This window comes from Carcharhinus amblyrhynchos, chromosome 5 (assembly GCF_965287045.1).
Source record: "Carcharhinus amblyrhynchos chromosome 5, sCarAmb.v2.hapA, whole genome shotgun sequence".
NCBI classification, from domain to species: domain Eukaryota; kingdom Metazoa; phylum Chordata; class Chondrichthyes; order Carcharhiniformes; family Carcharhinidae; genus Carcharhinus; species Carcharhinus amblyrhynchos.
In genome coordinates, this window is record NC_137328.1 from 106,602,634 (window position 1) to 106,746,812 (window position 144,179).

The following is a 144,179-nucleotide window of genomic DNA, read 5'->3' on the forward strand; positions in this document are numbered from 1 at the left end:
AAGATATTTTGGCCTTGGAGGGAGTGCAGAGGAGGTTTACTAGGCTGATACCGGAGTTGAGGGGGTTGAGCTATGAGGAGAGGCTGAATAAACTAGGCTTGTACTTGTTAGAGTTTAGAAGAATGAGGGGAGATCTCATTGAGACGTATAAGATGATGAATGGGATGGATAGGATAGAGGTGGAGAGACTCTTCCCGCTCAAAAAAGACAGTAGGACTAGGGGGCACAGCCTCAAGATAAAGGGGGGGCGGTTTAGAACAGAGTTGAGGAGGAACTTCTTCACTCAAAGGGTGGTGAATCTCTGGAATTCTCTGCCCGTTGAAGTGGTGGAGGCTACCTCGCTAAATATTTTTAAGAAGCGGGTTGATGGGTTTTTGATAAGAGAGGGGATTAAGGGTTATGGGGAGAGGGCGGGAAAGTGGAACTGAGCCACGACAGATCAGCCATGATCTTATTGAATGGCGGGGCAGGCTCGAAGGGCTAGATGGCCTACTCCTGCTCCTATTTCTTACGTTCTTATGTTCTTTCAGATTCTGACTTCTAACAGGTCTTTTTCCACTTTCTCATCATGGATGTTGTGTCAATGGCACCAGCCTATTGTTAGATTGATGCCGCCATCGCTGCTACCCTGTCTAGTTGTATTGGTTTCATGGCCAAATCTATAATGGAAGGGTTTCTTTCTTACCATGAATAATTCTTGTCCGATTCAGGCAGATTACTTCAAAGTACTTTATTAACACTATGTACAAGATAGATTACATTGTAGGTACATCTCTCTTGAGTACTGACTGTTCCACTTACTCTACAGAGTCTCTAGCACATGTCTTGTTGATGTCACTATGAAATCATGATTATGTCTTTAACTCATTACTATAACTATTAACCAATTATGTTGCAAGAGGTGCTTTGGAACAGTCAAGCACTGAGTTAATGGAAGTCTAATCAAGGTTTCAGCGGCAGATCAGCTGAGACTAGGCTGAAATTGGGAAATGGCGACACAGTGGTCAGCACTGCTGCCTCACAGTGCCAGGGACCTGGGTTCAATTCTGGCCTCAGGTCACTGTATGTGTGGAGTTTGCGCATTCTCCCTGTGTCTGTGTGGATTTTCTCCTGGTACTCTGGTTTCTTCCCACACTGCAAAGATGTGCAGGTTAGGTTGACTGGTCGTGCTAGATTAATCCTAGTTTCAGGAGGATTATGAGAGGTTATTGGAATAGGGTCTGGGTGGAATTGTGTTTGGTGCAGGCTTGAAGGGCCAAATGGCCTCCTTTTGCACTGTAGGGATTCTATGATTCTATGAACATTATGATCTGGGAATAGATGTTCTTGGGGAATCAGACAAATATGTGGTCAGAAGTTCATGCTTGAGGCCAAATATGCTAACAGCTGCTAATCTTAGACAGACACTAGTGAGAGGGGTGATATTGTAGCTAGGAATGGAGATTGCAGCAGGAACCAAAGACAATGGCTTCAGGTTGAGTCACTGAATATATTCAAGGCTGATTTAGGTAGACTTTTGGTTGACAAGGAAGAGTCAAGGGGGCTATGGGGGACAGACATGAAAGTGGAGCTAAGGCCACAATCAGATCAACCATTGTCTCATTGAATGCCAGGGCAGGCTCAAGGAGCTACTCCTGCCCCAAATTATTGTTTACTTGTGTTCTTGTATTTCCAGTATTTAATTGATGGAAAATTCTACTTATCCAGTACTGGATGTTGAACAAGCAGCATGGTACTTTAGAGATAGTGAGAGGACTGAAAGAGGTAGCAATGAGCTAACCAGGAGCTAATGTAGGTCAATGGGCACTGGAATGATGGGGTGATTGGCTTTCAATGAGTGTTCACTTAGGCTGTGACCAGTTTCATAGCAAGGGGGATTGAATATAAAAGTAGGGAGGTCTTGCTGCAACTGTACAGGGCACTGGTGAGGCCGCAGCTCGAATACTGTGTGCAGTTTTGGTCGCCGCACTTGCGCAAGGATATTTTGGCCTTGGAGGGAGTGCAGAGGAGGTTCACTAGGCTGATACCGGAGTTGAGGGGGTTGAGCTATGATGAGAGGCTGAATAGACTGGGCTTGTACTCGTTAGAGTTTAGAAGGATGAGGGGGGATCTTATTGAGATGTATAAGATGATGAAAGGGATGGATAGGGTAGAGGTGGAGAGGTTCTTCCCTCTCAGAAAGGACAGCAGGACTAGAGGGCACAGCCTCAAGATAAGGGGGGGCAGTTTAGAACAGAGTTAAGAAGGAACTTCTAAACTCAAAGGGTGGTGAATCTCTGGAATTCTCAGCGAGGTAGCCTCCATCACTTCAACGGGCAAAATATATTTAAGACGCGGGTAGATAGGTTTTTGGTAGGCAAGGGGATTAAGGGTTATGGGGAGAAAGCGGGAAAGTGGAACTGAGCTACGACAGACCAGCCATGATCTTATTGAATGGCAGGGCAGGCTCGAAAGGCTAGATGGCCTACTCCTGCTCCTATTTCTTATGTTCGGAAATGGTTTGCAGAATTTTGGATGACCTTATATTTACAGATGGTGGGAAGTGGGAGACTGGCCAGGTCTATGTTGGAATAGTCAAGCCTGGAGGTAAAGAAGGCACATATGAGTGTTTTAGCAGTGACTGAGTTGAGGCATGGACAGAATCTGGCAGTGCTACAGAGTTGGGAATAGGTGATCTTAGTGATGATGCAGCTATGTGGTCAGAATCCCACCTTGGGGTCAGATATGACACTTAGGCTGTGACTAGTCCAGTCCAGCCTCAGACAATTATTAAAGGAAGAGGAGGGAGTCTGCTGTTGAATCTGGCAATGTCGAAGCTTAACTGAGTCATGGGTGCTTTAGACCTCACTTGTAGAAAGAAGCTGTTTTACCCTTTTGTGTTCCTCCTACTCCACTGCCTCAGAAGTAGGCCATTCAACTTCTTGAGGCTGTTCCACCATTTAACACAATCATGGGGGAAGTAATGGTATTGTCACTAGACGAAGAATCCAGAGTAATTTTCTGGAGACCTAGTTTCAAATCCCATCATGACAGTTGGCGAAATTTGAATTTGTGAAACCACTTTTGTAAAAATTGCTTTCAGCAAGTCTGCCATCCTTACTGGTCTGGCCGACATGGGACTCCAGATCCACAGCAATGTGGTTGATCCTTACCTGCACTCTGAAATGGCCACTCAGTTGAGTAACAAATGCTGGCTGCATTCCATGGGTAGCTAGGAATGGGCAAGAAATGCTGACTCAGCCTGTGAAGCCCACATCCCATGAATAAATAAAAACGATGGGTGATTGAGCAGTACCTCAGCTGTGTTTAACTGCCCTTTGTTCCAAACACTTATCCAATAAAATTAATTGATCTCAATCTTAATGGCTTCATGTAACTTAATCCGTAACCTCTTTGAAGAACAAGTCCCAAATTTCCATTACGCTTTGTGCGAAAAATTGTTTCCAATGGTGGCAAGTTGGCACAGTGGTTAGCACTGCTGCCTCAGAATGCCAGGGACCCGGGTTCAATCCCCAGCCTGGGTCACTGTCTGTGTGAGTCTGCACATTCTCCCTGTGTCTGCGTGGGTTTCCACCAGGTGGCCCGGTTTCCTCCCAAAGTCTGAAAGATGTGCTGGTTAGGTGCATTGACCCGAACAGGCACTGGAGTGTGGCAACAATGGGAATTTCACAATAGCTTCATTGCAGTAAGAGACCGAGTGATGATGATGATGAATGGAAGCAAAAGAAGCACCCATTTACAGGTAGAGAAATTCATCACCACCCACAAAAAGAAGCCAACTTGTGACACTAATAAAATAAACTTTAAACTTTCTTAATTTTAATCCTAAATGACCCTAGCTTTCATTTTAGGATTGTTTGACTGTTGTTCTAGATTTCCCCACCAGAGGACGTAAAACATTAAACCATTTTATCGTATTATGTGTCTGAAGTACATCACTATTTATCTTCTATCTTGGAAAGAACACAGCCACGTTTATGCAACTGTTTTGCATAATTGAATTTTTTAAATCCTGTTACCATTCCAGTGATTGTGCATTGTATCCATTCGAAGACAATAACTGGAATTCTCCGGTCTAGCCCAGGGCACCAAAGTCTCTTGCTGCCAGTTATTGCAGGGCATATGAGACTGGAAAGTTCTGGCAATATATATTTCCCAAAACTAAACAAAATATTCTAGGTGCCATCTATTTAAGCCTCAATTCTGCAACATCGCTTCTTTATAGTTAATTTCCAACTCTCTTGTGATAAAGGCCAATGGTTTGTTTGTTACGAGAATTTCCACAATGCTCAAGTCAGAAATTAGTGGAAAGTTAAATATAAGTGTTTGACTTAAATGCAACATTTAAGGAAAAATAAAATCTTGTCTCGCCTTGTGAACAGTGACACTGTGGCACATTGGTTAGCACTGCTGCCTCACAGCACTGGGGACATGGGTTCGATTCCTGGCTTGGGTCACTGTCTGTGTGGAGTTCGCACATTCTCCCTGTGTCTGCATGGGTTCCCTCCGAGTGCCCCGGTTTTCTCCTACAGTCTGAAAGACGGACTGGTTAGGTGCATTGGCCATGCTAAATTGCGCCTCAGTGTCACGGAGATTAGCAGGGTAAATGCATGGGGTTATGGGGTTAGGGCCTTGGTGTGATTGCGGTCAGCGCAGACTTAATGGGCCAAATGGCCTCCTTCAGCACGGTATGATTAACCTTCCTGTCAGTTATCATATGGTCTTCTACAAAGGCATTATTGATAATTATCTAATTAAATTTCAAATTTCTCTACCTGTAACACAATGGGTGCTTCTTTCTCTTCCATTCGTCATCATCATTACTTGCCCTTTTACTGTAATAATATTCTTGGTTCATTAGTGAGTACATAAAGTGGTTTAAAAGCACACACCATATTCACAACAATGTACATGTTTCAAAGTTGTGGAGTGAGTACAAGCACTAGCTCAATTCAAGACAGGAAGTTTTATTGAAAATTGTATACATTAAGCAGTCTTAATAAATACATTTGGTTAGGACCGTAAATACATTTGTTTGGTTAGGATCAATGCTAAACAATATGCATATCTGTGGTAATTAGAATATAACCATTCCTGTAGTACATGTATTAAATACGGAAATTCATCACCACCCACAAAAAAACTGGTAAAGCCATAAGTAAAATATGTACAGTTTGCATGGGGATAAGGATATGGAATTTAATACATGGATAACAAAACCCAAAGGCTGACCTTGACCTTTTATTGATGCATAAATCCCTTTCACATTCATTTTGTCTCCCCCAACCTGCAACTGCTTTCGTTCAGACATCGCAATCCTCGACGGTACAGTCATGATTGTTAAAACCATTGTTCCTGCTACAATATATTACAGTTTTCTAACTTTGTATAATTTTCAGTGATGGGAGGGAGTTGGACCTTAGACAAATTTTTTGATTTCATCGTACAGTACCAGTACAAAAGCACCACCCATTCCTCTTAATACGTTCGACCAGGCACCTTTGAAGAAAGCTTTCCCTCCTTCATCTTTCAAAATCTTCCTCCAGCAGTCGATTGTGCCCTTGTACATAATGTCAGCTGTTAAGACATTACAACAGCAATGTTAGAATATGTATTATCCACTCACTGCAAAATATACTTTATTCATTGGACAGTAAGTGATGACTTCCAATGTTTCTTCTCTCAGGTGTGATAAATTGGGCCAATATTAGAACGTGCAGAACTCAATCACTGGTGCCTAAGTACTTTTTTTGCCTGTTGTCTTATTGTAGAGGAGATGGCTAGTGTGTGGTTCTGAATAACACCAAAGTGTGGGTTTTGTTCCCATCCTGGCTGAGGTAGACTTGGCAGACTCTTCACTCTGCCCCTAGGAGTGGAAGACAATGGCAAACTGCCAAGATAATCGGTACTGTGGTACAGTGGTTAGCATTGCTTCCTCACAGCACCAGGGACCCGGCTTGGCTCATTGTCTGTATGGAGTTTGCACATTCTCCGCATGTCTGTGTGGGTTTCCTCTGGGTGCTCTGGTTTCCTCCCACAGTCCAAAAGACATGCTGGTTAAGTGCTTTTACCATGATAATTTCTCCCTCAGTGTACCCGAACAGACACCGGGGTGTGGCGATTAGGGGATTTTCACAGTACCTTCATTGCAGTATTAATGTAAGCCTACTTGTAACTAGTAAGTAAAGTTTAACTTTAACTTATAATGCTGAAACATCAGCAGACATTGAGCCAAGGACTTGCCTTTAGGCAAGGGATACAAGGCATCATCTTAATGTTAGACTTGCTCCTTTTAAGAATACACAGTAATGAATATGAGGGAATCGGTACAATAATTTGGGGCGGCACAGTGGCGCAGTGGTTAGCACTGCTGCCTCACAGCACCAGGGACCCGGGTTCAATTCCAGCCTCAGGTAACTCACAATATCCTCCCCGTGTCGGCGTGTGTTTCCTCTGGGTGCTCCAGTTTCCTTCCACACTCCAAAGATGAGCAGGTTAAGTTGATTGGCCATGCAAAATTGATCCTTAGTGTCAGAGGGACTAGCAGGGCAAATACGTGGGGTTACAAGAAAGGGTCTGGATGGGATTGTTGTTGGTGCAGGCTCGATAGGCTGAATGGCCTCCTTCTGCACAGTAGGGATTCTATGAATTTAACTGAAGAATCAAACAAGAACATTTTGAATAGTTTATACCAATCACTTGAACAGCATAGTTACTTATGTAACTGAAATGCTGACAATCCACTCTAGCATTATATAGTTAATAGCTTTTCAATGTGAATATTGTTCACGGTGACGTCTAATTTGTGTAAGTGACGGTAGGCAACGTGCTCATTACAAATGTTTCCATATCCCACTTTAAAACAAAGTATTTCACTGCATGTTCCCTATTCTCCTAATTTTTTCCATCTTCCTGCATCATCCCGTTCAAAACGGTGGGTAAGTCACCTGTTCTCAGGTGCCTGATGCTGACTCTGTACTGTCAGCCATAAGGATGTGTTCAGAATGGTAATTTCTCCCTCCTTTTCTCTGAGGACTGCTTGTCTCGGCTGAGATCAGTCGCTCAGAATCTGGACAATTTTAGGCACAAACTTATGACAGAGTGCTTTGGACCTCCAACAGTGTAGCAGTCATGCAAGGTGATGGTCAAGTATAGCATTAATGCTCATGACAGAATATTGATACTAGTTTATCAAAGAATACAACTACTCATCAGAATATTGTTTCAAGTATAATAAAATTTCTAATTCAATAAGGTTCTGAAAAGCATTTTGTTTAGTGTTTACTAGTGCTTGATACAAAATGTATCAAACAAACGTAGATATTTTAATGTTGTTTGTTTCTGATTCTTCATTTAATAATGACTAATGTCTTGCTGGTTCAATAGGTTGAGCACTGACTTTTCATAGAATCCCTACAGTGCAGAAGGAGGCCATCCGGCCCATCAAGTGTGCTCCAACAACAATCTCACCCAGCCCTATCCCAGCAACCCCATGTATTTATCCTGCTCATCCCCTGATACTAAGGGGCAATTTAGCATGGCCAATCCACCTAACACACACATCTTTGGACTGTGGGAGGAAACTGGAGCACTGAGAGGAAACCCACAAGGACATGGGGAGAACATGCAAACTCCAAACAAACAGTGACCCGAGCCAGAATTGAACCTGGGTCCCTGGTGCTGTGAGGCAGCAGTGCTAACCACTATGCCATGTGCTGCCCATCTGTGGCCTGGATTTAACCCCAACTCAGTGGTACAATGAAAACTTCCTATGACTACAGTCTGTAAGACACCCCAATCTGAAATGACTTTGCCCACTAATTTCTAGTGGGCATGGGTCCACTACAATGTGTGGCAATCCAGTTGTGAGAGGCCACAGAGCAGCGCATATGCAGTAAGGGTTGTTCTAGCACCAATAAAGCACAGCAAAAGAAAGCGGCCATTTAGGCTATTGTGTCCATGCCTGTTGGGATTAGGACACATTCCTGAAAAGAGGTATATTTCTATTTCTATGAATCCCAAATTTCAATCTGTGCTATAATTTGTCCTATGTTTTATACTTGTTGAGACGCATCATAAATATTCTTAGGAACATGCCTTCATCGCTTGGTACCATAATACGTTGGTGTTAATACCCACAGCATTGAGTGAGTGGTTGCAATGATGCTCCTTATGCAAAAATGTCTTAATCTTGCTCATGGAGGATAGCATTGAACTAAGGTCAAGAAGAAAGAAAGCTAAAAGATATTGTGCAAAGAGTACTAAAGAATGGGATGGGGAAAGGAGAGAGAAAGAAGTGCATTTTAAAATATGGGAGAAATTAAAATAGATATGGGTCATCTGTTAAGAATGCAACATGTTGGAATAAATACAAACTGCTGGCACATCTACATTCAGTAAGAGGGTTTCTGCATTCAGTCATATGAACATGGTTGTATATGTCTGGATTATATTTACCTTGGGACTCAACTGTTGTGGCTTTCAAACCTAAACTACAAGCTAAGGTTGCAGTATAGATGATTGCATTTTATAGTGAAAGATGGTGGCATAGTGGTAACATCACTAGATTAGTAATCCAGCAGCCCAGGCGAATGCCTTGGGGGCAAGAGTTCAAATCACATCATGGCAGCTTTTGGTAGCCAGTAATGGTGACCATGCAATATCATTGATTATTGTTAAAGAACCATCTGAATGCTCCAGTTTCCTCCCACTGTCCAAAGGATGTGATGGTTAAGTGCATTGGCTATGCCAAATTCTCCCTCAGTATACCCGAACAGGTGCCGGAGTCTGGCGACTAGGGGATTTTCACAGTAACTTCTTTGCAGTGTTAATGTAAGCCTACTTGTGATACTAATAAATAAACTTAAAAACTCACACACATTCTCCCCTCACACACACTCACACCTCATACACATACTCACACTTCACATATACAAAGAAGCACACACTCTTGTGAAATTTAAGTCTATTTGTGACATTAATAAATAAAATGTTTTCTTCAACAGATTAACATGAAAGGATTTCATGCTTACCTCCCTTACGGCCTGACTGCATCATCATGCGCCGTCGGACAGTGTCAAAGGGATAAGACACCAGGCCTGCCACTGCTGTCACAGTCTGTGCAATCATCCAACTGATCAGAATGTGCACGTTCTTGGGATCCGGCATCATACCTGATGATGAATTGACAGCCAGTTCATTCATTTGATGATCAGTGATAAATGACAGACATGATTAGAGCCATAGAATTTTACAGCACAGCAAGAGGCCCTTCAGCCCATCATGTCTGTGCCAGCTATCAAGCACCTATTTATTCTAATCCCATTTTCCAGCATTTCGTCCATAGCCTTGTATGTTGTGGTGTTTCAAATGCTTATTTACATACTTCTTAAATGTTGTGAGGGTTTGCACTTCAACTACCCTTCAAGGCAGTGAGTTCCAGATTCCCACCATCCTCTGGGTGAAAATATTTTTCCTCAAATTCTCTCCAAAGCTCCTGCCCCTTACTTTAAATCTATACCCCCTGGTTATTGACCCCTCTGCTAAAGAGAAATGTTTCTTCCTGTTTATGTCCATCATAATTTTGTACACCTTAATCTGGTCCCCCTCAGCCTTCTCTGCTCTAAGAAAAACAGCTCCAGCCTAGCTGAAACACTTCAGTCCAGGCAACATCCTGGCTACTCTGCTCTGCACTCTCGCTAGTGCAATCACGTCCTTCCCATAATGTGCTCCAGAACTATACACAGTACTCTAGCTGTGGCCTTAAGTGTTCTATACAACACCATTATAACTTCCCTGCTCTCATATTTTTTCTCGTAAGTACGTTTTTAACACTGGTTAATGGCTGATTTTCACCGTCAGCTGGGACGGTGCCAGTGTGAGAATTGTGTTTGATGAGCGCAGGCAACTGCAGGAAAACGCAATTTGTATTGAGTGTTGGCCCCTTCTTCCCCGCTACCAAGAGCATCCTTTTCAGTCAGCAGGATCCTGAGACTCCCAACCCCCACCACACCCCCCACCCCCACCAATCACTGCTCCTCAGTTGGCACCACCCCATTATATTTAACCACTTAACCTATCCATCCCCACGATCTATCCAGTAATAAGATAGGATAGCTGTACTCTAATGTAGAAATAAAGTAGCGCCGTCATACTGTGCGGCTGCAGCTAAGAGTGTGGCACGGACTTGATGGTATGGGACAGAGTTTATTTATAGGTGATCGTAACTTTATAGGTCAGTTACATTGCCTGGAAAGTGGAAGTCAGTGCGGAGAATATGTAAAAGTTACGAACATCTACCAAAGGGAATTTCACTCAATGGGGGAAAGAACCATTATTATACAGGGAAGATATTCCTGAATAAACACATTAAACTCTTCCATTATCAAGGGAATAACACAGACCAGGTTCCCCTTCTGAATCAAACTTAAATGTTTGTGATCCTTTAGGACATTTTTAATAACTTGTTAGGACATTCTAAAACATTTTAGCAGAACTGGAGTGCAAACTTCCACATTGGAACAGACAGGATTGATGAAGTGTTGGGAATTTTTAAAAACTAAAACAATCCTTGAGTTTTAATTTTAAAAAAGCCCTTTTTCTTTTCTACATTTTTCTAAAGATGGGGATAAATCTTGTAAAGTCCCTCTTTCAAAAGCACCATTATAAATTAAAATCACTGTGGTTAGTGTGCATATATTAGAATATTTCAGTACACAGGTTAGTCTGTACATGTTGGAATATTTCAGGACACAGGTTAGTATATGTTAGAATATTTCAGGACACAACTAACTGCAAGCCTGTGCAGTTTTTTTCCTCCTCCTCACCTTTCGCAGTGTCGTAGATACCAAAGTAGGCAGCTCGATAGATGATGATGCCTTGGACTGAGACATTGAATCCCTGGTAGAGGCCCCTGATGCCATCCGACTTGAAGATCTTGGTGATGCAGCTGGCCAGGCCAGTGAACTCCCTCTCGTTCAGGGCCTTGCCCACATCAGCTGCCAGCCGCGTTCGGGCAAAGTCCAGCGGGTACACGAAACAGAGCGAGGTGGCTCCGGCCGCTCCTCCCGAGGCCAGGTTCCCAGCGAAGTAACGCCAGAACTGGGTCTTCTTATCCACGCCCCCGAGGAAGATCTGTTTGTACTTGTCCTTGAAGGCGAAGTTGAGAGCCTGAGTTGGGAAGTATCTGATCACATTGGCCAGGTTCCCACGCCAGAATGATAAAAATCCCTGCTCTTTCGGAATCCGCACCACACAATCTATGATGCCCTTGTACTGTGTTTCTGCTGTTATCTGTTTGCTGGCATGTTGCACCTAAACGAGTGAAAACAAAAGTGAAGGAATTATTGTTAACTCAGGTCCACTGGGGGGGGGGGGGGGCGGGGGGGGGGGGGCGGGGGGTGTTACTGTTTATTATCTATTCTTCCTCAAATTAACTGTCATTACAAAACCATGCTTATAAAATGATCCGAGGAACAGTAGCAAAGTACATGGCCAGACTGATTGGAATTCTGGAATTGGAAAGACGGGATATAATTTTGTGGACACATTTTGAGGGACCTGGCGGTGAATTACTCTTCCCAGGATTCCCAGCCTCTGACCAGCTCTTGTATTTAGATGGCTGGTCCAGTTTCTGGTCAACTCGGTGCATCTCAATCCACTGAAACAGTTAACTGTATAAAAGCAAAATACTGCGGACGCTGGAATCGGAAACAAAAACGGAAAATCTCAGTAGGTCTGACAGCATCTGTGGGGAGAGAATATCGCCAATGTTTCGAGTCTGAATGACCCCAAACGTTGACCCTAATCTCTCTCTCTCCACATATGCTGCCAGACTTGCTGAGATTTTCCGGGATGTTCTGGTTTTGTGTTTGTGAGAAAAGTAACTGCCTCTTGGCTCACTGTTGCCGTTTGTCACAAAATCAGCCTCAGTTCTGTCTTGGAGTTGGCGAATGATTTCTTCGCCCACCCACAAACAATGATGAGCTCCTGATGTAACCATCATTTTACCGCCTCCTGATTATCTGATCAATTCCCACGGGTTAAAATGAAACGCCGAGGTCAAACAGCTAAAATGGAAGCTGACCTTCACTGTCACCTTTTCAATCTGACCTTGGTTCTGGAGGGTACACATTCAAGCTCCTTACTGCTGAATCCCTACATCAGTTTTTTTTTAGACAAAGCTGAAGCGGGACGGAGACAACCTGGGGAAAAGTTGGAAAACACCGAGGAAAGAATATTATGCGCACTTAACATTATCTACACAGAGGGAAAGGATAGCTTAAATCAAGAGGTCATGAGTGTAACTCCTTCTCCTGGAATCCTACAGACCCATCTGTCCACACAAAGTGAGGAGTTCTCTAGACTACTGAAGAGGAAATCTCTCGTTAGAAGATATCTGACTCTACCTGTCTACATAAAGCCCGGCTGAGTTTGGAAATGCAACACCCAGAGAGAGATACCCTGTTGAGATATGAGACAGTGAAAGCGAACCCCAGGCAATGCCGGAGCCGCGGACATTAGATTCGGGGCTACGGAAGACAAGTTTTCGTCAGAAAAGTTATTTCTTCACACGGAAATCGCTTAACTGGCCCCCAAGGAGGGCATCTGAGCGCGGGAACAGTGGATCAATTTAAGAACCCGCCAGACGGTGTACCGGGTAGAAGGTAGAATTCTGAAATAACCTACGATTTTCACTGTATCTTGTAAACGAGTGGAAAATACTGGCCAAGGCGATATATAATAGAAACATGCTGGAAATACTCAGCACGCCTGTCAGCATCTATGGAGGGTGAATAGAGCCAATGTTTCCAGTTAGGATGAGCACATCCAACTTGAAGGGTTGGCTCTATTCTCTCTCCAAAAATGCAATCAGACCTGCTGAGATTTTCCAGATTTTGTTAGTAATCCAGAGATCCCGGGAACAGATCAAATCTCGCCATGGAAGATTAAGTTTGAATTTAAATTTTAGAAAACTGGAATTAAAAATCTAATGATGACAATGAAACCATGAATGGACCATTGTTGTAAAAACCCATCTGGTTCACTAAGGCCCTTCAGGGACCGAAATCTGCCAAGTGACACCAAATCCACAGCAACGAGTGGCTGGCTCCAGCCAGCGACACCCAGATAAAATAAACTTTCTCTGAGGCAGTGAGTTTAATTTCTGTTCAATGTCTGTGAAATCCGAGCAGGGCTCAGTGAATTCGAGATTTGGGTGTGCGTATGAGGTCAGGAAGTGGCCATCGAGACAACATCAAGTCTATTATAGTTAGAGGGATCTGCAGGTTTACCTAGTAACATTGTCTCATGTGACAAGGCAGATGCCATCATCGTCTCCCTCCGGTTTGAGTTGAGTCGGTTTTTAAAGCGACCCATTCATCACCTTACTGTAGTCAGGACTCTGTCTATCTCCACTGCGGACCCATGTAATTAATGACAATGATCAAACTTCTTCCATTTCCATTTAGGTCTAAGTGCCAAATTTGATTTACTTTAATACAAACTTTAATTCCGATCAGTTACGGATGCTGAATTCGTTTCAGTTGATCGGGTTGCATAGGGGTATCTTGCGCAGTAACAGGCCATTCGGCACGACCAATCCGTGCTGGTGAATATCGCCTCCTCACATCCATCCTCATCTGAATCCAGCAGCAAAGCCCCTTCCCCATTCCCCCTTCCCCCTCAATCCATCCGTGTCAGTCCCTCCAACCACTCACTCCCTGTGTGGGAGCGAGTTCCACATTCTCACAGCTCCTTGGATAGTTTCTCCTGAGTTTCCCATTGGATTTCGTGGTGACTGTTCTATATTTAAACAGAATCATTGAGGGGATGTGAACTTCGCCAGCAAGGCCAGCATTTATTGCCCTTCTCTCTTTGCCCTTGAGAAAGTGGCGCTGAGCTAGCTGCCTTCATGAACCGCTGCCTGTCCTATGAGGATGACCTCTGTAATTATTGGTCTTTTCCTACCTGAGGAAACATTCTCTAAACTACACAAACATAGAAACCCCCTACAGTACAGAAAGAGGCCATTCGGCCCATCGAGTCTGCGCCGACCACAATCCCACCCAAGCCCTACCCCCATATCCCTACATATTTGTCCACTAACCCACACATTTCAGGACATTAAGGGCATTTTTTAAACCACAACCATTCAACCTAACCCGTACATTCTTGGACACTGGGAGGAAACCGGAGTAGCCGGAGGAAACCCACGCAGACACGAGGAGAATGTGCAAACTCCACACAGACAGTGACCCGAGCTGGGAATCGAACCCAGGTCCCTGGAGATGTGAAGCAGCAGTGCTAACCACTGTGCTACCGGAACGTCCCAACGTTTTGTGCTACTGGTACAAAACTTTTCAATGATACCGCCCCCCCCCCCCCCCGCTCCCCATCTCCACCAACATTTTGAGGAATAAAAATAGATAACAGATACAGTAACATGCTTCTCTGAAGCGAATGGAAAATCTGGGGCGATTGAATCTGGAAATGTCAATGGTTACGGGATCCTAAAGGTTTTCTCCAGTTGGGGCCAGTTAAATGGCTATTACTTTTAAATCTGTGATTCGGTGCCAGTTACAACCCCCCCCACCCCCCGGCACAAGCCCTGTTTTATTTACATATATAAAACTGTCTGAACAAAGCAGCAAGAGCAAATCAAGGCCTCAGCAGCGTTGTGAAATGTCCCCCACACATCCCCAGCAAGACTGCTCCTGAACAATTGGCTGGTGACAAGCTAACGGGAACTTTGTGGAGTCGAAGACTTCGCTTCAACCCTTGATTCTAAAAACAGAAGCTGGAAAATAATCTCAGCGAGCCAATGCGACGCTTCTTTTTATAGCCAGGCACTTTGGGCTGTTGGAGAGCCTTGTCAGTTTGGGCCGGTGAAGTTTGCAAGCTGTTTGACTGATTTCTCTTGGTTTTTGCCTATGCCTTTGGGTTTTGGGTTGGACGAGGTCGTTCATTTCCACCGGGATTGTGGATTTCACAACCTGGACCGGGTGCTTTACCACCCAGATTGTATTTGCTGGATTATTTTTGTACACATTTAACCGTTCCTCTTACCTGCAGTAGCAATTTCACCCTCTCGATTGGTGCCACTGCTGTCTTGGAGATGGCAGCGGCAATGCCACCCGCCAGGAAATCCTTGATGAAGCTAAGCGCGTAGTCACCCATCTGGCGGAGTGAAAGGAAGACCTTCTCCCGGCGAGGAAAACGAAAGGGAGGGACACCCGCTGGTGGCAGCAAGCTCCGGAGTTCCTCGCAGCGGACCAAATGGACGTCTCGACTCCTTCACACCTAATATAAGCCTCCCATATATCGCGAGAGGGGAAGAGGGGAAAGGGCCAGAGTGCCAAGGGCTGGCACAGCTCGCATTGGGTGCCCCTCCATAAATTTCCTGTGTCACAGTTCAGAAGAGGCGCCATGGTTTGTCAGGAGTAGATATCAAAGTACACCGGGGACATTTAAAGGACATGTTTGAACTGGAGCGTGTTTAAATAGTTGGCAATGTCGCGACCCTGTGATGCAAAAGACCCTTGGTCGCTGGGGGCGAGCTTTAATTTGGTCCAATGTTCGACAGTCAGTTACGTTTTTGGAAGTCCTGTTTTTAGTTTTGTTTAGTTAACAATTAATCCCAAATAATCCAAAAAATGCTTATAAAGGTTTAAAAGCAAAATAAGCTTTAAAACAGACAACTTCGATGAAGTGATTGGTTTATTTAATTTTTAAATTCTTTTTTGTATGTTTCTACCAGAGTTTTTGATCCCTGGGGTTCAGTTTTTGACCATTACTTTAGGAAGCAGTGGAATGGGACGAGGGCAGTGTCACTTTGGGTGGTGGGTCAAAATAAGAGTTTGCTGCCTACTTTACAAATGCTGTCTACATGGTGTCAGTTCACTAACAGCAGAGAATGGAGCAGATATACATTAGTGCGAGGGTGGAGATGCTGGGGCCCGTTTTGTCAAACTTCGATAAAAATGCATGGAGGAGGACAATGTGCAACCGAGCCTCAACTCAACCGATTTCAACATCGGCCACGATTTAACTACAGCGAGTAGGGTTGTCATTTTGTGTTTGTTTTGTTTGACTTTGCACTTGTCCTGCAACGGTATGTGGAGAATGGTCAGTCTGTATGTGGTGCCACTCCCGCAGGGGCTGGCCCACGTTTCCGTACATGGGGCCGGGAGGGTAGAGGTCACCTTGATGTGTTTCAGGAATGAGGGTGTAAGGATTTCCACTGTCACTAAGAATTGGGTAAATCTGCATTGATCACGCGGCCTGGGCTGGATAAAAGCAAACACGCACACACAAGAATCCTTACTTAGATAATATATTCAAAAGGATTTTTGTTAAAATGTAATTTTCGCCAAAGCTGCTAGATACCCTGTCCTGCCATTTGCAAATGGGGTCTTGGTCAAAGAGGAGGCACAGTAAGAATTCTCAGGACACCAGTTTAAAGTCCAACAGGTCTATTTGATATCAGGAGCTTTCAGAGAGCTGCTCCTTCAGGTGAGTGAAGGACCAGCGTTCCAAAAGCTCGTGATACCAAATAAACCTGTTGTACTTTAACCTGGTGTCCTGAGACTTCTTACCATGCCCACCCCAGTCCAACACCAGCATCTCCACATCAAAGAGGTACACAGCACTGAAAGCTGATATGCTGGCCACACTGAGTTTGAATGTCTCCCGTTAGTGAGACATTCTCTGTGGAGATTGAATGGACCCCGCGTCGTGAGGATGTAAAAAAAGCTGTTGTTGGAGTCACCAAACCACTCACTCCTGGTGAGCAGACGTCAATCGATGGCACCCTACTCATGGGCTATGTCCAACATTTAAGTGAAGCATATCGTGGAAGGTGTGAGGGTGAAAGGCTGCTGTGAACTTGCTGACAGATTTTCTCCAGTAGTGCAAGAAAGAAGTCCCCCAGACTTATAAAATCCTCCTCCTTCCTTCTGCAGGTAGCATGCACCAGGAGACCATGGACTTCCATTGGATTGGTCCATGATTATGGTTGGTGAAATATTGCAGGTGTTTGCCATGGCCTTCTGCTGTATAACTGACCAGAAAACTCTCCCACTCTTACTGTCCATCGTAAGGCACATCACAAGGATTTGTAGGTGGATAACCAACCCTTTCTCTCATGGCATGCACACACAGCTGTCAATGACACTGGAAGTGAATTTGATACCATACGAGAGTCTGGAACAAGCACCTTTAAGAGGGAAAAACAGAAAATGTTGGAAAATCTCAGCAGGTCTGACAGCAGCTGTAGAGAGAGGATACAGCCAACCTTTCAAGTCTGGATGATCCCTCATCAGAGAAGGGTGCAAAGGAAGTCATGACTAAAGCCCCAAGAGGGCAGCAAGAAGTGGAGAAACTCAGGGAGGAAGAGTTACTCAATCAACGTCCACAAGGTGAATCTTCCTTCTGCCAGCCTCCCCTAGAATGCCATATGAACAGCAATTGGTTTTGTGAAGCTTCTCACCAAATTCATTGTAGCAGTTCCCTGGAGAGCCAGACCACCAAACATACTTCTTGCTGAACCAGGGAGCTGACCAAGCACGGTCTGTCAGAAAGGTCAGAAACAGGTAAAACTCCACAAATCTTTTGTAAATGGTTATACTTTAAACTGTCTATTTAATTTCAAGATTGGTTTCTACAGGGATCATAACAAATAGCATTCAAAACTGATTCTGCCTACCACTGTTGCACAATGGCAACTGTTTATACCATATACAAGATACACTGCAGCAACTCATCAAGGTTCCTTCAACAGCATCTTCCAAACCTGCAATGTCGTCCACCTCAAAGGGTAAGGGCAGCAGATGCAAAGGAACACCATAACCCTTCAGTTCACCTGCAAGCTGTACACCATTTTGACTTGAAACTATACTGCCATTCCTTCACCATTGCTGAATCAAATCCTGGAACTCCCTTTCAAACAGCACTGTGATGTACCTACAGCGTATGGACTGCAGTGGTTGAAGAGGGAGCTCACCACCACCTTCTCAAGGGAAGGGATGGACAACAAATGTTGCCCTTGTCAGTGACACCCACATTCTAAGAACAACGTCAAGGATTTTCACTTCTCTTAATAGCGTGACAAAGCATATCTATGATGAAGTTTGATGCTTATGACCATTTATACTGACTCATTAGACACCATCAAAACATCTGTGTTCATACTTTTTCTTTTCCATCTTCTTGGATTGTACAGTATATTAATTCAACAATACAAGAACAGGCACTGCCTCATGTTTCTGCATTTGTTACTCCCTCTTTCCTACATATGGTAGGTATATACCTATTATAGAAAAATGAGACAAGCTTGGAGTATATTCAAGCATGGAATAAAAAGGTTAGAATCTCTTTATCAGGGCATCTTTCAGACATTGGAGAAGAATTTTCCTCTCAATAGTGTAAGAGTAGTGTTGTTCTGGAGTTTACCACAGATATTTACACACAAGTGACTTAAGTTAGTTTTACACCAAAACCCTAAGTGCAAATTTCCATAATTTGTGCCATTCCCAAAGTTACCATACCCCATTCCACCCAAAAGATTCCCACTTTTATATCCCTGATAAAGCTGAAATTTACAAACAAAATTTCATAAAATCCCTGCAGAGCAGAAGGAGGCCAATTGGATCTGCACCGACTCAGCATTTACCATGGCTAATCCCTCTAACGTACACATCTTTGGATCTTTAGACTATGGGAGGAAACCAGAGCACCCAGAGGAAACCCACACATACACAGGGAGAACATACAAACTCCACACAGACAGTCACCCCAAAACTGGAATCAAATCTGGGCCCCTGGCGTTGTGAGGCAGCAGTGCTAACCATTGTTCTACCATGCCGCCCTGAGGGGAATATTTTTGTAGTCTTAAAGAAAACACTTTCTTAGCACTCCTTACTGAGTTTTGTACAGTATTTTCTATTTATTATTTTTATTGCGCCAGAATCTGTTATATTGAAACATGTCGAATATGAAGGTTCCTGTCTCCCATTGCTAATGATGTTTAGATAGATGTAAAAGATTCCCAGCTGCTATTTGAAGTAGTGATTCTGTTGAACATTTCACCCTCAAACACCCTCCAAAAACAAATGAACTGATTATTCATCTGACTTTGGCTCTTCTATTTCAGAGTGTCAACACAGCTGTGATAAAGGCAATTAACATGTAGGAGTTTAAAACATCTCAGCACGAGTGTGGCACCCATTGTTGCCTGTGTATCGAAGTAACATGAGCACCAGGTAACCTGGGGGTACAGAGGTCACAGGCGTTTCATGATCCATATAACAAACCACCCCAGGAAGTTTACCTGTTGTATTAGATTCAGCTCCCTGGACACCATGGAGGGACAGGGAGACAGTGAGGTCTCCAGAGGGAAATTCTGACTAGCACGTGTCCCCAGTCAATCAAGCCTTACAGGGCCAGCCAGCAAGTGGTACCAGAGGCCATTAAGATTCCAAGCACTTAGTGCTCTATACCACACCACAGAATTCTGAAAGCATGAAAGAGGATAATGCTGGAATTGTACCAAAAAATACTACAACACGGGAGAAACACATGCAGCCTTTCCCTGTGTTTGTAGATTCTAAGCTGATGTACTAGAAAGGCAAGGTCACATTCCAAACAAGAAACAAAAAGCAGCAATTCCTGAAAACATCTGTTCTGCCACAAGGTTGTCTCCCAGATGTTTTTGTTGAGTTGTTTATTTTCTTCAAAGACGTGGCATGGTAGCACAGTGGTTAGCACTGCTGCTTCATTGCTCTAGGAACCTGGGTTTGATTCCTGGCTTGGGTCACTGTCTGTATGGAGTTTGATTATTCTCCTTGTGACTGTGTGGCTTTCCTCCAAGTACTTCAGTTTCCCCCCACGGTCCAAAGATGCGCGGGTTAGATTGACTGGCCATGCTAATATTGCCCTTTAGTGTTCTGAGATGCGTGGATTAGAAGAATTAGCAGGTACAATATGTGGGGATATGGAGGTAGGGCCTGGGTGGGACTGTGGTTGGTGCAAACTCGATGGGCCAAATGGCCTCTTTCTGCACTGTAGGGTTTCAATGATTTCAATGCTGATAAACCTGCTGTTTTTACTCAGTATTTTCAGCTTTTTACATTGAAGAGGTTTGTCTCCTTTGGAACTAAAGCTACTGGTTAATGCTGTAAATGGATTATTCATCTTTCCCCTGCTGCTGCCCCTCTCCCCCCACTGCTGCTCCTCTCCCCCTGCTGCTGCTCCTCTCCCCCTGCTGGTGCTCCTCTCCCCCTGCTGCTGCCCCTCTCCCCCCGCTGCTGCCCCTCTCCCCCCACTGCTGCCCCTCTCCCCCCACTGCTGCCCCTCTCCCCCCGCTGCTGCTCCTCTCCCCCCGCTGCTGCTCCTCTCCCCCTGCTGCTGCCCCTCTCCCCCCACTGCTGCCCCTCTCCCCCCGCTGCTGCTCCTCTCCCCCTGCTGCTGCTCCTCTCCCCCTGCTGCTGCTCCTCTCCCCCCGCTGCTGCCTCTCCCACCTCGCTGCTGCCCCTCTCCCCCTGCTGCTGCCCCTCTCTCCCCCAGCTGCTGCCTCTCCCACCTCGCTGCTACCCCTCTCCCCCCCACTCCTGCCTCTTTCCCCCCTCTGCTGCCTCTCTCCCCCAGCTGCTGCCCCTCTCCCACCCCCCCGTTGCTGCCCCTCTCCCCCCACTGCTGATCCTCTTTCTCCGGCTGCTGCTCCTCTCCCCCCACTAGTGCCCCTTTCCACCCCACTCCTGCTCCTCTACCCCCCTGCCGCTGTGGTTCCTCTCCCCCCACTGCTGCCCCTCTCCCCCATTGCTGCCCTTCTCTGCCCTGCTGCTGCTCCTCTCCCCCTGCTGTGGCCCCTCTCCCCTCGCTGCTGCCTCTCTTTCCCTCCCCCGCTGCTGCCCTCTCCCCCCTGCTGCTGCTCCTCTCCCCCTCCCGCTGCTGCTCCTCTCCCCCCTGCTGCTGCTCCTCTCCCCCTCCCGCTGCTGCTCCTCTCCCCCCTGCTGCTGCTCCTCTCCCCCTCCCGCTGCTGCTCCTCTCCCTCCTGCTGCTGCCCCATTCTCCCTGCTGCTGATCCTCTCTCCCCAGCTGCTCCTCTCCCTCCTGCTGCTGCCCCCTCCCCTCGCTGCTGATCCTCTCCTCCCGCTGCTGCTCATCACCCCCGCTGCAGTTTCTCTCCCCCCCGCCCCGCTGCTGTTCCTCTTGACCTGCTGCTGCTCCTTTCCCCGCCCGCTGGTGCTGTTCTCCCTCCACTACCCTTCCTCTCTCCCTACTATTGCTCCTCCCCATCGCTGTTTGTCTCCCCCCTCCCACCACCCCCCCATCCCCTGCTGCATTATTATTATCCTAAATATTTTAAACAAAATCTAATTATATGCTGCATGTAAAATAGTCTGGTTTGTTGGTTTTGTCTTTGATAGAGCAGACGCAGCACGGATTCGTTAAGTGAAAGTCGTGTTTGACAAATTTATTGGATTTCTATGAGGATGTGACTAGTGCGGTAGACAGAGGGGAACCGGTGGATGTGGTGTTTTTAGATTTCCAAAAGGTGTTTGATAAGGTGCCTCATAAAAGGTTGCTATAGAAGGTTAGGGTCCACGGAGTTGGGGGTAAGGTGTTAGCGTGGATAGAGGATTGGCTGTCTAATAGGAAGCAGAGAGTTGGTATCAATGGGTGCTATTCTGATTGGCGGTTGGTGACTAGTGGAGTGCCGCAGGGATCGGTGCTGGGGCCTCAGCTATTTACCATTTATATAGATGATCTGGAGGAGGGGGCTGAGTGTAGGGTGATGAAATTTGCTGATGACACGAAAATGAGTGGAAAAGCAAATTGCAGAGGGATCTGGATAGGCTAAGCGAGTGGGCGAGGACCTGGCAGATGGAGTATAATGTTGGCAAGTGTGAGGTTATCCACTTTGGCAGAAATAATAGTAGGAGGGATTATTATTTAAAAGGCGAAAAGCTGCAGCATGCTATGGTGCAGAGGGACCTGGGGGTCCTTGTGAATGAGTTGCAAAAACCCAGTCTGCAGGTACAGCAGGTGATCAAGAAGGCAAATGGAATGTTGGCCTTAATAGCGAGGGGGATAGAATATAAAAGTAGGGAGGTCTTGCTGCAACTGTACAGGGTACTGGTGAGGCCGCAGCTGGAGTACTGTGTGCAGTTTTGGTCGCCGCACTTGCACAAGGATATATTGGCCTTGGAGGGAGTGCAGAGGAGGTTCACTAGGCTGATACCGGAGATGAGGGGGTTGGCCTATAAAGAGAGACTAAATAGACTGGGTCTGTACTCATTGGAGTTTAGAAGGATGAGGGAGGATCTTATAGAGACGTATAAGCTAATGAAAGGGATGGATAGGGTAGAGGTAGAGAGATTCTTCCCGCTTAGAAAGGATAGCAGGACTAGAGGTCACAGCCTCAAGATAAGGGGGGGGGGTGCAGTTTAGATCAGAGTTGAGGGGAACGTCTTCGCTCAAAGGGTGGTGAATCTCTGGAATTCTCTGCCCGTTGAAGTGGTGGAGGCTACCTCGCTAAATATATTTAAGTCACAGGTAGATAGGTTTTTGATAGACAGGGGAATTAAGGGTTATGGGGAGAGAGCGGGAAAGTGGAACTGATCCACTTCAGATTAGCCATGATCTTATTGAATGGCGGGGCAGGCTCGAAGGGCTAGATGGCCTACTCCTGCTCCTATTTCTTATGTTCTTATGCACATGGAGCTTGAAAATATGGGCTAGGCAATTTCTAGCTACTTGTGGCAATGGGCAGGGCTTAATTCAGTAGCAAGCCTGATCAACCAGCAGAGGGAGCTATTGTGCATGTGCAGACCTTGGTGGCTGCATTGTCACAATTGCAACAGCAGAGAGCTGACAGAGAGAGATTTGTGTGAGAGACCTGTCAGGCCTCTGCTGTTGCAGCCAGCATGCCCCTGTAATCATGGAGGCCCAGGGCTGATTGTGAGCCCCACACTGCCCCCTATAGCCCCTGATGCCTCCCTGCTGCCCAGAGACCTGTCAGGCCTCTGCTGTTGCAGCGAGCATGCCCCTGTAATCATGGAGGCCCAAGGCCGATTGTGAGCCCCACACTGCCCCCTATAGCCCCTGCTGCCTCCCCGCTGCCCAGACAAACTGCGCCCCCCCTCACCCTCCACTGACCACACACAGAACAGCAGCAGGCCCTCCCCCTCATCCCACTGAGCACAGGGGGAGGGCCCCCTCAACCTGCGCACCAATCACAGGTTGAGCGGCCCTCCCCTCCCCAATTGGGCCATCCTGGCCTGATCTGCCCCTTCAGGCCCCGCCCCCTCCAGATCCTGCACCAAAGGCCCCATCCCTTCAGGCTACAGCTCTCATTAAACTCTGCTCCCCATATGTCCCACCCCATCAGGCCCCTACCCCAGCACTGCCCAATGGGCAGTGCCAAGGTGTCTGGTGGGCATTGCCAAGCTGCCAGGCTGGCTCTGCTCAAGGGGCACCCCCGTTTTTCAGGCCTCCATAGCCTCTGGCTCTACTAACAAGGGCAATGAGACTATTCTCCATTCATAGGGAGCAGATGTTTTCCTTGACAGAGTGAACCTGTCCCGGTGAGGCCATAAAGGCAAGTGAAGCCCGGACAACTGAGCTCACTGTACAGACATCAATGATCATTTAAATAAATTCAAACAATATATTCAGCCTCTCACTGGAAATGGGTGAGAGGCTGACTGCACCGGAAATCCGGTGTTGATAAGATCACAAGAGCCGAGAGATCGTGTGCGATCCTGATTTCGTGGCTCTCGATTGGCGGGGTGAGCCAGTAAAATCACGGCCAGTGTCTTGTACATATGATCCGGTCTCTTTACTGTTACTCTCACTGGGACAACAGTGACTTCACTGCAGTGTTAATGTAAGCCTACTTGTGACACCAATTAATCAACTTTGAACTTACAATATGCTGTTGTTTAACTCAATATTGGGCAGTAATAGTGCCCTCCAGATCACAGGGGATAGGCAATGAAATTCACTTTCATAAGTATTCAAAATATTGAAGACCAGAAAATATCTGGGGTGGGATTTTCCCCCCAAAAATTCTGTGTCGAATTCATGCAAAAACTGGAATAAGACCTGCTGGTGTTTCTCAGCAGGATTTTCAAGATGAATCTCCCACACTCTGTACACTGTAGAGCGCCCTAACGCGAATTTCATTGAAGACCCGTGGGTGGGGCCTATTCCTGCTGAGCGGGCCACTGCGCATGCGCCGATCTATCACCGCTGGCTGCCTCCCTCCCTCTATCACTAATCCCAACTGCAGAGTGGCAGTGGGAACCCTCAGCCTCCCCCATTGCATCTCCAGAGACCCCGCCTCCATTAGGCCCTGTGCCCTCTGACCCCAGCCCTTGGCACTGTCTGATGGCTGATGGGCAGTGCCACTATTGCAGTGACAGGGGGGCCAGGTTGCCTCCTGACACTGCCCTTAGCGGCAAAGTGGCAACGCCCAGGAGACAACCCCCCCCCCCCCCCGGCCGCCTTCCGACCCCTGAGCTGAGGTCCCCTACAGTCCAGCAGAGTCGGGCTGCCAGCTCCCCGCAAGTGGGGAGCTGATGTAAACCCTATGGAGTGAAACGTGCTGGCGGGCCCGGAAACCGCTAATCAGATGTAAATACGCATTTGAATAAATTATCCAGCTCCGCGCTAATGTGGAGCTGTCTTTGCTAGAAATCCGATGCCGGGGACACGCGGAGGCCGTGTCGCCCAGCGGGAAGCCTGTTATATGGCCTCTGCTTGAGCCTCCTGGCCCACTATGCTGCGAGAGCAGTGCAGTGGGCTGGGAGAATCACTCCCCCTGATGTAGACTTGTGGTCTTGTAACAGATTTATTTACTTTTTCTCTGGAGAATCTAAACTTTGCTTTGATAGTTAAAATCCATCCAGGCTTCACTATATGGCGCAGGGATTGTCAATAGATGAAAGTCAGCAGATAACATTCTGCAAAGCACTTGTGGAGTAGGAAAGCTGGATTCCTGAGATGCCTGTTAGAATCTCACATCCAACGTTGCCATGGTGGCTAAGGTGAGGGGGTGTCATTTTTTTTTAACAACAGAGATCTCATACCAACTGTTTGGAGAGTAATCAGTGACAGAGGTTGGGGGCTGGGAAGGTCAGTGCGGTGGGAAGAAGGGAATTTAAACTTTCTTCAAAGTTTCACCTATAGTTCAGAAGGGGCTGAAGTCTATCCCTATCTCTGCCCACACATCAATTATACTCAGTGGCAGAGGCTGGGGTGACTGCCTGCAAAATATTCATCACCCTGTGGCTGGATGACTGTCCAGAGCCAGGGCTTGTTTTGTGATGAAAGTCTCTTCTTAATGGATCTGTGCTCCAATCTGCAAAAGTACAAAGTTGACACCAATATATTTGAGTAGAACTGTACCCAGAGGCTGATTCCCAAAACATTGCAAATAGTTGGAATATTTAAATTTTGACAGCCTCATTTAAGGCCCTACCTTGAGTAAGTGCCTTTGTTAGCTAGGTGTTCCTTTTATAAGTAAGAGTCGCTTGACACAAATGCCTCAGACCTGGACTTCAGCAGGCAGTGGATATCCCTGTTCATCCATGGTTTCCAGTTGGGAAACATGTGGATTCTTTGGCACACAATCTTCTACACACTTACTAATGAAACCAGTACATATTCAGGGTAGTCGCAGAGTTTTTAAGTATTGACCAGTCCACTGACTCTAAGCAGCCCTGTAGGAGATCATCCGATTCCTCAGACCAACATTGCACAACTTTCTTTGGCGGATTCTCCCACTTCAGTTTTTGCCTGTAATTCAGGAGCAGGAACACAGCCTTATGGTCTGATTTGCCAAAGTGTGGGCAGGCGATAGAGCGGTAGACATGTTTGATATTTGTGTTATAGTGGTCTAGGATGTTTGAGCCTCTAGTGGAACAGGAGGTGTGTTGGTGGTATCTTTTATATACAACCAGTGAAGTGGGTGTGAATATCACTCTCAGTCCAACACAAATGTCTAATATAAGAAAAATATGTTGGACTTTTACACTTGTTGCATTTTGTTGAATCCGGTGTTGTCTTCAGTTATGACATTCCCCAAATGTAACAAGATATGTGCTGGAGTCTGAACTGGGACTAATTCCATCCTGGTCTTTGTCTGAAGGCAGAACCAGCTCAAAGGCAGGATTTCCCTGGCCAACAAATAGGCATGCATTCATCATTTTCACATCTCATATGCCTGTTAAAACATACCAAAGACATTTTATTTGTCCAGTGATTTGTTCAAATTCTCCCGATTACATTCACATTTTTAAGACAGCCTTATTGTGGTGATCAATGTAAATAGAAGAAAGAAGTACTACGTGGAACGGGAGGAGCAGGAAGAGCTAAAAATCAGGGAAAAGGTCATACTTGTGTTGCTACTGCCTTCCATACCCCAGCTCTGACAATCAGCTACAGAATAAATGTGTCATTTCCAATCAAAGTGCTGCTAAATTTGATTCAGAAACAAAGGCCACTGAATCCACCATTCTTTGCTCACATGAAAATTTCAAAGCCAGAATTATTCTGTTTCTCGTCTAATCTGCAGCTACAGTCTCTAGCATTAATTCCTGCATCAAGAGTATGTACAGCAGATTAAGAGCTTATTGATCATATCAACATGATTTGTTCACATGTTTGGGAAAATTGGAATGGACCATTTGGAAAATGTAGCTCTACAAAGCAATACAACACAGCAAGAGATTTCTCCCAGTAATTGGACAAGAAATTGATTTGGATAAAATACAGCTACTTAACACTGAAGCACACACTATTAGCTTCACTTTCAATTGTAGTTTTCTGAGCAACATGATGGCACCGTGGTCAGCACATCTGCCTCACAGCACCAGGGACCCAGGTTCAATTCTGGCCTTGGGTCACTGTCTGTGTGTAGTTTGCATGTTGTCTGTAGGGTTTCCTCCGGGTGCTCCAGTTTCCTCTCACAAACAAAAGATGTGCAGGTTAGGTGGACTAGCCATGTTAAATTGTCCCTGAACATCAGAGGGATTAGCAGAGTAAATACGTGGGGTTACGGGAATAGGGCCGGGCTGGATTGTGGTCGGTGCAGACTTGATGGGCCAAATGGGCTCTTTCTGCACTGTAGGGATTCTATTCTATGATGGCATTGCACGTCACTGTAGTTACTTGGATACAGTACATTAGGTTTTGAAGTGTTCGCTCATCATTTGATCAAATCCAAAGTTTACACATCTCCAGGAAACAAGGAAGACTGATTGTAGAAGGGTTTTTGAAATGCAGTTTATTAAGCAAGTCTGTGCATCCCCTGACATTTTTTCTCTCGATTTTATCTAGATGCTTTATACTCTAATTTACCATTTATGCATTATAATTTGGCAAGAGAAGCATTTAATGGGGGTCAATGTTTAAACCTATGTCAGCGCACATCAATAAAATGATCTGTTTGTACTGTGGGCAGAATTACTACATTAAAAGGCTGTTTTGTATTAGATAGAAACCATGGTTTCAGCCCTCATGCAGAGGCAATAGTAATGAGGCAATAGCGTGTGGTGAAACTGCCACTGCAGGTGCGCAGAGTCTTAAAGATTAGGATAAGCTCAATTAATCAGGCAAAGAAAATATTGGCATGAGACTACAGAAGCAATAAACTACTCTTTCCAAACAGATCTACTGTGAGCGCTTCAGAATGAAAGAGGGCAGTTGCTTTGCTTTTCATCTGTGTACTTGCAAATATGTTAAACTATATTACTAAGTATATTGAGATACAAACATCGCCAGCATTTTCTGTAACTAAATGAAAGATAGCTCTTCCTCTGCATAAAATACAGTTCAATAGGAGTTCAAATATCCTCAACTATAAGCCTGAAGTTTAAGCTTCATTGCCTGAGCCACCACCAGACTAGGTGCCTGTTAATTATAATTTATACCAGATAATTTATTTTCCTTTTTAACAATATCACCTAGTCATTTAATAGTACTGGTGAAAAAATAGACATGCTTTTGTCTTGCACTCATCAGGACAGATGGCAGGATTACTAACCGTAAAGGGAATAACAATTTATATTGCATGAGAAGAGAATGCTGATTTACTGGAAAGTGGACTCTGACTGGCCAAGCTTTTATTTAAACTCAATGGCTAGCCATCTCTACTGCCAGAATGTATGCCATACGGGGATGGAAAATTCCATCCTTTGCCTCTTAAGCTTATCAGTTTATTTTATGGGGGCCTTTTTTCTTCCTCTTTCTGATCCTTTTGCAAAGCCTCAACGTCACCCACAATTGAGCCATAATTAAAGATAATGATGAGTGCCTCATATACTGAATCATCCTGGAAACTAATATTCTGTTTGCATTGGCCATTGCTTTTTCACAGCAGTCATGAAATATGAGGCAATTATGTGCAATAAAAGCAATATCTCTTTCCTTCTTGACAGATTTAAGCTCTATATGGTGTAGGACATGAGCATGATTGTCATTGTCCTATTCATGTGCATAACACTACATTTATCTAAATTAGAAGGACATTTTTAACTTAGGTAACTTGTGCAACACCACTGGTAACAAGGCCTCAAAGGAGATCTGCACTCATCAATAACCATAATAATCCCACAGCAGTGTAGACAATTCTTAATCCATTGTAATAATTTACCAATTTACCACCAATTCTACAAGATTCTATTTAAACTCAATGGCTAGCCATCTCTACTGCCAGAATGTATGCCATACGGGGATGGAAAATCTTATCAAAAGCTATCTGAAAATCTAAGTGCTGCATACAATTGGCTTTCTGACAACCCCGTCCAACCTAGTAACTCAACCACTTCCACTACAGATGTTTATTACTTTACAATGACCCATCTCTTTAGTTTGTTTTTTTAACCCCCCCCACTAATAGCAGTTTTGCACCTTTACATAAGAACATAAGAACATAAGAAATAGGAGCAGGAGTAGGCCATCTAGCCCTTCGAGCCTGCCCCGCCATTCAATAAGATCATGGCTGATCTGTCGTGGCTCAGTTCCACTTTCCCGCCCTCTCCCCATAACCCTTAATCCCCTCTCTTATCAAGAACCCATCAACCTGCTTCTTAAAAATATTTAGCGAGGCAGCCTCCACCACTTCAACGGGCAGAGAATTCCAGAGATTCACCACCCTTTGAGTGAAGAAGTTCCTCCTCAACTCCGTTCTAAACCGCCTCCCCTTTATCTTGAGGCTGTGCCCCCTAGTCCTACTGTCTTTTTTGAGCGGGAAGAGTCTCTCCACCTCTATCCTATCCATCCCATTCATCATCTTATACGTCTCAATGAGATCTCCCCTCATTCTTCTAAACTCTAACGAGTACAAGCCTAGTTTATTCAGCCTCTCCTCATAGCTCAATCCCCTCAACTCCGGTATCAGCCTAGTAAACCTCCTCTGCACTCCCTCCAGGGCCAAAATATCCTTGCGCAGGTGCGGCGCCCAAAACTGCACACAGTACTCCAGCTGCGGCCTTACCAATGCCCTATACAGCTGCAGCAAGACCTCCCTACTTTTATATTCAATCCCCCTCGCTATGAAGGCCAGCATCCCATTCGCCTTCCTGACCACCTGCTGCACCTGCAAGCTGGGTTTTTGTGACTCATGCACAAGGACCCCGAGGTCCCTCTGCACCGTCGCCTGCTGCAGTTTTTCGCCACGTAAGTAATAGTCCTTCCTACCATTCTTCCTACCAAAGTGGACCACCTCACACTTGCCAACATTAAATTCCATTTGCCATCTCCTGGCCCATTCGCCCAGCCTATCTAGATCCTTCTGCAGACTCTCCACACCCTCCGCACAATTTGCCTTTCCCCCAATCTTGGTGTCATCAGCAAATTTCGACACCCTGCACTCGGTTCCCTCCTCCAGATCATCTATATAAATGGTAAATAGCTGAGGCCCCAGCACCGACCCCTGGGGCACCCCACTAGTCCTTTCTACCCCATATTTGGAGCCAAGGCTCAATTAGTTGAAATTGGTGCGTTAGTTTTCATTAATAAACAAGTTAGCATGTTTGTATGAGGTTCAGCCGTTAACAGTTTTAACAAAGGCTGGTAGAAAGAAAGTGAACGTCAAATGGAGTGAAAAGAAACAAAGTGCTAAATCAATTTGTTGAAAGTGAGAGATCTAGAAAAAAATGGAAGATAACTAAAAATCCAGAGATGAGTGTGTTGCCAGTATTGCTCCAAAGGAATAATTTTCATATGTCCAAACAATTGAAAATACATCAAAGAAACTAATGGAACACCCTTATTGTTTCCACGGCCTGGGCTGTGTATACACTTTCATACATACAGGAAACCAGGCAAGAAACAGTCTGGAAGTGAAAGAATAATGCAGCAGAAGAAACCTGTGGTGTATAACAGGAAGTTGGTCATGTATGCAGTTCAGGTTGTGGAAGTTCTTTCTTCACGACTTAAAGTTATAATTGAATTGAACAGGTCACTGCAAGCTCTGCTGCCAAATACAAAGAATAAAATTGCTTTGGTGTAAAGTGATACAATGATTGGGTACAATTAGTGTCCAGGTATCTGGCGTGTTTATTGATGAATTCAAGGTAAATCTGGAGTCATGGAACCAACATCCAAACAACAAACACAACTACAGACACTGTGTTTTCAGGACATTTAATCTCCATTTCATTTGTTGCAAATCGTATCTGAATGTGACAGATTGTATTAGCAACTGTACTTCTGATTTTTGCACATTAGCACTTCTAATCCTTCCAATTTTATCTCCTGTTTTGGAAGCAGGTCATTCCCATGCAATAACTCACGTCAGAAGGATCTATTTCAATTCCATATTTTTAAGATATTCCTTTGATCATCTCCGCAGGTCAGCCCTTGATTTCTGATGCTGAGACCCTGACTTCTGGAGTCCTGCGCTAAAAAGAATGCAGGTGGAGCACCACATTCACATATATGCACTGAGAACAGTCTCAGAGGACCTGAATCAAATGGCAGAGGTCAGTCTCTGTGCGAATCTGTGATAAGACGTTACAGAGATACATAAGTTAACATATGGGATATATGAGATATATAGGTTATCATATGGGAGATATGAGATATATGCAATATATAGTTTACCATATTGCACAGATCATTAAGTTCAAACAGCCTGTCAGTATTTAACCTCCAATCAAGTTACCTAACCTGTTCTTACATCCCTTCAGCCCCTTTCCCTGCATCTCCCTAGACAACCTAACTTTGAATATTGATATAGATTCTGCATCACCCATTAAATCCTTAAAGTGAATTCCACAACCTCAAAACTCTGTGTGCAGAGGTTTCTCTTCCAAATAGCGATGTAAGAACAGGTTAGGTAAATTGAATAGAGTCATGTGCTTGTGTGGAGAGTAAACACTGACAGGCTGTTTGAACTTAACGATGTGCTGCAATATAGTCATCTATTTATTGCGTATATCTCATATCTCCCATTTGATAACAGTGACTGTAATGTCATGAAACTCAAAATGCCATAGTGGGAGATGGTGCTATAGTGGAATTATCACTGGACTGGTAATCCAGAGGCCTGGATAATGCTCTGGGGCCAAGGGTACCAATTTAAATTCAATCAGGAAGTCTAGAATATAAGGCTAATTTCATAATGGTAACCATTAATTTTTGTAAAAACTCATGTGGCTCTCGCTAAGGAGGGAAATCTGCAATCATTACCTGGTCTAGCCTACTCATGACTCCAGACCCAATGCTTGACTCTTAACTGCCCTCTAAAATGTTTGATTTGATCTGATTCATTATTGTCACATGTATTAGTATATGATGAAAAGTATTGTTTCTTGCACACTAGGCAGAGAAAACATACCATACATAGAGCAAGAAACAAGAGGGTACAGAATGCAATGTTACAGTCATAGCTAGGGTTCAGAGAAAGATCAACTTAATATAAGATAGCTCCATTCAAAAGTCTGATGGCAGCAGTGAAGAAGCTGCTCTTGAGTCAGTTGGTACATGACCTCAGACTTTTATATCTTTTTCCTAACGGAAGAGAGAATGTCCAGGGTGCAGTGGGGTCCTTGATTATGCTGACTGCTTTTCCAAGGCAGCCGGAAGTGTAGACAAAGTCAATGGATGGGAGGCTGGTTTGCGTGATGGGCTGGGCTACATTCACAACTCTTTGTAGTTTCTTGCAGTCTTGGTCAGAGCAGGAGACGTACCAAGCTATGAAATATCTGGAAAGGATGCTTTCTATGGCCTAGCAAGCCACTGGGTTGCAGGGCAATTAGGGATGGGCAACAAATGCTGGCCCAGCCAGTCACAGCCACATCCCATGAAAGAATAAAGGAGAAAATAAAGCTAAGCATCACTGGTGTCTTTGTTCCACAAGTATCAGCTTGGTGCAGTATCAGATTAAGGAACATTTTGAATTACCCCACATTACCTTTAGTTCTAATTTCTCACTTCTCTGTGTGAAACAACCCAGTTTATTTGATTCTTGTTGTTTTCATCTGCAGATTTTGGAGGCCGTCTCAGCATTACAATACTTTTCACTGTATACCAATACATGTGACAATAATAAATCAAATCAAATCTCAGCATTATTAATCTGCCTGTGTCTCTTAAGGCAGGTACTATTCACTCCGTCAGTCCTGCCCATTGAATTTGGGGTTATTCGACCAGCTGGTTGCTTATTCAAGGCTTAAATAAACCTCAAGCCCGCCTACACTGCAATAATAAGGCACAGACTGTTAGTGCCGCTGTAAAAATGGTATTGTCAGTAGTTCATTATCAGAGTTTCCATGTGTGTGGCACTGCCTGTGTCCTACTCCCTCCTGCGTTTTGAATACAGAAGCAATTGAATGAATAGGATTTGGGCTTACACCGTTGCCGCTGGCAACGCCTGCTTGTTGATCCAGAGGCACAAATTTTGAGTCGCTAACTCTGGGAAAAAGTTGGCCCAGTCTGGTTACACTTATTTGGGTGTTAAAGTTAAATACTTTGGATTTATTTGTCTTCCGGGCTGAGAATGGCAACTTTAGGTGGAGTACCTCGAGCTCTGAGCCATACCTCTCCCCGGCTGCAGTATGTCCAGCATCCGCTCTCCCGCCTCGGGGACCCAGACACGATCAGTGTCCGGGGCTTCTCCAGGGCCAGCGACAAGCCGCTGGCCGATCCGCCCCTGCCGGCGCCCAGTGACCGGAATAGCGGCCGCCGCAAGGAGCTGGAGGCTCCGCGAGGGTCCCGGGGGTCGCTGCACCACATTCCCGAGGGCGTGGAGGTGACATTCGGGGCTGACCCTGACAAACCCCGGCTGCCCATCTTTGGTAAGTCTCGGAATATAACCGGAGCCTCAGGATTACAGCTCTGCGAGGGAAATATCAGAGATAGTGATACACACACGCACAGATACAGTGACAGAGATAGTTATACAAACACACACAGATACAGTGACAGAGATAGTTATACAAACACACAGATACAGTGACAGAGATAGTGATACACACACACACAGATACAGTGACAGAGATAGTGATACACACACACAGATAGTGACAGATAGTTATACATACACAGAGAGATACAGTGATAGAGATAGTGATACACACACACACAGATACAGTGACAGATAGTTGTACACACACAGAGAGATACAGTGATAGAGATAGTGATACACACACAGGTACAGTGACAGAGATAGTTATGCACACACAGAGATACAGTGATAGAGATAGTGATACACACACACAGATACAGTGACAGAGATAGTTATACACACAGAGAGAAATACAGTGATAGAGATAGTGATACACGCACATTCAGATACAGTAACAGAGATAGTTATACACACAGATACAGCGACAGAGATAGTGATACACACAAACAGATGCAGTGACAGAGACAGCTAAATACACGCACTCACAGTGACAGAGATAGTGATACACACACACACATACATGCACAGTGACAGAGATAGTTATACACACAAGCAGACACAGTGAAGAGATAGTGATACACACACACTGACAGAGATAATGATACACACACACACACAGGCACAGTGTCAGAGATAGTTACATGCAAATACAGTGACAAATAGTTATACACACATCAATACAGCGACAGAGATAGATACACACATACACACACACAGATACAGTGACAGCGATAGTTATACACACAGATACAGTGACAGAGATAGTTACACACAGACACAGTGACAGAGATAGTTATATACACACACAGACACAGTGACGGAGATGGTTATACACACAGACAGATACAGTGATAGTAGTTGCGCGCACATAGACACCAATACAGCAACAGAGATAGTTACACACACACAGATACAGTGACAGAGATAGTTGTACACAGACACAGTGACAGACACAGTTACATACAGATAGTGACAGATCGTTATACACACACAGACACAGTGACAGAGAGTTATACAAACACACACAGTTACAGTGACAGAGATAGTGATATGCACAGACACAGTGACTGACAGTGATACACACACACACACACGCACACAGTGACAGAGATAGTAATACACACAAACTCACACACGCATATGGACAGTGACAGAGATAGTTATACACACACACAGTGACAGAAATATAACACACACAGACAGATGTAGTGACAGAGATAGTTACACAGATAGATAGTGACAGAGATAGACACATATGCACACAGATATAGTGACAAATAGTTACATTCACACACAATATAGTGACAGTTACACACACACACAAATACAGTGACAGAGATAGTTACACGCACACACATACATACACACACAGCTACAGTGACAGTGATAGTTATACACACACACACAGATACAGTGACAGAGATAATTATACAGAGAGAGACACACACACAGTGACAGAGATAGTTATAGAGACACACAGAGATATAAAGTAAAGTTTATTTATTAGTGACACAAGTAAGCTTACATTAAAACTGTTTTGAAGTTACTGTGAAAATCTCCGAGTCGCCACACTGACGCCTGTTCGGGTATACTGACAGAGAATTTAGTATGGTCAGTGCAGCTAACCAGTATGTCTTTTGGACTGTGGGAGGAAACCGGAGCACCTTGAAGAAACCACGCAGACACAGGGAGAATGTGCAGATTCTGCACAGACAGTGACGCAAACTGGGGATCCAAACCCGGGTCCCTGGCACTGTGAGGCAGCAGTGCAACTACTGTGCCACATAGTTGTACAAATATAGTGGGGCCCACCTTGCACATCGACAGTGCCCATTGACACATTAGCGGTGCCAAGCAGTGACCACCAGACAGCCTGGCAAGATGGGTATTGCTGGTGTGCCAGGGCAAATGCTAAGGGGATGGGGCGTGAGTTGGAGCCACATGGGGCAGGGTGTCTTACAGGAGTGGATCATGAAGGCAATCTTAATGGTGGAGTCATACTATGTCCTGATACAGGGGTGTGCCGGTGGTCCTGATGGGGAGCAGAGGACATGTCCAGGGTCAGACAGGGGACCCATCGGATGGGCTCAGCCTTCAGCAACCAGTGTCAGGGAGGGGGTAGGGAACATAATCGCAATGGGGTGGAGTCCCAGTGCCCATGGGGGGAGAGAGAGAGGGTCTCCCAGTGCATTGACAGATCAGGGCATCCTTCCAAAATGGCACCTGAGCGCTCAGAAGTCAGGCTCACCAGCATGTCATGGGTAAATGTGTCTGTGGCAGGCAGAGTGATGACAGGACCTTTCTTGTGGATACTCAATGAGACCTTGGTGTCCTCGTGTATCAGTCGCTGAAAGTAAGAACACAGGCACAGCAGGCAGCAAAGAAGGCAAATGATATGTTCTTCAGATAAGGACACCAAAACTGCACACAATACTCAAGATGTGGCCTCACCAACACAATATACAATTGAGTATAGGGATGTTTTGCTGCAATTGTATATTATTTTGATGAGGCCACAGCTGGAGTATTGTGTGCAGTTTTGGTGTCCTTATCTGAGGAAGGATGTCCTTGCTATAAAGTGAGTGCAGCGAAGGTTTAGCAGGCCGATTCCTGAATGACAGGTCTGTCATATGAGGAGAGACTAAGTCAGTTAGGATTACATTCACTTGAGTTTAGAAGAGGGAGAGGGGATCGCATAGAAACTTATAAAATTCTAACAGGTGAGGAGAAATTTCTTCACTCAGAGGATGGTAATTCTGTGGAATTCACTACCATCGAATGTAGTTGAAGCTAAAGCATTGCCTGATTTTGAGAAGAAATTAGATATAGCTCTTGGGGCTAAAGAGATCAAGAGGTATGGGAGGAAGGGGGGAATCAGAATATTGACCGATGATCAGCCATGATCATGATGAATGGCAGAGCAGGCTCAAAGGATCGCATAGCCTACTCCTGCTTCTGGTTTCTATGTTTCTGTCATCATTGCTGAATCCTCTATTATGGACATCCTGCAGGTTACCATTGATCAGAAACTGAACTGAACCAGCTATGTTAATACTATGGCTACCAACGTTGGTCAGAGATGAGGAACCCTGATTCCACAAATCCTTTCCAAAATGTACAAGGCACAAGTCAGGAGCGTAATGAAATATCTTCCCTTTGGTTGAATGGATGCAGCTCCAATGACACTCAAGAAGCTTGATACTATCCAGAACATAAGAACATAAAAACATAAGAAATAGGAGCAGGAGTAGGCCATCTAGCCCTTCGAGCCTGCCCTGCCATTCAATAAGATCATGGCTGATCTGTCGTGGCTCAGTTCCACATTCTCGCCCTCTCCCCATAACCCTTAATCCCCTCTCTTATCAGAAACCCATCAACCCGCGTCTTAAAAATATTTAGCAAAGTAGCCTCCACCACTTCAACGGGCAGAGAATTCCAGAGATTCACCACCCTTTGAGTGAAAAAGTTCTTCCTCAACTCCGTTCTAAACCGCCCCCCCTTTATCTTGAGGCTGTGCCCCCTAGTCCTACTGTCCTTTCTGAGCGGGAAGAGTCTCTCCACCTCTATCCTATCCATCCCATTCATCATCTTATATGCAAAGAACAAAGCAGCCCCATCCATAAACATTCACTGCCTCCACAGCTGACGCTCAGTAGCGGCACTGTATACCATCTACACAATCCACTGCAGGAACTCAACAAAGATCCTTAGATTGCACCTTCCAAACCCACAACCACTACCATCTAGAAGGACAAGAGCAGCAGATACATGAGAACCACCCGGAAGTTCCTCATCAAGCCACTCATCATCCTGACCGGGAAATACATTGCCATTATTTCACTGTCACAGGGCCAAAATCCTGGAACCCCCTCCCTAACTGTACTGTTAGTGTATCTACACCGCATAGACTGCAGCTGTTCAAGAAGCCAGCTTGCCACCATCTACTCAAGGGCAATTAAAGATGGGCAATAAATGCTGGCCTACCAAGCAACGCCCATATCCCATGAACTAATTAGAAAAATAATTTTTTTTAAATTCTTCCAGGTAAAAATAATAGGAGTCTCTGAAGGTCCCTACTACAACTCATCCCAACTGAGGCTTGTTGGGATTGACCCTTTTTTAGACACTATTCATAACTCATCAGTGTAAGTAACTTGTTGGTATTCTACAAATGCTCTCAGAGGCACTTGTTTAAGTCCCTCCTCTGTATTATCATCCTTCATAACAGCAAGGTGTTCTAAGTACATGACTTACATCCAGAAATGGAGTCCATTTGTTGTATTGGATTTGAGTAGCTCTCTTCTCATCAGAGGTTATCACAAAATGGATCTTATCAGTGCTGATGGTAATAGGGCGCACCACTTGAAGATTTGGTGCCTGAATGAGGCACTGGACAATCATAGTCACAACTCTTTTTTATTGTACCATCTTTCAACATCGGGAAAATTAGAAGAATGGAACTGAACAGGAAGAGTGTGATCCTCATTGTTAAAAAACAGCAACTGTTAGTTTAAGGAAGGGCCTAACATGATTATTGAGCGAAACCTGCAGGTCCCTTTGTTCCATGTCTACAGCCTTCTATAGATCATGATACAGTGGCTGTAACTCTAAGCAATGATCTGGGGAAAGAAGTGAATTGGTCTTTAGTTATCCTACCCACTCGAACACACAGAGGCTGAGAACTCAGCAAAGGTTGGTGTAAAGGAGTCCTAAACTCGCCTGCAGAATTTGCAGAGTTTTAGAGTGTTGAACTGTGACCAGGTTCTTTTTATAGGAATGAGGTAATGCCCTGCGTTCCCGACTAATGGAAACCCAGAAAATCTACTTCCTCCCTAACCAACTGGCACTTTATAACATCCGTCAGATGTCCAACAACAATGAGCCAGGTTAAACCATGTCAACAACATTCAGATGGTTATGGAGATCTTTAAGTTTAAGTTTATTAAACTTAAGTATAAGTTTGTTTATCAGTGTCACAAGTAGGCTTACATTAACACTGCAATGAAGTTACTGTGAAAATCCCCTAGTCGCCACAGTCTGGGTACACTCTGGGTGTTTGGGTACACTGAGGGAGAATTTAGCATGGCCAATGCACCTAATTAACACATCTTTCAGACTGTGGGAGGGAACCACAGCACCCAAAGGAAACCCACGCAAACATGGGGAGAATGTACTTTACACAGACAGTGACCTGATCTGGGCATTGAACCTTGGTCCCTGGCTAACCTCTGTGCCACTTCTTTGTGTGAAATAAAAACATTGTTTACATAAGAATTAACATTTGTCAAATCTTTTAAAAGTCTTATAACATGAGCAGAAAAAAGAATGGGACTAATTTGTTCTGCTTGGGGCAATCTAGTCCAGCAATACTGAACTCCGTCGGGTGTAGTCATTGCTGTTTTTTGCCAATTAGTTTCTTTAATTTGTCAAAGCCATTTGCTAAATCAATACAAGATTTATATTTTTCCCTTTTTATACCAGTGGAATTTAGCTGTTCAGCAGTACGTGGCTCTGAAACCTATTTCATTGATGTATAATTAACCATCAACCTCCATCTACCATCAGGTTTAGGAATGCCAAACAAAGGTGAAATAGTTCTAGAGGCATTTTTATTAGGACACCGTGTTTCTCTGAATCTGTAATCATATTGAGAAGTTCCAACTTCTCTTTGTGATACTAAATAGGCCATTGTTTGCTGAGATTGTGCTAGCCTGTATCAAGACAGTGAGGCTCCATAGCCATCTTGCCGCATTGATTTGGATGATACCATAGATAAGGGTAGTATTTATGAAGGAGTTACTCTTGGAGACTTCTATCTCATCTCTTTAGGCAGGCATGGTCTAACTGCACCTGAATATATCAGTGGATTCCTTCACAGACCAGGGTGAGATCTTAAGAAAACATTTTATACCAGGTTGACCTATAATAAGAGGGCAAAGGTACCAGTCCCACTTCTGGGGTGGTTGTAATACCATAGGCAGTATTGGAATCTAATAAAAGTCAATCAATTCTATGTGACATTGTGTAACTCCCCTAATGATAATTGATAAATCAGGTTCCCAAAATCAGTCCATTTATTTTTTATAACTGCAGGATCCATTACAGCATACATCAAGGGGAGGCAATGGCCCTGTGGTATTATTGCTAGATTATTAATCCAGAAAGGCAGCTAATGTTTTGGGGACCCGAGTTCAAATCCCACCTCAGCAGATGGTGGAATCTGAATTCAATAAAAAATATTTGGAATTAAGAATCTGCTGATGACCATAAAACCATTGCTGATTGATGGAAAAACCCATCTGGTTCACTCATGTCCTTTAGGGAAGGAAATCTGCCATCCTTACCTCGTCTGACCTACATGTGACTCCAGAGCCACAGCAATGTGGTTGACTCTCAACTGTCTTCAGGCAACTAGGGATGGACAATAAATGCTGACCCAGCCAGCAATGCCCACGAATGAATACTAAAAAAAAACCTTCTATCTCAAAGCCAATTATCCTGATCTCAAGCAAGTATCTGGATAGCATTATTTACTCTGTGAAACAAGTTCCCCCAAGGGGAAGACAAAGCCAACTCCAACATGGGTTGCCATTATATCAGGACCTAACCTTGGCTAGGATTTAAAATAAGCTTTAAAGGAAATTTCTGAACCCCAATATTAAATCTGGGTCTTAGTACACTGCCAGTAACAAAACTCCTTCTAAACTTAGAAATCTAAAATATGCATTTTAGACACAAATAGAAGTATAGGATTCTGTAATAACTAAGAAATTGAAGTGGATTATAACCTTAACCCTTACTGGGGCTATTTCGATCAGAAGCACTTCTCTGATCATTACATTTGTTCAAGTTTAAAGTAGCTAGCTCTCACAAACACTTTTTTGGAGTTAAAAAGCTGAGCTATCTCTCTATCAAGGAAATAAATCAGCAAAGAATATTACCTTTTTCCAGATAGCTATATTTAATAAGGATCAGCTAGGCTATAAGTATCCTGGATACTATAAGAGTCCAGAGGCTCCCTTCAATATTGTATCTTCCCATTTAGGAGCATGCAGAGAGGGGCCCTTGGAGTGGTATACAGAATACTGCTTGGGGTTATATTTATGAAGGAACTACTCTCGGAGACTTCTACCTCATCTCTTTAGGCAGGTATAGTCTAACTGCACCTGAATGTATCAGTGGATTCCTTCACAGACCAGGGTGAGATCTTAAGAACACATTTTATACCAGGTTGACCTATAATAAGAGGGCAAAGGTACCAGCCCCACTTCTGACTAACTTCTTAAAAAAAAATTAAAGAACCAAACATGTAATACATTTTAAGTTGCTGAGTATATTGGAACATGAAAGATGAAGGAAGATGGAAAATATGATTTTATTCCTAATATAGAATCCAAAGGTTCAACTTCTACAATAGTACAGCAAAATATTTTAGAATATCCATCAAAATCTAAAATATAGAGCTGCTTTCAATTTCCCAAGTAGCTGCCAGATGTTTAGCAAGGTATTTCTCCTCAGTTGAGAGTTGAAGTAATTGACTATACATTTGGCACTTTCATTTTGAGAAACCTTGATGAAAATTTCAATATCTCTGAATTTTCAGTTGGGATGTTTTTATTTTTATACTGTTTCAAACTTGATTAGCTCATCTTTTGAAAATGTAGGTGTTACCTCTGGCTAGTTCAGGTTAGATATGAATTCTGCATTGGAAATTTGTAAAATCCTTGCATAATATTGCACCAGGCAGCCTATGAAAGACTGATCCATCTAATAGTCTGTTATCATTTAATCCCCCTTTGTAAGGAACATGTTGTAAAAGGGCATCGTCACTACTTGCAGATTGAACTCTGTTTTGATTGTTTTTTTGGTATCTTCCTGATTATTTTTATGTCTACATATTACTTAACCTGCAGCATGGTGCCACAGTGGCTAGCACTGCTGCCTCATAGTGCCAGGGACCTGGGTTCAATTCCGGCCTTGGGTAACTGCACATTCTTCCTGTGTGAGTTTCCTCTGGGTGCTCCATCTCCTCCCACAGTCCGAAAGACATGCAGCCTATTCGCCATGCTAATTTGCCTGTTAGTGTCCCAAAATGTGTAGGTTAGGTGGATTAGTCATGGTAAATATGCAGGTTAACAGGGATAGGACAAAGTGAAGGGCCTGGGTAAAATACTCAGTCAGAAAGCTGATGCAGACTCGATGGGCCAGATGGCCTCCTTCTGCACTGTAGGGGTTCCATGAAATTTGACTGTTAATTTTGACTGTACACATTGGTATAATGTTGTAGCAATTTCTGACTATTGAAGGTGGGAATCCAATTTGATCGCAAATGGTTAACTGTACAGTTGGCCGGTAATTGTTAAACTGGGGAATCTTCTCTCTCATGTAGCCTGGGTAAGAGTGCAGGTTTTAACTGACTGAGACAATCTACTTACTGAAACCTTTGGTTACCAGAAGCTTTGAGGGAAATCCTGAACTGCAAAAAGTCGGCGTGAAAAGTTGGCAGCCAATCAGAATGTAATGGGCAGTTAGGAAAATGGCAAAAGTCAGAAATCTGAAGTAAAACTGAATATTTTGGAAATACAGAAGATGTAGAAAGCCCAAATCAATTTTTTTTTAGGGCAGGGTAGGGAGAGGGCATGTACCCTTCATCAGAACTGGACACTAAAAGATATATCTTAATACAGCTGAAAATAAAAGAGAGGAGGATGCAAAATCCTGTCACAGGAGGGTGGGAGTTCATTGGTTAAATGGCGAGCAAACAACAACAGTGCTAATAAAATCAAAATACAGAAGATGCTGGAAATCTGAAAGAAAAGCAGAAAATGCTGCAAAAATTCAGCAGGTCTGGCAGCACCTGTGGAGAGAGAAAAACAATTAATGTTTTGAGTCAGCGTTATATTCATTGGATTATATTCACTCGAGTTTGGTAGAGTGAGAGGGGATTTCATAGAAAGTTATAAAATTCTAACAGGATTAGACAGGGTAGATTCAGAAAGAATGTTGCCAGTGGTGGGGGAGTTCAGAACTAGGTGTCATAGTTTGAGGATAAGGGGTAAACCTTTCAGAACTGAGGTGAGGAGAAATTTCTTTACCCAGAGGGTGGTGCATTTGTGGAATTTATTACCACAGAATGTAGTTGAAGCAAAATGCTGTCTGGTTTCAAGAAGAAATTAAATATAGTTCTGGGGGCTAAAGTGATTGGGGATATGGGGAGAAGGAGGAGGATAAGGATATTGAATTCAATGTTCAGCCGTGATCAAAATGGATGGCGGAACAGGCTTGAAGGGCCAAATGGCCTACTGCTCCTAGTTTCCATGAGTCCAACATGATTCTTCTTCGGAGCTGAAGGGAGGTAGAAATGTGAAGAGAGGGTGACAGGGTGGAGCAAAATAGAAGGTCAGGGACAGATGGGAGGTCAGGAGAGATTTGACAAATATGTCATGGACACAAGTCAAAGGGAGTGTTAATAGTAATGTTAAAGACTAAAGCAGGTGCAACTAATCATAAAGGTCAGATAGCAGAATGTGTTAATAACACAAGAGCTCTCGGTGAAAGCAAAACATAAAAGACAAGTTACAGAATGGCCTTGTGGGGATGTTGGGATTGGTTGGGGAAGGAGTTGGGAAAGCAATATGTATAAATAGAGAACAGAGTTCATGGTCTGAAGTTGTTGAACTCAGTGTCAAGTCTAGAGGTCTGCAAAGTGCCTAATTGGAAGATGAGCTGCAGCTCTGCCAATTTATAAGAACTTAAGAACTAGGAGCAGGAGTAGACCATCTGGCCCCTCGAGCCTGCTCCGCCATTCAATAAAATCACGGCTGAACTTGTTGTGGACTCAGCTCCACTTACCCACCCGCTCACCATAACCCTTAATTCCTTTACTGTTCGAAAATTTATCTATCCTTGCCTTAAAGACATTCAATGAGGTAGCTTCAACTGCTTCACTGGGCAGGGAATTCCACAGATTCACAACCCCTTGTGTGAAGAAGTTCCTCCTCAACTCGGTCCTAAATCTGCTTCCCCTTATTTTGAGGCTATGTCCCCTAGTTGTAGTTTTACCTGCCCATGGAAACAACTTCCCTGCTTCTATCTTATCTATTCCCTTCATAATCTTATATGTTTCTATAAGATCTCCCCTCACTCTTCTGTGTTTTGATGAGTATAGCCCCAGTCTACTCAGTATCTCCTCATAAGCCAACCCTCTCAACTCCGGAATCAACCTAGTGAATCTCCTCTGCACCCCCTCCAGTGCCAGTATATCCTTTCTCAAGTAAGGAGACCAAAACTGTACACAGTACTCCAGGTGTGGCCTCACCAGCACCTTATACAGCTGCAACATAACCTCACTGTTTTTAAACTCCATCCCTTTCGCAATGAAGGATGAAATTCCATTTGCCTTCTTAGTTCCCTGCTGCACCTGCAAACCAACTCTTTGCGATTTCTGCACAAGGACACCCAGATCCCTCTGCACAATAGCATGCTGCAATTTTTTATCATTTAAATAATAATTTTGCTGCTATTCCTACCAAAATGGATGACCTCACATTTACCAACATTGTACTCCATCTGCCAGACCCTCGCCCACTCACTTAGATTATCTATATCCCTTTGTAGACTTTCAGCGTCCTCTGCACACTTTGCTGTTCCATCCATGTTAGTGTCACCTGTGAATTTTGACATACTAGGTCCCCAACTCCAAATCATCTATGTAAATCGTAAACAATTGTGGTCCCAACACTGATCCCTGAGGCACACCACTAGTCACTGATCACAAACTAGAAAAACACCCATTTACCTCCACTGTTTGCTTTCTGTTAGTTAGCCAATCCTCTATCCATGATATTACACGTAACACTGTGCACCTTTATCTTATGTAGCAGTCTTTGGTGCGGCACCTTGTCAAATGCTTCTAGAAATCCAAATATATCACATCCCCAGGTTCCCCATTGTCCACCGTGCATGTAATGTTCCCAAAGAATTCTACCAAATTAGTCAAACATGACCTGCCCTTCATGATCCCATGCTGTGCCATACCAATGGGACAATTTATATCCAGATGTCTCGCTATTTCTTCCTTGATGATAGTTTCAAGCATTTTCCCTACTATAGAAGTTAAGCTAACTGGTCTATTGTTACCTGCCTTTTGTCTACCTCCTTTTTTAAACAGTGGCATCACATTTGCTGTTTTCCAATCTGCAGGAACCACCCCAGAGTCCAGTGAATTTTGGTAAATTATCACTAGTGCATTTGCTATTTCTCCCACCAGTTTGATTCGGGCTTCACTGGAACATGATGGCAGACCAAAGGGAGAAGTGTGGTCATGAAAGCACAAAACCTTCCTGTCGTTTGCCATTTCAGTTCATCATCTTACTATCTTAGCATTTGATGTAATTCATACAATATGACCAGACTTATAAATTACCTATAACTTATTGTTACAGGTCAGCGAGCAGATCTGGAAGGCCGTAGTGATAGCAGAATAAGCCAGAGCAGCAGGATAAGCAACAGATCCCGCCCCGGGACCCAGCTCAGGATTGAGATCGATGAGGTATGTTGACTTTTGGGTAACTGAGCAAGCTGGTCACCCGCCCACTCTGGCGCCTCTGTCATTTTTGAGGCTCTGGCCTCCTTTAAATTCTGCAGGTAAGCTGCAGGGTGTCCCAACACAGCTAGCTAGATTCAAAATTGAAAATTGGGCCAGAGCTCCAACCAACAAGGTAAGTTATGGTGTTAGGAGATAGGGAGGGTGTTCTCGATCGTGGATGTTTGGGTGTCCTGAACTGCCAGCAGCCCAGATGATATATCCTGCTCCCTTGGGTTCCACAGAAATAATTCAGTGCTTCCTTCCTCTGGTAGGCTGTTTCTCTTCCATCACCCATAGAATTATTGAGCCTATTATGTGGCATTTCCACAGTACCAATGTGAGATGGCAATCAAAGCCTTATTGACATCACAGGACTGCAGTTTCCATGTTACGTGGGTCTGCTATCTGAAATAGGTGGACATCCACCAGTAAGTGCCGTTTATGAGTGGCACAGTGGTTAACACTGCTGCCTTACAGCGCCAGGGACCCGAGTTCAATTCTGGCCTTGGGTGACTGTGTGGAGTTTAAACATCCTCCCCATGTCTGTAGGGGTTTCTTCTGGATGAGCCTCCCCTGTTATAAGTCTTGCCGAGATGTATGGAAAAGTTGGAATTTGTCTGGTGGATACTCTGGATCCCAGCCTTCACTGCCAGTTCCAAGGATTCTATTTAGGACAGCCTTTGTTTATTATCCAGAAGGACTCCGAAATCATATTGGAAATGGTCCAGTGGGAGGAGATTATCAGTCAGTGAATTTTGTTGCGCGGGAAATCGCAGGCGAGCTTGTATGCTGAATGGAAAAGACAAAGCAGCCTATTTATTGGCTGACATCATTGAAACACACTTGGAAGGCCAAGTCTGGATCATGACCTGAACCTTTCATAATTTAAAAGAAAATTAGCCCCTTTCTAAATCACAGGCAATATTGGGCAAACAGCCCATTATCTCAGCCCATAAATATTATGGTTCCACATCCAGGATTTTGGAGATGTGTTCCCTGGCAAGGATAATTGTGGAGTCGCCCTTTTTTGTTCTCAGTTCATTTGTAGGCTTGATGTGGAGATGCTGGCATTGGACTGGGGTAAGCACAGTAAGAAGTCTCACAACACCAGGTTATAGTCCAACAGGTTTATTTGGTAGCACAAGCTTTTGGAGCACTGCGGCTTCATCAAGTGAGTTGTATTCACAAATAGGGCATATGTAGACGCAAATGCAATTGACAAGATAATGTAAATCTCAATTTACAAGATAAATGAGTCTTTATAGGTAATCAAGTCTTAAAGGTACAGACAATATGGGTGGAGAGAGGGTTAAGCACAGGTTAAAGAGATGTGTATTGTCTACAGCCAGGACAGTTAGTGAGATTTTGCAAGCCCAGGCAAGTCATGGGGATTACAGATAGTGTGACATGAACTCAAGATCCTGGTTGAAGCCGCCCTCGTGTGTACGGAACTTGGCTATCAGTTTCTGCTCAGCGATTTTGCGTTGTCGTGTGCTGTGAAGACTGCCTTGGAGAATGCCTATCCAAAGATCAGAGGCTGAATGCCCGTGACCGCTGAAGTGTTCCCCAACAGGAAGGGAGCACTCTTGCCTGGTGATTGTTGAGCGGTATTCATTCATCCGTTGTCGTAACATCTGCATGGTCTCCCCAAGGTGCCATGCCTCGGGACATCCTTTCCTGCAGCGTATCAGGTAGACAATGTTGGCCGAGTTGCATGAGTATGTACCGTGTACCTGGTGGATGGTGTTCTCATGTGAGATGATGGCATCCGTGTCGATGATCCGACATGTCTTGCAGAGGTTGCTGTGGCAGGGTTGTGTGGTGTTGTGGTCACTGTTCTCCTGAAGGCTGGATAGTTTGCTGTGGACAATGGTCTGTTTGAGGTTGTGCGGTTATCTGAAGGCGAGATGTGGGGATGGCCTTAGTGAAATGTTCATCTTCATCGATGACATGTTGAAGACTCCGGAAAAGATGTCGTAGCTTCTCTGCTTTGGGGAAGTACTGGACGACGAAGGGTACTCAGTCCGCCGTGTCCCGTGTTTGTCTTCTGAGGAGGTCAGTGCGGTTTTTCGCTGTGGCGCGTCGGAACTGTCAATCGATGAGTCGAGCGAAGGAGGAGCAATGCTGTGAAAGCGTGTGATTCCAAATAAACCTGTTGGACTTTAGCCTGGTGTTGTGAGACTTCTTACTGAATTTCTTAATAGGCTAGCATAAAAAAGAATGTTTTTCACAACGATAATTGGGGATGTGGGTCAGATTCTCCGACCTGGCCTGCAGCTGGGGTTCTCCCGTTCTGCTGCACTGAATGGAGATTTGGCTGAGCACTAAATTCCCTATTTTTGCTGGCACCGGGGCAGCGTGCAATGGTTCATGTTTTGGGTCCCATAACTTTCTCCAATTGAAAAATACCCATTCCATTTTCATTTTACAAACTCCAATTACACATGTACCCGCCGTTTTGACCAACCTCACTCTGAAAATATACCAGGCGATCTGGAGAATCTGCTGGACAGGTCGAGCTCGCAGGCTTTCCATAGCCACCATAAATAGACGAGATAAACATCAGGATACTGGCTCCCAGGCACACTTTTAAAACAGCATTTGTGTTCGCAGTTGATGTAGTTATAATGTTGGGAATGGATGAGCGATGGTGGCGGGGGTGGTGGGGTGGGGAACAGACAAAAGGAATAAGATGGGACTCGGTTGGTGGCAGGAAAACTGTTTTCCCATTGTGTACTCGCTCCATCTTCTGATACATCAGTTCATCCAGGATGGTCTCCAATCAAGTCAGAGATTTCCTTCAGCTGGGATGAGTCCCCTTGAACCTTGTGCCATCTTGTGGTTAAGTGATGTAAGTGATCTTAGGATAAAGTAAGTTGTGGAGGCACAAACGCAGTGACAGATATGTATGCGGTAGTGTGGCCCCTTTAAGGAGGCGATCCCTGAGGGCCGTGTGATGGGCCGGACCCTATGGAGAGGCAGCGTGGAAAACCCAGACAATCGGGTGCAAGGGCAAGCTTTCTGGGTTGGGGAGGAAGCTCATTTAGAGGCAGGGAGTGGTGGAGAGTAGGAGTGTATTCAATTCTATCAGATCCCTGTTTGTATATATCTACTTATCATTGGTAATAAACGCTTTATAACTTAAAGCCACAACAAGTCATCTTCGGAGTTTGTGCCACATTTGAAAACTAAGGTGTGTGGTTCAACAAATGGCCATGCACCAGACAGCTGGCTTGCATTACAATCGTTTGGCATGATTTTTGAAAGCTTTAGAAGATGTGTGTATGTCAAGCTTTTCACATCTACAGTGCATTTGACGACCTTGGTGAGATAAAGATGTGTGTGTAATACAGTGACATACTATTACATTATGTGCAGTAGCCATTCAGCCCCTCAAACCTTGTTCAATTGTATTACAATCAATCTGCATCTTAACTCCGCCTTGATTCTATTTCCTTCAATACCCGTGTCTAATTTTTGATTTGGCATGAGTGGACAGTAAAGTGTGGAATTGGCATGGAGTCCTACCTGGTAAATGGTATTGTTTGGGAATTTACCATGACACATTCCCTATAGTGTGCTATCATCTTTGCATGTTCTGCAGAAACTGTAGCTGACTGTGAGCCAGGCTGTCCTCCTGCCACACCCACATGGTCACAGTTTTGAGGCTGGCGGGAGGAGTTGTGGAGTGCAGGGGGAAGGCCTGCTCAGGGAAACGGAGGGTGATTGTTACGACTCCATTGCTGCTTCCCATTGTGGATTGGGCACCTAGATTTGCTACCAGGATTCCCACACCTCTGCCCCCTCCTTTCTCTCTCTCCTCTACCTGTTTTCCTATCCTCGTGTCTTTCCTCCCTTCATCCACCCCATCTCCACATCCATTCCACACTCTGAAACCTCAAATTATTTAGTCCTTTGAGCTCTGGCACTTAGACTAGTGGGACTGTCTGTAGTCCAAACAGCAGTCACCGCTCCCATGGGCACTGCAGGGACTAAGGAGTTGCCGACCAGTCATATTGGCATATTGGAAATGACCTTTCCTCTCAGTGAGAGGCGGATGTCCCATCTTCAGCCATCCAGAAAGAAAAAGCAGTTCTAACTGGGCCAGATCCTAACCGGAAAGACCAACATTTTCCTAAGATCAAACAGAGAAAACAGCAAACAGTGGGAAAGCATTTGTCCCTGATGTTGTCAGCTAAATTTAAGTTATGTCCAGTTGTGATATTTTTTATTTATTTGAGGAATGTGAATATCTCTGGCTGTGCCAGCATTTATTGCCCATTCCTAATTGTTTCAAACAGCCAATGACTACTGCCCGTTAACCGGGAACAACCAGGGGTTAAATTATCCCAATATACAGTTGCTAACCGATCAAGGGGCTGTTTTTTCCCCTTTGGGCAATGGCTGCATGGCAGCTGACATCGGCAGGGATGAGTTCCCTCTTGACTCATCTGGTGATTAGGCAAGAAACCCCATTACTTTTGCCCAATGTGTTTGAAGCAAGCACACTTCTGTCTGAAATCCACTGTTAACATATAGGAAGGTAGGACAGGAGTAGGCTGTTCAGCTTTTCAAACCTGATCTCTACCTAAATTCCTTTTACACATCTTAGCTCCATATCCCTTGATACATAACTGAGAGAGTCATGGATAATCCCCAATAATGTGCTCAGATATTTAGTGAATTTTATTCATTGGTCTGCACTGTTGAAGATTTAGATTGGTTGTCTGTCAATGTACAGGTGAGTGATTGGAGACCATAAGCTTCACTCCTAATGGTCTTCACCAAAGGCTAGTCAGATGCAAGAATCTCCTGGATTACTTTACTATATTCAGAAAAGAGAGGGATTTCTTTTATTACATCCACTTTGCTCTTTACAAGCTGTTGGGAAGATGGAGAAACATCTAGGCTGGAATTCGCAACCTTGTCTGCAACTAGGATTCTCTGGTCCCACTGCAGTGAAGGGAGATTTCAGTTCTCACTGGCAGTGGTAAGCGTTTGAAAAATTCTGGCCTTAAAGAATGGAAATCTGCTGTTGTTTCTTTTTTTTAATGGAGCAGAAAGGACACTGAGAATTATCAGCTAATGAGCTTGTCTTGCCACATTGGAAAATTAATGGAATCTCGTGCTGTAGAGACCATCTGGAATTTTTGGAAGGAGCATGGTCTTATTGGAGCAACCAGTTTGGCTTCATCCCTGGGGGTTTGTGCACCTCACAGTAACTTGAATCTTTAGAAGGTGGGACTGCTATAGTTAAAAGTCTGACAACACCAGGTTTTAGTCCAACCGATTTATTTGATGGTAAACGCACAAGCTTTCGAGGTTTCCCTCTTCGTCAGGTGAATGGAGAGTTCTGGCCTCAGACAGAGCATATAAAGCACAGACAGTTTAGAGATTACTGATTAGAATGCGAATCTTTGCACCTAACCAGTCTGGAGACAATACACATCTCTTTAACCTGTGATCAGTGCTCCTTCCACTCACATTGTCGGCCACTTTAGGACTTGAACAGCAGGTTAGGTGTAAAGATTCGCATTCTAATCAGTAATCTCTAGTGGGGTTAAGGGTATTGACACTGTCCTTTGTCACAATGACAAAGTGCACAGAAGGGTGTGTTGTCTGCCTGGTGCTCGGGTCCGGGATGTCGCATCTGGGCTGCAGAGGAACCTGGAATGGGAGGGTGAGAATCCGGTCGTTGTGGTACATGTGGGTGCCAACGACGTAGGCAAAATGCGAACTGAGGATCTGGGGAGGGAGTATGAAAAGCTGGGAATGGAATTAAAAAGCAGAACCGACAAGGTGGTTATCTCTGGGCTACTGTCTGAACCGAGTGCAGACGGGCGTAGGGTTGACAGGATTAAGGAAGTGAATGGGTGGCTCAGGGATTGGTGTGGGAGGAATGGGTTTGAATTTATGGGGCATTGGCATCAGTATTGGGGTAGGTGGGACCTGTTCGGGTGGGATGGGGTTGGTCTGAACCGTGCTGGGACCAGAGTCCTGGCGAATCGTGTAAATAGGACTGTAGGTAGGGCTTTAAACTAATTAGGGGGGGGAGGGTGCAAGGGTAGGTGACATTACGGGGTCTAAAGTTAAGGAGATGGTACAGGTAAGGGAGGAGGCCGAGGATGTCCCAATAATAAAGGGAGTAGGGGGCGTGAGTATGGTTGGTGGCATTCTGGCAAATAGGGTTCAGGTGAAGGCTGGGATGAAGGCACTTTATCTGAATGCACGAAGCATTCGGAATAAAGTGGATGAGCTGGTGGCGCAGATCAGCACAAATGGATACGATCTGGTGGCCATTACAGAGACGTGGCTGCAAGGTGACAGGGACTGGGAGCTGAATGTCCAGGGGTATCAAGTGTTTAGGAAGGATAGACAGGAGGAAAAAGGTGGGGGGGAGCATAGCTCTGCTGATTAAGGATAGCATCAGGGTGGTAGCAAGGGATGATATAGGAACCAAAGAGCAGAACATGGAATCGTTGTGGGTGGAGATTAGGAACAGCAAAGGGAGGAAGATGCTGGTGGGTGTCGTCTATAGGCCCCCGAATAATGATCTGGAGGTGGGGCGGGCTGTTAACGCGCAAATAAGTGCGGCGTGCAGGAATGGAACGGCCGTAATTATGGGAGATTTCAATCTACATATTGATTGGTCGACCCATGTTGGACGCGGTGGTCTCGAGGAGGAGTTCTTGGAATGCTGCCGGGATAGTTTCCTTGAACAGTGTGTGTTGGAGCCGACGAGGGAGCGAGCTATCTTGGATCTGGTGTTATGTAATGAGGCGGGTAGAATTAGGGACCTTGTGGTGAAGGATCCTCTTGGGGAGAGTGATCATTGTATGGTGGAGTTTCTGGTGCAGATGGAGGAGGAGAAAGTGGGTTCCCGGACACGCGTCCTTTGTTTGAACAGAGGGGAGTACGGTAGGATGAGAGAAGAATTGGCGAATGTGGACTGGGGGAGCGCGTTGGAAGGTAGGTCTGCTGAGGAGCAGTGGAGGATCTTTAAGGAGATCTTTCTTGGTGCTCAGTGGAAATTTATTCCGATGGTTAAAAAGGACTGTAGGAGGAGAGGTAATAAGCCGTGGATAACGAAGGAGGTGAAGGAAAGTGTTAAATTAAAAGCGGAGGCGTTTAGAGTAGCTAAGAGTAGTGGGTGAGAAGAGGATTGGGAGAGGTTTAAATGTCAACAAAGATTGACAAAGAAGTTGATAAAGAAGGGTAGGATAAACTATGAAGCTGGGCTAGCGCTTAGTATAAAAAAGGATAGCAAGAGTTTTTATAAATATATAAAAAGGAAGAGGCTGGCTAGGGTGAACGTTGGACCCTTAGAGGATGAGAGGGGGGACTTAGTGGTAGGGGATGGGGAAATGGCTGAGGTCTTGAATAACTTTTTTGTTTCGGTCTTCACGGAGGAAGACGTGAATAATTTGCCGGGTGTTAGCGATGGAAAGGTGGTAGGACTGGAGGGTCTCAATGACATTGTTGTTACTAGAGAGGTGGTGCTCGACAGACTGGAGGGACTGATTGTGGACAAGTCCCCAGGACCAGATGGAATGCATCCGAGGGTTCTGAAAGAAATGGCGGAGGTGATAGTGGATGCCTTGGTGGTTATTTTCCAGACGTCGCTGGATTCTGGGGAAGTGCCGGAAGATTGGAAAGCGGCTAATGTTACGCTGTTGTTTAAGAAGGGTGCCAGGCAAAAGGCAGGGAATTATAGGCCGGTTAGTTTAACGTCTGTTGTAGGTAAAATGTTAGAATCCGTCATCAGGGAGGAAATAGCGAGGCATCTTGAGGGGAATTGCTTGATAGAGCAGACGCAGCACGGTTTCGTTACGGGGAAGTTGTGTCTGACAAATTTATTGGAGTTCTATGAGGATGTGTCTCGGGCGGTGGATAGAGGGGAGCCGGTGGATGTGGTCTTTCTTGATTTTCAGAAGGCGTTTGACAAGGTACCTCACAAGAGGTTATTGCAGAAGGTAAGGGGGCATGGAGTTGGGGGTAGGGTGTTAGCGTGGATAGAGGATTGGTTGTCAAATAGGAGGCAGAGAGTGGGGGTCAATGGGTGCTATTCGGATTGGCGGTTGGTGACTAGTGGAGTGCCCCAGGGGTCGGTGCTGGGGCCTCAGCTTTTTACCATTTATATAGATGATCTGGAGGAGGGAACCGAGTGTATGGTGTCGAAATTTGCTGATGACACCAAGATTGGGGGAACGGCAAATTGTGCAGAGGGTGTGGAGAGTCTGCAGAAGGATCTAGATAGGCTGGGCGAATGGGCCAGGAAATGGCAAATGGAATTTAATGTTGGCAAGTGCAAGGTGGTCCACTTTGTTAGGAATAATGGTAGGAAGGACTGTTTCTTACGTGGCGAAAAACTGCAGCAGGCGACGGTGCAGAGGGACCTAGGGGTCCTTGCACATGAGTCGCAAAAACCCAGCCTGCAGGTGCAGCAGGTGGTCAGGAAGGCTAATGGGATGCTAGCCTTCGTAGCGAGGGGGATTGAATATAAAAGTAGGGAGGTCTTGCTGCAGCTGTATAGGGCATTGGTGAGGCCGCAGCTGGAGTACTGTGTGCAGTTTTGGTCGCCGCACTCACGCAAGGATATTTTGGCCTTGGAGGGAGTGCAGAGGAGGTTTATTAGGCTGATACCGGAGTTGAGGGGGTTGAGCTATGAGGAGAGGCTGAATAAACTAGGCTTGTACTCGTTAGAGTTTAGAAGAATGAGGGGAGATCTCATTGAGACGTATAAGATGATGAATGGGATGGATAGGATAGAGGTGGAGAGGCTCTTCCCGCTCAGAAAGGACAGTAGGACTAGAGGGCACAGCCTCAAGATAAAGGGGGGGCGGTTTAGAACGGAGTTGAGGAGGAACTTCTTCACTCAAAGGGTGGTGAATCTCTGGAATTCTCTGTCCGTTGAAGTGGTGGAGGCTGCCTCGCTAAATATATTTAAGACGCGGGTTGATGGGTTTTTGATAAGAGAGGGGATTAAGGGTTATGGGGAGAAAGCGGGAAAGTGGAACTGAGCCACGACAGATCAGCCATGATCTTATTGAATGGCAGGGCAGGCTCGAAGGGCTAGATGGCCTACTCCTCGTCCTATTTCTTATGTTCTTATGTTCTAAATGAATGTTGACTTCGAGTGGGGATTTCCAGTCACACTCAAGCGAGGCCGTAAAATCCCATCTATAATTTCTGGAGTCCCTCAAGGAAATGTCATCAGGATCCTTTTATTTGTGGTTTATATTAATGACATTGAAGGCCTGATTCACCATAATACAGTTTTGAAATATATGGGTGACATTAAAATTTATTTGGAAGTTAGAGAAAATGATCTAGGGCACTTGAATGTACTTCTCCAGAGGGAACTCTCTACTATGGTTCAGTCTCCGAGGAATGGTAATTTACCTTTAATGTGGCAATGTGTCCAGTCCTCCATTTCACCAACAACAATCCAACTCTGGTGCGGCCGCACTTTGAGTACTGTGTGTAGTTCTGGTCCCCACATTACAGGAAGGACGTGGAGGCTTTGGAGAGGGTGCAGAGGAGGTTTACCAGGATGTTGCCTGGTATGCGGGGGAGGTCCTATGAGGAGAGACTGAGGGATTTGGGGTTGTTTTCGCTGGAAAGAAGGAGGCTAAGAGGGGATCTCATTGAAACGTATAAGATGATTAGAGGTTTAGATAGGGTGGATAGTGATAGCCTTTTTCCTCGGATGGAGAAAGCTAGCATGAGGGGGCATGGCTTTAAATTAAGGGGGGGGTAGTTATAGGACGGATGTCAGGGGTTGGTTCTTTACCCAGAGGGTGGTGAGGGACTGGAATGCCCTGCCTGCTGCAGTTGTAAATGTGCCTAGTTTGGGGGCGTTTAAGAGATCTATGGATAGGTTTATGGACGAAAAGGGATTGGTTTAGATTAGTGGGTCAGTGTTTTTTTTTTAAAAAGCTGGTCGGCGCAACATCGTGGGCCGAAGGGCCTGTTCTGCGCTGTAATGTTCTATGTTCTATGTTCTAATATCGATGGCCTAGCCCTTATACATTCAACCATTGAAAAGGATTGGGTGTGACTGTCACAAGTAACCTGAAATTTACAAATCATGTGGCTCAGGCAATATAGTGCAGGAAAATGTTTTACAAGAGCTGAATGCATCCTTTTTGAGTCAGGATGTCAGTGTTTATCTTAAACTCTGTAAGCAGCTGGTACATCCACATCAAGTGTATGCATCCACAGTTTGGAATATACACTTTCAGGGAGGTATACAGCTTATAGAGAGAGTGCAAAGGTGTGTCCCTGGGCAAATGGAGGGCAGGAGGGGAATACTTAATGTGAAGTGTTTAAGAATTCTTGGATTACAATCTTTAGAGAAGAGAAGACTGGTTTTTAATTTAGTTGAAGTTTATAATTTGATACATAGCCTTATTACCTCTAAGCCTGAAAAGATCTTTACTCGCAATTACAGTATGTTGCACGGTTATCAGTATAATCTACAGAAATTTGGTTCATGCCTTGCTATTCACAAATATCCTTTCAAATGAAATTGTTGACACTTGAAATGATTTTGCCTGATTTTGTTATCAATGCTGGAAATATAGCAACTTTCAGAAGACTTGTCAGTCTGATTTCTATATTATCTGATGTTGTTGTTGCTGTTCCTGTTTTTAATAACTGTGCTTTGCAGTATATGGCAACAAAGGTGAATAAATAATAGTAATCAATTTAGTCACTCTCTGCAGAATTTGTTCACGGCCGTTAGCTCAATTCTTGTTCTGTTTTTCAGCTGGAACATCAGCTGCGGGAGAAAATAATATCCAGCGGCTACCTGGCTGTAAAACAACTCTTTAAATCTAATGATCCCGAGGGGAGAGGGCAGCTTAACAGGTAAAAACATCACTGTGCTAACACACAGCGGAAACAAGCTGTGGATACAAGCATGTCGTCAACATAAAGGTGCAGAGCCATTGCTTAACAGATTCTCCATTCTCCTAGGGATGTTCTGCTTATGGTGCTGACAAAATTTCTAGGACGATTTATCACTCCAAGACAATTCCAGCAACTTCTTTTGAGGTGGGTAATAAGGAGGGGGTTTATTTTAAGGAAAGAGGAACAGGAATGTGATGAGCGACTACTCAACTTTAAGCAGTCCATAAGGATATTTTTTTCACTGTTCAGTTTTTTTCCCAATGTTGGTCTGTCCGGGTGCCAGTGTTCAAAAACAGAAAATTCACCAAGAAAGAAAGATGGGGATTAGATTTCTGGCAGTTACCATTGACCAGAAACTGAACTGGACTAGCCAAATAAATCCTGTGGCTACCAGAGCAGCGCAAAGGCTAGGAATTCTGTGGAGAGTATCTCACCGCCTGACTCCCCAGAGCTGGTCCACCATCTACAAGGCACAAGTCAGGAGTGTGATGGAATACTCCCCACTTGCCTGGATGGGTGCAGTTCCAGCAACACTCAAGAAGCTTGACGCCATCCAGAATAAAGCAGCCCATCTAACTGCTACCCCTTCCCAGACATACAATTCCTCCACCAATGAGTACCATCTACAAGATGCAATGCAGGGACTCACCAAGCTCTTTAGGCAGCATCTTCCAAACCCATGACTGCTACCATCTGACAGGTCAAAGACAGTAAATACCTGGGAACCCTAGCAGCCACAATACCTGTTTGACAGCAAAAGGATGAGGTGGTACAGAGGTTAGTACTACTGTATCACAGTGCCAGGGACCCTGGTTCAATTCTGGCCTTGGGTGAGTGGGTGCATGTCTCCCTGTGTCTGCATGGGTTTCCTCTGCATGCTCTGCTTTCCTCCCATACTCCAAAGATGTGTAGGTTAGCTGGATTGGCCATGCTAAATTGCTGTTTAGTGTCCAAAAGTATGGGGAGTCAGCAGGGTAAACATATGGCGTTGTGCGGATGAGGCCTTGGTAAGAGAGTCGGTGCAGACCTAATTGGCTGAATGGCCTCCTCCTGCACTGTAGCGATTCTATGATTCTATGACATTGAACAATATTCCTGAGTTGCACAAAACAATGCTATTGTTCATTTTTTTTTTAACAATTGCTGTACTCAGGTTCAAACTGAATGAAAGGGCGACCATTAAATGTGAAGACTTTTATACAGCTGTTAGAGAGCCTATTCCCACAGGAGAAGCCTCGTGGCTGGATCCCGTGAACCGACACAGCGACAAGGTTCAGCTGACCGCTTCCCAGGTGCACTCGCAGCTGAAGGAGAAAGTAAGGCAGAGGTAGGGATCACAACAGAGACAGGTCATCTGATTCAAGGGCAGCTCTGAGAAATTGAGAAAACACTTTCAAATGTGTTTTTATTTATTTATGTATCAAGAAGAAGGAAAGGAAGAACTTGCATTTCCCTAGTGTGCTTTTTGTATGGGGCGGCTTTGCATGAAATGCTTTTGAAGCGCAGTCACTGTTCTGATGTCAAAAATGCCTTAGTCAATTTGTGGGCAGCAAAGTCCAGCAAACAACAATGAGGACCAAATGATTTGTTTCAGTGATGTTAGCTGAGGATTAAATGTTGGCCAGGCCACTGGGAACAATATCTTACAAATTAAACAAAGACACAAATAATGATAGTAACACTATAACGCACTACAACACCAGTCAACCACATATTAATTATTCAAATAGATCAGCTATCTCAGTAAATAGTAGTTGTAACATGATAGCTTCTCCAGGCACCTTCAAAATTTCATCCTTTTTGTTCAGCACAGTTGCTGGGTTCTGTTTCTGGAAAGGAATACATTTTAATTCACGTACTTGAGTGCAAATCTATATTAGTTGCCTGGACAAACATGTAGCTAAATCTGTTCAGTTTTTTCCAGTAGGGTATAACCACTTAGTGTGAGTACCGTTCTAGCAAATCTCCTTTACATCTTCTCCACTGCTATGTTTTTATAAAATGGAAATCAAAACTGTGCACAATATTCCAAGTGTGATGTAGCTAAAGTTGTGATAACGTTATAAAGAATGAAGATTGTCTGGCTCCTGACTTCATGTATGTTGCAGTTTGAAAAGCAGTAACAGAAAGGTGTATTTCTCAGCCTGATTAAATGTGAATATCTTACTGTGCAGGTATTATATGATATCCATATATATATGTTCATAGGCTCTGTTATAAAAACTATTTTTCTGTGATTCTATCTGCATTGCCCTGTTTAACATTAGGCTTTTAGACCTGAGTGAAATTATGCCTCAGAAGAACATTGAAGGACCAGTTAGGATCCTTGTTCCTGAGTTCAGGGACATATTGAAGCAACTGGGCTATTACATGGACGATGAAGAGTTCGAGAAACTGTGGAGAAGGTAGGCACAACTAACTCATCTGACTGCAACCCCCCCGCCCCCCACCACCCCCTGCCCCCCTCCACCTCCGCGCCTACCCACCACCACCACAATGATGAGATCTCGCCTAGAATATCGTGTATTGTTTTGGTCTCGGTCAAGGAAAGAGATACTCGCACTGGAAGCAGTTCAGGGGAGATCCCTGTGTTGGCAGAATTATTTTATGAGGAAAGTTTGAGCAGATTGGGGCTATTCTCATTGGTATTTAAAAGAATGAGAAGTGATCTTATTCAAACGCAAGATTCTCAGGTGGCCTCACAGGGTAGATGCTGAGAGGATGTTTTCTCTTAGAGGGGGAGTGTGATGGGGATGTTGGAATCTTAAGACAAGGGCACAATTTAAAAATAAGGGGCCATTTAAGATGAGGGTGAGGGGGAATTTCTTCTCTCAGAGTCATTAGTGTTTGGAGTTCACTTCCCCAGTGAGCAGTGGAGGCTGGGTCATTGAATATTTTTAAGGCTAGATTAAATGAGATTTTTGATCAACAATGGAGTAGAGTGTTATGTGGGGCAAGCAGGAAAGTGGAGATAAGGCCACAATTTAATGGAAGAATAGGCTCAACGGGCCGAATAGCCTACTCCTGCCCCTAGTTCTTTCTACCCTATGAACTAAATCAATTGTTTTATTATGGATGATTAATTCATTCCTTCATACTGTTACTTTCTATTCTTACAGATATGATACCGATGGTCTTGGTGTAATCAAAGGAGATGTGCTAATGAGGAAACTTGGAAACGGATTCAGGAATGGAATGGCACCCAGCAGTGCTGGTTCTATTCAAAAAGCAGCTGATCAAATGAGTTCAGCAAGTACGTGAGGACCGGGGAACTGCAAACATCACACCCTCGCTGCAGGAAAGGGGTAGAGATAAGACCAGCAACTGCAGGCCAGTCAGTTTAATATTAGTGGCAGGGAAAAATCCAGAAACAATAATTTGGGACAGCATGATTAGTCACGTGGACATTTTCATACAGCACGTGATTAAGGTCTGGATTGCACTGCCTGACTGTATGGCGGAGGCAGGTTCAATCGAGGCATTCAAAGGGGAATTAGACTGTTATCTGAAAAGGAAGAATACACGGGGTTACAAAGTGAAGGTGGGAGAATGGCAGTGGTGAATTGCTTATTTGGAGAGCAGTTGCAGACAATGGGCTGAATGGTCTCCTCCTTCACTGTGGCAATTTTGTGGTCCTGTACAGTGCCTGGTCTATTCACGATGTGATGGGATGGCAGTTGTCTAGTGGTGAAGCATTCTGGAACTTCACGACAATCGTGTTATTTATTTAATCTAAACTGCCTGGGTGAAAACTAATGGGTTGGGGGTCAGACACCCATTGTCCATCCCACCTCTGTCTTCAGTTGTTAAAGATGGTGTCTGATCTGCTCCATCAGTTTTCTGCCACGTGGATCAGGTTAAAATGACCCCCATAGCGTGTCGTAGGATAGCAGAGTGTGCCTTGTGCTTGTTTACCACACTCTCATTTGGATTCGCGGGATATAGTGCATGTCAAAAGGAACCTGCAATAAACCTAGCGCACTGAATTTGACACCCTTACAGAATGTGTTATTGATTTTGAAAAGACCGATGCTGAAACCATATAAACCTTTGATTAGACTACAACTAGGATATTGAATCCAATTCTGGTCACTTTAGCAAGGGTGTGAGGGTCCACTGAGAGGGTGCAGGAGTGATTTACCCACACAGTTCCAGGCATGAGGGGTTTTAGCCACAAGGTTAGGGTTGGAGAAGTTGGGGTTGTTCTCTTTTGGAGCAAAGGAGATTGAGAGGAGATCTTACAGGAGTGTCCATGGTTATGACAGGTTATGACATGGTAGATAGAGAGAAGCTGGCCCCACTAACTGATCGTAGAAACACCAGAGGACACTGATTTGATGTTTTGCTCAAGGGATGCAATGCGAGTGTGAGGACAAACATTTTTTATGCAGCAAGTGCAAACTACCTGCAACCCGCTGCTTATGAGGTGGGGGAGGTGAAGACAATGAGCGATTTCAAAAGGAAATTGAATAGGTATTTGAGGGAAATAAAGTTGCCAGGTTACAGGGATAGAGCAGAAGAATGGATTGGCTGGGCTAAATGTCCTCTTTCTGCACTATAGTAATTCCATGACTCTATTACCGATATAAATGGTCTGGTGGTAAAGTGCAGGGCAGCTCAGTTCATTCCCCACTCCACTGATTCTCACTGAGGAGGGAATGAAGCCCTCTCCAGGAGATAGAAGAATAATGTTGATTATCTTTGTAAAATCAGGCCTTCTGCAGAAATGCTCTCATTCCTGTGTTTTTTTCCAATATAAGTGTCAGTTGCTGTTACAACATTTGCAAAGGACACATCCATATATAACTGCAGGCAGGAAATGGCACGTGACCAGGCAGATTGACCTCCCGAGCACTACCTCATCTGCCTTCACAGTGCATTTGGAAATCCTGAAACCACTGAATGAGATGGGAGCTCAAACTATCAAAACAGATTAAATCAATTGTTGGAAAGGTTTATTACTCATTCCGGTGTAATTTTCACCCATAATGAACACAGCTGAATAGTGGAAAGGACTCACATGACAACAGTCGCACACAGGAAGCTCAGAACTTGGCATTTTTCTCCAGCATTTCCTGAAAGGAAACGTCACGATTCTCGAGAAGACAAAATTACCTGAGCAATAAAAAATAAAACCCAGAAAATCAACCAAATTTGCCCACTAAATACAGTTAGAAAAAGCGATGCAGTTATTCTGAACTGTTCATTGTTGTTCTTTCCAGGACTGACTAGGACCTTGACCAAAGCAGAACAGGAGAGGAAAGCTTCTCTTCACATTGAGAAGTGGCTAAAAGACAAGTTCAGGGAAGGTTATAACCTGATGAAAGAAGAATTTGAAAAACATGATCCAGAGGGTACAGGCAAGGTAAATTAGAGTGGCTTTTACAGCCTATCTAAATTCTACCTAATTATCTATAAGTCGCCTAGTTATTTTTATATTCCTTCACACTTTTTCTGGGTAAGAGACATGTAGTGTAATTTGATTACAATAGTATAAACTTGTCTAGCTGAAACTTGAGTTGAATCTACTGCTTCAGGCTAACAATTGTATTGTAAATGAACTCTCTGTAGACAGCTCTGTAACTGACAAAAGTAGAATCTTTAAGAATCCATAGGCAGAACTTGCATTAGTTTCTTAAAGGCCAATGTAACACCACTTTAAAAGTGTGTACTATTGCTAAACTATTAGGTACAATATAACCAGTCAAAATTCATGCATACATTTTTTTCTCCTTCCATGGGATGTGGGCATCACTAGCAAGGCCATCATTTATTGCCCATCTCTAATTGCCCTTGAGAAGGTAGTGGTGAGTCACCTCCTTGAACCACTGCAGTCCTTATGGTGCAGGCACACCCACAGGGCTATTAGAAAGGATGTTCCAGGATTTGGATCCAGTGACAGTGAAGGAACGATGATAGCAGCTGGAATTTTCTGGCCATTCACACAGGCGGGATTCACTAGTCCAGCTGCAGTGAATGGAGTTTTGGCTGAGTGTCAAATTCTCTGTCTTTGCTTGCAGTGATGGCAGGTCATGAACAGCTGGAAAATTCCAGCCATAGTTCCAAGTCAGGATGGTGTGTGACTTGGAGGGGAATTTGTAGGCAATGGCATTCCCATGTTTAAGTTTTAAGTTTATTTACTAGTGTCACAAGTAGGCTTACATTAACACTGCAATAAAATTATTGTGAAAATCCTCTAGTCGCCACACTCCACCAGCTGTTCGGGTATACTGAGGGAGAATTTAGCACGGCCAATGAACTAATCAGCACATCTTTCATAGTGTGGGAGGAAACCCATGTAGACACAAGGAGAATGTGCAAATTCCACACAATCAGTGACCCAAACTGGCAATCGAACTCAGGTCCCTGGCACTGTGAGGCAGCAGTGCCACCATGCAATGTGTCTGTTGCCCTTGTCTTTCTTGGTGTTACAGGTTGCGATTTGGGAGGGACACCTATCACTTCCTATCATTTGTCTTGAGTATGAGATCTGCCACGTTAACAATTCAGTAGTTTAAAAATTATTTTAAGCCCTATAGTTTTTATAAATTGATAATGTCTTTTCCTCTATTTAAATCACCAGGTATTACACAGAGACTTTCTGTCTGTCTTGGCAACCTTTGGCCTACACTTGAAGGATGAACATTTTAACCTGTTTTTGGCACGATGCAATCTTGAAAACAGCAAATCTGGGATCAAATACATTGACTTCCTTCAAAACTTCCAAGACAGGAGCGAGAAAGGAATTCCGCATAAAATTTTGAACAACCCAAAGCACAAGTTAGTAGGCTCTCTGTCTTGGCAATGTATGTTTGGTTTTACTAGGTCACCAGATCTATTCTGATAACATCCCCAGCCAGTTTTGCTCCTCTTGCAATCTTACCAGCTCGCCACACTGATTGACCAGCAGGTTGAGTCGGTAAGATCACGCTAATATTCCCAACACTACAAGTGCCTTTTAGTAATGCAAAGTGTCCATTTAGATCATACATTCTGACATGAGTAGGTGGTGGCATTCTCGTGTTTAGGTTTAAAGTTTCAAGTTTATTTATTAGTGTCACAAGTAGGCTTACATTAACACTGCAGTGACGTTACTGTGAAAATCCCCTTGTTGCCACACTCTGGTGCATGTTTGGGTACACCGAGGGAGAATTTAGCATGGCCAGTGCACCTAACCAGCATGTCTTTTGGAAAATCATGATGTTTTTGAAACCACAACATTAAATCAACCAGCTCAGGATGGAGGTAAGAGCCCCTTTTCCTGTTCCCAGCACTACCTGTTCTCCATCAGATCCCCAGCAAACATTGGCTGGCATCCAAATGTATCTCACAGTGACTCTGCAACGTACAGCTGTGGTGTGTTTCTGCATAAATATGCAGGTTTTGCTTTACACCTCATTACTGAAGGGTGACTGCAGTCTCAGTGGTGCCATCATTCAGGTGCGATATTAAACCAAGGCCCTATTTTCATCTTCAGGTGCTATTAAAAGATACCATGGCACTATTTGAAGTAGAACAGGAAGGTTTCCTCAATGTTCTGGCCAATGTTTATCTCCTAATCAACATCACAGATTGACTGATCATTACCTCATTGCTGCTTGTACACAGTGGGACTAATGTTCCTACATTACAACAGTGAATTGCATTCACAAATGTGCATCGTTGATTATAAAGTTTATCTGTCAGAAAAAGAAAATGTAGATTTAAATAACCCCAGGACACCCCAAAGCACGGTATAGTCAGTGACAGACATTTTTTAAAATTGTGATTCTCTTGCTCGATAATAATCTAGATTCGGCTGACAGACCTACTCCGGGATATTATGGACAGTGAGCTTTGGTTCTGCTGCAGATCGCTCTCATCAAGTTCATTGGTATCATTGCCAATGAGCTGTACCAAATCTAGGAACATCGATACTTCCCAAACAGAACTATAATATCCCAGCACAAAGCATTTCAGAAACTGGCCCCAGTGGAATATAGAAACATTGTTTTTTTCTTCCAAATATGGAAAAAACATTCATATTTGTAGCACATGCAATCAGAAAATACTCAGACGTGTCTGGATCGGGAATAAAGAGCAGACTCGCTACTATAATGAAAATTCCATTGGCCATTTGAACAAAAAAGAACAAAAGAACAAAAACATCCCGGGAAACAGGCCCTTCAGCCCGACGAGCCAGTCCCCCCTCCACCCATGACCCTTATCTATGCTTATGGCATTCCACATTGAGGGAAACTAATTTAGGGACAATTTATTACCTCCAATCAGCCTAATAGCACATCTTTGGGGTGTGGGAGGAAACCGGAGCACCCGGAAAAAACCCACACAAGCACAGGGAGAATGCGCAAACTCCCACAGACACTGGCCCAAATCCATGTGTCTGCACAGCAAACAGTGATAGTCACTGAGCTGTCGTGTTGCCCAGCATCTGGTCCAGTTTAAGCATACACTAACGACATGAAGTACTAGGCAATTCTCGAACATCCAAGAGCAGCCCTTGTACGACCCATCGCATGTACGCCCCTCGTTGGACAACAAGGCGAACTGACTTAAAACCTGTGAATTAAAAGAGAAAAACATTAGTATCATTCCACATCCTTGTACATTACCAGGGACATGCCAAGGCTAATGAACCTTATTTAAAACAATCTCCCATATTCTTCCATCTCCAACCCACTCATGTGCCCGTCTAATTTACTCTTAAACAACTCCAGCGTGCCTGCCTCCACCACCTTGCTTGGCAGAGCATTCCATACCCCCACTACCCTCTGTGTGAGAAACCTCCCTCTAACATCCGTCTTATACTTGGCGATTGATGAATCTTTTTTATTCAATGGTTGACCTGCACCCACATGCACATGCACAAACACATGCACACAGGCACATGTGCACACATACGTACATACACATAAATGTATGCACATACAGTATTGCCCATGTGCACACACATGCATGTACACACACACATACATGTGCACTCACGTCCGCATACATGTGAGTAACATATTTTTAATGGGATGAATAAACAGTTTTACTACTTTATTGCTGTAACTGTTTGATTTTAAAATTCTATGCTCTGTTTCGAGATTCAACTGCGAAGGGAGTATCAGCCTGGGCTCCTCAGTAACTGCAATTGAAGCAAAACTAACAAGTCTCTTTCAATCAGACTTTCTGGCACTTTTAGCTACCTTTCAGTAAGTACCTAATTATCCATGTTCCATTGAAAACTAATTGAGCTTTTTAACCAGGGGAAGTGGAAGTTTTGGACTTAGGATAATGTTCACGGAACAACTTTGTGCAACTATTGACTGGGGGATGGTGGTGTATGAGTTGGGAATGAAAGCAGTAGGTGGACTTACAAGGAGCTTTGCTTCTGGACAGAGGATGCAGATCAGTGCGTCAACGCATTCGAGACATTTTTTTTCTTCATTCATGAGATATGATTGTTGCTGGCAAGGCCAATATTTGTTACCCATCTTGAATTGCCATCAAACTCAGGGCAGTTAAGTGTCAACCACATTGCTGTGGATCCAGAGTCACAGGTAAGGGAAATAAGCCCTTCAAGGTCAGTGTCCATTCACCAAACTTAGATTTATTTGCCTGATCAGCAACACTCAGACAGGTACTTCCTTGTATAGAGTATAAACCCAGAGTGCAGTAACCCTGACACTCCACATTATATACACAGGCAAAGCTCCCTGATTATTGCCTTAATCTGGGAGCTCATATTCTCAGAGGTCCACATCGTGGGCTTCATTAAGTCATCACAGTAAGGATGGGAGATTTCCTTCTCATCATGCTCACTGAAAGACACTAGTGAACCAGATGGGTCTTTATTAGCTTTCAATTCCAGATTCATTCATAGAATTTAAATTTCATCGGCTGCAGTGGTGGTATTTGAACCCATGCACCAAGAGCATTAGGCTGGGCCTCTAGATTACTAATCCAGTGAGATTACCACTATGTCATTGCTGCCTCCCAAATTAACTGTTTTACAAAGTGAGACTTAAGATGATACATTTCTTACCAATTCTAGGCAACGTATCACCAACTCTACATATTTTCACTGCACCACATTGCAGCTGATGAAATATATTTTTTAATTAATGTCACAAGTAGGCTTACATTAACACTGTGGTGAAGTTAATGTGAAACTCCCCTTATTCTGCCTAAAATTCAGTATTTGTAGCAGTATTTTGCTGCCTTCCTGAACTTTCATCCATTATTCACACCTTCAACCCATCAGCCACTGGAACATGTTGTCAGAATGTGCTTTGTCTCACACCAGTGGATTACAGCAGCCACATTGTGGTTATAGTCAAGTAAACCCAATAGAAGGATATAGTGGAGCCTGGGTCCTTGGCACTGTGAGGCAGCAATGTTAACCACTGTGCCCCTTAGTAGAGAAAAAACATGGCTATTTTGACAGCTGCAAATTATATTTTCTTTTGCTTGTTTTTTTGCTAATCAGTACGCTAAACCATGATGTGATTGGAAACAGAGAGTTTTCACATCACTCACTTCTAATCTGCTTGTTGCTTAACCACGCTCTAGGCATAGCAGTGGGAAGGAGCATAGTTAGCGAAAACCCTGGTTCCACCCTATCTGGAGTACTGTGCTCAGTTCTGGACACTGTACTCTAGGAAAAGTATATTTTGGCCTTCGATGGGGCTCTATGAAGATTCATAGAGTGACACTGAGTCTAGAAGGATTACATTATGAAACAAGGCTGCATTTTACTTCCTGGAATATAGAAGATTAAAGGATAGTCTAATTGATGTACTTAAGATGATTAGAGGATTTAGAAACATCAAAACGTCGAAAATAGAAGCAGGAGTAGGCCATTCAGCCCTTCAAACTGTTGTACCATTCATTATGATCATGGCTGATCATCAAATCCTGATCCTGCCTGACGGGGTAATTGGCCAAAGCTGGCAGAACTTAGCTCAGTCACACTCAGATATTTGATTGTAGGCAGGAAACAGTGATTTTGCTTTGATTTGATTTATTATTGTCACATGTATTAGCATATAATGAAAAGTATCATTTCTTGTGCTATACAGACAAAGCATACCGTTCATAGAGAAGATAACAAGAGAGTGTAGCATTTAGTGTTACAGTCATAGCTAGGGTGTAGAGAAAGGTCAACTTTATGCAAGGTAGGTCCATTCAACAGTCTGATGGCAGCAGGGAAGAAGCTTTATAAGACCCTTTATAAGACCCTTATAAGACTTTATAAGACCCTTGTCAGGCCTCATTTGGAGTACTGTGCGCAGTTCTGGTCGCCTCACTATAGGAAAGACGTAGAAGCTATTGAAAGGGTACAGAGGAGATTTACAAGGATGTTGCCTGGACTGGGAGGCATGCCTTATGAAGTTAGGTTGAGGGAACTGGGTCTCTTTTCCCTGGAGAGACGTAGGTTGAGAGGCGACCTGATAGAGGTTTATAAAATGTTGAGAGGAATAGATAGGGTGGATTCTCAGAGGCTATTTCCCCGGGTTGAAATGGTCGCTACGAGAGGACACAGGTTTAAGGTGCGGGGAGGAAAGTACAGAAGTGATGTCAGGGGTAAGTTTTTCACTCAGAGGGTGGTGAGTGAATGGAATCGGCTGCCGTCAGTGGTGGTGGAGGCGAACTCGCTGGGGTCTTTTAAAAGACTTCTGGATGAGTATATGGGGTTTTATGGGATTGGGGGTTATAGATAGGAGTTGATGTGATCGGCGCAACTCGTGGGCCGAAGGGCCTGTTTGTGCTGTAGTGTTCTATGTTCTATGTTCTATGTTCTAAGCTGTTCTTGAGTCAGTTGATACGTGATCTCAGACTTTTGTATCTTTTTCCCAGCGGAAAAAGGTAGAAGAGAGAATGTCCGGGATGCGTCGTGTTTGTAATTACGCAGGTTGCCTTGCCAAGGCAATGGGAAGTGTAGACAGAGTCAATGGATGGGAGGCTGGTTTGTGTGATGGTTTGAGCTACATTCATGACTTTTTGTAGTTTCCTGTGGTCTTGGGTAGAGCAGGAACCATACCAAGCTGTGATACAACCAGAAAGAATGCTTTCTATGGTGCATCTGTAAAGTTTGGTGAGAGTTGTAGCTGACATGCCAAACTTCCTTAGTCTTCCAACAAAGTAGAGGCATTGCTGGGCCTTCTTAATTATAGTGTTGGCATGGAGGAATAGACAGATTGTTGGTGATCTGGAAGCCTAAAAACTTGAAACTCTCGACCCTTTCTACTTCACCCCCATTGATGTCGACAGGGGTATGTTCTCCTTTACGCTTCCTGAAGTTGATGACAATCTCCTTCATTTTGTTGACACTGAGGGAGAGATTATTGTTGCCGCACTAGTTCACCAGATTCTCTATCTCATTCCTGTACTCCGTCTTGTCATTGTTTAAGATCCAACGCCCTATGGTGGCGTCATCAGCAAACTTGAAAATCGAGTTGGAGGGGAATTTGGCCACACCATTCTACCAGACATTTCTAATGTATTCCCAATCTCATTTTCCTATCAGTGGTGGTCTTTCTAACAGGAGAAAGCTAATTTGCCACCAATCTGTCAAAGTAAAGGACTGCGTTGATCATATCATTCAAGAATCTTCCCGGTCAATGACGTCACTGACATGGTCCTTTATTTAGGCTATCTGTTTTTCAGTAAGAATTCCTTTTACCACCCACCTTTTCTTTCACATCTTTGTGTGAGCTAGGTGTGAAGCTCTGGTCCCAGTCCTCAACTGATATTTCTTTGCTAGCAGGATGGCTCAATTAAGTGTTTTTTTCTCACAGTGAAGCAGCACCTCACTTTGCTCAGCTCCTTTAGAAACATAGAAGCTAGAGCAGGAGTAAGCCTTTTGGCCCTTTGAGCCTGCCCCACCATTCATTTTGATCATGAGTGATTATCAAATTCAATATCCTGATCCTGCCTTCCCCCCATATCCCTTGATCCCTTTAGCCCAAAGAGCTATATCTAATTTCTTCCTGATGTGGAGATGCCAGTGTTGGACTGGGGTGGGCACTGTAAGAAGTCTCACAACACCAGCTTAAAGCCCAACAGGCTTATTTGCAATCACAGGCTTTCGGAGCACTGCTCCTTCACTCATCTGATGAAGGAGCAGAGCTCCGAAAGCTCATGATTCCAAATAAACCAGTTGGACTTCAACCTGGTGTTATGAGACTTCTTACGAATTTCTTCCTGAAATCACACAACGTTTTGGCCTCAATACTTTCTGTGGTAATGAATTCCACAGATCAGTAAGTCTGTTAGAATATAATTTTTATGCACTGGAAATAATTCTTTGATGTTATAGTTAAGAGTGGTGACAGTTTTAAAAGATAATTTAAAGAAAACTTTGACAATCTCACTGAATATATTCTTTGTAAATTACAGCAAAATTGACAAACTTGGAAGGAATGTCATCAGCCAACAGGAATTCCGAGCTGCCATTGAGAGCAGGTACATTCTGATAATCGTGGTGCACTAATAAATGAACCATATTCAATAGTTTTGGAAGTAGATGGGAGGAATGATACTATTTCAGTGAGTGACAGTAACATTTGCCATTTGTACCTGTGTGATAATTACCATTGGGCTGGCAAAGGCTGAATAGGGAGAAGTCAATCCATGTATTTCCCCACAGCTGTTATTCCCCTGCTCTGCTGTTTGTGGAGAAAATGCTCACATTTCTGGCCTCATCCTGCTACAGTGTTCCGGTGAAGCCTAGTACAAGCTGGAGGAACATCTCCCCATTAGGCACATTACAGCCTTCTGAGCCACATTGAGTTCAACAGCATCAGACCTTGAACTCCGCCCTCCATTTTGACGATACCTCCACCCCCCACCAACACCCTCCCCCACCCCCACCAACATCCTCCCCCCCGCATAGTCTGTTTCTGTGTTCTCATGCTTTTGCCTCCAGACTGCGCCAGTGCTGACCTCTTACTCTGCTGTTAACACATTCTGCTATTTTGCTTTCGGACAGTGCTGACTGTTATTCTGCTATTACTGCGGAGGCGCAAGCGTGAGCGTGAACTCCACGAATCGGCAAATGCACGAATCTCCCGGCCCGCTGCGCTGAAATGTTAGCACAGTGGGATGGAAGAATTTTATCTCCAGTTCTACAGCCATTCACCCAAAAAACTCTTTAGCCCTCCAGATGTCACTGTTATTGATGGTCGTGCCTTCATTGGCCTAGGCTCCACTTTCTGAAATTCCTTCCCTAAATCCCTCTCTCTCCCACTCCTCCTTTATCAAACGTCTTAAAATCCACCTCTTTGGCTAAGCTGCTAATCGCCCCTCCTAACATTCTTTCATTCTGTGCCTTTTTTTTAAGTTACAATTCCCTGAAGTGCTTTGGGAGGTTTATCTATGTCAAAAGCACCATATAAATATTGTGAGAAAATTCTTCTTTAATTACTCCAATAAAACAGTGACACCCAATTACATTGACTAATCCTCTGTGCCGCTGCTATCGAATATCAGTGACATGCAGTTTCACACTCACTGTCCACCCAACAGTTCAACTTTGTTATCTCAAGGCTCCCACTAGGTGGCAGGTTAGAGCTTTCTCAGATACAGTGGGCGCTTCTCAGAGTGCATGCTTTCCTCTTTAAGGGTCAGTGTTGGGAAAGCAGCCGATGACGCTCGTGGCTAATCTTAGCTCAGTGCATTCTTTTGCAGTGCCTGCAGAGGGCTGCAGATGTGCCTACCCCTAAGTGACTGATTTTCACACCAAAGGGTTAGTGACTTAACCAGAACACAAAGACTTGCATTTATGTTGCACTTTTCACCACTGCTGCACAGCTCAATGTCCTTTCCAGCCCATAAAGTTGTGTTGAAGTGTAGTGACCTGCAATGTGGGAAATATAACAATCAATTTGTGCTCAGCATGCTCCCAACAAGCAACAAGGTGAGAAAGACCAGATCATTTAGTCTTATTGATTGTGGTTTGAGGAATAAATACTGGCCAAAATACTATTGCTACTCATCTTCATATCCTGCTAATTCATTTGAATGGAGGCACCACTGACAATGCTGCACTCCCTCAGTATTGCACTGGACTGTCAGCATTAATCTTTGGAGTGGGTCTTGAACCCAAAACCTTCTGATTCAGAGGCGGGTGTGCGTTCATTTCTGTATCTTCAAAGTACCCCATACTGTAACCTTTTACCTTAACTTTGTGACTGCTAAACTCTCAAACCCAAGGTCATGGGACTCCTTTTGAAAGGGTCCAGGTAACCCTTTTAGTGAACTCAGGCGCCCTTTGAGAATGATAAGGCATTCTTTGAGAGGCCTTATGGATTGGTAAGAGAAGACATGAATGTGTGCCAAAAGTGGATATGCGTTTGTGATACCATCAAGCTTTCCAGGCATTGAAATCTCATTTACTCTACTTTTTTTTGAAGAAACAGTGAAATGTATAAGAAAAATCAGTTCTTGCAACTTCACTGTGTCTCTTTACGTAAGTTATGGTTATAAAATTAGTGCTGCATGATTGATTCCACAATCCATCATTCCCACAATGGGCTGCTTGTCAGTTCACAGTTTGACTGACAACTCCAAATGGTTATAAAGTCTTTGATGTGGGGCTATGTTTGCAAATGTGTGTTTTCATCTGGGATTAAGCACTTGAATAAAATATAAGTAATTTAAGGAATATAAATGTATTGAATGGGTTTTTATGAATGAATGTTTTTTTAAATAAAGTCTGCAGTCGACACTTAGAACTTTATTTTATCTCAACATGGCTCCTGAGGTATCAATTGCCTCTGAAGCACAAAAATATAGTAATAGGGAAAGATCTGGTACGGGTGTGTTTAATTATACTAAAATTTATTAAAATGAATGTAAATTAGATTCTCATCCATTATGGGTGTAAAATTGATTACATTGCCAGTGAGGGGGTGGCAAAAATCAGTAATTGCAATCTCGCTTATGAGATTTGTGATTTCTGGGTTTCATCAGATCTTGAGCCCCTGCTGGCTATCCCATGGATGGAGAGTGTAGGCTCACAATCCCACCCATCTTCTCCACATCCACCCTGTCAAGACCGTTCAGGATCTGAAATGTTTCATTGCCTGGTGCAATCGAATTCCTGACCAAGGAATGTCAGCTAGGTGCAGGTTAAACTTCGCTGGAACCATAATGCTATTCTTAAATGTTCAAACTTTTGTGAAGCTGAAAACTCATCTGATAGTGCCATGTCTGATAAAGAAGGATTTGAGAAAACAAGGATAATTAACTAGCTACATCCAGAGATTTTAGGCTGACTTTTCAATGGGGAACTGGTGAATTCATCTAAGTTTTTTAACAGTTAAGGGGAACAAGGGAACCGCAAAGAACTACAAAAGGTTGTGAATGTAGCCCAATCCATCACGCAAACCAGCCTCCCATCAATTGACTCTCTGTACACTTCCCGCTGCCTTGGCAAAGCAGCCAGCATAATTAAGGACCCCACACACCCTGGACATTCTCTCTTCCACCTTCTTCCTTCGGGAAAAAGATACAAAAGCCTGAGGTCACGTACCAACCGACTCAAGAACAGTTTCTTCCCTGCTGCTGTCAGACTTCTGAATGGACCTATCTTGCATCGTTCTCTACACCCTAGCTTTAACTGTAACACTACGTTCTGCATTCTCTCGTTTCCTTCTCTCTGAATGTTTTTTTTTGTCTGTATAGCACAAAAGAAACAATACTTTTCACTGTATGTTAATACATGTGACGATAAATCAGATTAAATCAAAGATAGCCTGGAAAGAGAGAAATAAAACTATTCCTATCCTTTGGAGTGTCGAGCATGAGGAGGCATAATTTCAAAGTTGGATCCTGTTAAATTAAACAGTTGTTGTTCTTTATTCTGATAGTGCATGGAGACTATAAAGTAAGTGGTGCGAACTGCAGTATATTATAAAGCAGCAATATCTTCGTTGCAATATCCTAAACATGATAATCAATATAGAGTATCAATTACAGGTGCTGAAAACAAAATGAAAAATAATCAGTTGCATTTAAGAGGTGAGATTTCAGTTTACTGTGTTTATATTATGCAGTGAGTTATATGTAGTTTAAATTTGGATATATAACTTATATTTAAATAGTGTCTTTAACCAGGCACATCACAGGGGCATTAAAAAACCAAATATGACACTAAGCCACAAAGAGATATTGGCTGGAATTTTCTGGGTCTCACAAACACTGCAATTAGAGTACTTAATTGAATGGGATGGATAGGATAGAGGTGGAGAGACTCTTCCCGCTCAAAAAAGACAGTAGGACTAGGGGGCACAGCCTCAAGATAAAGGGGAGGCGGTTTAGAACGGAGTTGAGGAGGAACTTCTTCACTCAAAGGGTGGTGAATCTCTGGAATTCTCTGCCCGTTGAAGTGGTGGAGGCTGCCTCGCTAAATATTTTTAAGAAGCGGGTTGATGGGTTCTTGATAAGAGAGGGGATTAAGGGTTATGGGGAGAGGGCGGGAAAGTGGAACTGAGCCACGACAGATCAGCCATGATCTTATTGAATGGCGGGGCAGGCTCGAAGGGCTAGATGGCCTACTCCTGCTCCTATTTCTTATGTTCTTATGTTCTTAATGAATACTTGTTAGATATGCATTTGATTTGATTTATTATTGACACATGGATTAGCGTACAGTGAAAAGTATTGTTTCTTGTACGCTATACAGACAAAGCATACCATTCATAGAGAAGGAAAGGAGAGAATGCAAAATGTAATGTTACACTCATAGCTGGGGTGTAGAGAAAAATGAACTTAATGCGAGGTAGGCCCATTCTAAAGACTGATGGCAGCAGCGAGGAAGCTGTTCTTGAGTCAGTTCATACCTTTCCCCAGACTTTTGTATCTTTTTCCTGATGGAAGAAGGTAGAACAGAACGGACGGAATTTTACCGGCATGTCCGCCTGAGATTTGTATGATCCCGTTTGAGGGAGAATGCTGTTCTCTGAGCCTCATCTGCCCCTGGAATAGGGCGGGTGTGCTGATAAAATTACGATCAGTATGTCTATGGGGCACGGGGTATTAATTATGCTGGCTACTTTTCCAAGGCAGCAGAATGTGTAGAAGGAGTTAATGGGTGGGAGGTTAGTTTGACTGATGGACTAGGCTTCACTCACGACCTTTTGTAGTTTCCTACGGTCTTGGTCAGAGCAGAAGCCATACTTAGCTGTGATACAACCAGAAAGAATGCTTTTATGGTACATCTGTAAAAGTTGATGAGAGTCATAGTGGACATGCCAAATTTCCTCAGTCTTTTGAGAAGGTAGAAATGTTGGTGGGCTTTCTTAACTGTAGTGTCGGGATGGAGGGACCAGGACAGGTCGTTGGTGATGTGGATACCTAAAAGCTTGAAGCTCTCGACCATTTCTACTTCGTCCCCATTTATGTAGACAGTGGCATGTCTTCCACTACGCTTCCTGAAGTCAATGACTATCTCTTTCATTTTGTTGACTTTGAAGGAAAGACTATTGTCATTGCACCAGTTCACCAGGTTCTCTATCTCTTTCCTGTACTCTGCCTTGCCATTGTTTGTGATCCTGACCCACTACAGTGGTATCATCAGCAAACCTGAAAATCGAGTTGGAGGGGAATTTGGCCACACAGTCATGGATGTATAAGGAGTATAGTAAAAGACCGAGGGCGTATACACAGGTCGGTTTCTATTGCAGGGCTTGTCTTGCTCACCCATCTGAAATCTACAATGTTTATCACCTATTCCCAAAGACAATTTCCATGTTCTAATGAGGATGGCATCTTGTAACAATATGCTAATTACCTAAATTCATTAACTTTGATATTTGTAAATCACACCCCACCGCTGCTGCAAGTGAGGATGGAGAATTTTGCGCTCAGCTAAATCTCATTCAGTGCAGCAAGAGCACAGAATCCCACCAATGTGAACGGCTGGAAAATTCTAGCCATTTGGTTGGAGATCAAAAACCTGGTCAAAAGGTAGATTTTGAAAAGTGTCTAAAGTTGGAAGGTGAGGTAGAGAAGACAGAGGGGTGAAGGGAAGGAATTCCAGAGCTACTGAGTGCCCAGCGCGGTGACTAATGGTGAAGAAATTAAAAATGGAGATGCACAATCGGGGGACCAGAATTAGAAACAAGAATTAGAGGAATGCAGATATCTCCAAGGATTGTGAGGCTGGAGAGGATTACAGAGATAGGCCACAGAGCTAGAATGAGAATTTTTAAATCTGGATGTTATTTAACTGGGAGCCAAAGTCTGTCAGTGGGTAAAGGGATGAACAAGGGTGGTGCGAGTTAGGACAGTGGCAGCAGAATTTGGGATGAGCTCAAGTTTATGAAGGGTGGAAACGGACCAAGAGAGCATTGGAGTACACAACTCTGGAGGTAACAAAGGCATGGATGAGTGCTACAAAAGCAGATGGGCTAAGGCAGTGGATCTAACTGCTCAGCCAGTACTGGATATTGGGCAAGCAGTGTGACAAATTGAAGAGAGTGGATGGGTCACGAGAGATGATGGTGAGGAAGAGCTGCATGCCTTGATTTGATTTATCGTTATCACAAATACTGGTATACAGTGAAAAATATTGTTTCTGTACTGACAACTGTCATCAGCAAATTTTCCAACCAAGCCTTTGGTTCCTTCATCCTAGTCATTTATATAAATTGCAAGAACTTGAGTCCTCAGCACTGATCCCTTTGGCTTATTATATCCTGCCAACCAGAAAGAAGCCCATTTATGGAGGAAACTCTGTTTCCTGTTAGCTAGCCAATCTTTTATCCATGCCAATATGTTACCCTGTACGTCATAACCTTTTATTTTCTGCAATAGAGATTCTGCAGCTCCAAAAATTTGCTGAGTGCTACTTCCCTGGTGATTGTAATATTTCTGAGTTCCTCTCTCTCCCTTCCATTTCCTGATTTATAGCTATTTCTGGGACATTACTTATATCCTCTAAAGTGAAACCCGTTGCAAAATACGTTAACTGGCCAAATTCATTTCGTCAGCCATCTCCTTTCTTTCCATTATCATTTCCCCAGTCTGCAGGTTTGGAAGATGCTTTTGAAAGAGGTTAGGCAGATTGATGCAGTGTATTTTGAATTGGTCCACACTGCAGGCATTGTGTATTGTAGTGAAGGGAGTGAAAGTTGGTGGACAGGACTGGTCACTTGGGTGCCAGTAGCAGGTGTAATTCTTGCATATTTGCTGGGATTTATGGGGGTAACATTTATGCAAGTTACTATTTCAGATATTACTGCAATTTTCTTGCCGACAACCATAAATCATAGAATACCTACAATGCAGAAGGAGGACATTCGGCCCATTGAGCATGCACCGACAACAGTCCCACCCAGGCCCTATCCCCATATTTACCCTATTAATCCCCCTGACACTAAACAATTTAGCATGGCCAATCATCCTAACCCACACATTTTTGGACAGGAAGGAAACCAGACCACCCAGAGGAAACCCACACAGACACTGGGAGAATGTGCAAACTCCACAGCCACCCAAGCCGGGAATTGAACTCGGGTCCCTGGCACTGTGAGGCAGCAGTGCTAACCACTGTACCACCATGCTGTCTCAAATAACCCCAACCTATTCAGTCTCTCTTCATAGCAACACTTTTCTCGTCCTGGCAACATTCTTGTAAACCTCCTCTGCAGTCTGTCATGGTGGGATTTGAATCTGGGTCTCTGGAATACTAGTCCAGTGACAATACCGCTACGCCACCAGCTCCCCCTTTGGAACATTGTTTCAAAGCCACTTTAGTTTCCTTAACAGCTGTACGTCTGAACCATAAATACTGATGAGTTTGTCCAATTATTGAAAATACACATAGCTGTCCAGCTCCAGAGGATTATGAATATCATGTTCATTGCCTCTTGATGAGAAATAAAATAGAATCTGGAATGAAGCTCAAACAGCAGCTGAAAGACAAAGTGAGATTTCTCTGTAGCAGAGCACTTAACTGCATCAGCCTTTAGCTAAACTTTGCTCTATACCCATCATCACAAAATATTCTTTTGCACTAAGTTGTGGGAAGCTCATAATGAATGGCACAGTGATTGCGAAACTGAGCATTTGGAACCAAAATGAGCAGGGCAAGTAACTCTGCATCCCCTTAACCAATCAGATTTAAAGATTGTGCAGGAAACGTAAATAGTTGGAGTTAATTTATTAATGTCAGGAGTAGGCTTACATTAACACTGCAGTGATGTTACTGTGAAAATCCCGTAGTCGCCACACTCCAGCGCCTGTTCGGGTACACTGAGGGAGAATTTAGCATGGCCAATGCATCTAACCAGCGCACCTTTCAGACTGTAGGAGGAAACCGGAGCACCTGGGGGAAACCCACACAGACACGGGGAGAATGTGCAGGCTCTGCACAGACAGTGACCTAAGTCGGGAAACAAACCCAGGTCCCTGGCACTATGAAGCAGGAGAGTTAACCACTGTACCACCATGCCGCCTAAATGAGAGTGGGTGAATACTAATTCAGGTAGAAGAAGAGAAATAAAGAATTAGAAGGAGAGAATTAGAAAAAGAGAAAGAAAAAGTTAAGAATATATTCATTCTCATTTCGCATTTTTGATGTCTCCAACAAAACAATAAATCTGAAGGAATGAACAACTGCGCTTGTAATAATTGATTTTCAGTGTCACAGAGATTCATTGGCAGTAATAGACAATCATCACATTAAATGGATACATATACTCGACATGACAAGATTTTCCGTGTGAAGTTTAATTTATAATTACCACAATACTAAAACTTCACAATGTTCAATGCATTTCAATGTTAGGGCAGGCAGTAATTAGTCATTTTTGCAAAACTGCAACAGCGATGTTTGTATTTGTTGTTTCACTGGATATATGCTTTTCCCCTGAAGTTACTGTATCCTTTATTCTTAAATAATGAAGAGCCTTATTGGGCTCACCAATATTTTGACAGAAAAAAACTAACCCATTATTTTGTATGGGGCTCCTTTTCAGATGAATACCAACTGAAACCAGAGTAACCCCATGCCAACATCAAACATTGCAGTTCAGGCATAGCACAGCTTCGTGCAGGGTGAAATTCTCTCTAATGATGGAGGGAGTGTTGAACGGAGTCTTACAGGCAGCAGTATTTCAACTTCTATTGATTCACCAGCATGATGTAATCATTGGCATACCATTGTTTTGTAGATTTTTATGCTGAACATATATATAATTTGGAAAATGTTACAAGGACTAACATTGAAATTTGCTAAAGATGCCAAATCGAGGAGGTTAACTATTAGGAAGACTACAAGAGACCAAAGTGGTAAACGGATATATGGTAAATGCAATTTAACAAGGATGAGCCCACTTACCTTTCAAGGAAATTAACAGAAAATGGAAACAGAACGTAAATGGGAAAATTCTCAATGGAATAAAGAAACACAGGTCTGCAGATTCACAAATATTTAATTCAGTTATCAGTGAGTCAAGCTAATATCAGGCCACATAGCAGTCCGGGCTTTGTATATCGGACCATTGGATAAAAGTAAGGAAGTGATCATGAATCCATAGATTGAATTGATTTGGACATTGTTGGAGTACTGTGTGCAACTTTCTGCACCCCATTATAGAACGAACATCGGAGTCATGGAAAAAAATACAACATGGATTCACTGGGAAGTGAGTTCAGCCAACTCAGCCTGTCTTCACTGAGAAAGTTAAGGAAAGGTCTAACAGAAAAATTTAAGATCACAAAAGATTTTGAGAGGATAATTAGCAAAAGATTATTTCTACTATTCAATGAATTGCAAAGAGAGTTAAACATTTTGCATTGACATTAGAAGCATTAAGGAGATTAGAAGAAAACAATAGAATGTGAAATGTATTACCGCTGATTCAATCGCAACATTAGAAATTGGAATTAAACAGATGAAGAAAAATATTAAAAAGGAAAAGTGGAATTTGAATACGTAGCTCCAATGTGGAACTAACAGTAATATATGTAACGTGGACAAGTTTAACTTTCCCTTATTCTAAATACTGTTATCTTAATTATTTTTTGTTAGCTTTTCCTATTTTGAATTAGCTTAACTCTCCAAAATTCTAACATTGTTTCCTTTTCTAGTGATGACAGTGAATAAAATTTAAGTTATAGGGTAAAATTGGGGCAGCTCTCACCAGCCCAGTTTCAGTGCAAGTGGGTAGATCTATTTCCTCGGAATGTTTTTTAAACAATTGAAAAATAAGTTTACAAAGTCCTTGGGAGACTTGTGTGCTATTGGACACTTTTTAAAATGCAGTCACACTAGGCTGGAGCTATAGTTTCTCCGTTGCACACTTTCTGGAGATTACCGATTGAAATGTTCTCAGTGCCTCTGGGAATAAGGTTCCATAGGAACATTGGGAGGGAAAAGATCTTTTGTAAAACTAGGCTCTTAACTATTTAGATAGTCTATACTTAAGTCATATATCAATGTATGGATTTTTTTCACCACTATGAGGGAGCTCCCCGATTTAGGTTTATCCCATTCATATCTATGATAAGGTATCCGGTGTTTTATAAAGATTGTGAATGTATGTAAAAATATGAAATTTCAGGTTTTGCTGAAATTGTTTGGTTTTTGAACCTATGGCCTTCCAGTTAATTGGACAATAGGATATTCACACTGTGATATGTAATCTTAATGTGGGTTTGTTAAACCTCTATTACAGTGTACTCTAAGTTATGATGTTCAACAATTGTAGAATATCAAAGCCATATTTCATTTTCTTCTTTGATTTGATTGTAATAAGAACATTTTGTTCAAACCTTTATGAAGTTATCCCCAAATGTAAATGGGGATAAGTGTGTTGGGTGCTCAAAAGCTCCTGCTATTTTCCCAAGTTTTAACATGCTGACAAAATCCTTTTGGAAGCCTTTTCATAGTTCACTTGTTTAAGTTAGTATGAGTGGTTAACTGCAATGAATAACTTCATAAGCTACAAGCCCATCTGATTTGTTTGGCTGTATAGTATGGATCTCCAGCCATCAGATGGGTTATACTTACGGATGGATTGCCTAGTAGAATTTCTTTCTTTTTGAGATCTGGAGCCATCAAAACCCTGATTAACCTCTGATATTCATGTGGTGCTCTTGATCTTGAAGACAGATTCTGTAACAAAAAGTTAACGGCTGCCATATGCCGAGTGTTTTGTGGGTAGTGCTGACCTGAAAGTGAACTTGCTCTTTGACTGCTGTTTTCTTCTCTCTTTTTTTCCTTGCAGGTTTGGTGTGGAGATTACTGATGAAGAGTTTGAGCTGCTCATTGACAGAATCTCCCTTGATGAAGACGGAAATGTCCGATACCCACAATTCATGGCCATGTTTGACTCGAGGTATGGCTTTATATTTGGTTCCTTTCGCGGGGCAGATTTGGAAACCTCTTTTCAACTCTAAGCCAACAACAAAATGTGCTTTAAATTGACATAACATATTTATCTCAACTGCTGCTTTGACAGCTTTACATACCGGAAATCTGTTCAACATTTATCTAAGGGATCAACGGACTTCTGTCTTAATTATGACAATACTGTACATAGTGCATCCAATTCCTTTTTGTTTCTTTGCAATGTGATTCTTAAAGCAATGAAAATCGACTTGTTTGTGTTCATTTGAAAAGTAAGTTGGATTTATTTAAGGAATAGCAATTATATCCATCGTTCTTTGCCTATTTTTTTCACTTTGCTCATAGTGGATGGCCTTAAAGGAATAAAACTGTTACAATTACACTTATCAACATGATATTACGATAGGTCAAAGAATAGTATTTCCCCATTATTATTAACATAAGTTTATCAGGAAAAAACACAGGTGAGTCAGCAGTTATTAAAGCTTTTTAACGCTTTTAATTAAAATAAGCCAAAGTCCCTTGTGTTTGATAGAGTCTTTAAAATAACATAGCAGCTCTTGACAAGAAAGTGACCCACATGGGCTCTGAATGTTTCAGGACATTTGCCCTCACAAATGAGTCACATTTCAATTGAATTTACTTGCCAGTAAATGTAAAATACATTTTTTATTAACAAGATATATGCATCTCTTCAGAAATAACATTCATAATAAAAATATCAACTTGTGAAGCGTTCTAACTATTATTGCTGTTTCTTAATTCTTATTGAGTGGGAGGGAGGGGGAAGAGAATTTAATTCAAATTCAATTGGTAATGACTTTTATAAAACAGGGGAGATCCATAAATGCTAAAACCTTCTTCCACCGGTAAATTATCTTCCCAGAGGCCTTAGACTTTGCCTTTGTGTGGTCTTATTTTCTTAATATGTAAAAGCATCCAGTAAACAGCTGTTGCAGTGAACACTAAGTAGATATTAAACGTGTGTGGGAACTGCGGGCAGAAAATCCAAACCGATTTAGATTCAGTGCGCTGGTTTTCCATTTTTTTTATTAAAAAGGGGAAAAAGTGACTGTTAGAAATGCTAGAAAAAAAGTTAGTACTGGTCAGGCTTGGGAGAAACAATAGCACAGTGTTGTCGCGGGCTGCTTCCAGGACCTTGATATTCTTCCCATGTCAGTATAACCACTACTGGGAGGTAGCTCGATTAAGGATTACCATATCATTAATAGTATCCATGACTTTTGTTCAAAGGCTACTTGTGTGATGTTGCCTTGTGGATGAAGCTGCTTAATCCTTGCAAGCCGCAGCTGTAGAGAGGGGCTTCTTCACAGTCGCCCACACTGACTTCCCTGTCCCCATAAATCGATTCAAGGAGAGAGAGAAAAAAAACAGACAGAAACAACAATCAACTCAAACAGAAACATCCATTCTACATTTCCACATTCATCCACAAACCCCAATCCCTGCCAATGTTTTCCATTCATCCCATCTCCAACATCCCCATCGCTGCTCAGATGGTGGCCAGCTTAGAGCTCTGTCCAAAGATTTTCTCCTTCTCTCTACATACATACACAAACACATATTTCTTCCCTCCTCCCCATCTCTCCCTTCAAATTTGTGTGACAGATTTTTTTTTCAACTTATTAGCCACCCCGAATCACAATTGAGCTGTTTTATTCCCTTCTTAAACCCCCTCACCCCACCAGTAGCAGCAGCACCCCCGGGGGTCGTGTCTTACAAGGAGTCCCTACTGTGGCTAGTAGCCTAGGGTCAGCAGTCGTCAAGGCAGCAGCAGGGACTGACTATTTTCCACTCCTATTATTTCTTCACTACCGACCCCTCACTGGGGGCTGGAGGGTGGGGGGTGGGAGGGGTTGGGGGGAGAGAATCTCTTGTACTTTAACATCTCTCCACTTTCTAACCTGATCAACACACACACACCTCATGTCAAATTAGCTCCCCTGCAGCAGAAGTAGACAGAAAGGGTCTCGGATGAATGCTAATAGCCCTCGTGTGAACCATTTGTATTTAGTTTGTCAGCCTGATTTTCCAAACGGTGCATGTATATTGTGTCTCGAAACAAGCCCCCGCAGAAAACACACTGTCAACAAATTTGTCTCCAAGGGTTTTGTGTGTGGCTGCGGCTCCTTCTAAATAAGAAAGGGTGAACCGGTTCAAATGGAAAGTGACTTTAAGAAGCTCAATGCTTTGCACTGCGGCTTCCAAGAAGGACTTTATTTCAACATATCGTGGGTTAGTCACATATTGTTACTCATTTGCTAACTTGTCACATCTCATAGAGTCTCCTCCATCCCCTCGCTGAATGCTGAAACGCCTCTAACATTATTCTGGCCAGATCTGTGCAGTGGTTTATCACACAGCGCACATTCCCTCTTATTGCAGCTTCTCCCCTTGTACAGGGATCTAAACTTGATCGCCTATCCCGCAGAGAATGGAGCTAATGGGACACAAAATTCCAGCTTTATGTGTTCTTTTTTTCCCTGTCTCTCTCGCTGACAGCCCCCAACACCTGCATCTTTGCACCCACTTTGCATCTAGAGCGAGGTGGCAATCGCAAATACATATATTAATAAATTAACAATGAGCAAATCATTTAATCCTGACCGCCCCTGTGCCCTTCCAATTGTGATCTGGTGTTCCAAAGCAATTTTGCCAATTGGTAATTATTTCGATAAAGTCCTCAGTTACTTGCTAAGTGTCAGGCTAATTTTCCCTATTGTTTTCGCTTGGTTAATTCTGTCTGACCCCAGGTCGCCTCCACTAACCGTGTCTCTCGTGGAGACTCCGAGTGCTCCTCCTGTTCACAGAGATGGAAAGTGTCTGTCATTACTCGTGGACAAAAGCCTCCACGTTTTCAGCTAACAGCCTCCCCAAAAAAAGCAGCCACACCGTTCACCCAAGCGCAAGAAAAACTCATTTAGTGATGTCTTTTGTTTTTCCTATTCACGGGAACTTGTAGGGTTGACTGGTGTCAAGTTTGTCAGGTGTTGGATGTGTGGAATTGCTACTTTTTTTTTCACACATGGATATGGCAACTCTATCAGCAGCCAGGCTTCTCTCTGTCTCCTGCCTCTCGCCTCTCTGATAACCTTTATGTGCAGACCCTTTCAATGCCATGTTAATGAGTAAATTCCCCTGTTACCATGGACCAGACTACTTTTAATGCACACGGCTCCTAAGGTCACTTTCCTCTTAGCATCAACATTGTCATTAGTTGAACCTGAGAGATGAATGGATAAGGGACAGTATTGTAGGTACTGCCCATTCCAATTCAATGGAGACTTCTTAGTGACAGACAATGATGGAAGAACAGAACAGCGTTTGTTGGGGAAAGTTTTTTGAGGATTTTACTGAACTGGATGATAATTAATTGAAAAACACTGAACTTGATGATTACAAAATGGGTGATGGTCAAAAGTTTGGTTCAGGGTGAAAGACGGAGGATGAAATCCATTCAAAAATTAACTTGCTCCATCACCTCTTGTGCTTTTTAGTGTGACTGTTACTTTTATTAGTATTTTAGCTACTTCTCATCTGTAACAGATGCCACAATTTCCCTTCTTATCTGTTGTGAGGTGAAAAAGATTTATGAAACTCAAGGCAAATGATAAATGGTCGTTAGTTCTGTGCCAGTGGGTGACAGGATGGCATTTCAACAATGGTTTATACTTTTTAAAGAGAAGGATAATATATTGATGGTGTGAGTATATTGCTATTAATGTGCCAATTGCCAATACAAGTCAGAGTCAGGCTATAATCTGACTCAGAACTTCAGTGGTCTTAGGATCTTGGTGGCAGGTTGTTTTATATCATTTTTGCTTAATGCTGAAGTTAGTATCAATCCAATGTGCTGTATAAACTTGGTTTAACATGTGATCAGTGGGGCAGGATTCCCTGGTCCTCCTGCTGTACTTTGTAAACTTACACCAAGTTATTTTAATATGGAAAGAGCAGCTACTTGTGCTCAGTCTCTCCGAACATTTAAAATTTACATCTGCTCGTATATTTCAGCTTGCTTCAGTCGTTCCATCCAGCCCTGTGACAACAACTTGCATTTATATAGCACTTTTTAGGGAGTCAAACATCCAAAGCTGCTTCATAGGAGTGTTATCAAACAAAATTTGATATTGAGCCACAAAAGGAAATATGAGGGCAGATGATCAAAAGCAAAAGGTCAGAGAGGTAGATTTTAGGAGCAGCTTAAAAAATACAGGAGAGGTGGACTGTCTCAGGTAGGGCATTCCAGAGTTTAGGCCTTTACCAGCTGATGGTACAGCTGCTAATGGTGAAACAATTAAAATCGGTGCCACACAAAAGTCAAGAACTGCTGGTGTTGCCAAAGGATGCAGGGCTGGAGGAGGCTGTGGTGATAAGAAAGGGTGAAGTCATGAAGTGATTTGGAAACAAGGTTGAGGATTTTAAGATTGAGGCATTATAACACAGGAATAGTGAGTAAACAGGATTTGGAGCACGTTTAGGATAAAGGCAGCAGAATTTTGGATGATGGTTGTGGGGGTTACAACCACTAAGTCATGCAGGAACAGCATTATCAAGGCAAGTCCACCACCACATAATCCCCCTCCATGTACCATCCTGACTTGACATGTGTCATCATTCCTTCATTGTTGTTGAGTCAAAATCATAGAAACCCCCCTGTACAGAAAGAGGCCATTTGGCCCATCGAGCCCACTCCGATCACAATCCCGCCCAGGCCCTACCATCATGTCCCTACATATTTACCCACTAATCCCTCTAACCTACACATCTCAGGACACTAAGGGTAATTTTTAGCATTGCCAGTCAATCTAACCCACACATCTTTGGACTTTGGGAGGAAACCAGAGCACCCGGAGGAAACCGATACAGACACGAGGAGAACATGCAAACTCCACCCAAGCTGGGAGTCGAACCCAGGTCCCTGGAGCTGTGAAGCAGCAGAGCTAACTACTGTGCTACCGTGCCGCCCTAAAATCTGTCATCACCAGAAGCATTGTAGTCACAAAGCCAGTAATAATTCTGGGAAAAGACTCACTAACACGTTCTAAGGTACTTAGGTGTTTGACAGTGTCATCCAAGAATAGTGAACAAATGTTTTAAAAAGCATATATGCACAGAGCTCTCCCATTTAGTCCCATTGAATATTTTCGGATATGTATCTTCCATCCATGAGGATTCATTGGTTTTGAGTCTTTGAGTTCTTCTTTGGAAATGATGAAAGTAATATCCAATCATTAAGTTGACCGCTTTTAATAGCTAGTTTGTAGCTTTTCAAATAAATCATTTCAGGAAGCAATATTTTAATCTGTTAATTATTTTAATCAATGATCAACATCAACTGTATCTAAATCCTTAAGGAGTGAACATTCTTATTAAATGGTCTTCATACTATTCCATATTAAATTAAACCACATAAAAATTACAATATGGAAATAGACTATTTGATCCAACTGATAAATGGTTTCTAAAAAAACCTTGACAGTTCCTGGCGATCCATTTCATTTTTGAGGTTATATTTTTATTTATTATAATTTTCTGGGCTTGCTGCTGTCTCCTTGTTGACATTCAGCCTCTCTTGCCCAGCCACCTGTTCTTCCCATGAAGGGTTGCCAACCCATTTAGATTCTCCTGAAGTTTCAAGGAATTGGCGATCATCTCCCAGACACTGCTAGGAGCAACCAGAGAAAATAAAATCATATGGGAGGGATTGAAAATATAGAACGCAATTGAAAAACTATGCTGTTTAACTTAGACAAGAATCATCCAGTTGGATAACACAGAATGTTTAATCTCCAATTGGTGTTGACAAACTGCTCTGCTGAATGGATGACCAATGGCTTGAGTGTGTTGTGTTGTTGGAGATAGATAGAGTTGGCAATCCTATTCCCCTCATCGCCTTCCATGCCCCTCCCCACACCTCATTCCCTGCCCTGTCCCTCCTCCTTCCCTCTTTAATCCTATTTTTCACCTCTTTTCTGCTCCCTCCTATTGCTTGCCCCCTTCCCTTCAACTCCACCTGTCCTCAGATACAATTTTGCTTTTGTCTATGGTTATGTCTGATTGAAGCAGTTCAGTTGCCTTCTCCACGCCTGCTCACCTGCTTGGCTACAACTCTCCTTTAACTACAATGGCTTTTTTCTCTCACCTTCCTCAGGATGTGACCTCCCTTAAACTTTACCTTAATCCACTATTGTATCTTCTTCTTTGGATGTGACTTTGAACACTGATCTACCTTTTACTCATGACCTCCAAGTTTCTCTGCTTTCCTCCTTACCCTTAATCTCTAAGCTTGCTCTCTCTTCTCTATATAGCCTCTACCTTTCCTCTACTCCAATCTACTGTACATCACAATGCTGTTATAATTTCACTCTTTAAGCTTCGTGCCCTCAGAACAGCAGCCCTCCCTCAGCTAGGGTCCAGTTATCCTAATTCTTCTAATCTACTTGAACTGTGGAGTCTACTTAGTTTTAGCTCCCAGTGTCATGGCAAACCCAGTAATGATCGATAGCCAGTCATACATCAGATTACATTTATGAATAATGAAGTTCCCCATCCAAGTCCTTGGATACTATTGGCAGAAGTCAATGGAAGGCTGTACTCTGCCTGTTTTGTTGCAGCTGAGTAATAACTTCTCGAAGGGCAGTAGTCCAGAAAGTAATTAGGAAAGCCAATATAATGTTATCGTTCATTGTGAAGGGAATTGATTACAAAAGTAGGGAGGTTATGCTTCAGTTGTACAGGACATTGAAGAGACCACAACTGGAGTGTTGTGCCCAGTACTAGTCTCTTCATCTAAGGAAAATTGTAAATGTGTTAGAAGCAGTTCAGAGAAGGTTTACTAGACTAATAGCAGGGATAGACAGGTTGTCTTATGAGGCAAGCTTGGACAAGTTAGGTTCCTATCCTGTGGAGATTAGAAGAGTAAAAATCATAGAATAGAATCCCTACAGTGCAGAAGGAACCCATTCACTCATTCATTGTGACAACAATCACACCCAGGCCCCATCCCTGTAACTCCACATATTTATCCTGGTAGTGCCCTATAACACTAAGGGGCAATTTAGCATGGCCAGTCAACCTAACCTGCACATCTTTGTGGTGACTTGTTTGAAACCTTTAAGATCCTCTGGTAATGACAGGGTGGATGTGGAGAGGATGTTTCCTCTTGTTGGAGAATCTAGAACCAGAGGTTACTGTTTAAAAACAAGGGGTCGGTCATTTAAGGTGGAGATGAGAAGAATTTTTTTTCTCTCAGAGGGTTGTGATTCTGGAACTCTCTTCCTCAAAAGGCAGTGGAAGCAGAATGTTTGAATATTTTGAAGGCAGAACGAGGTAGATTCTTGATTAATAAGGGGGTGAAAGGTTATCTGCAAGTTAAGCAGGAATGTGTGGGGTTGAGGTTACACTCAGATCAGCCAGGACCTTATTGAATGGTGAAGCAGGCTCGAGGGGCCAAGTGGCCTAGTCCTGCTCTAATTTGTGTGTTTGTAATAATAATGAATGCATCCACTTTCGACAGGAAAGGAGTTTCTAGCCTTTTCAATGAGAAGATATCGAGGCGCAAAGGACTTCACGAGAAACAGTCCTCCAGCCAGCCAGATGAAGGCAGGAGATGTGGTCGAACTCTGGAGCAGGTGCTGTTTGATATCACCTCATGTGGACGATGAAACCAAAGAGTGAATCTTCCCAGCTGCATGCGGGCGGCTTTGGACGATAATGGGGTGATGGGGGGGAGGGAGAGGTGACAGGAGTTGGGGGGGGGGCAGGGGGTAGGGTGATGGGGGATGGGAGGGGTGGGGGTCATGGTGGGGGAGGGGCACATGGGGGGGTTAGTTTTAGCGCTGCTGGATTGTCTACATAGCACAATCTTGTTGGATGCGGAGTTATACCAGCACCGGACACCTGCCCAGCAGCAGCAGGTGGATAGGTTTCATGAATTAAATGCTTACGTGGTTCACTTACGGTGATACAGCAGGCCTGGGACCTTACCAACAGTGGAGGGGATTCCTGGTGAAGCCAAAGCCCAGCGGGTGACTGGAGTGGCCTCGGTAACAGGCCAGGCATCAAGACGGCCCCCTTTTAATTCCCTCCATCCCAGAGCCATAGTGCAGGTGAGCACAATTGTTCCACAGGCCATCCTTTGGAGGGACTCACTCTCCATAATGGTGACCCGGCAGCTCTGGCCACACTTTAGTTTTAAGAAAAATCAGTAGCACAGTGAAAGCATCTCCGCCTTGAGATGCCCTTGCAGTCACCCACCACCCACATCTGCAGCACCCTGTTGCCCTGGTGGAGCAGGCAGTGTCCCAGAGCCTGGGGTGTTGTCATTGGGAATCCCGCCTGCCCCCTGAATTAGACAGGGGTCCCACAGGCAGCCTGTTAATTGGCTGTTCCACAGGAGCACACAGACAGATAACTGTCAGAAATCAGGGCGCTGGGACTCAGAAATGGTCATGGCAATAAGATTCTGCCCAACCTGTCCAGCTATTATTTATATATCAACCCTCATTAAGACTTCCTCATCGGTTTGATAAGCAAATAAGATGTGAATTGAAAGTGTTTAATTAACTTTAATTTGTAATAACATCCCTGTTAGTAGATAATTTCATAGAATCGGTACAGTACAGAAGAAGGCCTGTATTGACCATAATCCCACCCAGACCATATTCCTGAAACCCCACACATTTATCTCACTAATCCTCCTGACACTCAGATCAATTTAGCATGGCCAACCCACCTAACCTGCACATCTTTGGAAAATGAGAGGAAACCGGAGCACCCAGAGGGAACGCACGCAGACACCAGGAGAAAGTGCAAACTCCACACAGACAGTGAGACCAGAATTGAACATGGGGACCCCGGCACTGTGAAGCAGCAATGCTAACCCCACTGTGCCACTGTGCTGCATTCATTACTAGAATGAATAGGATACCTAATGATATCTCAAAGTTATTGTTAGGTTGACAGTTAAGTGATAAAGGGGACATTAGATAGGTTAAGTGAGTGGTTAAAGATCTGGAAAATGGAGTATACCACAGGGAAAATGTGAAATTCTTCATTTTGGCAGGAAGAATAGAAAAGGCATTCATTATCTAAATGGTGAAAGATTGTTGAGATTTGAGGTTCAGATGGATCTGGGTGTCTTTGTGCATGAATCTCAAAAGGCGAGTATGCAGGTAATTGGGGAAAGCGAATAAAATGTTATAATTTATTGTGAAGGGAATTGATTACAAAAGTAGGGGGGTTATGTTTCAGTTGCAGAAGGCATTGGTGAGATCACATCTGGAGTACTGTGTATGGTATTGGTCACCTTATTTAAGGAAAGTTGTAAACTCAGTAGAAGCAGTTCAGAGACACTTTACTGGACTAATACCAGGACTGGACGGGTTGTCTCATGAGGAAAGGTTGGACAGTCCAGCCTTCTATATACTGGAATTTTGAGAAGTAAGAGCTGACTTGATTAAAACACAGAAGCTGCTGAAGGATCGTGACAAGATGGGTGTGGAGATGTTTCCTCTTGTGGGAGAATTTAGAATTCGGGGTTACTGTTTAAGAATAAGGGGTCACTCATTTAAGCCAGAGGAGGGAATTTTTTTTATCTCAGGAGGCTGTGAGTTTTTGGAATTCTCTTCCTTAAAAGGCAGCGGAAGTAGAGGCTGGAATTTTACTGACACGCCTACCTCAGAATTGGGGCGGGTGAAGCTCGCAGAGCAGAATTCTCCGTTGGCCCAGGCAGGATTTTATGAGCCTCGCCTGAGTGAGATCATAAAATACTGGCCTGAGTCTTTGAATATTTGTAAGACAGAAGTAGACAGATTCTTCACTAACAAGGGGGTGAAATGTTATTGGGAGTAGATAGGAACATGGGGTTGATGTTACAACCTGATCAGCCATGATTTTATTGAACAGCAGAGCAGGCTTGAGAGACCGAGTGGCCTACTCCTGTTCTTAACTTGTATGCTGACAGGTGCAAAATGTGCTTTGCATTTGATAATAAAACCTCAACTATGAAAATAAAACCTTACCTGTATTCCTTTACTGTTACTGCTGCAGTACTAGCCTGGTGTGTACTCAGGAACATTCTCCAGGCGGATGTTTTACACAAAACTCGATAGCTTAACTCTCTGATCTTTCTCCCCCCTGCACAGCTGTTCCAGATTATTAAAACCCTGTTATATAACCATTATCAAGATGTTGAGAAAGAATTTGAAGAGCTGGATGAAATTAATTCAAAGCGGCTGAACCACGAGACTATGTACCGGCTTCTGAAACGGTAACTAGATGGTGCAATAAATACAGGAAATGCTGGTCAAACTCAGTAGGCCTGGCAGTATCTGTGGACGGAGAGGCAGAGTTAATGGGTGGAATTTTACTGGCATGTCTGCCCAAGATTCATACAATCCTGAACACAGCCAACGGAGAATGCCGTTCTCCGAGCTGAACCTGCCTCTGGAATCGGGGCAGGCGTGCCGGTAAAATTCCGGCCAATGTTTCGAGTCCCTGTGCCTCTTGAGTTCTGAAGCAATCATAAGAACTCAAAACGTTAACTCTGGTCACAATTCTCCCATCCCGCTGCGCAGTGGGCTGGGAGAATCGCATGTCGGCCCATTTTCGGGATTGCTGCGAGTGTCGCACCCCTCTTGAGTCTCCCAGGCCTGGATTTCAGGTGGCGTCTGCGTGCTGCCAGAAATCGGCTGGGAGGCAGGGCTAGTGTTTTACATACTATTTAAATGCTATTAGCAAGCCCAGGACTGAATTCTCCGGGCCCGCTAACATCTCCCACCCTGCCAGACTGTTTCACTCCAGTGGGGGTTAGAGTGGCTCCCCACTTTTGGGGAGCTAGCAGCCTGATCCTGGTGGAGTGAAGGGGGGGGCAATTGGGTCCTGCCAGGAGATCGGGCGGTGGGGGGGGGTGGGCAGGCTGCTCCCTAGAGATGGACACCCAGACAGTAAGAAGTCTGACAACACCAGGTTTAAGTCCAACCGATTTATTTGATAGTAAACTCACAAGCTTTCGGGGTTTGCCCCTTCGTCAGGTGAATGGAGAGTTCTGGCCTCAGACAGAGCATATAACAGCACAGAGAGTTTACAGATTACTGATTAGAATGTGAATCTTTACAACTAACCTGCTATTCAAGTCTTAAAGATGCCGACAATGTGAGTGGAAAGAGCATTATGCATAGGTTAAAAAGATGTGTATTGTCTCCAGTGCGGAACTTGGCTATCAGTCTCTGTATCTTCCAGTATCTTCCTCACCATAGCTGTCGTGAGGGCAGTCCATCGTGGTGCTGAGACACCAAATACACAAGGATCTGTAGCAGGGAGCACTTTGTCTACCAAGTTGCTCCAGTTTGATTCAGTAATGTGGCCTCTGCGCTACTTCAGAGGGCCAAGTTCTGCACACATGAGGGTGGTCTCAACCGGGATCTTGGGTTCATGTTGCACCAGTTGTAAGCCTCATGACTTGCCTGGGTTTGCAAAACCTCACTGTACTGTCTGGAGACAATACACATCTTTTTAACCTATGCATATTGCTCTTTCCACTCACGTTGTCGGCATCTTTAAGACTTGAATAGCAGGTTAGTTGTAAAGACTTACATTCTAAACAGTAATCTGTAAACTGTCTGTGCTGTTATATGCTCTGTCTGAGGCCAGAAATCTCCATTCACCTGACGAAGGGGCAAACCCCGAAAGCTTGTGAGTTTACTATCAAATAAATCGGTTGGACTTAAACCTGGTGTTGTCAGACTTTTTACTGTGTTTACCCCAGTCCAACGCCGGCATATCCACACCCAGACAGTGCCAGCCTGTTCCCCCTGGCACTGGCAAAGGGGCAAAGTGTCTATGCTCAGGGGGCACCTTTGCACTATCCACTGGACGTGGGGCAGTGCCAAGTGGTGGGGCCTATTGAGGGCGGGGACTAGGGCACGATCATAGGGGCAGAGGACCCACTGCCACTCTGCATTGGGATCGATGAGGGCTGGAGTCAGGCCAGCGATTGGGGGTGACTGCGCGGAGGGGTCTGCTGGGGTAGGGGGGAATCTGCCTGTGGTGGCGTGGGAGGATCAGGGTGGGATGGGGCTGGGGCTGGCCCAGGAATATTCGGGGGGGCTGTGATTGGTGTGGGTGGGTTGGCACCCAGTGTAGGGGTTCCGGGTGATCAAGGTGGCCAGCAAACCAAAGGCTGACACTTTGGTGCCAAGTCCGCTGGTTTCAGCCTCTCCAGCGTGAGTAAATCCCGACCCCTGAAATCTAATGACATTCATGCTGGTGGCCTCTGCATTGCACAGAGTGTGGAAGATTCTAGTGTGAACACCCAACTGTATGAATTCTTCCAGTTTTCCCGTGAGTTCGACACTTAGAATTTTCTTGAGAGAATCGCCACCTCTGTTTCTCTCTCCACAGATGCTGCCAGACCTTCTGAGTTTATCCGGTACTTTCCATTTTTATTTCAGATTTCCAACATGCACAGTATTTTTGCTTTTACTTAACGGTGCATCCGAGGAGGAAATAGAGCTGCCGAGAAGGAGGTATTAATCCCTCCAGTGATAGTAGGGTGACATTCAAAAGCCATGTATTTTAGAAGTCTCTTCTGGTCACTCGGCTCCATTCTATATAATGTGACTACTTTTATTCTGAAGGGGGTCAAGCTGACTGATTCTTGTTTCCTCTCCTCTGCCCTACCAGGTTCGACATTTCCCCTGAAGTAACGCACGGTGAGATTCGCAGGCTTTGGCAAACGCTGATCACCAACCAGGATAAGACATTGGATTTCCTGGAGTTTGTGAGACATTTTGGCCACTCCCCTAAATCCGCCTGTTTCCCCAATGCCAAAATCAGCCCACCTAAGAAGGGAGACTGTGACTTCCGAATGCGTTCGAAAAATCTCAACTGTGCGTCTGACATTCTGGTGGACAGTGTTCGAGCCAAGGTAAGGACATCAGCCTTCAAGTACAAAGACCAAAGAAAATTTCAGAACAGAAACAAGGCCCTTCAAGCCTGCACCAACCATGCTATCCATATGAACTTCCAGGGACCTTATCCCTCTATTCCCATCCTATTCATTACGTGTCAAGACACCCCTTAAAAGTTACTATCGTATCTGCTTCCACCAGCTCCCCCGGCAGCAAGTTCCAGGCACCCAACATCCTCTGTGTAAAAACACTTGCCTCGTACATCTCCTGTAAACCTTGCCCCTCGCACCTTAAACCTGTGCCCCCTAATAATTGACTCTTCAACCCTGGGAAAAAGCTTCTGACTATCCATTCTGTCCATGCCCTTCTCAATCTTGTAGACTTCTATCAAGTCGCCCCTCAACCTCCTTCATTCCAGTGAGAACAAACCAAGCTTCTCCAGCCTCTCCTCACAGCTAATGTCCTCCATACCAGGCAACATCCTGGTAAATTTTTTCTGTACCCTCTCCAAAGCCTCCACATCCTTCTGCTAGTGTGGTGGCTAGAATTGAATGCTATATTCCAAGTGTGGCCTAATTAGTGTTCTATAAAGCTGCAAAATGACTTGCCAATTTTTAAACTCAGTGCCACGGCTGATGAAGGCAAGCATGCTGTATGCCTTTGTGATTACCTTCTCCACTTTCAGTGACCTGCACACCTGCACACCCAGGTCCCTCTGCCTATCAATGCTCTTAAGGTTCTGCTATTTCCCTTCTCTATTAAACCTTCCAAAATACATTCAGTTCAACCTCATGCTCATCCCTTTTTAATATTCAGATAAATAGGGTATTAATAAAGCCCTTGTGCAACTTCTAACTTTATTATGTTTGGACGTGCTCCATAATGGAAATAAACTATAAACATCATAAGAAAGCAGAATGCGATGGGGAATTTTAATGTGGGTGATGTTAATGATGTTAAAACTGGTTGAAAATGATGAGAGTAGGTGAATTGGTGGAACTGCTGACATTGTACCACTAAACATGATGGTTATGTTGCAGCCTTGTAATTTGAACTGTATTAAATATGTTAAAATATGGCATTGAGATTGAGGATCAGCCAGGATCATATTGAATCATAGAGCAGGCTCAAAGGGCCAAATACCTACTCATGCTCCTAATTTCTATGTTTCTACTTAACTGATGAATTATGCTTTTGTATGTCGCTTACAGTTTGCTTTTGGTTAACCAAGTTCAAATTTGCTTTACGTTATAAATACTCTGTATAATTCAATGTTGTTAAGCCAAGTTGACATTGCTGATTTAACTTCTGCAACTTGCAGGTGGACTACTTGTGGGATGACCTTAGAAAAGAATTTCAGGAGCTTGACCCTTACTGCACTGGCTTTGTGAGCAAAGAAGAGTTTAAAGATATCCTAACTGAGCTGTGTATGAATTTGAATGAATACGAGTGCGAGGTGCTGGCAAAAAAGTTTGAAGTCAGTGGGGATGGTCGGTGAGTTCAGCTGTGTTTGCCCTCTGAATTAGGACTCAGAGAGAGAGGAAACATTAAAATACTCTTTAGCACGTGTTGGAGCTGAGACACGCAGGTCGAAGAATGGTTTGTTAATTGTCCAGGAAATTAAATGTAACTTTGAAAAAGCTGGCAAGGCTGGCTTTAGGTCAGCACGATGGCATAGTGGTTAGCACTGCTGCCTCACAGTGCCAGGGAACCGGATTTGATTCCTGGCTTGGGTCATTGTCTGTGCGGAGTCTGCACGTTCTCCCCATGTCTCCATGGGTTTCCTCTGGGTGCTCTGGTTTCCTCCCACAGCCCAGAAGACATGCTGGTTAGGTGCATTTGGCCATCCTAAATTCTCCCTCAGTGTAACCAAACAGGCACCAGAATGTGGTGACTAGGGGATTTTCACAATAACTTCATTGCAGTGTTAATGTAAGCCTACTTGTGACCCTAATAAATAAACTTAAGCTTAAACCTAAAGAATGGAAGCAGGGGGCATTGCAAACTGACAGCCTGTTCTCAAGAGTGGAAGTGGAGTAAACAAACTGATAAGTCCAAAATAATAGAACTGTACAGAATTTACAACAGAGAAACAGATCACTGGGCCCAATGTGTTTATGCTCCACACAAACTTTCTCTCCCTCTCTTTACTTCACCTGTCCCTCTCCACATATTCTTCTCTCCCTCATGCACCTTTAATGTATCTGTGCTATCCACTTCAATCAATCCTGTGTGGTAGCAAGTAGCACACTGTAGAGCTATAGCATGCAAAAATGCAGCTACAGGACTTAACAGTTACAGGAATATGTCTCAGAATGAGGAAAGGAGGAGTACAGCACAGGAACAGGTCCTTCAGATCTCCAAGTCTGTGCCAACCATGATGCCGTAATTAAATTTTAAAAGATCTTTTGTCCTTACTCAGTCCATATCCCTCAATTCCTCCCAATTCATGTACCCATCCAGATGCTTCTTAAATGTTGTCAATGTGCCTGCTTCCACCATCTCCTCTGGCAGCTAGTCACACACAACCTAAAACTTTGCAGTGTTGTTATAAACATTCACAAACCTATCTTGTTACAGATCATATTTCTCAATCTATTCCTCATCAGAACTGCATCCAGTTGTTACTTGGCCATATTTTTATACAATTCACTTCAATCCTGGAAACCTATCAAACTGCTCTGCTGCCCTTTGGTCGAAAAAGTTTGAACTGATTTTAGCCCTAGTTATCTAATGTTTATATTCACTTTTAAGTATATAACGATACTGCAAAGTTTTAGGTCATGTATGACTAGCTGCCAGAGGAGGTGATGGAAGCAGGCACATTGGCAACATTTAAGAAGCATCTGGATGGCTACATGAATCGGGAGGAAATAGAGGAGATCTGAAGGGCCTGTTCCAGTGCTGTATTTTTCTTTGTCCTTTGTATTATTTATTGTTTCTTTAGTCTTTCCCATTATTGGCATTTTACTAAATTTGATATTATTTTAAAGTTGAGTCGAAAAATCTCCAGTCACAAATAAACAAAGAATGGCTAACACTCACGTAGCTCACACTCAACTTTGAGAAACTTTTGGTGGTTGAGCTAAATATTGGGATGTATTGGAATACATGTTACTTGATGAAAAACCTCATGTAGTGAGGAAAGAAATGGAGCCGCTGTGGCACTGTAGTGAATGGTACAGAAATAATCATTTCATGGGAGATCTTATTGCAAAGTTTACCAGAATGGGATAACATTTGAAAGGTTGCTCCTAATTAAAAGGATGACAGTGAGACATGACCTGCTGAAGTTTGCCTTTATATTTCAGTCAGGAAATGGCAAAGGAAGCAAGGATGTATACTTATATAGTGCCCGTCATATTCTCATCAAGTCCCAAGTGCTTCACAATCACTTCAGTAAACAATTGTACTTTTTATAATGTCCCAAACTGTTCTATGGCTAATCAATTATGTTTGAAGTCTTTTATGAAGGCAAGTTTATATCAGCAAACACAGTAACTTTTAACCCAACAGCTGTGGTGACATTCATAAATGGTTCTTGTGTCCATTCTTTTTAAATCTCTTAACTGGGATGAGTACTAATGTGAAATGTATCTGACTGGCTTAATGGCACTATGACACTAAAACTGCCACATGAGACAAATAACTACTCAGTGAGACAGGTGGACACAAGTTATACTATTGCCTGCACTTAGTTTGGAAAAGAATTACTCAGTGCATCTGCTCAGATGCTGTTGCTGTGCCCAACTGTAGATTCATGGCAACTCAATTTTCAATTTAACAAAGAGTGACCATCAACTTCTTGTTAATGTTGAAGAAGAAACTAGAATTCTCAAGTGCAAAGGACCACTGAGATCTTTCTAAACTTGCACCTGATGTTGTAGTTACCTTACTAATTTCTGAATGACTGTTCCTCAGAGAGGATTGAGCAGTGTAACAGAGTACTGGACTCGCAGTCACCATGAATTCAATGCATCTAGTCTGCTCTGGGCTAATATAAAGTAGTCTTGTTACAGATTGATTCACTAATGTCCTTCAGTTAAGGAACCTGTTGCTCTTGCCTTGTTTGGTCTGTATGTGACTTGGAACTGTACTGACTCCAGACCTCGGTACTGTAGATTCAGCTGGACAATAGTAAAATAGTGAATAGCGATGAGGAACAGTGCTCTATAAATCCAGTCACACTTTGGTTTTTACTTCTTTTTTATTCATTCATGGGACATGGGCACCACTGGCTGGCCAGCATTTATTGCCCATCCCTAGTTGCCCTTGAGAAAGTGGTGGTGAGCTACCTTCTTGAATCACTGCAGTCCATGTGCTGCGGGTTGACCCACAATGGCTTTAGAGAGAGAATTCCAGGATTTTGACCCAGCAACTGCTGTCAGGATGGTGAATGGCTTGGAGGGGAACTCGCAGGTGGTAGTGTTCCCATGTATCTGCTGCTCTTGTCCTTCTACTTGCAACATTTTGAAATCAAGTAAGGGAGAACAGTTTTTTTTAGAGTTTTAAAATGTGAGATTAACTTTGCATTAAATGTGAAATGCCTCTGAACTTGCGATCCTCCTCTTAACTTGGCCACCAGGGTTTCCTACCTAGACTTCTTGAAACCATTTGCAATGCGTAGGCAACAGTGGCGAGAGGGAAGCAACATGGTGGCAGTGCTGCATCATCCGAACACTAATTTTACCGAAAGCCAGGGCACAGGGCTGGACACCGTCACAACAAGGCTCCGGCGAAAGGTATTCGACACAAGCCGAGGTCGATTGTCAGCTTAAGATTCTCATTCTTGTTTTCAAGTCCTTACCCCTCCTGATCCCTGCCATCTCCTCCAGTCCAACAACTCTCCGAGATATCAGGGCCCATCCAATCCTGGTCTCCTAAGCATCCGCAGGAAATGGCAAAGGAAGCAAGGATGTATACTCATGTAGTACCCTTCATATTCTCATCAAGTCCCAAGTGCTTCACAAGCACTTCAGTAAACATTTGTACTTTTTATAATGTCCCAAATTGACAAATGTTCCTTCAGCTATCAGACCGTAAACCCTCAAATCCTTTCCCTAAACCATTATGACTCTTATTGTCTTTTCTCCTTTAAGATTTTCTTTAACACCTTCCTTTTTATTTGTTTAAGGGATGTGAGCATTGCTGGCTTGGTCAGCAGTTATTCCCCATCCCTAATTGCCCTTGAGATTTGGAACCAAGAATGTGGTCACATCGGGTTAGAAATGCCAAATATAGCACCATAGACATTAAAGGTGTTAACTTAACTTAAGCTGTTATCTTCCCTTCCACCCCATAGCTCCAAGGAGAGTGGAAATCCTTACGCAGAGCCTTTAAGAAGTTAGACAACAGCAGCAGTGGTTACCTGTCTCTGCCAGAGTTTCGTGCTGTCCTCAAACTCTGTGATCTGCTCCTAAATGAAGATGAAGTCTACCATATCATGTCGAAATTTGACGAAAACATGGAAGGAAAGATCAACTACAGAAAGTTCCTGGAAGAGACCTACAAAAAGGAGAAAAGCCGCATGGAAAACAAAACCTCTGTCAGCAAAGAGTAAAAGTAGCTACTTCAGCTGAGAGATGGCAGGAAGGATAAATTCAGCAGTGAATGCACATACCACCGCAGAGTGGCTTCTGTCTCTGGTGCTGTTCCTGTCAGACTGTGCAGTACCACTGTTTCCCCTTCACAGGTGTTCAACCCTTAAAATGATAAATAGCTCAACCTTTCAGAAGTTGCTCAAGTCTCTCTGTTTTTCAATCATAACTTTAACCTAATTTGGATTATCTTGCTTTGAGGTAAGATGTTGGTCTGGGAAAATTAAAGCTCAGGTCACTAGCCTCAGTGACTTAAGTTGAGAAAAAGAAAGAAATTGCAGTTATATAGCAAGTTTCATGACCTCGCGATCTCTCACAGCTCTTCGCAGATAATGAAGCATTTCAATATTTAATATAGGAACAACCAGTGGATCTGCACTAAGCAAGATCCAATAAATGCCTGTGACCAGGTAACCTGTCTTAAAGACATTTGCTGAGATCTCATTGAGTCACAAGTGCCCTCTTCACAAAACATTGCTTCCAATTTTCCCCAAATGAAGAAAGTTAATGGTTCTACTTGGGCTACATTTACATCATAGCATTAATCTTTAGAGCATAGTGTAAGTGTTTATGATGAGAGAATGGGTTTCCAAAACTAGGATGGTTTGCATTTTAATATTGAATGGAGAGCTAGAAGTACACAGAGGATAAATCCATCCCCTGCTCCAAACTGATGGATCATGTGTACCAATCATTTATGTGATTCACATAACAGCCATTGATATACATTGTCACAGCGATTCCTTTTCAGTATCTTTGTTAGTTGGGTATACAATGTGTTAGATTTTAAATAAACATTTATATACTTTTCTGTGTTTTCTCCTATAACAACACTAAACCGAAATTCTGTTCAGCAAAGTATTCTCAGTAACAGTAACCCCATGTTATGTTCATTACAGAATGCTGAAGTCACCCACAGAAATGAACACATGGTACATTTAGGTTACAAGAAAATATTTTAGTCAACATAATCCTCAAATGGTAATGCACAGATTTGAAATCCCCACTGACCAGGGGAATTATACCCAATCCCTTTGCAATGCTTTCTGGTCAATAATGTATTTTATTTCTTCCCTCCCCCTATCCCAGCTATTTGCCCCTTTGAAGCTGTTCTGCTATTCAATAAGATCTCCTGCCTCAACTTCTTCTTCCTGCACGATGCCCGTGTGCCTTGATTTTCTTAGTATGCAAAAGTCTATTAATCTCTGTTTTGAACATAGCCAGTGACTGAGAATCCACAGTTCTCTGGGGTAAAGAATTCCAATGACATACAACTCTATGCGTGAAAAACTTCTTTCCATCTCAGCCCTAAATAGTTAACTATTTATTCTGAGCCTCTGACTCCACCCCACGCCTCCCCCCCACTCCTGTTCTGGAGTCCCTGGCTAGTGAAATATCCTCCCAGCATCAATTCTGTCAGGCCCTTTAAGAATTTTATATGTTTCAGTGAAACCACTTCTCATTCTTCTAAAGAATAAGAAATATGGGTATTGTCTACTTGATCTTTCCTCATTGAGCAATGGCCATATCCCTGGGATCAATGCAGTGAACATTCTTTGCACTCTCTCTAAGGCAAGTACATTCATACTTAGATAACTAGATTAAAACTCTACACTACTCCAGATGTGATCTCAGGAAGGTCTTTTATAATTGTACTAAAACATCTTACTTTTTGTTCTATGATCCCTTTGTAACAAAGGTTAACGTACCATTTCCTTTCTTAATTGCTTGCTACACCTCTATGTAATCAATCTATATGTAATGCTTTGTGATTTAGGTATAAGAACACACAGGTCCCTCTGAGTATCAACATTTCCCAGACTCTCACCAATTAAACAATATTCAACCTTTCCATTTTCCTTCCAAAGTGGATATCTTCACACTTCTCCACACTATAGTCCACCTGTCTTACCCACTTAGTTAACCTCTCTATATCCCTTTGCAGCATTTACTCCCTCCTAACAGCTTACTTTTCTACCTCACGTTATACCATCAGCAAGGATGCATTATACTTTACCTTCCCAATAGCCCACTAGTTAGAGCCTGACAACTCAGAAATGACCCATTTATTCCTACACTTAGTTTTTTATCTTGACCAGACCCTCAATCCCCCAAACCCATAAGCTCTAACTTTGAGTAATAGCTTCTTGTGGGGCACTTTATCAAACACTTCTTGAACATCTAATAAACGACTATCTGTCAATTTCCCCATTTCCCATCCTGCAATTACAACTTCATAAATCTTGTCATACACAGTTTCCCTTTCATAATCCAAGTTGATTTTGCTTCATTATATTATGATTTTTTAAGTATCCTGTTAGCATGTCTCTAATAATAGATTTGAATACTTTCCCTGCTATTGATGTCAGGCTAACTAGTCTATATTTCCTAATTTTTCTCTTTCTGTCTTGTGCTTGTTATTTGGCAATCCATGTGGATTGTTCTAGTGTCTCGGGAATTCTAGAAGATAAAAACTACTGTCCGCTATTCTCTGTAACTACCTCTTTTAATACCCCAGGATGCAAACTGCCAGGTCCAGGGAACTTGTTGATGTCTAAAAGTTCCATTGATTATTCCAGTACTATTTCTTTACTGATTTATTTTGGTTCCTTATTCTCATTAAACTCTTGATTCCCTAGTATTTCTAAATGTTTTATGTATCTTCTATCCTGAAGACGATATGAGTATTTGCTTAACTTCTTTGCTATTTCCTTGTTTCACATAATAATTCCTCCTCTCTCTACCTCAAAGGGATTCAATTCTATTTTGCGTATCTCTTTCTTTTTCCATACCCCATAGAAGCTTTTACACTCTATTATTATGTCTCTAGGGTATTACTGTGAGAAACAGCAATAGTCTGAAGCTGAGAAGATTGCCCTCCTACAATCAGAACCAGCTTCCTTTGTGCAAGGTATGACTCCAACCAGTGGAGAGTTTTTCCTGGATTTTCATTGGCTTCAATCTTGTTTTGGATTCTTGCCATTCTTTCTGGTTGTATCACAGCTTGGTCTGGCTGCCACTCTGCCCAAGACTGGAAGAAACTACAAAATGTAGCCCAATCCATCACGCAAACCAGCTTCCCATCCATTGACCCTGTCTACACTTCCTACTGCTTCAGAAAAGCAGCCAGAATAATTAAGGACCTCATGCACCCCAGACATTCTCTCTTCCATTTTCTTTCGTTAGAACAAAGATACAAAAGTCACGTATCAACCTACTCAAGAACAGCTTCTTCCCTCCTGCGATCAAACTTTTGAATGGACCTAACTCGCATTAAGTCGATCTTTCTCTACACCCTAGCTATGACTGTAATACTACATTCTGCAGTCTCTTGCTTCCTTCTAATATGAACAGTACATGCACAAGAAACATACTTTTCACTGTATACAAATACATGTATAAATCAAATCAAAAGACTTGGTTAAATGCTGTTTTGATGTCAAGTCCCACTCTGATCTCACCTCATGAATTCAGCTTCTTTTGTCTGTTTTTGGACCAAGTCTGTAATGAGGTCTGGACTTGAGCAGCTCTGGTGACACCAAAACTGAATATCAGTGAGAAGGTTCATGATATGTAAGTGCTGCTTGATAGAACTGTTGACCACGCTTTCCCTCACATTTTTGATGATTGAGGATAAATGATGGGGTGGTGATTGGCAGAATTTGATTGTTCTGCTTTTTATGGACAGGAGATATCTGACAATTTTCCACGTTGTCAGGTAGCTGCCAGTGTTGGTGTTGTACGGAAACAGCTTTGCTATAGGCGGCAGCTAACTCTGGAGCATAAGTCTTCAGCACAAAAATAGGGATGGTGTCCATAGCCTTTGCAGTGCCTCCAACCCTTTCCTCATATCAAGTGGAGTGAATTCAGTTGGCTGGAGACTGGTGTCAGGGATCCTTCACAGTAATATCGAAACTTATTGTGACTTCTCAAAGGATTGGCAACCTCCAAGTTTATTAACTCAATGAACTATTTATTGTAATGAATAAACTATGTACACGAATGCAAGAAATGTGCTACCAACTAGTTTGACTCCTGTCTCAGACTGACTGTGAAAGCCCTGCTCAGCTCCACCACTTCGGCCCAATTGGTTGAATGGGCCACATGACCCTTCCAAAGCCTCAACCCTGAAAGGGGCTCGCTACTACATCCCTCCCCCCCTTAAGTCCCTTATTACCATATATGAAGAAAAGTTAAACCATTTATAATAAAACAACAATAAAGGCGGTCCATCGTAAGCTCAGTACATCAGGGGACTTCTTCTTCCTCTGGAAGTGAAGTAGTTCAGCAGGTGGTGTATCCATAGCTGAGGCAGCTTTGTTTTGACTTTCAGAAATTGGATTCTCAATTTGTAAAAGTATATCTGTGCTTATTACTTCAGTTCCTGCAGGAACATTACTTGACCCTTCCTCAGACTGGATGGGTGTGGCACAGTGGTTAGCACTGCTGTTTCACAGCACAGGGGACTTGGGTTCAATTCCTGGCTTTGGTGACTGTGTGGAGTTTGCACATTCCCCCTGTGTCTGCGTGGGTTTCCTCTGGGTGCTCTGGTTTCTTCCCACACTCCAAAGATATATGGGTTAGGTTGATTGGCCATGCTAAACTGCCCCTTAGTGTTAGGAGGAATAGCAGGGTAAATAATTGAGATTATGGGGATAGGGCCTGGATGGGATTGCGATTGGTGCAGACTCGATGGACTGAATGGCCTCCTCTTGCACTGTAGGATTCTTTGATTCTATGACTTGTTTCTCCACTTCCTTCACTCACAGCAACATTCCTGGCAGATATAATCGGAGCACACTGCCTTACTGGTTCTTCATGTGACTCCCTTCTTCTCAATACTTAATACTTTGTCAAGCTTTTATCTTGAGCTTCCACCTCAGATGACACTGGGTCCATTCTGGCCATGACAATACTTGGATCCCAACTCTGAGCAGTCACCAGGTTTTTGACATATCCACTTTGAATGCCATCACAATCCTTGTTGAATCGCGATTCTTTTGAACACTTTGCTTTGCCTCCACCGCCCCTGCCAAATTGGGAAATACTCAGGTCCAACCTGGTCCTCATATGCCTACCCATCAGCAATCTGGTGGGAGTTACTCCATGACCCTGTGGTCATGTGTAGCATTGTCCTACAGTTAAGGAAAAAATGGGCTAATTTTGTCCGAGGGACGCTGGTGGTTTCTTTTTCTTGGCTGTCTTGAAGATTTGTACAGTCCTCTCAGCGAGTCTATTTGATGAGGTGTGTAAGAAATGTGTTACCAACTACTTTATTAGACTAGAAAGTGTGCAGATAAGATTTACTAGGATGATACCAGGACTTGATGGTTTGGGTTATGAGAGGCTGGATAGACTGGGACTTTTTTCTCTGGAGCGTAGGAGACTGAGAGGTGACCTTATAGAGATCTGTAAAATAATGAGGGACACAGATCAGCTAGATAGTCAATATCTTTTCCCAAAGATAGTGGAATCTAAAACTAGAGGGCATAGGTTTAAGATGAGAGGGGAGAGATACAAAAGTATCCAGAAGAGCAATTTTTTCACACAGAGGATGGTGAGTATCTGGAACAAGCTATCAGAGGTAGTAGTAAAGGAGGATACAATGTTAACTTTAAAAAGCATTTAGATAGTTACATGGATAAGATGGGTATAGAGGGATATGGGCCAAATGCGGGCAATCGGGATTAGCTTGGGGGTTTATAAAAAGGGCGGCATGGACAAGTTGGACCGAAGAGTCTGTTTCTATGCTGTAAATCTCTGAGTCCATGATTTCGGTTCCAGTCTCAGACTGACTGAAGAAACACCCGCTCAGCCTCCGGGTTCGCATGCTTCAACCCGACTGGCCAATCGAGTCACATGGTTCCTGAAACCTCACCCCTAAAAGTGGCTTGCTACTACACTTCCAATATCCAACTCTGCTTTATCCAGCAGTCTGATAGTCAACACTATAATATCCAGCATTGTAATATCCAGCAATGTAATGATGAGCACTGTAATAGCCAATAATGTCATATTCAGCTCTGTAATGTCCCAGCAGTGCAATGTCCAGCAATGGGAAATTCAGCAATGTCCCAGCACTGCAATGCCCTGCAATGTGAAACTCAGCACTGCAACGTCCCAGCGCTATACGCTTAGCACTGTAATATTCCAGCAGGGCAATGCCCAGCGATGTGACATTCAGCCCAGTAATGTCCCAGCGTTTTATGTAGCACTGTAATATTCAGCACCGTAATGTCCCAGCGCTATTCGCTTGGCACTGTGACATTCGCCACGGTAATATTCAGATCTATGACTCTAATTAAAATTTTCACTGCAATAATCAGCACCGCTGTTTGGCACTGTGATTCACAGCACTGTAACTGACATTCTGACAAAATGTCACGAATCTGAGATATTAGGTAGGACATTTCCAGCTGTGTGATCGTGCTTGTTAACGAAGAGGGTTGGAAAATCAGATTAAAGTGTGTTGAACCAGCTCACCAGTGTGTTCCCGCCCCCTTGCACTTTCCCCAGCAGTGACCCGTCAGCGGCGGGAATCGAATTAGGATGTTCAATCAATCAATTTTACCACCGCAATGCACTTCTCTGAGCACCGGCTCTTGCTGCATCAGAGCACTCAATAACTCGGAGGAGGCGGCTGCACACAGAGCTCCGAGATGAAATTGATGTGAAGGATTTTAATGTGCACCTGCAAAAGAAATGAAATGGCAAGGCTGCTGCTGTCTTTTATGGTTAAAGGATTGTCACTCGCCAGGGTTTCCGGGTCAGTGATGTCTCTGGAACTGATACAGTGATAGCCTCTGCCCTGGTAAAGTTGACCACGATCTCAGCAACTCTGAGATCTGCTCTGCTGTTCTCGCTGTCCTGGGTCAGCTATCACTTCTGCCTCTTCTTACCCGCCCTTCATTCTTCATTGGATGCCGAAATCGGAAGTGGCCTTTTTCAGTGGTCCCATCCCAGGCGATTTGCCGGGAGTGCACTGCTGCATTGGATGGGTTTGCGCCCTGGACATTTTTATAATGATCAACAATTTTCCAAATTTGGAAAGTTCTGCTTCTTAGGTTCAGTTTGATTGTCCATGTTAAATTGACCCAGGATGCATAGGTTAGAGGGATTAGCATGGTAAATGTAGAATCCCGACAGTGCGGAAGGAGGTCATTCGGCCCATCGAGTCTGCACCGACAAGCAATCCCACCCAAGCCCTAGGCCCATAACCCTACATATTTACCCCACTAATCCCTCTAACCTACGCATTCCACTGCACTAAGGGCCAATTTAGCATGGCCAATCAGCCTAACCCATACATCTTTGGACTGTGGAAGGAAGCTGGAGCACCCAGAGGAAACCCACGCAGACATGGGGGGATCTGCAAACTCTACACAGACAGTGATCCAAGCCAGAGGCAGCAATGCCACCATGCCTCCCAATATGTGGAGTTATGGGGATAGAGCCTGGGTGGGATTATTGTCAGTGCAGACTCCTTGGGCTGAATGGCCTCCTTCTGCATTGTAGGGTTTCTATGTTAATCCTGTTCCTCTCTCTGGCAGTGCAGCCTGGCTTGCTGTGCATTTCCAGCATTCCAGTACCATCCCAACATCTTTTCTGGGCGGCATGTGGCACAGTAATTAGCATTGCTGCCTCACAGCGCCAGGACCCGGGTTCAATTCCAGCCTCAGTCACTGTCTGTGTGGAGATTGCACATTCTCACCATGTCTGCATGGGTTTCTTCCCACAGCCCAAAATGTGCAGATTGGGTTGATTGGCCATGCTAAATTGACCTTAGTGTCAGGGGGGTTAGCAGGGTAAATGTGTAGAGATACAGGGATAGGGCCTGGGTGGGATTGTGGTCAGTACAGATGGGCCCAATGGCCTCCTTCTGTATTGGAGGCTTTCTATGATTTTGTGATATTATTATAAAAATCAGCACAATGAATGTGCAGCAGTGCGTAAAACTCATTCTGTGATATGCTATAATATTCAGTACTATCCTGCTCAGATCTAGAAATTCCACTGCTGAAATATCTAGCAGCACAACAACAAGTACTATAATATCTAGCACCTTAATTGTTCAATTTAAAATGTCCTGCACCATAATATTTAGTATTGTAATGACCAGAATACAATTTCCAGCACTGTAATATCTATCAAGAGCAGCAAGGTGACCAGCACTGCTGCTTCACAGTTACAGGGACCCAGGTTCAATTCCCAGCTTGGGTCACTATTTGTATGGAGTTTGCACATTCTCCCCATGTCTGTGTGTGTTTCCTCTGGGTGCTCCAGTTTCCTCCCACAATCCAAAGATGTGAAGGTTAGTTGGATTGGCCATGCTAAAATTGCCCCTTTGCGTCAGGGGGATTAGCTAGAGTAAATGCATGGGGTTATGGGGATAGGGTCTGGATGGGATTGTGGTTGGTGCAGACTTGATAGGCCGAATGGCCTCCCTTTGCACTTTAGGATTCTTTCAATCCAATATCTAGCATTCTGATGCCCTACACAATATTAGGCACTGCAATAGCCAGCACAATGAAATAAATCACAGTGATATGCCACATGCAGATATATGACACTGTAATATCCAGCACAATGATGGAAAACACTGTGATATCTAGCAATATGATATACAGCAATGTGATATCCAGTATTATGATATTGTCAGTTCATTGAATCCCGTTAGTGCAGAAGGAGGCCATTTACCCATTGAGCCTGCACCAACAACAATTCTACCCAGGCCCTATCCTCATGACCCCAAGTAAGGGGTAATTTAGCATGGCCAATCAACCGAACATGCACACCTCTGGATTATGGGAGGAAACCGGAGCGCCTGGAGGAAGTACGTGCAGACACAGGGAGAACAAAGAAATTGAACCTGGGTCCCTGGTGCTATGAGGTAGCAGTGCTAACCACTGCTGCCCAATGATATACAGCACAATGATATATTACACTACAATGTACTGCATGGAAATATCCTGCACTATTATATACATACTTGAACATTCAGCAATATGATAAACAGCACTATAATATCCAGTGCAATGATATACAGCATGGTAATTTTCAGCCTTATAACATACAACACTCTAATATACAGCATTGTGAAATATAGCACTGTAATACCCAACAGGCTGATATATGGCACTGTAACATCCAACACTGTAATGTACAATATTGTAATATCCAGCATTGTGATATCCAGAACTGTAATATCCAGCATTATTGTGCATAGCGCTATGATATCCAGCATTGTAATATCCAGCATCATGATATACAACACTGTAATATTCAGCACAATGATATACAGTACTGTAATATCCATCATGATGATATATAGCACTGTAATATCCAGAGTGATAATATACAGCACTGTAATATCCTGCAGGCTGATATACAATGCTGTAATATCCAGCACTATAATGTACAGCACTAGCACTAGTATAATGTACAGTGCTAGTATTACAGCACTGTAATATCCAGCATTATGATATACAACACTGTAACATCCAACACAATAATATACAACGCTGTAATATCCAGCATTGTAATACACAACTCTGTAAAATCCAGTACAACAATATACAACACTGTAATATTCAGTATTGTAATACACAACTCTGTAACAATAATGTACAGCACTGTAATATCCAGCATTGTAATATCTAACATATTATCCAGCAGTATAATGTGCAGCACTGTAATATCCAGCACTATGATATACAACACTGTAACATCCAGCAAAGTAATATATAATACTGTAATATCCAGCATTGTAATATACAACCCTGTAACATCCAGCACAATAATATACAGCATTGTAATATCCAGCATTGTAATATCTAGCACTGTTATGCATCATCATGATATGTAGCACTGTAATATCCAGCAGTACAATATACAACACTGTAACATCCAGCATAATAATATACAGCACTGTAAAATCTACTATTGTAATATACAACACTAAATCATTTCCAGCATCATGATGTACAGCACTATAATTTCCAGCATCATAATAATCTGCATTGTAACATTCAGTATGTCATTTACTGTACTGTGCTGAACCGTGCCTCTTGCCTGAGGGTGTGGTGATCGTCGGGTTAAATCACCAGCAGTCAGCTCTACCCATAATCAGCCTACTATCATCCGGGATAATGGCTACTTTACTCAGCATTGGGATAATACTACACTGATACTCAGTGGTGCAAGATCTGGTGCTCTGATACTCAGCGTTGTAATGTCCACTACTGTGACGTTCGGCACTGTATACCCAGCACTCTAATTATAATATCATTATATCATTATAATATCCATCATTTAGATTTTTGGCAGTGTGATATTTGATACCATAATATCACAGATCTGTGATATTCATCTCAATAATATTCCGCACTTGTAAAAATTGCTAAATCCAATTTCCGTCTGTTACGTTCGGCTTTACATGAAATGGAGTGAAAATAAAGTTTGTGATAAATGAGAGTTCTCAATCTGTGGCCGCAAAAAACATCGCAACCTTCACCAAACCTCAAAGCAAATGATTGTGTTTCCCTCGCCCTACCAATGGAGCGTGCACCTCCCCACCCCCAACCCCAGTAGTTTAAGTGGCAATAATTAAATACATTTCGAGTGTTGAATTTCGCATAGTAACCGCCTCATCTCACAAGAGAAGGTCGTGAGCACTGCAGCCTTTTCATTACACCTGCTTTAGGTGGGATTCCAGAGTGTACCAGGCTGCTCTGATCCTGTCCCTGTCTGGGACTAATGAAACTTTTATTTTTCCGTTTCCAATAGTTTCTTTTTCCATTATATCTGCCAAATTGAATGACATTGACAATATATTTTATTTCTGGTTGGCGGCAGTGAGTGTGATAATGTGAAGTTAGCACAGGTTCTGGTTACGAAACGCCTCTTGACACATTCTTGTGTGCCGATTTATCTAAGGTTTTACCACGTTGAATTTGAAATGTGTTTTTGGAGGATAAAAATGTGCTCCACTCGTCTCTCGACACTTGCCATAAAGATTTGGGGCCCGCCTGGCTGGTAAAAGGCAATCCTTGTTTTAAAATGAGCTGCAGGGCCAATGCAATTTGAGGTGTTTGGTCTTGCCTCGTCTCGTTTCTATTCTGCGGCTATTCATCGAAAAGTGGAAAAGTTGCTTCTCCCTGTTTTTTTCCGCTGGATTTATCATTAGTTTGCATTTCTGTTTTGTTATCACGGGTACTACGGGAAGTAAAATGTGACGGGGGCAGGGGACCAGCGGGTCTGGAGGCACATTGTCCTTTTATTCAACCCTGGGGTAACGGAAGGAGTACTGGGGGCAGCAACTCGCTTTTAAATGGCTCATTGGCGGCAGAGAAGCAAGGCAGTGTTGCGGAGGAAGGGCAGTCAATGTTATTCATTTTAAAGGGATAGTCCTGCATTGATAAAGCAGCGCACAGTCTGTGTGTCAGTGATCTTTCTTACGGAGGAGATTACTCAAAATACCAATGCATTTCCGCGCTTGACGCTCATAGGTAGCGCAAGAGTTGAAGTGTTAGCAATTTCTGCCCCCTCCCCCCGCACTAAACTGAAGGCCGGCTTAATATTGGGAGAAGTCACCTTTGAAGAGGGGCCGTCACAGGACTAGATGTGTCTGAATCATGCAACCCCTCCCCTGTTAACCCTCACCAGTGCGTGCAGTGATTACAGCATCAACCTGGGTTGTCACTCATTGTTACCCAAGGGCGGATTTATTTTTGCCTGGGGGGGGGGGAGGTGGGAGACTTTCTGGGAATTTGCAGCTCCCTGAATAATCCCGGTGGAACCGATCCATCCTCGGTTCATTCTGATCTAAAGCATTAGAGGCGAGTGTGGAACATCATATTTGGCGCATGTGTCCGCCGCAAACACACACGAAAATCAGTCTGATTATTTTTTGAAGGAATAGAGAAGTTTACCAAGCTTGTTCCTCCCTCCCTCCTTCCTTCCCTCCTCCCTTCCTTCCTCTCAATCCACCACATTCTTGACACAATGGAAGAAAATAAATGTTCAAGTAAAGTTTATTTATTGGTCACAAGTAAGGCTTACATTAACATTGCAATGAAGTTATTGTGAAATTCCCCTAGTCGCCACAGTCCGGCGCCTGTTCGGGACAGGCCACAGTAGGACATCTAACCAACACGTCTTTCAGACTGTGGGAGGAAACCGGAGCACCCGGAAGAAACCCACGCAGACACGGAGAGAACATGCAAACTCCACACAAATAGTGACCCAAGCCAGGAATCGAACCCGGGTCCCTGGCGCTGTGAGGCAGCAATGCTAACCACTGTGCCTCGTCCTTTTTTATTATTTGATTTAATTTTAAGTCAGGCCAGCCACCCCCACCACCCCCCCACCCCCCCACCCCCGTCCCCCGGGGTGGAGGGGCTGGGGGAGTGGGGAATGGGACGAGAGAATTTTGTGTAAACCACGGCGATGTAATTCCCCCCCCCCACCTTTTTTTAATCCTGACACATATTGAGTGACATGAAGGTCAGAGGGTTTCTTCTGACTGGAAGAAAACAAATAGAGAGGGAGGGGGAGGCTTGCTGCTGTCTTTATTTTTCTCTGAAAAGCCCTGTTTGCAGAACATCGCCAAATAAATCAAAACAAACCTCCACAATCTGCAAGGACTCGGCCCCCTTTTCTATGGAGGATTGGTGCTGCCCAGCAGATTAACGTGTCCAGCCAGTAGTATGCAGCTGACACCTGCATAGCAGATTACAATAGCTGTTTAGAATGGGTTTCTGTCAGTGTGTGTGTTTTTTATATAAAAAAAGAAAGTGTTTGTGTGTGGCTGCAACACGCGATGTGTTTGTTCAGTGTACGCCTGGGCGCGCAACTGAGCTCTGTATTAAGGGAGTTAGTGGGACAGCGATCCGGGATTGAGAGCTCATCGCCTCGGCCAACACAGCCCGGGGGACTCGGGGCGCCCAAGCAGCCAAGCCCAGCTTTCCCTCTCTCTCTCTCTCTGTCTTCTCTCTCTTGTTTCTTTTTTTTGTTTCTCCAGGACACAGAGGGAGCCTTTGATTTAATGGAGACGATTGTTTTTATTCTCGCCCACTCAAGGGTGAAGCGCAAGGAAGCGGGGAATGTCCCTTTTCACAGCTTTTACAATGGAGCACCTCCCAGTCAAAATAAAACAGAGATACAGAGAGAGAGAGAGGGAGGGGGAAAAAAGCAGCGAAAAGTTCTGTGTTCTGGTGCGGCTCTCTTGGAAACCATCCCTATACAAGTTACTTTTTCTTTAAGTGTGAAAAGGAAGGAATTAATTCTTTCTTTGTGTGAAAGAGGAGGGGGAAAAAGAAAACACATTTAGTCACAATCTGGTCTGAGTCAATCCCCTCGTGGGTTCAGCTGACTGACGTTTGTAATCTGTTTGGAAAGACACAATTTATCTGCTACCTCGACTTTTGCCCAGATTTGGCAAATTGGGTCATTTTATGTTGAAGACTTTTATCCCCAGCCCAGTAGTTTTGTAACGCTTGTGCTAAAAGAGCGGGCAATCAATCCCCTGTCGAAAGAGGAAATTTGTACAAACTTTCACCAGAGCAGCATTAATGCCCAAGGAACATAACATGTTCGACTGGGAAACAGTCTTTGAGCGGCGATCTCTATAAATACTCATAGAATCCTATGAATGCAGAAGGAGGCCATTTGGCCTATTGAGTTTGCATCGACCACAATCCCATCCAGACCCTATCCCCTTAACCCTTAGCTAGTCCCTCAGACACCAGGGGGTATTTTAGCATGACCAATCAACCTAACTCGCACATTTTTGGATTGTGGGAGGAAACCGGAGCACCCTGGAGGAAACCCACGTAGACACGGGAGAAGATGCAAACTCCACACAGACAGTGATCCGAGGCTGGAATTGAACCCAGGTCTCTGGCACTGTGAGGTAGCAGTACTAACTACTGTACCACCATGCTAACTTGGGCTGAAAACCACCACTGAAAATAGTTAACACCTGCGGAGAAAGCACCATTTTTTGGAAATGCTTTCTCTTTTGGTTTGGGGTTCCAGTGGGGCCTGGCATGTGCACTGTCTGTGTCCTTACCATACTGTATGGTCAAGGTCGGTGTATGTCCCCAGACTGCTCAACCGCAAAAGGCATCAGAGCCAAGCTGAATACTGAATGCTCATGCTATTGGATCTGGCCATTCCTTACAATTGGTGTTGAAGCTAAATTTGTTTTTTGGGGGAGGTAGTTCCAGCTATTGCCAAGGCTAAAATCAGCTAAGGCAGTTAAAGCAAGAATTAACCCAGACATTCTGATTGCTAATAGTTACATTTGGGATGCTACTAAATATTCATTTTTTAAGATATAGAAAGATTATTGGAGCTGGGATTGTTCACCTCGTGCAGTGTCTATATTACACGTGTCTATCTATACGCTCTGAAGTTGGGATCAGTTAGCTCAATTGATTAAGAGTGTGGCATAGAATAACGCCCATAGCACAGCTGGGGAGTTATATAGGAACATACAAATTAGGACTAGGAGGAGGCCTTTTGGCCCTTTGAGCTTGCTCTGTCATTTGATAAGATCATGGCTGACCTGAGTGTGGCCTCCAAATCATCTTAAGGCTTGCTTCCTCATCTTGTTCCATTGTGAGTGATTTCATGGCATAAGCCATGATCTCTATCTCATGACTTCAACAGGGGCCGAAAGCAGAGGAACACCCAGGCACCCATTGCGGTGGCCAAGCTACCCAGATAGCCTGGATGCTCCTTGCCCCTGGAATCATCTGACAACAGCTAAGGGTTTGATGCTGTTTTGGAGAGTTGGTGCAGACTGTATGGCCTCCTTCTGAACATAAGAACATAAGAAATAGGAGCAGGAGTAGGCCATCTGGCCCTTCGAGCCTGCCCCGCCATTCAATAAGATCATGGCTGATCTGTCGTGGCTCAGTTCCACTTTCCGGCCCTCTCCCCATAACCCTTAATCCCCTCTCTTATCAAAAACCCATCAACCCGCTTCTTGAAAATATTTAGCGAGGCAGCCTCCACCACTTCAATGGGTAGCGAATTCCAGAGATTCACCACCCTTTGAGTGAAGAAGTTCCTCCTCAACTCCATTCTAAAACGCCCCCCCCTTTATCTTGAGGCTGTGCCCCCTAGTCCTACTGTCTTTTTTCAGTGGGAAGAGTCTCTCCACCTCTATTCTATCCATCCCATTCATCATCTTATACGTCTCAATGAGATCTCCCCTCATTCTTCTAAACTCCAACAAGTACAAGCCTAGTTTATTCAGCCTCTCCTCATAGTTCAACCCCCTCAACTCCAGTATCAGCCTAGTAAACCTCCTCTGCACTCCCTCCAAGGCCAAAATATCTTTGCGCAGGTGCGGCGCCCAAAACTGCACACAGTACTCCAGCTGCGGCCTCACCAATGCCCTATACAGCTGCAGCTCCCTACTTTTATATTCAATCCCCTTCGCTATGAAGGCCAGCATCCCATTCGCCTTCCTGACCACCTGCTGCACCTGCAAGCTGGGTTTTTGCGACCCATGCACAAGGACCCCGAGGTCCCTCTGCACCGTCGCCTGCTGCAGTTTTTCACCCCGTAAGTAATAGAATTCTGCACTGTAGGGATTCTGTGGTTCTATAAGCACAAGTTTTTTTTTGCTTTCTTTTCTCAGAGCAGAGAAGTTTAAGGGAAGATTAAGCAGAGGTGTTCAAATTTATGAAGGGCTTTGATAGAGTGAGTAGGGGAAATAAACTTTCTACTGGCAAGGGGGCTCTGGATTTAAGATAATTGGCAAAGAGGGATAGGAGATAAGGAGACTTTTGTTCACACAATGAATTCCTGAAAGGGTAATAGAAGAAATTTAAAAGTAATAATAAATTGAATAAGTTGAAAAATAAAACTTTACATGGTATGAGCAGGAGAATAGAACTAATTGGACAGCTATCTAAGAAACTAGCAGAAGAAAGATGGGTTGAATGGTACCCTTCTGTATTGTATGATTCTATTATTAAACTACTGGTAGGACTTAGTGATTTTCCTGTGGAAGATCATCAAGGAGGATAATGAGGAAAAATATTTTTACCCTCATATGGTCAGGATCTGTAATTAAATGCCCAGGGGTGTGGTGGAGGCAGATTCTATGGTGACTTTCTAAAGAGAATTGGATAGTTACCTGAAGAAAAAAATTGCAAGGTTGTGGAAAAAGGATGGAGGAACGGGACTCTGACATGACATAAAGGGCTGAATGGCCTCTTTTTGTGCTGTAATCAATCTATGATTCAATGATAACGTTTTTCCTTTCCTCATTCATTATAGACATTTCCACATGCCAGATATAAAAATATAAGTGCAATTTGTTTAATTATTATCTGTGTGATACAATGAATTAATAAATTCTGTAACCTGATGGAGTCATTTAGACCAGGACAATTCCATCCATTCTTAATTTGATTGGAGCAGACTTGGCCTCGGTGTTTTCAGAATAAAGTCTGGAAAATAAATTATGTTTTCTGCTTTTGTATTTTATCTAGTGAGCCCTGATGAAAATGCCATCTGTAAATATGTGGATTACATTGTTAGGCTATCATTGTCACACCACAATTCACATCCACATGGAATATTTATTGTGCCAACATATCATAAAATGTTTTGATTTGATTTGAATTGATTTATTGTTGTTACACGTATTAGTATACAGTATTGTTTCTTGCACACTATACGGACAAATCATACATTCGTAGGGAAGGAAAGGAGAAAGTGCAGAATGTAGTGTTACGGTCATAGCTAGGGTGTAGATCAACTTAATGCAAGGTAAGTCCATTCAAATGTCTATTGGCAGCAGGGGAGGAGCTGTTCTTGAATCAGTTGGTACACAACCTTACTCTTTTGTGTATTTTTCCTGATGGAAGGTGGAACATAGTAAGCAGGAAGCAAATGTTATCAGTTGGGTTAGCGGAAGTGACAGATGCAGCAGTTGAAGAGATGTATTTTGAGGATGTTTCTGAAGAGGGGGAGAGATGTACATTGAAGAGAACGCTAACTGACATGATACATATGGCATGGTAACTGAAAATCCTGTTAGTGATAGAGATGTGGAAGGACAGGGAGACATAGTAAATCAATACTGGAAGATGGTTGGTGCTACTGAGTTACAGCAGATTACAGAAATAGGATGTGGTCTTGAGGGAAGGGGTGAAACTGATGAAACTCAGAAGCTGGGCGATGTGGAATAAGTGAGGTTAGTACAGGAGATAATCAGGACTTGGTAAAGGGTAAAGAGTAGGCTGTGTAAATTAGATGAGTTCCAGTTTTTGTAGGGTGGAATCAGAAGGCTGATTATGTTTGCATTAATATAAGTTTCAGCAATGGTTAGGCCAATGCAGGAATAGAGCCAGCTGATGTTGTATCACTAAGTCATGCAGTCTTCATGAAGGCTAGTGTATAAATGCGCATGATGTGGATCAACCTTTCATATTATACCATGTAGGATAATGAAAACACATTTCTATCGAACATGTATGGGCATTCCCCTAACTGTACATAATCACCGATGTAAATTCGATAGTTTTGACTGATTGGTACTCTGCTTCATCTCAACTATAGCTGAAAAGGGTGGGACTTTGTTACAAACTGCGCCATAAAGAATCATGTTGTGTTTTTACTACAACTTGGGGGATAAAAGTTAGCCAAGACTCCCATGCTCAATTGCTGTTTAATGTCCTTTCGTGGAAAGTGCACATGTAGATTGGATAAGGGCATTTTGAGCCAAATATGTACAATGGAGTCTCATTCTGAGTCTCACTCAATCCCCCCAGCTTTCTTCCAGAACATATTGATTCTTTTGGGTTATGGTTTCAGGAGGTTAAAACACTTTGGCAACTGATCATTTTTTGATGAATAGGTTTTTTTTGTTCTTTCACAAAATTTTTGGTGTCACTATTTAGACCAGCATGTTTATCACCCATCCTTAATGTTCCTTGAGAAGGTGGTGATGAGCTGCCTTCCTGAACCACTGCATTCCATAACAGTGAAGGAGCAGCAATATAACTCCAACTCAGGATGGTGTTTTCAGATGGAAATTTTCAGGTAGTGGTATTCCCATGCCTTTGGCCTTTCAGCTAGTAGAGGTCACAGGTTTGGAAGGTGCTGCTGATGGAGGCTTGGTGAGTTTCTGCAATGCGTCCTGTACACAGTGCTGCCACTGTCCATCAGTGGTGGAGGCTGTGGATGTTGGAGTTGGTGGATAGGTGCCAATCAAGCAGGTTGCTTTGTCTTGAATGGCATCAAGCTTCTTCAGTGCTGTTAGAACTTCACTCATCCATGCAGTTGGAGAGTATTCCATCATCCTCTTCACTTGTGCCTTGTAAATGTGAAACAGACTCTGGAGAAGGAAGTGAACTACCTGCTGCAAAATTCCCAGCCTCTGTTCTGTTGCAGCCACAGTATTTATGCGACTGGCCCAGTTCAGTGTCTGGCCAATACTTGCTAACACGACTCTTATATAAAGAATGGTAATGCTTCACAATCATTCTTTTAGAGAAGGTATATGGAAGGAGTCAATGAGAAATGTAATGATTTTTGTACATACAGCAACTCTATATGTTGTCATTGCATTCCTGAAAATCGCTATTTTAAGCACATCAACTTATTTGAATTTTTGTTTCTCACGGGAATCGATGAGCTGGAGTTAGATTCCATTGGACATTTCTCACCTGAAAAGAAATGTAAAAGCTAAATGATGTACCATACTTGTGCAGCACTGTGCATTCCTAGCTAACATAACATTCAAAATAAAATAAACCACTAGATAGAAAATAAATACTGTAAAGACTCAAATTGGATGACACTCACCAGTCTCTCTCTCTCTCTCTCTAATTACTTACTCCTCAGCTCAATGGATTGGAGAGATGTTTGACCTCTTCAGGGAGAACAGTCCTAAAGCATTGCAATGGAGATGGCTTTAAGTGATTTAGACCCTCAATGTTGGCATGTTGACTTGGGGAAGACCTGGCTGTTGCACTGCCTCTCTTACCCCTGCATTTGGAGGACGTTCTGAAGACACTGCTGGTGATGCTTTGAGCTGTCTGCATGATGCTATGAGATCCAGGTCCCCTTCTTCTGAAAAGCTCAATGACTGAAGTTGAAGTGATTTTGGATTTGTGGTCCATAAGGTAGCGTGCAACTGCCAGGTCAGGTCCTGATGGAGTTAATGGGATGAAAGGCCAAGATCATTAGCAACCTTTAAAAAATTATCCAAGGGCTGTTAGACAGTTTTCCTTTGCTTCTCCCAGTAGATAATTATGTAGCAATTAATTAAATGTTTAATTCCCCTGTTCACTTTGGCATTGTGCTTACTGTTTGGATCATCCTCTGTGATGATTTCCATTGCATCTTCTATGAATTGGAAAGCTCTTGATATTAATTTTGTTGACAAAATCTGAGGGAGTGGTGTTTCAGCACAGTCTTCCTCTTCGGCTCATTGACTCTCACGGCACTAAATCTTCATCGGACCTTCTCAAGGGCAACTAGGGATGGGCAATAGATGCTGGCCAGCCATCGGCACCCTTGTCCCATAAATGAATATATATATATAAAAGTGAATATATATCTATATGTATAAAATTCCTGCCTGTGGGATGCAAGCAGAACAGTCAGGTGACTTTTGGCAGCTTTAAATCCTAACATTATCTTCTCTTTCTAAATGTATGTTCTTTGTGGCATACATTTCCAAAAAAAAACCTGTTTCATTAAAAAGGTGTTTTGAGGAGTAGCCACTTCCTTCAATGACTCTCTTCAAAAAGGCAGTACATTCATTAGCCACTTCTGTATTTGCTGGACATTTAAACACTTGAACTATCCATGACTAGCATTGAAATTTAGCGACTAAGAGCTCTCACCCTGCTCATTCAGTAACCACCAATGCAGGCTTCTGGCTTTTTCTTGGATGGCCACCAACCTAAGAGGCACCTGGCACTGGCTTAGATCTTCATTCCAGATTGCCAAGAGTCTTTCCATGTTCTCCATTGTGGTGCTTCTTGTCTGACTCATCCTGCCGACACTTAAAGGTGTGACACTGTGCGCACTTCGATTTTGTCAGTGTTATAATGGATTGTTCCTGCTGATGTTGGGGATAGCCCAAGCACTCTAACAATATAGGCTGCTCCTTCTCCAGCCTCAAGGTGTTTTCAAACATCCAATTTTAGTGCTGGGCTGATGGCTTTCTTGCTTTAGTTGCAGCAACAAGCATATAACCTCCTCTTACAGGGTATTTCTCACTGACGCTTAGAAGTCATTAAAAAGTCCCGCCCTCAGAAAAACTCCAAAATCAAGTCTGCACTGATAATAGCTATCACTAAAGTCACACTAATCCCATTTTCCAACACCTGTCCCATATCTTGGAATGTTATATATTTCAAATGCTAATCTAAATACTTTTTAAAGGTTGTAAAGTTTCCAACCTCCACAACCTTCCCAGACAGCGCATTCCAGATTCTCACCATCCTCTGAAATCTTTTTTCTCAAACCCTCTCTGACTTTCCTGCCCTTCACCCTACAACTATTGCCCCTCATGATTGACTCAACTAAGGGGAATAGCTGCTTCCTATTCATCCTGTCCAGTCCCCTCATTATTTTATACACCTCAATTAATCCCCATCAGCCTTCTTTGTTCTAAAAACAATCCAAATCTATCCAGTCTCTCCTTATAGTTCAAATGCTCCATGCCAGGTAACATCCTGGTGAATCTTCTATATACCCCCTCTAGTGCAATCACATCCTTCCTATAGTGAGATGGCCAGATATACACACAGTATTCCAGCTTTGGCCTAACCAATGTTCTGTACAGCTCTAACATAACCTTCCTGCTCTTACAATGGGGACGGCACAGTGGCACATGGTTAGCATTGCTGCCTCACAGCACCAGGGACCTGAGTTCGATTCCCAGCTTGGATCATTATCTGAGTTGCGTTTGCACATTCTCCCCATGTCTGCATGGATTTCCTCTGGGTGCTCCAGGTTCCTTCCACTGTCCAAAGATGTGCAGGTTAGGTGCACTGCCCATGTTAAATTCTATCTCAAGGTACCGCAACAGGTGCTGAAGAATGGCAACTGGGGGATTTTCATGGTAACTTCATTACAGTGTGACTGTAAGCCTACTTGTGACTAATAAATAAACTTTACTTTTACAATCTATACTTTTACAACTTCTAAAAGTAAGTGTTCCATATGGCTTCTTAAGTATCCTATTTATCTGCTCTGCCACCTTCAAGGATCTGTGAATAAGTACCTCAAGATTCCTTGTGTCCTGCCATTCATTAAATACTCCCTTGATTTGTTACTTCTTTCAAAGTACATCACCTCGCATTTATAAAGGTTAAATGGCATCTGCCACTGCTCTGCCCATCTGACCAACTCATCTGACCATCTAGATATAGATCTTCTTGTAAACTACAATCTTCTTCTTCACAATTAATCACCCTACAAACCTTGACGTCATCTGCAAACTTACTTATCATTCTCCACACATTCTCGTCTATATCCTACTGATGTGTGGATCCAAAGACATGCGGGTTAGGTTGATTGGCCATGCTAAAATTGCCCCTTAATGTCCTGAGAGGGATTAGCAGGTAAATGTGTAGGGATATGGGGGTAGGGCCTGGTGGGATTGTGGTTAGTGCTGGCTCGAGGGCCAGATGGTCTCTTTCTGCATTATAGGGTTTCTAAGATTCTATATCATTTATTTATATAGCAAACAATAAGGGGCCTAGTAGTGATACTTGTGGTATGTCACCTGCCTCTGGTCACTCAAACAGCCTTCTACCACCAGTTTTGTATCCTATTATTAAGTCACTTTTGAATCCAATTCATCAAATTTCCTTGAATTCATATGTTTTAACCTTCTCATTCAGAGAATCATACAGATAGAGTCATACAGGTAGGTCAATAGAATCATACAGCACAGAAAAAAGCCCTTCAGCCCATCATTTCTGTGTCAAACATCAAGCACCTGTCTATTCTAATCTCATTTTCCAGCACTTGATCTGTAGCCTTGCTTGCCATGGTGTTTCAAATGCTCATCATACTGGTGTAATGCCACTATGTACAATAACTCTGCATATATAAATTCCCCTTCTCAACCTTATGTTGAAATAACCCTCTGCCTAGACCCACATATAATAGTCACTTATATGATGTACCAAAGTGCTGCAAAGAAAGATGGAACAAGAGAAATCACCATAGAACCACCGCAGGAAAGACAGATAAAAGGAAAAAAAACTTACAAGAAAGCAAGAACTTCTATAATGTCCAATGTTAGTATTCCATGTTTGATATATCATATAGCACTAATCTGTATATGTTGCATAGAATGTTGATATTAAATCATTAAACTAAATCATTGCTAAATATATCTGTTTCAGAAATATATTGTGTCAGGATTTTTTCTAATGGAATTGGCTATCTGGTTCTTAATGAACTATGAAACATAGACTGCAGTGTGAAGAATATTTAAAACCAATCTTTTCAAAATGTGAGAAGGCACAACTGAGAAAGAAAAGGCTGTAAAATACCAGTAAAGTTAATCCATGAGATATATGTCTTATTTCTTTGCTGTTTCTTATTCAGGGATATTGGCAATGGAAATATAATAGCAATGCTATGGGGTCATGTGCTCACTCCATGCTTGTGTTTAAGCTAAATTATAAGTGGCATGGTGGCACAATGGTTAACACTGCTACCTCACAGCTCCAGGGACCTGGGTTTTATTCCAGCCTTGGGTAACTGTAAGTCTGGAGTTGCATATTCTCCCTTTGTCTGCGTGGGTTTCTTCCGGGTGCTTTGGTTTCCTCCCACAGCCCCAAGATGTGCAGGTCACGTGGGTTGGCCATGCTAAATTGCTCCTCAGTGTCCAAAGATGTGTAGGTCGGGGGATGAATGGGGTAAATGTGTAGGGTTACAGGGATGAGGTTAGTCTGAGTAGGATGCTCTGTCAAAGAGTTGGTGCAGAGTCGATGGGCCAAATGGCCTCTTTCTGCACTGCAGGAGTTCTATGACTCTATGCAGTAACTGGAACTGTAAACTAGTCAATGAAGAATGGAACCAACAGCTACATGTAAATATCATTAATATCTGGGCACTGCAATTAAAAATTTGTCCTGCTGGTTTGCACATCTACATTAGCCATGAGATTTATTATCATTGGACTCATTTGTTGTTAATAGATTTTTCTGCAATTATTAGCACAACAAGGGTTTGTTAATCTGTCTGACATGTCAGCATATGATCATGCAGAAGTGGTGTTTATAATAATAAGCTTCATTAGAATGACTGATTTAGTCTTCCATTTATAACAAATGACATACACTTAGTGCCTAAGTGGAAGAAATTCTGCTCTTCTCTTCAATGAGATGCCTCTTGCACCTTATTCCACCTGCCCTTGCCCCACTTTTGCAACAACATCACATCTCTATCTCCTTTCAAATCTGAAAAAGTCATATTAGACTTGAAACATTAACTGTTTTTTTCATCGCAAATGCTGACAGATTTGCTGAGTGTTTCCAGCAGTTTCTGTTGTTATTGCAAATAATACAAATCTTGTCGACAGTCTTTGATTACATGTGAGGCCATTCTCTGATGCCAAAGAACAAGACAAGTCCTGGAATGACTACTTCCATAGCCTCTACACATCTACATTTCTATTGCTTTTGCATGAGGGGAAAAGCTTATAATGGGACATCTAGTTTGACATTAGATTGCCTCTTCAGATGCCAAATGGAGAAAAGAGGTACCTCCTCTAACTGATTTTCATAAGTAGGTGGGTGTGATGCCTTCCATGGTCTGGGACTCATGGCCACAGTCACACTTGAGGTCAGCCCTGACCTCTGAATTCCACTTCTGGAACAGGTGGGCGCATTGTCCATGTGCTGTGCAGGTTCAGTTGACCACTGTCCACTGTCTTCAAGGGAAACCAAAGGCTCTTCTGTTGGGTTACTGACTAAGCCTTGGTTCATTAAACAGCATTAAACAATTCTGTCTACATGGACAATGAGTTGATATCAAGTGCATGAATATTAGCTACTATTTCCCAGAATCATAGAATTCCTACAGTACGGAACAGGGAATTCAGCCACTTGTATCTGCATTGATTCCCTATCCCTACAACCCCACACATTTGCTATAGCTAATCCCTAATCCCCCTAATTGAGGGGCAATTTAGCATGGCCAATTAACCTATCTTGCGCATCTTTAGACTGTGGGAGGAAATTGGAGCATGCAGAGAAAACCCATGCAAACACAGAGAGAATGTGCAAATTCCAAACAGACAGTTACCTGAGCCAGAATCGAACCCAGATCCCTGGAGACGTGAGGCAGCAGTGCTAACTACTGTGCCACCCCAGTGATTCTAAGTGCTTTATTGGTGAGCTTCCGTGAATGGGAAGGTTGGTGTTGCTCATGTTTTTTTTCCACCTCAAGGAGCACAATGACATTGTTGTAGGAGATAAAATATGGGACAGCACAGGCAATCACTCAGTTTGAGTGGGCCTGAGTCCTTGTCTCCATAGCATTTCTCCTGAGCCTGGAGAATGGCTGAAGTTCCCGGGGACCTGATTTTAATCTTATATTGGAATTATAATCTTCGCATTTGCTTATTATACAATTTACAATTTGGCTGTGGCCTTAGTTTATTCGCTTTTCAAACTTTCTCTCTCTACCCCAAGTTTTCTTTATTGTACCAAGGCCAAATGCTTATCTTGTTCTGAGACCTGTTATTCATATATGGAGAAAAATATTAAAGTTGCATCATTTCATAAATTCTTGATCATTAACAATGCTAAAAAAGTGAATGTGAGGATAGACTGATTTTTTAAATAATCTTAAAATATTCTAAAACTGGTTAATGCAAATTTTGCCAATCCTTACATCCAAAGATGTGCGGGTTTGGTGGATTGACCATGCTAAATTGCCCCTTAGCATCAAAGAGACTAGCTAGGGTAAGTGCATGAGGTTGTGGGAATAAGGCCTGATTGTTGTCGGTGTCGACTCGATGGGCCGAATGTCCTCCTTCTGCACTGCAGAGATTCCATGATTATGCTGCTGTGTTTGATGCTTAAGAACCATATTTTGTTAATTTATTGCTTAATATGGATTATTTGCCCTTATTCTTGGGAAGCTCATTTGTGTTAGTGTAAACGCCAAGTTTTGTGCTTTCCAGGTGTAACTGGTTTTAGGTCTTATCAGAATACGTCAGTAAATCAGGCTCCAGCCATTCAGTGCCGAATTCTTGCTATGAATCTCAGTAACAGCGACGTCAGACTGGATGGAATATCTATTGTTCTGTTTAGGTTGCGTGTTGAACTGGCTCACCGAGTGTGTCAAACTGACAACGTGCTGCCCTGATGTTACCACACTGTTTTTAAATTTCATTTCTCTTTACTCCGTAATGGTTTCAGAAAAGTCTGCTTCCCACCTTCAGTGCGAAGAAACGAACAAATTCGCTTTATATTTGTAGATTACGGAGGTCTCCAAAAGTCGCTGCGGATAAAAAAATGTTTAACTCACTCTTCATTCTACGTGAATGGCAAAACTCGGTCCAAAATTCTAGCACCCGGAATTGGGTTCTTGTCATTTAGCCAAATTGAGATGAACTAGTGTTTGTAGACACTGTCCGGATGATCAAAATGTGGCAAAATACCATGGGATTCATAATATATAGTCAGTCCATTGAGCCTTTCTCATCTGCGTTAAGATGGAATTCAAAAATTTGGGTAGAAACTTGGGGATGTATAGCGTTCATCTCAATTTGGCTAAATGACAAGAACCCAATTCCGGGTGCTAGAATTTTGGACCGAGTTTTGCCATTCACGTAGAATGAAGAGTGAGTTAAACATTTTTTTATCCGCAGCGACTTTTGGAGACCTCCGTAATCTACAAATATAAAGCGAATTTGTTCGTTTCTTCGCACTGAAGGTGGGAAGCAGACTTTTCTGAAACCATTACGGAGTAAAGAGAAATGAAATTTAGAAACAGTGTGGTAACATCAGGGCAGCGCGTTGTCAGTTTGACACACTTGGTGAGCCAGTTCAACACGCAACCGAAACAGAACAATAGATATTCCATCCAGTCTGATGTCGCTGTTACTGAAATTCATAGCAAGGCCTCCTGTTTCGGCACTGAATGGCTGGAGCCTGATTTACAGCCATGTGTAATGTTGTCCATCAGTATATTGTGAGGGCAGCGCCCGGCTGTTTAAACCCTATCATTGTTAATCATCTCATCCAAGTCCACACGCTCTTCCTGGACAGGGAATGAGAAGGCTCAGTTTTCAGATCGCAAAGGAAGCCACCCACCTCTCAACGGACGCCGAGTGAGAGCACAGCGCAAGAAGAAATCACTCTTTACCCCCAGCCCGTGACTGAAGTAGATTTGCAGAGTTGGATCTTTCCTTTACAGTACGCTGTCCAAACCTCAACGGACACGTGCAAAGTATGCAGAACGCAGGAAGACCCTTGTGCGCCTTTTGGTTAGCGAAGGAGCCCAAGCCTACATCGGGCGAGACATTAATGTTTAAGTTTATTTGCTATTGTTAACAAGTAGGCTGACATTGACACTGCAATTAACTAATGGGAGAAAACATTAATGTATTTCAGAGGGCGATGTGCTGGGCAAATAGAATGAAAACCAGTCGTTTTATTCGCCTGCCGAAAATAGTTCCCAATTATTGCTTTAGTTTTGGGCTATATTTGAGATCTGGGGCGTCAGTGAAAGAAATGGTTAATGGCCCCAAATGTTAAGGAGAACGTTTTGTGTGTTTGTTCTGTCCATTTCCACAGCCGGTACTGTTAATTCTAAACCATGTTCATACCGCTTTCCTTAAAAACAGAGCTGTTTCCTCTCTGGATTAAGACGCACCAGGACATTGCAATGCCCTATATTCCATAATGTGGAGATGCCGGCGTTGGACTGGGGTAAACATAGTAATAAGTGTCACAACACCAGGTTGAAGTCCAACCAGTTTATTTGATAGTAAACCCACAAGCTTTCGGAAACACTGACGAAGGAATAGTGTTTCCAAAAGCTTGTGGCTTTACTATCAAACAAACTGATTGGACTTTAATCTGGTGTTGTGAGACTTTTTACTATATTCCATACCCATACACGCAGAGGCCATAAACTACATTGGGGCGTTTTTTTCCCCCCATTTAAATTCCAGAATACTTGGAAGACTGAATCCATTGACTGTCGGTGTAGTAATTCGGATCACAGTCGGAAGAAAACGCCCTATTTATTTATAAAACGCGTGTTGGATTTACGCAAAGATCCAATTTCCCTTCAGATGGGGAGAGCTGCGTGGAATGTGGGGGAATACAGGAAAACAGCTGCATGGAGAGGGACAGACAATCCGTGTTTTAAAATATACAAACGAGGCCAGACTACTGTTGTTGCACTGGGACACATGTTACCAAATAAAGCCGACAACGACGCCCCAAACAAATCAAATGAGACGCAATACGAAGAATAAAACTGCACTCTTTAATTATTTTGCTATATTTCGTCAATCCTTTTTTTAATATATACATATATAAGACGAGGCTTTTTCACCCTCCAATTTAAAAGCAACTGCATTAAAATATATATTTCAGGTTATAGCTCCTGTGGTATAATTATACACATTTAAGTGAAGTAAGGTTGACGCTTAAACTTGTCGCCAACATTCCCCAAGCGATATTCGTCATAGAAGTAGCTGTCAGGCCATAGAACATACAGTATAACCTGTACATTAAAATAGGATAGTGCTTCTGCCGATAGATTTCAGGGAGTTCCGAGTTAATTTGCCTCGACTCTAACGGGCCAATTGGTAAATGGGCGATTCACACTGACTGGACACCAGTTGCTGAGAGTTTGCTGTTCACTGCTTTGTAGTGGGCAGGGCAGAAATGGGATCTAACAGAGGAGCCGTTTTACATTGATTCATAACGCCATTCATTCCAACCCCAGAATGTCTTTACGTTTTGCAACTTATAGGTTTGCGTGCTGGGGGTTGTGTAGGCTGAAGGTATTTGTGTGAGAATGTCCAATCAAGTTAATGTAATGGCGATCGAGGCTTTGGACAGAGTGCAGGAAGTTGTGCTGCTGGCCCGGGTTTGCGATGGGCATGGTCGGACTGGGGATGAAGGAGAGGCCGGGACTCCGGGCCGAGCCGTGCCAGTGCAGTGGCTGCGTCCTCGCCACCCCGGCCCCCTGCTGCAGCAACGATTCGTTCAGCCGCGGGTTTGTGAACTCTGGCACCGGGTGGAGCTGGTACGAATATTCCGCATCGTGGCTGGAGATCGGCCCGAAGATGGGGTCGGCGCAGCGGCGGGCTTTGGACTGCAGGAAGGCGAGGATCCGGGCGTATTTGGTGTCCTTGGTCTCCATACGCTCCACCGTGGTCAAATAATGGACCAGGTTCTTCATGCACTCGTGGTAGCCAGCGTGGAAATAGTTGGCGAACTCTGTTAATAACTCGCCTGTGTAAAACAAGATCACACAAAAAAAACCACATTTGTTAGGATCCCGCGTTAATAACGAATTTCCTACCCTAAAGATCGAAATCTTTGGATACCCAAATTCTAACCACTCCAGTTGTAGAAATGCATGTCTATTAAAGCACTGGGTGTTAAAATATTCCAGTTTGGGGCTGTGGGGTACAGGGTGATTTGGAAAGCAGAGTGAAATTCCAGACAGTCATTTCTCGGCCCAACCCGGATATTTCCAATCGAATTTTCCCATACCAGAGCGCCTGGGCACACACACACACACAATTTGTAAATATCTTTCTTGTAAAGGTGCAGAATTGAACCAATCTGCGCCATCCAGCTGCACATTTACTGCCTCCCCCTCCGCCCCCCGCCCAGTGAACTCCAGGAGAGTGGCTAAAGGAAAGAGCGGCTCTGGCGCGCTTTCACCAGGCTGGAAAATTTCCCCCCAGATGCCAGCATGAGAGACAGTTCGCTCGCCGACCTCTCCAGATTATTTTCCTTTAACATTTTTCAGCGAGCCAAAACCACAACAACAAGAGGAATCCCCCGATTAGTCTGTGCGCAACGGCTCCAGAACACCACCCGCCCTCAAACTAGCTGCAAACTGAAGTTTGGTTAAGGAAATCCAGTTTATTCAATGTTAAGTTTTCACCTTCGGATCGAAGTGCGTTTTGGTTTTGATGTGAAATCACAACAGTTTTTTTTTAAAAAAGGAACAGCACAGTGCTAAGAAATTAGGTTTCTACACCCGAGATTTGCGCTCTGGGGTTTTTATATTAAACTCTCCCACCACCACCCCCCCCACCCAAGTTTACCAAAACTCAAAAAGTGTTGCAAAGTTCTGAATGAAGCTCAGTTATTTCTGATTCTTCTTAAAGATATATTCAAAGCAGAGATGGTGGTGATACTTTACCTTTCTCTCTCCCTCTGGCGAAATCAGCCGAGTGGAGAGCCCTTAAGTACTGAACTGTCATTTCCAAGATCTCAGCCTTCTCCAGCTTCCCGGTGCCCTGAAATAAGAGAGCGAACATAAACCAATAGGTGCAGGTAAGAAAAAGTAGCAGCAGTCCAGCCCGCTGTGCGCCGTGGAGGCAGCAGTGTTGGTTACTTTGCACTTTATACATACATTAAAAAGTATCAGCAAATACCTGTTTCGCCAGTGCCATCGGGACAGTTTTGCCAAGTTCGTTCAGGCAGCGATTGATTCGATCTCTGCGTCTTTTCTCAATCACCTTGTGGGACACTGGAGCGGTCTGAAGAAATGTTTCAACAACAAAGAAAAAAATGGTTACAGAAAGATAAATGAGAATTTGGCAACGGGACGTCCCGTGGACGAACGCCGTTTTATTGGGGGCACACCCCTCTTTGTGAGAAAGTAGATGGATTGCCATTGCACTGGTGACTGGCTTTCAATAAAAGAGTATTGTTTTAAAATGTACTATATATAAGGGGGAAAAAACTGGATTATAACTTGCATTGCCAAAAGAAATACTGCAAAGGAGAGACACGAATTTAAATGAAGGTGTTCTTCTTACCTTGCGCTCTTTCGCTTTGGATGACATCTTAAATTCAGACAAAGAGGATAAAGTGAGCAATTAGCAGCCAAACTTTTCCTTCCGAGTGCTTTCTGCAGTGAAATAAAACGCGACTGTGCTCCTCCAGGACTGTAAGTGGCTCCTTATAAAGCGATCATTAAGGGGGCCAGGGGCATTCATTGCCTAAATTATTCGCCGGGATTAGAGAGCGGGGCATTGGGGAATATGTGGTTAAAGAGGTGGCAGGAATCTGGGGCTGAGGTACTATAGACAGGGGTTAGCAGGGGGCAGTCCGGCTTTGTTAATCCACGTGGCTCTTCAAAAGACACGTGATCGCCTCCCGAATATCATTTGCATAGCAATAAAAAGGCGGGAAATGTGAACTAAGGCTGGTGTCTGTCCTGATCCATCAGGGCGCAGTGCGCACAAGAAAAGAAGAAAGGAGAGGCACACACAAAAAAGTTTCTTTTTTTCCCCCCTCTTCCACCACCCCCCTCCCTCTCCCTTTCCATTTCGCCTGTTTTAACAAAACTCCAGCGAGCGATCCCAGCCCTCAAGCATGTCCGGAGTCATTAAAGTAATTAAGTAAGCCTTTAATAGGCTGTTCCGCGAGTTCAAGGGAAGGGGAAGGCTCCCGTTTGTTCTCACACGACTTGGTGACACATCCATTTTATGGGAGATGGCAAGCTTTTGTTTCCACTCATTATTTATTGGAGACCTCGGCAGGTGTGGGACCGGGGCTGGCACACGAACATTGCTTGCTTCAAAAACCAGCCCCAGCAGACTTTGGCACACGAGGCTACCCACCACTGGATTCGATTTGGTGGGCTCAATTTGTAGCCTATTATCCTATAAGAAAATGTCTATTGAAACCAGTGAATAGTTTCGTTGGCCTAAATTTTAATAATGGGAGATCTTTAAGCATTGTGGGGGGAAGAGAGAGAATAGAGGGAAAAAAAATCAAAGGGAAAATGCAGCTGGTCTAGTCTAAAAGTGTATTATTCGCTGTCACCTGCAAGCGAGAGAGCCTGGAGATCCCTATTCATTTGCCTAATTTTGATCAATTTAACAAACTTTGGGAAAAATTACTCTGGCATTGTTCAAGAGGGCAAAGCTTGATGATCGAATTAGCAGCATGTTCTGATCCGGTAAATGTCATTAGAGAGAAAGAGACAATCGCCTTTAAAATGGTTCCTTTAAATGCGCCAAGTGGAGAAGCCAGGGCGCTAATATTCTAAAGACAGCGCTTTGATATGATAGGCTACTTTGCATCCCGCTTTTGCAATATTATCATAACAAAAATATTTTAACATGCGACTAAGTAAAATGGAAACAAAGCTGCTTTATTTTTCCTCTTCCACCAGCGGCCTTTTAAGCAAAGTTTACTTGGCGATTGTTTAGTCTGGTGGCGACAGTTTAGCAGACTCCCCTCCCCGCCACACCGTGACATCTTTGCGCAGGGGTTTTTAAAAATTAAATAATAAAAATATGTTTTCGCATTTTTGTAAATACCAAACACAGGATCTGTAAAAGGTGACGGGAGCATTGTACCGTGTCACCCGAGTTTAAGGACGGTTTTTTTAAAAAAGTAAATGTCAGGAGATGAATATCTACAAACTTCTGTACATAAAGTCACTTCTGGGGGTGACGAACATTTTGGTTTATTTCAGAATTAGCAAAATAAGTAATACATAAATAAAACTATGGGGGGATACAGAGTGTAAGGCATTACAGCGGGCAGGAAAGTATAAATCTATTTTCATATACTGTACACTTTATACATATATAATATATATGATCGGATATCTGAAATAGTGCAAAGTCTTTTTATAAGTGTTTTTAAATACTTCTCTCAGGGTTTAAAATTAAGATCTACAGAAGTGTCACATGAATCGAAATGCCTGTGGAAAAATTCTGTACAATTGTAAGTTGTTATTTGCAGAGAGTGATGCCCACGACCTTTTGACTTGCCACAATGTGGCTAGTATCAGTTTGTCAGACAAATCGGTTTAGCTGAGAGTAGTGGCCTTGGCGATGAGCTCTCAATGGGAAATTGTTCTGTTTGAATTAATCTTCAAGTGAAAAAAGACGAAGGTCACTCAAGCAACTCCGTCTTTACAATTATGTGGAAAGCATATTTAATGCAATGGCTCCTAGGAATATAGCGTTTACATTTCACTTCTACATTAATACATATTGTCTACTAAACCCAAAGGCGAGCAGAAGGGGGGTTAGCAAAAAAAAAGACACTGCCCTAAATCGCTACCCGAGCATTTCACATCTTTTGAAATCTTTGTTTTACTCGTAGCTCCTTGTTTTGCGAGGTACAATTTCCAGATTTGGATTTTACTTGTTACAGCCAACATTAATGAAAATAACCTTGGAGACCACTTTTTTTTTAAATCTTTGCGCATGTGAAAGCACCACCAACTAAATTAAATTTATAGAATCTTAGTTATGTGGTCACTAAGTGTGCCCGTGATTATTTGCGAAGAAAAATATGTTTTGAAGTCCCCACAGACGGTTCCTTCTTTTTCATACATGATCTGAGTGGGATATGGCAGTGGGACACACCCAAACTGTAGCGAAATACAGTTTTCAAGTGATTTGGTGTGCAGCGCAAGCCGCTATATTGCTTTTCACTCTCCAAACTCCAAGGAGAAGGCGGCTAACAACCTTTAGTTCTCCAGTATCCCTATAACTCCCTCAATCATTCCCAATGGTGCTTTTGGATTTTCTTTGGTAATAATTGATTATTTGCGTGCTGAAAGGAAGTCACTGGGATATAATATAGTGGCTCCCACCGAAGTTGTAAAGGGCGCCATCTCCGGAAAAAAACACACTCGGTTGGGTTCATTCCATTTTAGAGTCAGTTGGTAAGGTTACATTTTCTCACCCCCAGTGTACCGGCTCAGCCTCCTGCCAATTGAGGTGCAGAGCATTTGAGGACCAGCAATCAAGGACTATGTGGATAAGGTGAAAAAGTGACGTTGAGGATTATCATATCAGTCATGATCTCATTGAATGACGTGGTTCAGACTCGATGGGCCGAATGGCCTACCTCTTATCATCTTTTAAGATCTCCCATTAGTGACTAAGGCTGTGATTTAACGGGCAGCAGTGATCCCAGGGCTGTTATATGCTTCCAAGGCTTGGATGACATCCAGAAGACAGCCCAAAGCACTGGAAAAGCACCATTCGTGGTCCTTTGACAATATCCTTCAAATCCAATAAGGAGAAAGTCAGTCCACCAAGCCAACATGCAAGCATCAAGGTGCTAATCATTGAAAGACATGTCATTCCCATGCCTGACACCACATTCACAAAGCAACTGTTCTACTCAGAACTCAGTCACAATGGGAACCTCCCATCAAGATACTGCAAACACTTTAGGGATATCCTCAAAGCATCTGTAGAATAGTCTCACAACACCAGGTTAAAGTCCAACAGGTTTATTTGGTAGCACGAGCTTTTGGAGCCTTTATCAGATGAGACGCGCTCCCAAATAAACCTGTTGGACATTAACCTGGTGCTGTGAGACTACTTACTGTTCCTACCCCAGTCCAATGCCGGCAACTCCACTTCAAGGTATCTGCGAAGAGGTCAAATATCCTTGCCAACTCATGGGAGACCCTGGTTTGTGACTGACTAAAACAGAGATCCTGGATTGTGACTGACCAGGAAGGCACTGAATGCACAAATGAATTTTGGCTGCAGCAGGCAAAGGAAGAAGAAAAAGCATAATGACTGCAGTTTAGATTTACCGTTGTCTATGTGAGCAAATTTCTAAATGCAATGTTCAGATTATAACCAAAATGTGGAGCAGCAGAATGCCTACTTTTGTCTGCAGTTGATTGACATCTCACAATACTCATAATAAAGGTGGTCGGACTAACCTATTCACTTCTGTACTACATAGCATTCTAGTCTAAATACATATAACATTTTAATGTTTTTAATTCACAGATGTCCCTTTCTTCACAGGTTCCCCAAATCTTTCCCCATTCCATTCAGTGTGTTTCCAGATAGATAAGTGTCATGAAGTGATTCTGGATACTCACTTTGCAGTCTTCCTTCTTGTGAGAAAACATTTTTTCTTAGGCAAGACAATAATGGGGTGACTAGAAGAATGCACCAGTTATGTTGACTGGCCTTGCTAAATTGTTTGATAAGTTGTTGGAAAGCATTTTGAGAGACGTGATCTACATTTAGAGATGCAAGGACTGATTAGGACAGTCAGCATGGCTTTGTGGGTGGAAAATCATGTCTCACAAATTTGATTGAGTTTTTTGAAGCGTTAACCAAGAAGGCAGTGCAGTCAATATTGTCTACATGGACTTTAACAAGGTCTTTGACAAGGTACCACATAGTAGGTTATTGCATAAGGTTAAATCTCACGGGATCCAGGTGAGGTAGCTAAATGGATACAAAATTGGTTTGATGACAGAAGCCTCAGGGTTGTTTTTCAAACTGGAGACCTGTGTGCCTCAGGGATCGGTGCTGGGTCCACTGTTATTTGTCATTTATATTAATAATTTGGATGAGAATTTAGTAGGCATGGTTAGTAAGTTTGCAGATGACACCAAGATTGATGGCATAGTGGACAATGAAGAAGGTTGTCTTGGATTGCAAAGGGATCTTGATCAGTTGGGCCAGTGGGCTGATGAATGGGAGATGGAGTTTAATTTAGATAAATGCAAGGTGATGCATTTTGGTAGATGGAACCAGGGCAGGACTTACTCAGTTAATGGTAGGGTGTTGGGGAAAGTTACAGAACAAAGAGATCTAGGGGTACAGGTTCATTACTCCTTGAAATTGGAGTCTCAGGTGGACAGAGTGATGAAGAAGGCATTCAGCATGCTTGGTTTCATTGGTCAGAACATTGAATATAGAAGTTGGGATGTCTTGTTGAAGTTGTACAAGACATTGGTAAGTTTTGGAATACTATGTACAGTTCTGGTCACCCTATTATAGAAAGGATATTATTAAACTAGAAAGGGTGCAGCAGAGATTTACTAGGATGCTACAGGGACTTGATGGTTTGAGTTACAAGGAGAGACTGGATAGACTGGGACTTTTTTCTCTGGGGTGTAGAAGGCTGAAGGATGACCTTATTGACGTCTATAAAATAATGAGGGGCATAGAGCATCTAGATAGTCATTATCTTTTCCCAAAGTTAGGACAGTGTAAAACTAGAAGGCATAGGTTTAAGGTGAGGGGGAAGAGATACAAAAGGGTCCAGAGGGACAATTTCTTTCACAAGAGGCTGATGAGTGTCTGGAACAAGCTGCCAGAGGGTGTAACAGAGGTGAGTACAATTTTGTCTTTTAAAAACCATTTAGACAGTTACATGGGTAAGATGGGTAGAGAGATATGGGCCAAATGTGGGCAATTGGGACTAGCTTAGGGATTTTAAAAAAAGGGCAGCATGAACAAGTTGGGCTGAAGGGCCTGTTTCCATGCCGTAAACCTCTATGACTCTTTGACTAAATTGCCCCTTAGTTTCATGGGAGTTAGCAGTGTAAATATGTGGGGTGATGGGGAAAGGGCTTGGGTGGGATTGTTGTCAGTGCAGACTCGATGGGCCAAATGGCTTCCTTCTACACTGTAAGGATTCTATGAATCTATCATTCTACATGAATATTATGGAACCGGTCTTATCTTTTCAGCATGCGGCGAACTACTGGGTGCAAATTCATCTCTTCAAGTATTGCTGACGCAGATAAGGCTGAAAGGAAAGCAAAGAAAGACCGAGGGTGGGATTTCCCAGCCTCACTCATCCCAAAACCATAAAATCCCACCGAGGTTAACAGACCTTTCCATGGTTTGCCCCCTGCCCGCTCCGATTCCTGTGGCAGTTGGGACAGTAAAATTCAGCCCAGATCTATAACTCCAAATAACCAAACTAAGCATGAGGGAATAGAGACAGATTTGTAATTGTGTCACACTCTTCATGACTTTACAACTTCCCAAGGAGCTTTTGTTTTAGCCAGTTCTAAGGTACAGTAATAAAAACATAGAAAGAGAAATTTTAGAGTCAGTAAGATCCACCACTGTTTTGTGAAATGGAACTTTATAATCAAAGGATTTCATCTCTACCAAAAGAAAAAAAAGATAGTACTTTTTCTTCTTGTCAGGAGCAAGACCAGCTGCACAGCATTCTTGGACTAGGCTGAAGCAGGCAATGATGAATATTAGGTCATTCTCTTGAAATTCATGGACAACATTTGAAAGATGAGGTATTGAATGGAACTTGGCCAGACTTTATTATATTTCAAAAATGGTGATCCTTCCATAGAAAAATTGATCACTGTGTTTAACAGACCATATATGAGATTGCAGTGATTCTATTAGAAATTCCTAATCCAACACTTGCTTTTAAATTACTAGACAGTACTAGGATGTCAAACATGGACAGGCTCTTGATTTTAACCCAAATTAGATTCAAAAAGAGAGAAACATTTTCAGATCAAATTTCCAAAGCTGAAAAAAATATTCTTGGAAAGCACTAATTTCCTGTCGCTTTTATGGCACAATTGGGCTCTTCAGTAGTGAAGAGATGGAGAAGATGGAGGATACAATGCTAGCAACATTTCAAGCCTGTTCAAATATGGGGAACCAAATGTCTTTCTGAAATAAGAAGTACAAGGACAGAGACCCTTTTGGGTGTGAAAACAGGCAGTGAGAGTTGAGTAACTACAGCAGAAGATTGATCCCTAGGAATAACCAAAGGATCATAAGCAGGTACTACAGATGTGTTTCTAGGTATCATCATTCAGTGAATTGCCCAAAATGAAAAGCAGGGTTTTGAAACCACACATCGCATTGAGGGCAAGGAGGATGATACTCACCAATCAGAAGGAATGATATTGGACATTAGAAGCTTCAGTCTGGTAATGAGTGTCCTAGTTGCTGATTTGTTCAATTGTGCAGTTCTAGTTAATGTGTATACAATCACTGAAAGCAATAGTAACTCCAGGGTAAATATCGGGAGAAGCCATTTGTTAGTAGTGATGTCATGTGGCATTGAGCAAAATACCTTTACTGTTAATAAGCATTCAATGAAGAAGGCTCCAATGAAGTTGGACAAGATAAAGCAAATGTTTTGGGAAGAGCTGTAGATTTATAATTTGCACAGTTGGGATATTATCATAAAGCAGAAATTAGATATAACTCTTGATGCTAAAGGGATCAAAGGATATGAAGGTTGATGCGATCAGAATATTGGATTTGATGATCAGCTATGATCAAAATGAATAGCAGAGGCTTGAAGGGCTAAATGGGCTACTCCTGCTTCTATTTTCTATGTATTACTTTAATGCCTGTCATCTCTAGACAGAATGTTAAAGAGGTATTAATGCAAGCTGTTGGCAAGGACTTAAAGGAGAAGAAGCAAATTGCTGTTAAACTATATTGAAAATTTGCACATTTGAAGATTCTGTTGAAGGATACAAGGAATACTCTATACTTTTTAAGGGTATTTATGACAAATTTAATATTTGTAAAAAGTACAGGAGAACACTATCATGAACAGTAGTAAGTCTTCCATTGGCGAGGTAAGTTGATAAAACTATAGTGATGAACTTCAAAGTTTGGGATAAAAAAATTATCTTCTACATTTTATGGATGTAAAGATTAGCTTTAGTTTGCTAACAATCATTTTATAGTGAAGAACAAAGAACAAAGAAAGTTGGATAGGAACGGGCTGGGAGCACTAGCTAAACTCTTTACAGGTAATAGAGGTGTATTTGCCAGTGATGAATTCAGGAGTATGTTTGGAAATGTGAGTATTGTAGCAATGCACACAGCAGTAGACAGTCCTTTTAGCAATGGCATATGTGGGAAAAATCATGCCATGATTGACATAATGCGATAAAAATTTTAGCTGACCAACCAAATTGTAAATCTAATGTGGGCAGTACATGCAAAAAACATGCTTCAGATGGTTGGGGGACCACAGCCTATCAGTTAGTTTATGGCAGGAATCTGAAGTTACTTTCAATTATGTGTGACCATTCCCTGGCTTTAGAGAGACTATTATTTTTGCAGAACAATTTAATGCCACACACGTAGGGAAGGTTTCAGATAAAATCAGGAGAGCTTTGAAAAATTGAATTATGCCTTCCAAAATGAACTTAAGCCTGGGAACATGGCTTATTATAAAAGAGAAGGACAGAAAGAATGGAGAGACCCAGAAAAAACTATAGACACTGATGGCAAAGTGATAACCTTGCAACATGGCAACCAACATGTTAAAGTACATGGCTCACTGGCACTGACTGCAAATTGATGGGACCAGAACAGATGACAGAAACTGAAGATGCCCCATGTACTTAACACACACATATATATACAAGACCTGGACAGACAGCAGATTGTGTCAAATAATGGACTAACTGAGAATATCCAAGTGATAGTGAACATCAGAATAGAGCCATTTATCTCAAAGATCAACTACAGAAAGTTGGAACTGAGATAGCATTTGAGCCAGAAGGAGCAAATGAGTAGAGGAAAGCCATCACATAGGAAGGACAGGAAAGGTAGTGGGGAATATATAAAAACTGGCTAAATGGACAGGACAGAATAACAGCTCTATGGATTGGCAGAAGGAAGTACATTTGTGGAAAGCCAGGAAATGTAGTATAAGTTCAGGCAGTGGGCCTAGTGGTGATCACAACACAAGGAAAAGATCAAGAAATCGTGATAGGAAGTCTAGTCACAGGAGGGATGCGTTGAGTAGTAGTAGCCTAGATAGGGACAAAAGATCTCATAGCGCCATAGTATTTTCCAGTCTGATCTATCCGACCAAAAGCCGATTGTCTTCTGCTAAAACAAATCTAGCAATGCTATATTGGTACTATGAAGGAAAATGAGCAGGAATTTTCTTAATACACATAGATTATTTCTTGTTGGGGTGTGGGGTGGGAAATCTGTAGCATTTGGGGAATTTGCAATCAATAAAATTATAATGGAATTCAAAATTGGAAGTCAGGCTTCTTGAGTTTTTAAGTGCGTTGGGTTGGACATTGATTCTTCGAGACAGGATTTATTCCCACTTGGAAATAATTGGATGTATTAGTGAGAGGCAACATGGTTTTGTGAGGGGAGGTCATATCTCACTAACTTGATCGAGTTTTTCGAGGAAGTGACGTAGACGATTCATGAGGGTAGGGCAGTGGATGTTGTGTACATGGACTTCAGTAAGGCCTTTGACAAGATCCCTCATGGCAGACTGGTGCAGAAGGTGAAGTTGCATGGGATCAGAGGTGAGCTGGTAAGATGGATACAAAACTGACTCGGTCAAAGAAGACAGACGGTAGCAGTGGAAGGCTGAGTTTCTGAATGGAGGCCTGTGACAAGTGGTGTTCGTCAGGGACCTTTGCTGTTTGTAATATATATAAATGATTTGGAGGAAAATGTAATTGGCTTGATTAATACGTTTGTGGATGACACAAAAGTTGGTGGATTTGCAGATAGCAATGAGGACCATCAGGGGATACAGCAGGATATAGATCAGTTGGAGACTTGGACAGAGAGATGGCAGTTGGAGTTTAATCCAGACAAATATGAAGTAATGCATTTTGGAAGGTCTAATACAGATAGGAAATATACAGTAAATGGCAGAACCCTTAAGAGTATTGATATGCAAAGGGATCTGGGTGTACAGATACACAGGTCATTGAAAGTGGCACTGCAGGTGGAGAAGGTAGTCAAGAAGGCACACAGCATTGAGTTTAAAAATTGGCAAGTTGTGTTGCAGCTTTATAGAACCTTAGTTAGGCTGCACTTGGAATATAGTGTTCAATTCTGGTTGCCACACTACCAGAAGGATGTGGAGGCTTTGGAGAAAGTACAGAAAAAAATTACCAGGATGTTGCCTGGTATGGAGGACATTAGCTATGAGGAAAGGTTGGAGAAACTTGATTTGTTCTCACTGGAACAATGGAGGTTGCGGGGCGACCTGTTAGAAGTCTATAAGATTATGAGAGGCATGGACAGAGTGGATAGTCAGAAGCTTTTTCCCAAGGTGGAAGAGTCAATTACTAGGGGGCACAGGTTTAAGGTGCCAGGGGCAAGGTTAAATGGAGATGTATGAGGCAGATCTTTTACATAGAGAGCAGTGGGTGCCTGGAATTTGTTGCCGGGGGAGGTAGTGGAAGTGGATACAGTAGTGACTTTTAAGGGACATCTTGATAAATACATGAATAGGATGGGAATAGAGGGAAATGGTCCCTGGAAGGGTAGAGGGTCTTAGTTAAGTCGGGCAGCATGGTCGGTGCAGGCTTGGAGAGCTGAAGAGTCTGTTCCTGTGCTGTAATTTTCTTTGTTCTTTTTTCTATTAGTCAGACTGAGTTGTGAATAATCCTGAATCAACACTCCTACCCAGAGACTGTTAAAAGGATCCTGATAAATTGGTCCAGATCCTCACTAAGGGAAGACAACAATCAAGTAAGAAGCAGATCAATAAAGAAGTTCAAATGGACAAAATAAACTGGACGTGCACACAGACTAGACTGTGTGCACGACTGGATACATGTTACAATGTATAAAAACTGAGCATCGTACTGAAATATGTTACTGTTGGGGAAGTGCTAAAAAAAAGGTATTGTAAAAATTAAATTTAAAAGAATGTACGCTGAGGTTTCCAGATCTGGATGATCTAGAAGGGATAAAATTAGTCATCTTTAGAAATCTCTCACACGTTAACCTTCTTGATGGTTATTCAAGTACAGCAGGATTCATTATGTTTTTAGTCAGAAGAAATGATAAATGTTGTCTATAAGACTGGGAATTGAAAAACAATAAAGAGAGTAGTTAAAAGCACCCTAACCGTGGGGACACTTGCTCTGATAGAAGTGACAGATATGAGTGTTGCTTATCGAGTATGTTAAAGGAATTCCTACATAAGGTGCAATCAGGGAAATATTTGCCTATAAAATGTTACTTAGATAATTGTTCAGTCTGGAACAATATCCATTTGACAAAGAACATCAAGGAAAAGATGTTAAGATTTGATCTCAAAAGTATAAAAGTGATGCTGGAAAGAAAGGAGATGTCCAAAACAAAATGGGTCAATGCAGTTCAGATTGCTTCACAAAAGTATCTGCTTTTCCAATTAAATTGTTGGTTGTCTTGAAGCAAGACACCTTGTGCTATAATGAATTATTAATTTTAATTTTTTGCTTTCAAGGTACGGGAATATGCAGCGCATTAAAGATTGATTATGGAATAAGATAGAACATGCATTATTATTTTGTATCTTTTCTTATGAATAGGCTTTGTTTGCACATCAATTTAATGAAAATGGTGGTGGGTGGTGAGGGGGGGGAGGTTTTAGTTCAAATTTCAAATTCCAATTGTGGTGGGATTGGAATCTGGAACCCCTTGGGTTTATTGCTTATTAGCTCAGTGACCTGTATCCCATTAGGCCATAGAAGAAAACCAATAAAAAAGGAGGAAGCGAAATCTGTTCGTATCTAATAGATTCTGCTGATGGGTTTTAAATACCTAGTTGTTTAAGGTAATAGGGTGCACATGTATTAGATATTAATTGGCTAATTATACTCAGATATAAAGAAGAATGAGCACTTCCCCAGCATTGTATTGGAATGTTAGCCTGACCATGTTCTCAAGTCTTAAGTGCTGTGGGAACATAGAACCTTTTGATTCAATGGTGAGGATGTTATACTAGACATGGATTAGAAGGAGCTATTTCCCTTATCAGTGAGGCTGATAAGGGAGCCTAGATTTAAAGTAATTGGCTGAAGGCTTAGAGAGGAGAGGAGAGGAGGTGATTTTCCTACCAGGAGGTGATGGTTGTATGATAACTTCCTGCACCATTACCTTTGACTGGCTTCTTCTATCTGTTTGTGCACTGCTGCGAAGCAACATCATCTGGAAACACACCCAGTTCTACTTTGCTGCCACCTCTCTCAGGCTTTTCATTGCCTCTGACTTGTCACATTGCTTCTCCCATATTTGATACTGGATGAGTAGAAATTTCCTCCAATTAATTATTGGAAAGACATGCTATTGTTTTTGGCCTACACCAGGAATGTAATTCCTTAGGACTGATTCTATCCCTCACCATCTAAGGCTGTGCTAAGTTGTTTGCAACTTTGCTGTCCTATTTGATCCTGAGCTTCCAATTCCATATCATTCCATCACCAGTATTACCTCTTTACTCCTCTATAAATGTCTTGCTGCCTATATCTTGATTCACTTGCAGTCAAAGCCCTTGAGCATGCTGATGTTTTCTACAATACAACTATTCCAGTTATTTGGGAATCAAACGTTCAAGTTCTGCCCAGTGGAGCTGGTTTTTTTTTTTGAGTGATTGGCCCTTAGGTTTGGGCTAGTTGGCTTGGAAAAGGGGCCCTGCTGTTTGACTGTCTTTCATGCCACTGATTTGGGTGATTTTGTACTGCACTGATGATATTTCTCCAGTGTTTTGAAATGTTGTCCAAGCCTCCAAAGCAACATAGAGGCTAAGAATGTCTGAATAACATCAGCAGTAATATTTAATTGTAATGTTTTGGAGGACTGAGTGCTCAGCCCTATCTCTCCAATATTTTGAAGAGTAGATTCTACAATATAGATGATTATCTTCAGCATTATCTTTGACCTGGAATAATGGAAGAGTGTTCTGAGTGCAACAATAAACAGCAGAGAATTCTACATTTACCAAACAGGACTACAAAATTGTAAGAAGATTGGAAGGGTAAATATGTGAGGTTAAGAGGAAAGGACCCAGTTGGGATTGTTGGTGCAGGCTTGATGGGCTGAATGGCCTCCTTCTGTACTGTTGGAATTTTATGCTCAATGATTCTATATAGATTTTTTTAGGAAGATTTGCTTGCATGTCCTTCAGTTTAATCACTAGATTTGATGACTATCTGCTTATCTCAGTGTAAGGCAAGATTTTCATTTCCTGCAATGTTTGTATGGGAATGATATCCTTTGTGTGCTCTCTTGCACGAACAATGCACAACCAGCTGTTAAGAACCTTGTTCTGGGTGGAGGTCGAGGATTCCATTCCTTGGCAGGCCCAACAGTTCCAGAACATGTATGGAGCATGATAGTATAACTGCCATGCATGCCCTGTTCTGGCTTGTTTTTGCAGTTAAAGGGTTTCCATTTGGGATATCAGTAATAAGCCTGCATAGTGTGAAAACAATCACAGGATCCAGTTTTGTTCCATAACAAGGGGAGCTAAGAGTAGAGAGGGGACCCAGGGTGAGAATTGAGTGAGAGAGACCCTGGAAGGCGACTTCGAGAGGAGACCATTGGTAGGAGTCATCAGGAAGAGAAACCTTTTGTGGGAGGAGGCAGAATAAGAGCCTCAAAGCAGTGAAAATGTTACAGGTGACAGGCTCCTGATGGTGAGGGCTCATGAAACATTGAAACCCTACAGTGCAGAAAGAGACCACCCAACCCATTGAGTCTGCATCGACCACAATCCCACCCACACACTTGCCTGCTAATCCCTCTAACCTATGCATCTCAGGACACTAAGGGGCAATTTTAGCATAGCCAATCAACCTAACCTGCACATCTTTGGACTGTGGGAGGAAACCTGAGCACCCAGAGGAAACCCACACAGACACGAGGAGAATGTGCAAGCTCCACACAGACAGTGACCCAAACCGGGAATTGAACCCAGGTCCCCGGGGAGCTGGGAAACAACAATGCTGATCGTTGTGCTACCAGACCATACTACCATGAGATGCAATGGAGAGCTGAAAAGGCAGTGAAAGGTTGGTGACTCCATGCTGTGAGTCACTGGGCAAAGGGAACTGTGGTGTCCTGCTTGGTGTGTCTAATGAGCTGGAGTGATTGCAGACCTCTGAGATGCAGAGGGATCTGTTGTCCTAAAGCATGCTTCACAAAAGGATAATATGTAGGTACAGCAAGTAATTAGGAAAGGAAATAGAACATTTCTCATTTATTGTGAGGAGCGTTGAATACAAAAGTAGAGATGCATCATTTCAATTATACAGGGCATTGGTGAGAGTACATCTGAATATTGTGTACAGTGTTGGTTTGGAAACAGTTCAGAAAATATTTACTAAACTAAAACCTGGATTGGACGGATTGTCTTCAGAGGAAATGTTGAATAGGCTAGGCTTGTATTTGCTTGAGCTTAGAAGAGTAAGAGGTGACTTGACTGAAATACCTAAAATTCTGGGGGTGTTGACAGGGGAGATGTGCAGATGTTTTCTCTTTTTTAGAAGATTCTAGAACTAGGAGCAACCCTTTGAAAATAAGGGGTTGCCCATTTAGAACAGATGAAAAGAAATCTTTTGAGGGTTTTGAGTGATTGGAACTCTCTCTTCCTCAAAAGGTGTTGGAAGCAATGTCTTAAATATTTCAAGGCCATGGTGGATAGGGTCTTGCAAAACAAGGGGGTGAAAGGTTACTGGGAGTAAGTAGGAATGTGAAGTTAAGGTTATGATCAGATTGGCATGAACATATTGAATGGCGGAGTAGGTCTAACAGACCAGGTGGCTGACTCCTGCTCCCAGTTCATATCTTTGTATAAGTTGTACTTGAGTCAGTGCTGGAGTCTAGCCTCACAAAACCAGTGGAACATAGCATCGCGAGAAGAGATTGCTCACCTCCAGATGGTGCAATCATTGGCGGAGTCAGAGCAGCTTTTTGAGGTAATTCAAGGATCTTTGGAAGTGAAAACTTGAAATTCCTCCTGAGGGTGACAGTTTTTACTAGATATTGCAACTCACGCAAGACACTGATGTTTGGGTGGGTTGCTAAGAAATGCACGAGATTGGTCTTGGTCGCACCTGCCATTTATTGTGGAGTGTGGTGTATTTGATCACAGGTTGCCTGTTAGTTCACATGTATCTCATGTTAATTCGGAATGTTGCCAGAGTATAAAATGATATTGGAAATTGATTTACTTTTCTGATTTTGTTTAGTAAAATTTATTTTGTTTGTTTAAAAACCATGGAATCTTCTAAGGTCAGCCCTAATTATATATTGTCACCAAGCTCCAGTCTGGTCTAGGAGCTTGTTCAGTTAGGAGCGGAAATCCCAGCACTGCTACAGCTGTTAAAGGGGTTTCAGTAACCACGTAAAAAGTAAAGTTTATTTGTGCCTGCTGGAAATGGCTTTGTGGCAGCCAGGAAAAGTGAAATACTGCTGTCAGGAGAAGCAGTCATGATGTGGGTATGCCGGCGTTGGACTGGTGTAAACACAGGAGAAGCAGTCACAGAGCATGAAGGAGTAAGTGCACTGGGGATAAATGTAGAAACACAGAAAATAGAAGGAAGAGTAAGCCATTTGGCCCTTTTGAGCCTGCTCGGCCATTCATTTTTGATCATAGGTAATCATCAA

At 43.1% G+C, this 144,179-nt stretch overlaps 3 protein-coding genes across 3 annotated transcripts; 1 reads left to right on the forward strand and 2 right to left on the reverse strand.

Annotated features, from left to right (window-relative positions):
* Positions 1–4,951: 4,951 nt before the first annotated feature.
* On the reverse strand, positions 4,952–15,290 carry slc25a4 (solute carrier family 25 member 4). The gene is made up of 4 exons (XM_080189402.1): positions 15,067–15,290; positions 10,827–11,313; positions 9,033–9,173; positions 4,952–5,577 (listed from the first exon to the last, which is right to left on the reverse strand). Exons 1-4 carry the CDS (start codon positions 15,175–15,177, stop codon positions 5,420–5,422), a joined length of 897 nt encoding a protein of 298 aa, XP_080045528.1. The 5' UTR covers positions 15,178–15,290; the 3' UTR covers positions 4,952–5,419.
* Positions 15,291–33,007: 17,717 nt separating this feature from the next.
* On the forward strand, positions 33,008–99,544 carry LOC145343555 (EF-hand calcium-binding domain-containing protein 6). The gene is made up of 18 exons (XM_080189802.1): positions 33,008–33,305; positions 44,860–44,966; positions 55,774–55,874; positions 55,983–56,060; positions 57,070–57,243; positions 58,184–58,321; positions 59,036–59,169; positions 61,139–61,281; positions 62,500–62,696; positions 65,006–65,113; positions 69,303–69,368; positions 80,141–80,251; positions 87,803–87,917; positions 90,432–90,556; positions 92,971–93,214; positions 94,519–94,691; positions 97,783–97,939; positions 98,500–99,544. Exons 1-18 carry the CDS (start codon positions 33,008–33,010, stop codon positions 98,755–98,757), a joined length of 2,727 nt encoding a protein of 908 aa, XP_080045928.1. The 3' UTR covers positions 98,758–99,544.
* Positions 99,545–126,787: 27,243 nt separating this feature from the next.
* helt (helt bHLH transcription factor) lies at positions 126,788–128,852 on the reverse strand. Its single transcript, XM_080189737.1, has 4 exons — positions 128,826–128,852; positions 128,439–128,543; positions 128,204–128,300; positions 126,788–127,278 (listed from the first exon to the last, which is right to left on the reverse strand). The coding sequence occupies exons 1-4, from the start codon at positions 128,850–128,852 to the stop codon at positions 126,788–126,790; spliced, it is 720 nt and encodes a 239-aa protein (XP_080045863.1).
* Positions 128,853–144,179: the final 15,327 nt, after the last annotated feature.

What these genes read in the sequence shown, in the direction of transcription:
- slc25a4 (XM_080189402.1), bottom strand. Translation starts at nt 15,177, where the DNA reads ATGGGTGACTACGCGCTTAGCTTCATCAAGGATTTCCTGGCGGGTGGC. An exon ending in GGGTGAAATTGCTACTGCAG is followed by an intron (nt 11,314 to 15,066) that starts GTAAGAGGAACG and finishes TCACTCGTTTAG; the next exon opens with GTGCAACATGCCAGCAAACA. An exon ending in TATCTACGACACTGCGAAAG is followed by an intron (nt 9,174 to 10,826) that starts GTGAGGAGGAGG and finishes ATTCATCATCAG; the next exon opens with GTATGATGCCGGATCCCAAG.
- LOC145343555 (XM_080189802.1), top strand. Translation starts at nt 33,008, where the DNA reads ATGGCAACTTTAGGTGGAGTACCTCGAGCTCTGAGCCATACCTCTCCC. An exon ending in ATCCAGAGGGTACAGGCAAG is followed by an intron (nt 61,282 to 62,499) that starts GTAAATTAGAGT and finishes TTAAATCACCAG; the next exon opens with GTATTACACAGAGACTTTCT. An exon ending in TGGACAGTGTTCGAGCCAAG is followed by an intron (nt 93,215 to 94,518) that starts GTAAGGACATCA and finishes TGCAACTTGCAG; the next exon opens with GTGGACTACTTGTGGGATGA.
- helt (XM_080189737.1), bottom strand. Translation starts at nt 128,852, where the DNA reads ATGTCATCCAAAGCGAAAGAGCGCAAG. An exon ending in CCAAAGCGAAAGAGCGCAAG is followed by an intron (nt 128,544 to 128,825) that starts GTAAGAAGAACA and finishes ACATTTCTTCAG; the next exon opens with ACCGCTCCAGTGTCCCACAA. An exon ending in CGATGGCACTGGCGAAACAG is followed by an intron (nt 128,301 to 128,438) that starts GTATTTGCTGAT and finishes CTCTTATTTCAG; the next exon opens with GGCACCGGGAAGCTGGAGAA.